Raw genomic sequence first — 144,179 nt, 5'->3', positions numbered from 1 at the left:
TACTTTACATGTCTTTTCCACCACTAGCTTTAGCATGTGTTCAATACCGATGTTTTTTAATAACCTGAGATACTGATTGCTGTTCAACCAGTCAGGAAAAGGGGATTCCCCGCTCCCTTTATTTAACAAAATTTTTCAATATTTTTCATATTTCTGTAAAAAAAAATTAAACCCCCCAAAACAAACATTTTTCCATTTTCAGCAAACAAAATACAAATACATTTAGACAGTCGGTCAAAAATATTCAGTTTTACTGAAAATTTTTGCCAAGACAGCCAAATTTTTTTAGGTTTTGGTTGTTGAAAAACATAGTTCTCAAATTCAATTAGTTCTGAAAAATTCCATTGAAAACAGACATTTCTCATGGAAATTTCTATTTTAGCAAAAAAAAAAAAAAAAACCACACTACATTTTTCAGTGAAAAAGCATTTAACAAAACACTTCAACCAGCTCTGATTGCTACATATACATTGATATGTCATTCTGGTGTAATTTATGTTGTGGAAGCTCTGAAAGCTACCTCTTCCAAATTAACCTTGTAATTAGCATCACATACACTGTCATAGGTATTCAGAAAACATAGGCATTGGTGCAGTATAAATACCTAGATTAGAGAGGATAGAAATAGAGACTTTGATCCAGCAAAGTACGTAAGCATGTACATAACGAAGTATATGAGTACTATAGAACCTCAGAGTTACAAACACCTCAGTAATGGAGGTTGTTTTTTAATGTCTGAAATGTTCGTAACTCTGAACAAAATGTTATGATTGTTCTTTCAAAAGTTTACACCTGAGCCTTGACTTAATACAGCTTTGAAACTTTACTATGCAGAAGAAAAATGCTGCTTTCCACCATCTTAATTTAAATGAAACAAGCACGGAAACAGTTTCCTTGCCTGGTCAAATCTTTTTTTTAAACTTGCCTTTTATTTTTTTTAGTAGTTTAGGTTTAATACAGTACTGTGCTGTATTTGCTTTTTTTATTTGGTCTCTGCAGCTGCCTGGTTGTGTACTTCTGGTACCACATGAGGTGTGTGGTTCACTGGTTAGTTCGTAACTCTGGTGTTCGTAAATATTTTTGTCACCTAACTGACGCACTTTCTTCAGACACATAATTCTGCTTAGTTAATGGATAGGGTTGAACATATGTCAAGAGTGCAATATATAGAGACCTAACATTTTGGAATACAGTAAGAAGGTAGTTTCATTGGTTTACAATGACAGTTGATAGTTGCGCTGTTTTTGAGAAAAGAATTATACTCCCAAGAGGACAAAAATCAAACCCTACATCAACTCACACATGAGAGTAACTCACTTGATCTTCATCAGAAATTATATTTTTTCCTCTAAGCAGAGATTTTCTGTAGCTAGTAGGAACATTGTGTGCACATGAGAACGCAAGGATCCAGCAGATGAGAAAGCAAAGTTCCAACAGATTCCAATGTTTGTTCTGGAATAATAAAAGCTGATGTATTACTTGGTTGAAGGTATTTTTTTTTAAAACATCTGTTAGCACCATCATTCTGTGCTCTGCTGTGTGTTACTTGCTCTACTGTATGCAAATAGTTTGCATTAATATATTGTACAATGATAATATAAAAGAGCTGAAAATATTTCAAAACTGGCCAAAGTTGCTAAAATCACTGCCACCATCTAAACTTTATACAGAGGGGGTGTACTGCAGTAATTGTATGGTTGTTATGTTTTCTTTCATCCTGCATGCACTGTAATTTATTTCTATTAGACATTAACATTATATTGGGAATTAAGATACAGTTAAATCTGTGAACATATGACAATCAAGTTGGATATTTTAATGTAGTTGATGTCTGCTTACAACCTTATACTTTATAGAAATTCTGGTACCAGGAAATTCCCTAATTTGTTTTTTCTTAGATGTGATTTATTTACATTGAGTGTGGAAAACTTGTTGTAGATTGTTTTGTTTTTGATAGAGATGATAGGCAAAATTACCAAATTTGGGCCCCTAAAGTTAGGTTCCTAAGTAAGTGGCCTGCTGTTAAGAGTCACTCAACACCCACAGCTTCCACTGAGAATGCAGTACGTCTGAAAATCAGGACACTGACTGTTGGCCACATTTTTAGAGGCAATTTAGGCACCTACCTTCCATTTATTTTAATGGGAGTTGGACACCTAAATACCTTTAATAATCTGCCCCCTTTATGTCTCAATATGAATTGGAGTACCTAGTTTTAGATATCCATATCTGAAAAGTTTGGTCTATAACTTACTATAATTATAGAAGTGATGTAAAGAGAACATACGGTTTACAATAAAACACAGACATCTTAGTAATCAGTTCACAAATTCTGCCAGCAGAGTTTGCAACTTCCTTGAACTGGAGTAATTAATCAAGATCAAGTAAGTAAGATCACCCTTGAATCCCAGTGGTTCATCCAGTGGGGAATAACACTCTGCCAAACCTTGGAAAAGTATATATATATTTGAAGTCAAATGTTCTAAGGTTCAAAACATCCACAGATGTTCACCCTGCCTTCTGAAAAATAGTTTTTATGTATGAGGGCCCATATTTAAAGATATTTAGGTGTTGTGGTGCTCAGTGCTGCAACGCCTAACTGGTTTAGGAGTCTAAATCTCATTTTCAAAGGGGATATAGGTACTTGGATGCCTGATTCCTATTGACAGTCAATGGGATATAGACTTTTAAGTGCCTAAAACCCTTTTGAAAATTATATTTTGGCTCCTAAATCAGCTAGGCATCACTCCTTGAACTGGAGCACTTAACCAATGGAAATCAGCCTTGAACCCAAATGGTCCATCCTGTGGAGAATTACAAACTTGCCCAAAGCCCACTATATAAATATAGTGATAAATCAGAGATAAATCATCCAAACTCTTCCAGTAATAAAGATTGAAAATATCCCGCCCTTCCCAAATGCCCCACCAAAAAGTCAAGTTGAAGGACTGCAAATTTCAGACCAGTGGAGGAAGTTGATGACAAAGTTTAGGGGCCCTCCTGGAGAACATCCCACCAACAGCTCCCTTCCTTTCAGCATAAACCAAAGATTAAGATCCTTTTTCACTGACACCATAGCTGCTTCAAAGACAACTACAGGCAAAACCTGGAATTTAACATCTCAGCCCTTGATTTATGCCACTGATTTAAATTCTCCTTCTTTCATCTCCTCTTACTCGCTATCACAAGAATCAGGAGACACCCAAACCTTCACAATTGTATGTCTCCCTCAGGAATCTATATCTCCAGTATTTGGCAGTGTTGTTCTACCCTTTACGCCATCTTGGGCTGCAGAGAGACTTACGAAATGTGGTGATTTACTCCTGGGGGAATTCTGTACCACTGCACACACACACAGAATTCATGTCTCCCCTAGAATTGTTTTTCTCTGCAGAAAATACATTCTGCTGGAGAGGTGCTATAATTATGACTTTCACCCACCAGGAGCTGCTGTGCCACTAGAACAGATGGCAGGCACTCCCAGTAAGCCAGTCTCAGAGAGGGGAGAAGAGGGTGCATTCCTCACAGTACCCTGCCTGTGAGGCCAGGTCAGGAGGCATGGGATATAAGGGGGGTGGACAGCATGGGGCACATGGAGCTGCTGAGGGGTCACAGACTGGGGTTCAGAAGGGCTAGTGGGGAGACAGACTGAATGGAAGTGGGGGTGCAGGGCCACATGGGGACAGGGGAGGGGGCTGAATGGGAGTGGGGGTGCAGGGACACACGGGCACTGGAGAAGATGTGCCAGACTGAATGAGAGAGGCTAGGGGTCAGCCAGGGCCTAGTAAGGAATCTATTTGTCAAAAAACATTTCCTGAATCTTTTTTGTTGTCTGTATTGTTACAGACACTTGCTGACTGATATTTTGAAATAAATTACCAAAATAATTGAAACTGGTGTGATTATATTGTGTTATTTTGACAAATAAAATATGCCGAATTTTGAAATATTGTGTGCACCATTTTTACTTTTTTGGTGCAGAATTCCCCTAGGAGTAGTGATTGTGTCTGTGATTACTCCACCTTTTAAACCTGGAACATTCAGAGTTCAAAAACCTTGATCAGTTGGGAGCAGTTGCAGCCAAGAATGGCTAGTGGCCATTGGTTACAAGAGCCCACTCACTCCCTGTGCTAAATTAATTCATTTTGTTGTTACATTATGTTTCTTGTTGACCCAATTCATGTCACTTTAGTTAATTAAAGAGACATGATTGGCTTATTTGGGTCTTAGAACATAAAACCTTTCACAAACACAAAAATCCACTTTGTAAAAACACGTCCCCTTCTTAACTATTTTGATGAAAAGAAAACACACTGCTCGTGTCCAAGTTGAAATCATTGAATTCCGTCAATTACTATTCTTTTTTAAAAAAAAAACTATGCTTCAGATATCATTTGATAAAAAATAGTTTGCTTGGGTTTGTTTTCTTATTCCCCTTCGGCAGAACTTGGAGCTTAAGGGTTAACATACAATAGGAGGCTCTGAGATGAAGCAGGATAACTGGATGTAAGAGTATTATGACATGAACATTTAGCTCTGGTTCTCATCTGAGGAGCTTTTAGAAGTTTTTGCAGATATTACTGCAGTGGGGAAGGAAAATGATTTCTAAATCTAATCAATAGAGAAGCATGATCAAGCCCCATGACATTAGACAGATGAACAGAAAAGCCATAATTAGGTGTCCTTAGTCTCTTTGAACATCATGTAGCTTTTATACGTTCGTTTTTTTGATGGTGTGGACCCAACTCTGTACTTCCTCATTCTGAATTTCAGACAGTACAAGAGAAATTATCACTGATCTATAAGGTAAAAAATCATCAGGCCCTCCCAATTAAAGTACTATTTTTTTCCATACTGCAGGCCCCGTGATAGCCATGCAAATTAGATTAACTATTGTATGGGCCTTTAGCATCCGAGGAAGCTATATCAAAGAAGGGAAATAAACAACAACAATCCCAGATTCCACACTTGAAAACAGTTTATCATCTAGTAGTTTAGTGCCTGGTCCTGCTCCCATTGAAGTTGATGGCAAATCTCTGATTTCTGTGGCACGGGATCAGACCCTTAGGATTCAGGATGCATTAGTGTTCACCATATCTGATATTTGTGATGTAGACCAGAGCTCTGAAAGGGGTAAGTTCAGAAGAATAAACTCATGTTCAGACATGACTTGTTCGGGATTGAATTCAGATGCCCTTCTTTTTATTTAAAGTAGCATAATGCACAACAGCTGAAGGAGTAGCCAATTAAGTGGTAAAACCGTCTCAGCCCTGCTCCCACTGATGGCAGTGTAACTAGGGGAGAATTTCCTGAGAATGCTACTGTAGACACAACTGCAGTGTAAACAGATGTGCTGCTGCCCCTGGTCAACACAGCCTTGCAAAACACTGCCTCCAACCAAACAACAGCAACAAAAGTGAGGACTCATAGCTACCTTACCCACTCACATCAGTGATTTATGAACTGCAGGGCATATTGCGACCATTTCAATGCTAACTTCATTAAGTACAAACAATATCTCTTCTTTAAAAAAAAAAGCAAAGCAAAAAAGCATATTAATAGAATATGAGTTGCACAGTTAAAATGACAAAAAGTCAGGCACTATAGAAAATTCCAACAGCAGCATTAACTTGGCTGCATTGTGCAGAGAATGCCTAATGTCTTCTATTGATACATTACTGCTTAGGTTATAATGTGCATTATAAGACAAACAGACTGTGCAACATGGCCTAGTTAATGTAGCTACTGGAGCCTTAGAAGTCTGTGAAATCTGTGGTTTTAACTGTGCAGCTTCACTGTGCACTAATACAGAGCTCGGTCTTACCTTTAAGACACCACCTCTTCTGGAGTTCCCAGGTGAACATGGAAGGCACACAGATTGCAGCGACAGGGTTGTGCAGCCACTTTCCCCATGTGCATCCAAGCCATTCTCCCTCCTCCTTAACCCCTATAAGGCACAAGGCTAATCCTCAGCTTAAAGACTGCAATTGTGAGCCAGGCAGGTATGGGGGGGAAGCTCCTTGCACTATCTTTCCACTCTGCCCATAAGCACAAAGGCCAATCACAATGTAGCCTGAAGTTTTGGCATTTAATGCAATCAAAAGCATGTCATTAGTATACAATGTCGCCTCCCGCTATGCCATACTTCAAAACTACAGCATTTCCTTTCAATTTAGGAAATATGAAAGGTACCAGACTAATTGCCCTGCAGACTGCAGTCTTCCATGTAGCCCCAGAGCAGATCAAGCGCACAGCTGTGCTTAGTTCAAGCTTCTATGAAATTTCAGCCAGATCCCAAACTCCTTACTCTAGTATCAAGGGGAGTTTTTCCTGAAACATGCCCTTTGATCCAGGTCAATGTGCAGTGCTGTGAGAGGACTCCTCCTTACTTCATCTTTTCCTTATTGAAGAAACACTGAGCTAGAACAGTGCTTCTCAAAGCCGGTCCACCGCTTGTTCAGGGAAAGCCCCTGGCGGGGCGGGCCAGTTTATTTACCTGCCGCGTCCGCAGGTTTGGCTGATCGCGGCTCCCACTGGCTGCAGTTCACCGGTCCAGGCCAATGGGGCTGCGGGAAGGGCAGCCAGCACATCCCTCAGCCCTTGAGGCTTTCCGCAGCCCCCATTGGCCTGGAGCGGCGAACCGCGGCCACTGGGAGCTGTGATTGGCTGAACCTGCGGACGCGGCAGGTAAACAAACCGGCCCGGCCCGCCAGGGGCTTTCCCTGAACAAGCGGAGGCCCGACTTTGAGAAGCACTGAGCTAGAAGATGAATGACCTAGTTCTCATTTACACAAAATCCCCTTTACACTATTCTGGCAGTGTAAAGGCGCTGTTAAATGGGCCTAAATGATATCATTGTAGATGTAATTTCTGCCCACTTTAAGGCCAGAGCAGGGTAAAAGGGATTTAATGTAAATAAGTCAGGCCCCAAAGACACTTTTTTTTTTCCATTGCAAACAGTAAAACCAATATTCTGTTTGTTTCTAGGGCTATATTTTAAATAGATAAGGCAGCAGTGAATGTAGTGATTGAAGATCTAGCAAATTCACTGTTTGTGGTTACTGACCAAGTTCAAAACCAGTCCTAGCAATTAATTTGCTCTGAATTACTGCTGTTCCAAATATTTAATTAGGTACTAATCCACCTCCAAGAAATCAGAGAGCTACACTAGAGAACAATTACCTAAAAACATGGTTATAAATCAAGCAATTGAAATTCACCTATTGATACAAACCACATGGCAGCCTGCCAGAACAAACAATCCTTTGGGTTTAAACTTAAAATCTATAATGAAAAATCTCTTCTCCTTAGCACTGAGACTTTCCTCTCTCTCCCCAGGAGAGAGAAATCTTCTTCAAAGATCCTCCTTTGTGGCACTTAATTGTCAAAGGGACCCTTTCTGTTACTGTTACATTGCAAAGCTAATGAATTTACTCTGCTCACTGAAGTCAAAATTGTATTTGAGAAAGATGGACTAATAGGCCACTTCCACCTTAATTGAATTGGTTCGTTAGCACTGACCCCTCACTTGATAAGGCAACTCCCATCTTTTCATATGCTGTGTATTTATACCTCCCTACTGTATGTTCCACTCCATGCATCTGATGAAGTGAGTTTTAGCCCACGAAAGCTTATGCCCAAATAAATGTGTTAGTTTCTAAGGTGCCACAAGGGCTCCTCGTTGTTTTTGAACTACAGCGATAGACTGATGTCCAGCAATATACTCCAGAAGACTCGCCTCCCATAAGAGCAGGCATCACTGATCAGTTATTGGTCATTTCCAGTGAAAGTACAACTTGTCATTAGTTAAAGGGAGACTGGCAATGTTGTGAAAATGTTTATGGATAGAAAACCTGCTTCTGGCCCAGCACTGAATCCTGCCTGCCCCAGCACTCAGGCAGGAGTGCTTTGGAGAAGTTCCCCTTTTGGTGGAGAAGGAGCTAATATTCCTCTAGCAAGTGGATTTTTTCCCCCCTGTAGCTGCTCAGAGGTTTGAAATGTTAGAATAAGTCTTCAGAGCAGGCTAGCAAGCCCAGTAACGACCCAGGGCCCACCACCTGTGCTGAAGCCCACGCTGTACTGTCTTCACTGCTAACGTTACCCACACTAGCTGAATTCCAGCTAGCTCAGGTAGACCAGCTTTTGCTCTGTGGACATACCCTGAAAAGTTCCAAAGGCAGCCCAGCCCTGTGCTGTTTTCCTCAGTCAGGAAGATGGTGGTCATGAGGTGGGGGATTCACAGTAGCAGAGGTGTAAAATGGAGGAGGGGCTAGACAGATCTTCTGTGCCTGAAAGATTACTGGGGTAGGCAAGGGGAATTTCACAATTGATTGTATTTAGTTTTCAAATGAGGTGTTGAGCCATATAGCCTGGCTTATGGCTTATTTAAGTGTCCTGTAACCCACTGAAAAATAGGAACAGTCACGTGAATAAGAGTTTCGGGACTGAGTCTTTACTTTGTTTCTCAAAGAGGAGAAATTGAAGATTAACCAGAAAATCCACCTTTCAGGTCCATGAAGGCCATTTCCTTCCCCGCTTTCCTTTCCACAACAAATAAATTTAAAACACTGAATAAGTACAGAAGAAGAGTCTGGTTTGTTACTATACCTATAGCAAAGTGTGGATGAGCGGGGTAAATCAGACACAACATGTGTAGCAGTTCAAGGATAGAAGAACCACATTGTTTTTGTATAATTGTCCCTCTTCAACCACGCTTTGCTATAGAAAGATAAACAAAGCCGACCTTCAACCACTAACAAGATATAAAGATGCAACCTGGTGGGCCTGGGAACATGCATCATAAGCCACATACTGAAGCTGTTGTGAATTACCTCATTGGAACTATAATTTAAGAGTACAGACTAAAAGGTGGGGGGGGAATGTTTGAGGCACAATCTGAATATATTGAAAGTTAATGGACAGCATAATGTTGTCATTGCTAATCAAAGGCCACCTTTTAGTCATGTGGTGAAAGGTTTCTTCCATACATGATTGTGTTCAACTTAAACAGGAAGCTCAGGCATTCATGTCTCATCTTATAGCAAGGTGTGTTTTCTGATGAGGAAATTTGTAATGCACTTCAAAGCAGTTGGGAGCCAGATTAAAGCTGTTTTAAATAAAAGGATTATTGCATATGATGAGCCTTAAAAATGAGGATTGATTGTAATTTCACACTGAAATAATTAAAAAGAAAAAAGCCTGTTTGGAACCATAGTTAATTGTACATAGTGAAATAGAAGAGATTCTTATGGAAATAATTTATGCCCTACTTCAGAAACTTTAACCAGAGAGCCAGCATGGTCTAAGGCACTGAGCGAGGAGTCAGGAACTCCCAAGTTCTCATTTAATTAGAGGCAAATGTTGATCTTGTGCTTGATTATTATTATTCGTTATTATTTCTATTGTGGTAGCACCTAGGAGCCCTCATCAGGGAGAAAAACCTCATTATGCTTAAGTCTGCAAAATGGGAGTAGCAAAGTTCCATTGTCTGTCCAGTCCAAGGATAGGTTCTTCCCTGAAGAGCTTATCTCTTACAATGGGGCCTGTAGTGGGCCTGGCACAGTGAGGCCCAGATCTTGGTTGGGTGAGTCTAGGCACTACTGCAGTACAAATAATAATCAAATTGTTCCAGTGCTTTGCTGTGTGGCTTTGGGCTAGCCACGGGTTAATTATCTCTGACTCAGTCTCCCCATCTCTACAAATACTTACTTCCTTACCTCAGGATCCAATACCCCTTCTGGAATGATTTAATTAAGTTTGTATTTTAGAAAATTTTGGAAATGTACCATGCTATGACAGTCTGTTATCACTGTGGTCCTGGTCTTTCTCACACAGGTCACGAGCAGCTTGCCATTAATTTTAATGGGAGTGTGATTAGTCCCCATATGTAAAAAAATGTACACAGATGTAAAAGGAAACCTTAAAGGACCGACACACTGTGTAGTATCCACCTGTACTAAAAAGAAGACAGTGAAATTATTTTCTGTTAACAGTAGAGAGCAAAGACAGGGCAGTGGGTTATGCAGTGCCCTGCACTTTGGACTTCCGGAGACCTGACATTAAATAAATGATGGTTTAGTTACTTTATAGGAGTTTTCTGCTATTAGCTAAGCTCCTTTTGAGTACCTTGCACAGCAATTTTTATTGTTTGTATTACAGTAGCAGCTAGAGACCACAACTGAGATAAGGAACCCATTGAGCTAGGCACCATACATGCACATACTGAGAGACAGGTTTCAGAGTAGCAACCATATTAGTCTGTATCCGCAAAAAGAACAGGAGTACTTGTGGCATCTTAGAAACTAACAAATTTATTTGAGCATAAGCTTTCGTGGGCTACAGCCCACTTCATCAGATGCATAGAATGAAACATATAGTAAGAAGATATATATACATATACAGAGAGCATGAAAAGGTGGGAGTTGCCCTACCAACTGTAAGAGGCTAATTAATTAAGATGAGCAATTATCAGCAGGAGAAACAAAACTTTTATAGTGATAATCAAGATGGCCCATTTCAGACAGTTGACAAGGTGTGAGGATACTTAACATGGGGAAATAGATTCAACCTGTGTACTGACTCAGCCATTCCCAGTCTCTATTCAAGCCCAAGTTAATGATGTCTAGTTTGCAAATTAATTCAAGTTCAGCACTCTCACTCATCTTGGGAAATAGACCAGTCCTCGCTTACAGTCAGCCCCCCAACCTGAAGTAAATACTCACCAGCAACCACACACCACACAACAAAAACACAAACCCAGGAACCTATCCTTGCAATAAAGCCTGATGCCAACTCTGTCCACATATCTATTCAAGTGACATCATCATAGGACCTAATCACATCAGCCATGTCATCAGGGGCTCGTTCACCTGCACATCTACCAATGTGATATATGCCATCATGTGCCAGCAATGCCCCTCTGCCATGTACATTGGCCAAACCGGACAGTCTCTACGCAAAAGAATAAATGAACACAAATCTGACATCAGGAATCATAACATTCAAAAACCAGTAGGAGAGAAAACACTTCAACCTCTCTGGTCACTCAGTAACAGACTTAAACATGGCAATTTTGCAACAGAAAACCTTCAAAAACAGACTCCAACGAGAAATTGCTGAACTTGAATTAATTTGTAAACTAGATACCATTAACTTGGGCTTGAATAGAGACTGGTAATGGCTGAGTCATTATACAGATTGAATCTATTTCCCCCATGTTAAGTACCTTCACACCTTGTCAACTGTCTGAAATGGACCATCTTGATTAACACTACAAAAGTTTTTTTTCTTCTGCTGATAATAACTCATCTTAATTAATTAGCCTCTTAGAGTTGGTAGGGCAACTCCCACCTTTTCATGTTCTCTGTATGTACATATATCTTCTTACTATATGTTCCATTCTATGCATCTGATGAAGTGGGCTATAGCTCACAAAAGCTTATGCTCAAATAAATTTGTTAGTCTCTAAGGTGCCACAAGTACTCCTGTTCTTTATACTGAGAGACAGTTGCTGTCCTGAAGAGTTTACAGTCTAACTAGACAAGAAGCCAAAGGGGAAAATGAAGCACAGAGAAGCAAAGTGGTTTACCCAAGGCCATGCAGCACGTTAATGGCAGAGACAGGAACAGACTCTGAGTTTTCTGATTCAGTATCTACCAGGCAGTGTTTCTTCCTCCCTCTTCTGCCTCACACTTTTCATCGTTGTATGCGGTGTTGTTATAGTCATGTCGGTCCCAGAATATTAGAGAGACAAGGTGGGTGAGGTAATATCTTTTCTTGGACCTTGTCTCTCTCGCCAACAGAAGTTGGTCCAATAAAAGATATTAGCTCACCCAACTTTTCTCACTTTTCAGTCACTCCTTAAGAGCGGACCAAGAAGACGAAACTACCAGTGTGGAGAGGCTTAAATGTGAGGACTGAGGTACATTATATAGAGCTATGTGTAGGAAACATACACAGTGTCATGTATACCTACAGTATATCAAAAGTATTAATAACAATGTCTTGTTTTCACAATGTCTGATTTTTTAAACCAATACCATTAGTCTCTTGCTTTCCTAAATTCTAAATTAAGTCACAAACTTTTTGGGGGTGCAAAATATTGAACCCTTTTAAAAAAAAAGGAGTAGATGTTTGATTAGCAGCAAGATACATTTCTAGTAATAAATAATTTAATACACACTCATGGTTGGATTTGAGCTAACGTTATTACTCTCCTTCGCTCTTCTCTCTGTGGCATTATTTACGAGCTACATTTTTTCAAGCATATTATTATTATTAATTAATAGTACCTAGCGCTTTGCATGTTCAAAGTACCAAAGTTGACTAATTTATCCCACAAAAGGCAGGTGATGTGAAGAAAGTGAAGCTATTTTCTGTTAACTGTGGACAACAGAAAAGGACAGATTGCACAATGGGTCACACAGTAGTCTTTAGCATTGCACCACTGGAGACCTGAGACCAAATGATGGTCATATGTCCATTGTACAATTGGAAAAACTGGGGCAGAAAAGGGAAGTGACTTATCCAAGACCACCTAGCAAACAAGTTGGAAAGCCAGGTTGAGAAGTCAGTACTTCCAGATTCCCAACACCATACTTAGTCCATGCTGCCTGGGTCTGGGCTGTGGGGGGGTTGCTTGTAATCAGCCTGTGGATAAAGATCTCTTTATTCCATTTGAAAGGATAGTTACTTGTTATTTCTATAGTGCCATAGGTGAGGATGGTGATTTAGCAATATATAAATACAGTGGATACTGCTTAATAGCAACCCTGATATTAACAACTTCTGGTTAACAGTAACATTTTGCCGGGAGCCAAACCCATCCCATTGACTTTATTGTTAATAGAATTTGGATATTAGCATGAACTAAAAGGTACCTAGTTCATGTTAACATGGTCCATTTCAAACTGGACTAGGTTAACACAAACTAAGTACCTTTTAGCTTGCACTACCAGGGTCTACGTGGGGCAGCTACAGTGCAAAACTTCAGGGTGCACTACATATCACACCCCCGTAGTCCACATTGCAGGAACATATAGACAAGCCCTCAGGCTCATTGAAAGTCTATGGGAATTAGACTCCTAATGGACTTTTGAAAATGGCAGTTAGGCTTCTAAGTCTCTTAGGTGCTTTTGAAAATGTTGCCATAATCTTGGTTTGCTTACATTTTCAGGGGACTGTAAGTGCAAAGCTGTTTACTGTATTTAGAGCTGCTCAACAGCAGTGGGGAGGCTCAACAGAGAAGAAGAAAACTCTCACCCCTACAGCAAGATCTAATCAGGCCAGTTAGACTGCAACTAGCGAATTGGACAGGAGTTGGCAAATGTATTTTAGGTGACATTCTATTGCTTTGGAATTGGGATTTCAAAGCGTAATTTGGCATTTTGTGAGTCTGCATCTTATGGTAATCATTGCAAAGACAATAGTTAACATTTTCTCTGAACTATTTGTTTTTGGGGATAGCCTGGAGGTAGGAAAGAGAGGGGTCAAATATCAATGGAAGACAGAATTCCTACACACACACACACACACACCCTCACACACATTTGGTATCAAGATCAGTGGAGTACTTCCAAGAATCCTGGTAGGAAGAACAAAAAAAAGCTTTGCAATTGCTATTTCCAAAAACAAAAAGGGTTGATGAGACTATTAGGAATAACATTAGAATGGAAAATGATTCAGTGGCAAGCAAAACATAACAAAAGACATTACCATCTTTTGAAAATCACAAATAACTTCAAAAGCTGGCTAAGAGCAATGGAAAACCCAAAATTATGCAGTTTATCAGCAGAGCTCACAAATTAACTAAATGAATCCTGCAGCGAGAGGATGTGGGAGAGCTAAGAAAATTACTGAATTCCACATAGGCTGAAGGAAACACACACACACACACAGTGTGGTGGTTGGTCAGTAACACTTGGTTCCACCAATGCAGAAGTCCAAGCTATAAAACTTGTAAGTATATAACGCATCTCATCCTCATAGTTGCAAAGAGAAAAGCTAGAATGTGTAACCACATGTAGCTGGTAGCATTAGCTAGAATGTGTAACCACATATAGCTGGTAGCACTTAAAGGTTGCCTGATACATCCCATTTGAACATCCTGTTTGCAGTTGTTTATAACTTTGCTAACTGTTATAATTGTTTGGGCTGAAATTTTCCATACTGGGTGTCTGCCTCAGGCTGATTGTATATATTATACATACATTTAATTTCAGCCAAAATCAAAGATGCGCCAAAAGGGGTCAAGTTTCAGGGCAACAGTGTCTGTGACTAGCACAGCACACTCCCCTCCAGAGCCTGGGATGGAACCCAAGATTCCTGAGTCTCGTCTTTCCTCTGCTGTTAGCAAATATTTGTGAAACCCGCTGGCAAAATGTGTGTCTCATCCCCATCTAATGCTGGTCCATCTAAAGAGAGACAACCTACTATTGGTATCAGTTATTCCATTAGTTCAAGTGGTAAAGGTCTGTGTGACAGACCTAAAGTTTCCAGCCCTGTTGATGACTAATTGGGTATCAATATGATGTCACGTGATGGAATTCCTTTTTCAAAACCTAGGGAATTACACACACAGCTACTACTCTAAAAGAACATTAAAATTGCAAAGTCAAGCACTCAAAAGTAAGGAAAGGCCAGAATTAAGGTAGCCTGTGCAACCTTAATTCATCCTCCTTTATGGGTCTGCATTACAATACAGTCTATAATTACATGATCACATACTATTTTTCCACAGGATCCTTGCCTCATTCAGCACCCACTGAATATTTTGTTTTCTCCTTGTTATTCAATGCTTGGGCCTAAGTCTAATTTACCGCACACTATTCAAACCCTGCCCTAGAGACGGAGTTATTAGTTTCCTCATTGACTTTTCTGTGATGAACATCACTACAGTACCCAACGACCAGAGTTACAAAGATATTTAAGTGCCTAAAACACAGATAGGGATTTTCAAAAGTGATAAATCATGGCTAGATGCCATATACGTATATATATCTATGTATATAGATAATGCCATCACCTGACTCCAGGACCTGGCATTCTACGGACGTCTATTGTGCTTAAACCTTAATTGAAACCTCGATGTAATTAACATTCAGAGACAAAAGGGTGGAGTCGGAGCAGGAAAAGCATCCAACAGCTGGGAATAAAAGGGCATAAGATAAGTTAGTGCAGGGGTCGGCAACCTACGGCACACGTGCCAAACACGGCACACGAGCCGATTTTGAGTGGCAGCTGCCTGCCCGGTGAGAGGAGGAGGAGGAGGAGGGGCTGGAAAGCGCCACCCTGGGGGAAGAAGGGGGAGGAGGGAAGCTTGGCTGCCGCAGAACCAAGCTTCTGCCTCCTGCCCCCGCAGGGGAGAGCGGTGGGGGGGATCCTGGCCCCCCGCCACACTCAGCCCCCCGCCCACCGCTCCCCTGCGGGGGCAGGAGGCAGAAGCTTGGTCCTGCAGCAGCCACGCTCCCCCCCCCCCGTTTCTTCCCACAACACGGTGCATTCTGGCCCCCCCTCCGCCCCCTCTCCCTACCGGCGACGGAGCGGAGCAGAGCAGAGCCGAGCGGCAGAGTGCTCACTGCTCTGTAGAGGAGGCAGAGAGAGCTAGGGACGGGCCTGGGGGAAGGGGGTGGAACAAGGCATATCCCTCCCAGCCCCCTGCCATGAGCTGCTCAGGGCAGGAGGCTGGGAGCACCCCCACAAGCCAAGCACCCCAGCCCTCTGCCATGCACCCTCCACCCGTCTGCCCTGAACCCCCCCCACCCCAACACACACCCAGCCTTCTGCCCTGCACCCCCACAGCCCCAGCCCTCTGCCCTGATCCTCCCCCTCACACCCAGCCTTCTGCCCTGCACCTACACACACCCTCTACTCTGCACCTCCCCCCAACACCCTACCTTGTGCTCTGCACCTCCACACACACCCCAGCCTTCTGCCCTGCACCTCACCCACACACCCAGCCTTGTGCCCTGCACCTCCACAGATACCCCAGCCCTCTGCCCTGATCCTCCCCACACACACACACCCAGCCTTCTGCCTTGACCTCCCCCAACACCCAGCCTTCTGCCCTGCACCTCCACACACACCCCAGCCCTGACCTCGAGTCGCCCCACTCAGCCCACTGCAGGCCCAGGTGAACAGAACCCCAGGCTGGAAGCGGGCTGAGCAGGCTGGCGGCGTAAGATCAGCATTTTAATTTAATTTTAAAGGAAGCTTCTTAAACATTTTGAAAACCTTGTTTATTTTACATACAACAGTAGTTTAGTTATATAATATAGACTTATAGAGAGAGACCTTCTAAAAAACGTTAACATGTATTACCGGCACGCGAAATCTTAAATTAAAGTGAATAAATAAAGACTCGGCACACCACTTCTGAAAGGTTGCCTACCCCTGAGTTAGTGGTTCCTTAAATTACACCTACTCACACCCACTTACTGACCTGAAACTTAAAACATCACTTAAGTCACCTCAGTATTTTGTCTAAAGCCAGTGGGGAAGTTATATGCACAAGTGTACTAAATTTCAAGAAATCTTTTGTACATAATTAGTTTGTGTAGCATATCCCAGTCAACAAGTCTGGTGTAGGAGGGAGGCAGAGTGCATTATTTTAGCTGATAAAGAACTGGCTTGAAGACTAAACACACTGTAGACACATGACCTTCAGATTTCCAGCCATTAGCTTGGTGCCCTTTGGATTCTGTGCTGTCTCTCTTGTTTAGTGTCCCTGGCAGATACTCTGATTCTGAAACTTAGGCCTCTGACATGCTTGTATTCTGTGATCAATCCAATTTAAAAAAAATAAGAATTTTGCTTTGGGTCAGCTTACTGAATTGCAAAGCACCTGGGGACAGTTTTGCCCATTGAGAACAACAGTTTGCATCATGTTGTATTATTAGCGAGAGCTCAAAAAAGGGATTCACTGCCAGTTTAAAAATCAAATAATTCAATCACAGACTTCCATTGTAATATTTTGTTTGAAGATTGCAGCACAAGTATAAATAAATATGTACAATGACCTGACTACACTTGAGATGGTAAACTAATGGCATTTTTACTGACATATTACTTTCTCTGAGGAAAACTAGATAAAAACTATATTATAAAAATCCTGGCTGATGAGGTTTAAGGGAAGGATTACAAAACATTAAAAAAACTCAATGCAATTGGAGAGAAAATAATTCGCTACTACACAGATTTGTATTTTGCTACTGCCAAGAAGAATTAATATTAATACCCTTGTTACCCAGCTCCATAATACTGGAAGAGAACAAGCATGCACTTGATGAAATTAAAGGGCAGTAAATTTGGAACCAGTAAAAGGAAATAGTTTTCAAAGCAGCACAGAGTCAATCTAAGGAATTTGCTGCCACCATGACAGATAATGTGGCTGTCTTTTTTAAAAGTACAGGATCATTTTATGAACATTAAGAACTTCTGCAGCTATGCTAGCTCAGATAAGGACAGTTAGGAAGGAATTCTGTTTCCCCACTCCCCCATCTATAGCATTATTTCTTCAGCCTCTTCTCTGGTCTTTTATAGGAAGGTGACATACCAGACTAAATGGACCACTGACCAGTCCGATGATCTATTGTGTTGACTCCTATGTCTGTGTCTTCAAATAGCCCCACTTCCAAGATTCCATTGCCGTATCTGGCCATAGTTAGACCAAGAGGATGGTTTGGAATTCTAGCTCTAGGTCAAGAATGTTTGTGTAGTCTAAGCTGGATTCAGTGGTATCCAAATCTCATGAACTGTTCTTGGGAGAGATCAGTTAAAATGATAGAAAGCTCATGAGATCACCTTTCTCATATATCTGATGTTATCTTGGGCCAGATTCTTGTGACAATAGCTTTGAAACAGAACCAGTCTGGATTTGATCCAAACCAAAAGGGGCAGGTTTGGATCCAGGAATTGTTATCTGAATCTATCAATACCACTGACATGTGAAGGGGTTCAGATCACAGGGTTTGCATTTGGCCTCTCTCTATTTACATACTGAGAATAGAACCAAAAAAACTCTGACTGTTCCCTAAGTTCTAATGACTGCATTGGTTAGAACAGAAAGAAGAGGGAAAAGTGAAGACTACTCATAGAATCATAGAATATCAGGGTTGGAAGGGACCTCAGGAGGTCATCTAGTCCAACCCCCTGCTCAAAGCAGGACTAATTCCCAACTAAATCATCCCAGCCAGGGCTTTGTCAAGCCAGGCCTTAAAAACCTCTAAGGAAGGAGATTCCACCACCTCCCTAGGTAACGCATTCCAGTGCTTCACCACCCTCCTAGTGAAATAGTGTTTCCTAATATCCAACCTAGACCTCCCCAACTGCAACTTGAGACCATTGCTCCTTGTTCTGTCATCTGCCACCACTGAGAACAGCCGAGCTCCATCCTCTTTGGAACCCCCCCTCAGGTAGTTGAAAGCAGCTATCAAATCCCCCCTCATTCTTCTCTTCTGGAGACTAAACAATCCCAGTTCCCTCAGCCTCTCCTCATAAGTCATGTGCTCCAGACCCCTAATCATTTTTGTTGCCCTCCGCTGGACTCTTTCCAATATTTCGACATCCTTTTTGTAGTGTGGGGCCCAAGACTGGACACAGTACTCCAGATGAGGCCTTACCAATGTCGAATAAAGGGGAACGATCACGTTCCTCGATCTGCTGGCAATGCCCCTACTTATACAGCCCAAAATGCCATTAGCCTTCTTGGCAACAAGAGCACACTGTTGACTCATATCCAGCTTCTCGTCTACTAAAGGGAATGGGTCATTTGTGTACATTTACCTCAGCACTATAAATGGTTATTGTAACAAATCTCTGACCATTTAAGACTTGTCATCACTATACTACGCCTCATCCACTCAGACCTTCCCAGATAATAGTAAGGATAGATTCAGTAATTCCTCCCCCCCACAACACAGGCCCCTCCCTCTTGCGCTAATGGAGAATCTTTTATCGCTATAGGATTTTGACACACAGCTGAACTATTCTGATTCCATCCAGTAGAGGGTAATCATACACATAGACACACACTGGTCAATTTTACAGAGCATAGTTGCTATTACCATAGCACTGATGTATACAGGAGTGAGTGCCAAGTAGACTCTGAGCCACCCTAGTAAATGCACTTCCATTCCAGAGAGAAGTTCAGTCATGTTGCAGATAGATTCCAATAACCCTTTTATGGAATTTTTTTTTTTTTTTTGCTTAATAGCATGTGGCTACCTACCTTCCTCATAGCAGAATGTCTGCAGCCATGCTTGACTATTTTTTACTAGAATGTTGTTTTGCATTTTGGGCTAAAATTGTTCATCTACTCCCAATTCCACCTTCTCTGCAGTGCTTTCCCTTTGCATCATCTTTCTTGTGTTTGCCATGAAGCAGATGTGAGAAAAGAGGGAGAAGGTGGCTCAAACCCATAGAATTTCTACACTTCTCCAATAAGGGAATTTAAATGTTGAACATCAAATCTTAAAATAAGATTACACGTACACTGGCTGGCCTAGCCAAAAAATTATCCCTGGCTTAGTAGCAGCACCGATAAACTGGCACAGATTGACAGCGATATGCTGGTTGATGCACAGAGCATAATAGATGTTTGTGTTGTTTGTGTGCAACTATTCCATCAGAGGTAAGCACCATTATAAGGTACCATAAATGTACATGTCACTCTGTGAAAAAAGAGCAGGTCTGATTCTCCACTGTGCTACATCAATTTTATGGCAGGGTAGCTCCACTGATATCAGTGGAATTATACCAGCATAGAACTGATAAAATACAATGGAGAATCAACCTAGTGTCCATCTAAGGCCTCAACTCAAGGGCACCAGAACCTTTGTAGAAGTGGGAAACACCAGGCCAAAGTGGTGGGGGAATTCAAATATTAAATATCCCACAGAGTACAACTGTAATATAAGTAACCAGAATACATAATGTAGCCATATCATAATATTTAAAGTATAGTTATAGTATGAACAAACAAACAAAAATTAGATAAGTTGGAAGTATTCAAGTCAGCAGTGTCTGATTAAATTCACTCTAGGGTACTTAAGGAACTAGCTGAAGCAATCTCAGAACCATTTGCAATTATCTTTGAGAGCTCATGGAGGATGGGTGAGGTGCAAGAGGACCGGAGAAGGGCAAATATAGTACCTATTTTTAAAAGGGGGGGAAAGGAGTACCTGGGAAATGACAGACAAGTCAGACTAACTTTGATACCTGGAAAGATGCCAGAAAAAATTATTAAACAATCAATCTGTAAGCATCTACCACAGGGGCAGGCAAACTTTTTGGCCTGAGGGCCACATTGGGTTTCGGAAATTGTATGGTGGGCCAGTTAGGGGAGGCTGTGCCTCCCCAAACAGCCAGGCATGGCCCAGCCCTGCCCCCTATCTGACCGCCCCCTGCTTCTCACCCCCCCAGACTCCTACCCCATCCAACCACCCCGTTCCCTGGCGATCCCCCTGGGACCCCTGCCCCATCCACACATCCCTGCTCCCTGTCCCCTGACAGCCCCCAGAACACCTGCCCCCGACTGCCCCCCACCCAATCCCCCCTCTCATTCCTGACTGCCCCCCCCAGGATCCCTGCCCCCTTCAACCCCTGTTCCCCACCCCCTGACCACCACCTCGAACTCCCCTGCCCTCTATCCAAATCCCCCTGCTCCCTGCCCCCTTACCGCACTGCCTGGAGCACCGGTGGCTGGCGGCACTACAGCCACACCACCTGGCTGGAGCCAGCCACGCCACCACACAGCACAGAGCATCAGGTCAGGCTGGGATCTGCAGCTGCACTGCCCCAGGAGCTTGCAGCCCCGCCACCCAGAGTACTCAACTCAATGAGAAGCTGCTGTCTAAAAAGCAAACAAGATATTAGGTTGTATAAGGAATGGAATGGAAAACAATAGAGTTTACTGTTATGTATATAACATATAACATCAATGTGGTGACCTCCTCCAGATACTTTGTGCAGTACTGGCCACTCCATCTCAAAAAAGATATTGCAAAATTATAGGATGTTCAGAGAAGGGCAATGTAAATGATCAAGGAAGTAGGAAAAAACATGTATGAAGAAAGTGTGACAGGTTCGGTCACAGAGACCTCTTGGGACTGTCATCTGACATGCCGAAGTTACCTCTGAGCCTGTTTTCCCTGGCAGCTTGGGACTTCCAGAACCCTGTCTTGTTGAGCCAGACACGCTAGCCTGCTGCAACAAAGACCCAGGGTCCGGGCCACGCCCCAAAGCTGCAGGCTTTAAGTGAAAACAGCTCTGCAGGTTACCTGAGTCCAGCACTCAGACACCCAGCTCCCAATGGGATCCAAACCCCAGATAAATCCGTTTTACTCTGTATAAAGCTTATACAAGGTAAACTCATAAATTGTCCACCCTCTAACACACTGATAGGGAGATATACACAGCTGTTTGCTCCCCCAGGTATTAATCACTTACTTGGGGTTCATTAATAAACAAAGGTGATTTTATTAAGTATAAAAAGTAGGATTTAAGTGGTTTCAAGTAATAACAGACAGAACAAAGTAAGTCACCAAGCAAATAAAGCAAAAACACTCAAGTCTAAGCCTAATACATTAAGAAACTGAATACAGGTAATATCTCACCCTCAGATATGTTCCAATAAGCTTCTTTCACAGACTAGACTCCCTCCTAATCTGGACCTAATCCTTTCCCCTGGTACAGTTCTTGTTAGTTCCAACAGCCATCTTAGGTGGAAAACAGGGGCTTTCTCATGACTGGCAGCCCCCTTTGTTCTGTTCCACCCTCTTTTATACCTTTGGCACAAGGTGGGAATCTTTTGTCTCTCTGGGTCCACAGCCCTCCTTCTAAATGGAAAAGTACCAGATTTAAGATGTATTTCTTTACCAGGTGACATGGTCACATGTCACTGTAAGACTTCATTCTTCATTACCCATGGGCTGACCCACACGTACACAGGAACATCCACAACCAATTGTCCTAGTCAATGGGAGCCATCAAGATTCTAAACCACCATTATTATAATTACAATAGGACCTCAGAGTTATACTTCATATTTCTAGCTTCAGATACAAAAATGATAGATGCATACAAATAGCATGAACACGGTAGATTATAAGCTTTGCAATGATACCTTACAAGAGACCTTTTGCATAAAGCATATTCCAGTTACATTATATTCACATTCAGAGTATATTTTCATAAAGCATATGGAATGCAATATCACAGAAAGAATAAAAAGATTGAGATTGTTTAGCTTGGACAGGAGGTGAATGAAAGGATACATGATATATAAAATAATGAATGGTCTAGTGAGGGTCTATTGGGAATATTTGTTCTCCCTGTCTCATAACACAAATACAAGGGGGAATTAAATGAAACTGAAAGATGGGAAGATCAAAACCAATACTTTTTCACACAATTTGTAATTAAATAGAGGAACTTATTGCCACAGGAAGCTGTTGAGGCCAAGATCTTAAGAAGATTCAAAAAGGGAATGTGCATATATATGGATACCAAAAATATCCAGCATTATCATATTTAACGTTAAAAAATTGTGGAAGGAATATTTAGTGCTCTGTTTATGGATTTAAGTCAGTCTCTATCAGAGACCAGGATGAGAACTAATGTGGAGTGAGGTGGGTAGATTATCCCACATCTGCCTGCTATAGGGATTCTCACACCTTCCTCTGAAGCATCTGGTGCTAGCTAGTGTCAGGGACAAGATACTGGATAGATGGATCTCGGGGCTGATATGTTCTTACTGTTTTTATGACACAAATACTGTGACAGATTTAACTGGATTTACTGCAGTGGCTGAGTTTTTATAGTACATATTTTGTGAAGTATTTAACAATTTTCTTAGAACACCAGTGGAAAACAACACCCCTTAAGGATTCAGAAGAGTGAATTGACAGTACACTGTTACAATATAAAACCGGTTGGTTTTCGATCAGCTGTGTTAGAGTTGTTCCTACTGCTTGCACTCAGATGTAATTTTCTGCAGTTAGCCACGGGAACAACAAAATACTGTTGTTGCAATAAGGTTATTTTTACATTGATGTGCCCTTTTATTCTATCAAAGTAAAATGCAGGTAATTGAAATATACTGGCCTAAACACAGAGGAATGAAGCTAAGTTATATTTGTGCTGCCTTTGCCAGTCTTAAGGGCCTTATACTCCTGTCTGATCGGCAGCTCATATCCAATGTATCTTAGCACACACAAAGAGAGGGGGAGAGAGAGCTGTGTAAATCAACACTCTTACGTCAATTACACTACATGTGTCTTTGCTTGTCAGACATTCACAAAGCAATTTAAGTTCCCAGGGCACTACGCAAGGAAGGGATGTAGAGATGGAAAAAGGAAAATAAAATAGATGGACCTTGGCCTATACAGGTTACTCCCATTTTTCCTTTCTCAAGGCTCAATGTTTTTGGCCACAAAAGGATTTATAAATTGAAAATTTTTCCTGCCCTGCACTTTAACTATCGCTCTCATTCTGAGTCTTATATTTCTTCCATTACCAAACACCAACATGCTTCTATGCTCAAACAATGTTTACATTTATTTACTTAGGTCCCAAATTGGCAAAACATTTAAGCACGTGCTTAAATTCATTCCTATTCAGCAAAGCACTCAGGCCAGGTTTGTAAAGATAAATCTCATTTTCAAAAATGATGCCAATGAGACTTAGGAGCCTAAAACCCATCGACTGTCAATGATTTTTAGACACCTGAACCAGTTAGGCATTACAACACAAATCATAACAATGCCCAAATATCTTCTAAAAATCTGAGTTTTAAGCAAACGCTTATCAGTACGTGTGTTTAAGTGCCACTGACTTTTCAATTGGGACTTAGACATAGGCTTAAAGTTCAGCTTGTGCTCTAGTGCTTTGCTGAATAGGTTATTCTGCTGAATCAGGGCTTTAAATACCACCATAAATAAATTCCTACTGTATTTATAAAATCCACATAATTATTTTAGGGGGAGGAGGGAACCCTCTGTATAAGTGATTTTTTTCATGAGCATTACTATTTAAAATATTTATATAGTAGCATAACTGTGAACAGTGCTTAACAGAAAAATAAGATGTCATGGAACCAGATCTGAAGCTCAGTTACACCACAGGAGATCCAGAGTAAGTGCTACTGGTGTCAGAGTAACTATTGTGACAAAGTTCCTCCTCTATCTTGTTGGATCCTGCGCTTTTTGGCAGATTTTCTTGCCGCAGAGATTCACCATGTGGGTTGGGGAACACCCCAGAGACCTTCCCCTCTGGAAGAACCCATATCCAGGTCAATTGGGAGGTTTGGGGGGAACCCGGGCCCGCCCTCTACTCCGGGTTCCAGCCCAGGGTCCTGTGGACTGCAGCTGTCTATAGTGCTTCCTGTAACAGCTGCATGACAGCTACAACTCCCTGGGCTACTTCCCCATGGCCTCCTCCAAACACCTTCCTTATTCTCACCACAGGACCTTCCTCCTGGTGTCTGATAATGCTTGTGCTCCTCAGTCCTCCAGCAGCACACCCTCTCAGCTCCTTGCATCTCTTGCTCCCAGCTCCTCACACTCACACCACAAACTGAAGTCAGCTTCTTTTTAAAACCCAGGTGCCCTGATTAGTCTGCTTTAATTGATTCTAGCAGCTTCTTGTTAATTGGCTCCAGGTGTCCTAATTAGCCTGCCTGCCTTAACTGGTTCTAGCAGGTTCTTGATTACTCTAATACAGCCCCTGCTCTGGTCACTCAGGGAACAGAAAACTACTCATCCAGTGACCAGTATATTTGCCCTTTACCAGACTCCTGTACCCTACTGGTCTGGGTCTGTCGCATATCCCTCCCCCCTGCTCAACGCCAAGGGGTTGGGCAGCTTGGGACGCCAGACAGTGCACACGTGACAAGCCATCGGTGTTGCCATGACGGCTCCCTGCTCTGTGTTGCACACGGAACTGGAAAGGTTGGAGGGATAAGAACCATCTGGTCACCCTTGTGTTCTTCTCCTTGTTCCACTGCATCCATTGAAGAGGGGCATATTCAGTCACGAGGACAAATCTGCGCCCGAGCAGGTAGTAGCGCAATGTTTCCAAAATGTTTCCCATTTTACAGCGAGGCATTCTCTCTCCACCACTGCCTATTTTTGTTCCCTTGGAAGGAGTTTCCAACTGAGGTATAGAATTGGGTGTTCTTCCTCCCCGACCATCTGTGATAGAACGGCCCCCAACCCTACTTCCGATGCATCCGTCTGCAGTATAAACTCCTTGGTGAAATCAGGGGCTATCAGTACGGAGTTATTGTAGAGGGCAGTCCGTAGGTCTGTGAATGCTTCCTCTGCTGCGTCAGACCATCTCACCAGATCAGGTCCACAGGCTTTCACTAGGTCTGTGAGGGGGCTTGCCCTTGTGGCAAAGTGGGGGATAAATCGTCGGTAATACCCCACCACACCTAGGAACGCCTGGACTTGTTTCTTGCGACTTGGTCGGGGCCAATTTTGGATGGCCTCTAACTTGTTCACTTGGGGTTTTACCAGACCTTTTCCCACAATGTAGCCAAGATATTTGGCCTCTGTAAACCCTACAGCACACTTGGCAGGGTTTGCTGTAAGGCCAGCTCGCCTGAAGGTATCGAGGATTGCCTCCACCTTCTCCAGGTGGGTTTCCCAGTCTGGGGTATGAATGACCACATCGTCCAAGTAGGCAGCAGCAAAACTGTTATGCGGGCATAATAGCTTGTCCATGAGGCGTTGGAAAGTAGCTGGGGCCCCATATAGTCCAAAAGGGAGGACAGTATATTGAAAAAGACCCTCTGGTGTAGAGAACGCAGTCTTTTCCTTTGTGTCTTCTGCAAGGGGAATCTGCCAGTACCCCTTTATCAAGTCTAGGGTAGTCAAGTACCGGGCATTACCCAGATGGTCCACTAGCTCATCTATGCGAGGTATGGGGTATGCGTTGAACTGGGATACTTTGTTTAGTTGCCAGAAGTCATTGCAAAATCTTGTGGTGCCATCAGGTTGGGCACCAGCATGATTGGGCTGGACCACTGACTGTGGGATTCTTCGATGATCCCCAACTCCAGCATTTTTTTACTTCTGCTTTTATTTCCTCCGTTCTTGCTGCTGGCACCCGATAGGGCCTCATTGTTACTCTGGCCCAGGGTTCGTGACGATGTGGTGATATGTCTCGGTTGTTCGACCCGGTTTTGTCGAGAACACATCTTGGTTCCGGAAGATCATCTCAGACACCTCATTCTTCTGGTCAGGTGTTAAATCAGGAGACACTCTCACCTGTTTGGAAGGCTTGTTTTTCTGGGTTAGATCTTTTTGGACCGTTGTGCATTCCTCTTGTGCATGCCAGAGTTTCAGAAGGTTAACATGATAAATCTGTTCTTGTTTTCTGCATCCTGGCTGCCGCACCTTGTAGGTTACTTCCCCCATGGGTTCAACCACCTCATAGGGCCCCTGCCATTGGGCCAGAAGCTTGCTTTCTGCCGGGGGTACCAACACCATAACCCGATCCTCTGGTTGGAACTGTCGCACTTTTGCCTGGCGATTGTAATGGGTTCGCTGGGCCTCCTGTTCCTTCTCCAAATGTTCCCGTACAATAGGGGTAACCCGGGCTATCCGGTCTCGCATCTGCATTACATGCTCTATTATATTTCTCCCCTCATTGGGTTCCTCTTCCCAGATCTCTTTGGCGATATCTAGTATGCCACGGGGGTGACGCCCGTATAATAACTCAAAGGGGGAAAACCCAGTTGAGGCCTGTGGTACCTCCCGGATAGCGAACATAAGGTAGGGTAGTAGGGTGTCCCAATCCTTCCCGTCCCAACTTACCACCTTCCTTATCATAGCCTTGAGGGTTCGGTTAAACCTTTCCACCAACCCATCAGTCTGCGGATGGTAGACCGAAGTTCTTAGGGTATGTATATGGAGCAGCGTACAGAGGTCCTTCATTAGCTTCGACATAAATGGGGTTCCTTGGTCGGTTAATATCTCCTTCGGTAGCCCCATTCGGGCAAAGATCCCCACCAGCTCTTTGGCTATAGTTTTAGAGGCCGTGTTCCGCAGGGGGACGGCTTCTGGGGAGCAAGTAGCATAGTCCAAAACAACAAGTATATATTGGTGTCCCCGAGCTGTCTTCTCCAGGGGTCCCACTAGGTCCATGGCTATTCGCTCGAAGGGGACCTCTATGATGGGAAGGGGTACTAAAGGTGCCCTCAAGTGGGGACGGGGACTGTGCAGCTGACACTCCGGGCAGGAGGCACAGTACCTCTGCACTTCTTCATGTACTCTGGGCCAGAAGAACCGTTGTAGGACTCGTGCCAGGGTCTTCTCTACCCCCAAAGGCCCCCCAAAAAGATGACTATAAGCAAGACTTAATATAGCGTTCTGGTGCTTTTGAGGTACTAGGATCTGCTGTACCTTCTGCCCTTGTACTGGTGCAACCCAGTATAAGAGATCCTTCTTCATTATGAAGTATGGTCCTGGTCCCTGGGTTTTTCCTTCCACGAGGACCCCATCTATTTCAGTCACCTCCATCCTAATGTTGTCATACCTTGGGTCTTCTGCCTGGTCCGTCCAAAATTTCCTCTCCCGGGGCTAATCTGCCCAAGATCTAGGGGCCCAGTCTCTGTTGCCTCTACTGGTTCAGAAGCATTAGGGTGGGGGTCAGACTCAGGTGCTTCTCCCTCCTGCGTGGCCTCCTTTTCAGCTGTGCAGGTCCGCCTACCTACAAGAGTGACCCTCTGGCTTTGGGTCAGTATTTGGGTTCCCAAGGCCTTAGCTGCCCTTCTTCCCCTTTTTGTCTTTCTACCCTGTCTGGGAGTGGAGAACAAATCTGGGGATATTTCAGAGAAGATTGGGGGTTGACAGTCTGCTGTGGATGCCTCATCAATTTTAGGGTCCCCATCTTTCTCCAATCCCCCTACTGGGAGTAAGTTTCCAAACCCTGGGAAGTCCCTCCCTATGAGCACCGGGTATGGGAGTTTAGGGACTACACCTGCTGCTACCTCAGTAGTGTTCCCTTGGATCTCGATTTTTACTGGGATGGTGGGGTAGTAATTAACTGTCCCATGGACACATGTTATCCCCGTACGTTTAGCCTGCAGCAGTTGACTACGCTTCACGAGCTTCCCAGAGATAAGCGTGACAGCACTCCCTGAATCAACCAGTGCTGTGGTCCCTACCCCATTTAGTTTCACTGGTCTGGTATACATATGTGGGGTTAGTGAGACCCCCACAAGGTGGACTAGGGAGCATGGATCTGCCCAGTTCCCCAGGTTACACTGCATAGGCTCCTCAGCATTGGGACACTGTGCAGCTCTGTGTCCCCACTCCCTGCAGGCATAACATCTGTATAGAGCCCTAAGCATTCCCTGGTCTCTTGGTTTGGGCAGTCTAACATCACGATCCTCTTCTCCCTCAGTGCTCTGACTCTTTGTGGCCTCTGATGGGCCTTCAGCCTCTCTCTTTTTCCACCGGGGCCCTCCTGGTGGCCCAGTCACCCGAACTTTAGGGCATGGTGCTGCTAGTTTAACCCAGGGTGCCTCTTCCTTAACTGGTCGGGTCAGCTCCCTCGCTGTCCTTCGCCTCTCTACCAGGGGGACAACCTCATCATAGGTGGAGGGTTCGTTCTGGCTTACCCAGGCACAAAGGTCTGGTGGTAGTCCCCTCATGTATCGGTCGATGACCAGAACCGCTAGTATCTCTTCCGGACTCCGGGACTCTGTTTGCAACCACTTTCGTGCGAGATGGATGAGGTCATACAATTGGGACCACGGGATTTTGTCTTCCTGGTACCTCCAACTGTGATACTGCTGGGCCTGCACTGCTGTCATTACCCCAGATCTGGCCAGGATCTCTGCTTTCAGCTGGGGGTAGTCTGCCGCAGCCTCTTCAGGCAGATCATGGTAGGCCTTCTGGGCCTCCCCACATAGGAATGGGGCAAGGATGCCAGACCACTGATCTCGAGGCCGGGCCTCCCGTAGGGCTGTCCTCTCAAAGGCCAGAAGGTATGCCTCTACATCATCCTCCCGTGTCACTTTCTGCAGCCAATGGCTGGCCCGTATGAGCCGCGTCCCATCATGGCCACGATTCAGCTCTGTAAGGGTCTTTACCTGGTTTACCAGTTCCCGCAACATAGCTCGGTCTTGAGCAGCCTGGTCCATCAGAAGGCGATTAGTCTCTTGCTGCAGCCGCACTGCCTCCTGTTGGGTGGCTGCCTGGACACGGGTAGCCTCCTGCTGGGCCGCCGTAGCTTGTATCAGTGCCCGCACTACGTCATCCATTGTGGTGAAAAAAAAATAAACCCTCTCCCTTTTTTTTTTGTTTTTGTTGTTGTTGTTGTTTTGTTTTAATCACCCTCCTTCTTCTGCCGCGCTGTGCACTCCAAGATCCCACTACCGACACCAGTGTGACAAAATTCCTCCTCTATCTTGGTGGGTCCTGTGCTTATTGGCGGATTTTCTTGCCTCAGAGAATCACCATGTGGGTTGGGGAACAGCCCAGAGACCTTCCCCTCTGGAAGAACCCACAGTACAGGTCAATTGGGAGGTTTGGGTTCCAAAGAGGATGGATCTATACTGTTCTCAGTGGTACCAGATGATAGAACAAGGAGTAATGGTCTCAAGTTGCAGTGGGGGAGGTTTAGGTTGGATATTAGGAAAAACTTTTTCACTAGGAGGGTGGTGAAGCACTGGAATGCTTTACCTAGGGAGGTGGTGGAATCTCTTTCCTTAGAGGTTTTTAAGGTCAGGCTTGACAAAGCCCTGGCTGGGATGATTTAGTTGGGGATTAGGTCCTGCTTTGAGCAGGGAGTTGGACTAGATGACCTCCTGAGGTCCCTTCCAACCCTATGATTCTATGATTCTATGACTTGCACAATATTTGGATTAAGAAACTAGAACAACGTAAAAATCAACATGACACACATTAAATGGGTTTAAAAAACTGGCTAACTGATAGGTCTCAAAATGTAACTGCAAATGGAGAATGATTATCAAGTAGGTCTGTTTCTAGTGAGGTCTTGCAGGGATCAGTTCTCAGGCCTACGCTATTTAGCATTTGAAATCGATGATCTCGGAAAAACATAAAATCATTACTGTTAAAGTTTGTAGATGGCACACGATTGGGGGAGTGATAAATAATGAAGACGACAGACCACTGATACAGAGCAGTCTAGATCATTTAGTAAACTGAGCACAAGCAAACAACGTGTCTTAATACGGCCAAATGTAAAGTCATACAATTAATAACAAAGAATGCAGGCCATACTTACAAGTTCTGGGGAGCAGTGATTCTGAAAAGGACTTGGAAGTCATGGTGGATAATCAGCTGAACATGAGCTCCAGGTGCTACACTGTGACCAACAAAGCTAATGTGATCCTTGTATGTATAAACTGGTGAATACTGAGTAGAAGTAGAGAGGTTATTACCTCTGTATTTGGCACTGTTGTGAGCACTGCTGGAATACTGTATCCAGTTTTAGTGCCCATAATTCAAGAAGGATGTTGATAAACTGGAGAGGGTTCAGAGAAGAGCAATGAGAACAATTAAAGGATTAGAAAACATGCCTTATAGTGATAAACTCTAAGAGTTCAATCTATTTAGCTTAACAGAGAGAAGATTAAGGAGTGACTTGATCACAGTCTATAAGTCCCCTTTACATGGGGAACAGAAATTTGTCTGCTAGACTGAAGAGTCTTCTATATTATCAAATGTATAACAAGATCCAATGGTTGAAAGTTGAAGCTAGACAAATTCAGACGGGAAATAGGGCACACATTTTTAACAGTGAAGGTAACCAACCTTTGGAAAACCTTACCACGGGTTGTGGTGGATTCTCCATCACTGGACATTTTGAAAATGCAGAGTGGATGTATTTTTCTAAAAGAGATGGTCTAGTTCAAACAGGAATTAATTCAAGGACATTCTATAGCCTCCGTTATACAGAAGGTCAGACTAGTGGATCGCAGCGGTCCCTTCTGGATTTATAATCTGAGTCTTCACCATCAAATTAGTTTTACATGATCTGGGGTAAGAACTGTGATGTTGCACTCTATATGATTTTATGAAAATATGCTAATGAGTTTAAATATAATATAACTGGAATATGCTTCATGCAAAAGATCTCTTGTAAGGTATTGTTACAAAGCTTATAATCTACTGAGTGTGTCATCCTATTTGTATAAATGTAACACTTTTGTATCTGAAACTAGAAATATGAAATATAACTCTGAGGGCCTATTGTAATTATGCAAAGTGTGGGCCATTAATGGTGGTTTGGAATCTTGATGACTCCCATTAACCAGGACAATTGACTGCAGATGACTCTGTTTTACCTGTAAGTCTTCCTGTATACCTGTGTGCTGGCAAATGGGTAATGAAGTCTTACAGTGACATGTGATCATGTTACACTAATAAAATAATACCAACAGGATCTTATAAGGTGGGCAAGGCAAAACACCACATTTATTGTAAATACAGAGAGAGAGAAAGAAATTACCACAATAGGTAGCATATGCTTAGGTAGCATATGCTTTTTAAACACACACACATACACACATAGTTCTGCAGTGATGTTTATAGTTACCAGTCCAGAGTCTGGATCAATCTAGTGGCCAGCCAGTTTGGTCGCAGAGGGGAGTGGGGCTCTATTGGTCACGACCCGATGCTCCTGGAGTGTGGTAAGACGAACCCAATGTCCCATGGCCAAGCACCCCATTCTTATAGGTATTTTTCTCTGCTGAAGCCTATGGATTTTGCTGTGCCAGTTTGTGACTGGTTACTTCTTAAATTGGTGTAAACATTCCAATACACCTCCGAGAGAGTCATCCTGTCCTTTGTTCCGATTTAATCAATTGTCCTTAGGGGTGCCAGCCTTCATCTCAGAGTCGTCAATTTGCCCTTCATTATGGATGCGCGTTGATGATTCTTTGATGTTCTTTAAGTCTCTTTACTTCTTCCTTGACTCTGTCATAACAAACAATGACCTTATCTTTTCCTGATGCATACATTCTTCATTCACACAAACAGATTGAGAATACAAACAGTAGTATTTTATATCAAGCAAAAAGGTATTGAACCTTGCTAAGTTTTACAATCAATAACCAAGACAATTTACATTGAGACCCAGGCCTTCAATGTTCCTCTAATCTACTTAACATAGACACAATAGAGAATCCTGTCTCTTACTAACTAAATCTTAAAACAAAGAGTTAAAGAGGGCCCAATTTGTAATGCATATGGGAAAACAGAATCTCATAGTCCCAGAGGGTCATTTCTTTCTGCTATTCAAAAAGGGTAGCTAACCGGATGAAATCAAATCATACATTAATTCTAATCCAGCTCCTACAATCATGTCACCTGAACTGGAATCCATCTTTAACCTGGTGCTTTTCCATTGGGAAGGGGGTTGGGGGGGAACCCAAAGAGGGACAAAGGATTCCCGCCTTATGCAAAAGATATATAAATGGGTGGAACAGAACAAAGGAGAGCCATCATGAGGATTCGCCTAGCTACCACCTGAGCTGGAACAAGAGCTGTACCAGAGGAAAGGATTGTGCCCAGACTAGGAAGGCATCCAGTCTGTGAAAGAAACTTATTGAAACATCTCTGAGGGTGAGATTTTATCTGTATTCAGTTGTATTACTGTATTAGACTTAGATTTGCGTGTTTCATTTTATTTTACTTGGTAATTCACTTTGTTCTGTCTGTTACTACTTGGAACCACTTAAATCCTACTTTCTGTGTTTAATAAAATCACTTTTTACTTATTAATTAACCCAGAGTACATATTAATACTGGGGGGGGGGGACAGCTGTGCATATGTCTCTATCAGTGTTATAGACGGTGAACACTCTATGAGTTTACTCTGTATAAGCTTTATACAGGGTAAAATGGATTTATTTGGGGTTTAGACCCATTGGGAGTTGGGCATCTGAGTGTTAAAGACAGGAACACTTCTGTAAGCTGCTTTCAGGTTAAGTCTGCAGGTTCGGGGCACGTGGTTCAGACCCTGGGTCTGTGTTGGAACAGATGGGCATGTCTGGCTCAGCAAGACAGGGTGCTGTAGTCCTAAGCTGCCAGGGCAGGAAAGCAAGGGCAGAAGTAGTCTTGGCACATCACTTGGCAGTTCCCAAGGCGGTTTCTGTGATCCAACCCCTCACAAGAACAAATTAAACTTGATTATTTTCATGCTGGCACTTCATATCCTTTCTAAGAATAATAATAGAGATCTTTCAAGTTTTAACATGCTGATCTTTTTTCCCATTCAGGACTATGAAAGTCAGTGATTAGAGTGGGTAAATTGTCCATTTTACCTTCATGTTCTTTTTACCATTCATATTACTCTGAAGTGGAGTTTTGCAAACACAGAAAGAGAGGAATAGATCCTAATTTCATAGCGTAATCTTACCAAGCTGAATCTGTTTTCACCTTACTGATGCAAGTAATTCTCTTTAAGTTAATGTGATTAGTTCTGTGACTAGAGCAAGCTGGTTTGGCTCTTTAAGTATACTTTTCTTATAAGAAAAGAAAGTGGTGGAACATCTATAGTGCTATAATCTCTATCTATAATTCAGAGGTTTGATGGAAGTGGTTATACTTTGGGCCTGCTAAGATGCTTATTTGAAAGAATCTGTTTTTCTAGTGAATGAGCAAATGCTACTTTGGCTGTTACATGACTAGGATGATTTATTTATTTACTTATTGTAATTTACAAATAAATTATAGACACAATTCAAGAGTAACAGCTACTTTGGGGCAGGGATCATCTTTTTGTTCTGTGTTTGTACAGTGCCTAGTACAATGGGGTCCTGGTCCAAGAGTGGGACTCCTAGGCACTACCACAACACAAATCATATTAATTCACTCTAAAGTCTTGTTCAATCAGATGCAAGGAAAAATAAAGTCTCCAGTATTCTTTTCTGCATAACTTGCTACATTGAATTTAAAATACAAAACTAAACTAAATATGGTCATTGGGACCTTAGTGGTTCTTTGTTTTGTATTGAAAAATATAGCAATACATATATTGATAAATATATTGATATTAATAAATATGTTGATAAATATAGCCATTCTGGAGTGAAAGAAAAGGGTTCAAATGTCGTACGTCAACTCCCAATCAACAATGTAAAGTCATCAAATGCAAACCTATCTAAAAGCATAACAAAGATACAACTGGAATTTGCTGGTGTGAGGTACAGATGAGCAGAGGGGGAAACAACATCTAAAGAACTCCTATTTCACAGAAGAATGTTCCTTATTAAAGATAAGGCTGAGGACTAGTCCACAAACTCATTAAAGGAACATCTAAACTGCACACTCCTTTTGGCGGTGTGTAGAGTACATACATTGCATGCCCCCCGAGCATAGGTATAAATAGCAGTGTAAATGGTGAGACACTGCTTAGGCAAGTAGAGGAAAGACATGCCTGAACCCTGTAAGTACATACTCTACCCGGCCCAAGCAGTATCTTCCCCAGCTGCACTGCTATTTTTAGCAGAACAGTGTTCCACTGCCTCCCCACTACTGGAGCCGTTCCCGGCTGGCTCCCCACTGCCAGAGCCTGAGCTGTGGGAGTCTTACCTTGCTGCCACCACCTGACAGAACCTTGCACTAGCACAGGTAACTACCCACGGCAGTGAGTGTGGACACAGCCTGCTTTTCACTGTAGTGTGTAGCTACACATACCCTACATGCCGCTGCCACAAGTGGTGTGCAGTGTAGATTTACCCTAACACCCCCCACACACACACACACAGTGATTCTACACTAACAGTGTGAAATACTGTTATTGTTCAGGAAGGCTCAAATATTTTCATTGCATGGGCCACAACGTGATAGAGAGAGTTCATTTATTTAGATTAAAAATAATAAAAAGATATCTAACCAATGAGCCTGACACATTGTTAACAATCCCATAAATACAGTGAAATCCCAGCAGCACCACTAAAATAGTCACAGCAACAAGAACTCAGCCAGACACCCTACAGAAAATCCTTCCACCCCTTCATTGTTTATGGGAAGCTTAGCCTCAATCCTATCAACAACAGTCTTTTGTAATGGCCCAAATAGTCGCCAGATTTGGGACCAAGGTGAAGGGGCGGGGAGCAAGTTCCAGAGTCCTTTGCTTTGGCAAAATGGCATGGGGAGCAAGGCAGTCCCTCAGATCGTCTGGTTGGCTCATAGACATGACATCATACAATTCACCTCCTAGTCCCAATCACCTGAGACCCATGGGGCAATGTAGCAGGGTGGGGTCGCCCCACTCCTGCCCGGAGGGGTTAAAAGCAGCCCTGGAGAGGGCTGTGGCTGGGGAAAGACTGATTGGGGAAGCAGCCTCCGCTGGGGCCACACCCCAGTCAGGCCACAGCTGGCCCTATAAAGGGGCTGCTAGGCTAGAGCTAAGCCAGTCTCTCTCTAGCTGTGGAGAGAGATAGGCCTGGCTGCTTGGGAGCGCCGCAGGGTACCTAGAGTGGAGCAGGGCTGGGGAAAGCCCAGAGGAGCTGGGGAGCTTCAGGCTGGAAAATCCCCAGGCTGCAGGCCTTGCTAAAGGCCGGGAAGGGTACTGGAGTTGCAGAGGTGCAGCCCAGGGTAGACAAAGGCAGCAGGTCCAAACCCCCCTTGCTGATGATGAGTGGTATAAACTGCAGTCTGCCCCTGTGAGCGGGGGCTAGCTGGTGACTAGCAGTAGCCACTGAGGTGAGGTGAGGATAGAGGGTTGGGGGTTCCCTGGGGAGGGGAGACACAGATCTGTGGGGTGCTGCAAGAGGGCAGCACCCAAGGAAAAGGGGCACCGGGGTCTGGGAGGAACATGGGGGGAGCCAGCGGCAAGTGGGACATTGGCCAGCATTGGGCGCTCCAAGGCTGTAAAAGCTAATTTCCTGGACAACCAGCAGGAGGTGCCACGCCGGTGAGTCGTCGCCCCACTACAGGCAACTACAGCAGCTGTTGAAAAATAGGGAAAAATAATATCATGAAAGTATTTTCCATTCTTTTTAGACATCTTTTAATGCAGGTTACAAGCTGGAAGCAAAGAGGAAAAAGCCAGCATCATGTGGCCAGTAAGCTCTCCGTGAGCCACCAGCAAGTGCACCATGAACCAGCAGCAGCACACAGATTCAAGTCCAATCACTGCAACCCTTTATAATATCATCAGTGCAATACTTCTTAGTTATCACCAAAGCATATTGTAGCAATTCATTTTTATTTAAGGAAGGAACCAGAAACAGTGTTGGCTACTTTAGTAACCACCAAAAAACATCTGATAATTTTCCTTTCTCAAAGAAAAAACAAAAACCACCAAGATGCTAGAAACCAATTTACATAAACTTAAGGAACTCTGTTAACGAAGATAGAAAACAGACAAAACTGTTTCATCATGAAAGGAGGTCTCCTGTTGTGCTCAAGATTGGATTTTGAGAACTTGCAGTGGATAACCTCCACAGTAGCCTGTAAGTATGTAAAAGGGATTAGCTAATGTCAGATTGTGCAAATAAACCCACATCTCCACAGCAGACAAGAACATTTTTTTAAGCTGAAGGATGCAAGATCTGTATCTGAATATTTTATAATTAATTGAACAGTAATCCATTTCATTAGCACTTGCCTATGCAATGGCATTACTGGAAAAGAATACATTGTTAATTTCATAGCATTTCATTACAGTGTAACAAGACTTACTCTAAGAATATTCCACCATAAACAGAGGAGAGAAGGGTGCATGATGTTTCACCTTTGGACTGACAATGATTTAGTTGGGGATTGGTCCTGCTTTGAGCAGGGGGTTGGACTAGTCTTCACTAGACCCGCTAAATTGACCATAGATTGCTCTCCCATCAACTCCGGTACTCCACCAGAACGAGAAGAGTTTCTCCCATCAACACAGTGCGGTGTAGACGCTGCAGTAAGTCGACTTAAGCTACGTTGACTCCAGCTACATTATTCACACAGCTGGAGTAACGTAACTTAGGTTGACTTACCCCAGTAGTATAGACAAGGCCTTGGTAATTTATACTTACCTCCTCTGCTTAATCCACATTCCTGTCTCTGGAGGACATATAGAAAGGTTGAAATACACCACTATGGAAGGAGTGAGGGGCAGGCTAACAATTAAAGGAGCATACCCATCTAGTCAGGTTCTGCATTTAAATATGACTACATTAATAATATGTCATTTAAAAGACACCAATTGTTTCTATCGTGTCAGCAAGTTGGTAGATTACCAAAAATCTGATTATTTTTAAAGGCTCATATAATCAAGAAAAGATGCAAGAAACTGGAAGTTTTAAAAATTAAATCATCAGTATCCATATCACAAATGCTGTCTCAAACTTACAAATGGGAACAAGTCTCAGAAACAGATGGAAGATCTATGGGAGCTGGGCAGAAGCAGCGCTGTTTATAATTAATGGTGAAGTTGATTAACCATTAGAACAAACTACCAAGGGAAATGGTTGATTCTCCAGCTCTTGATGTCTTCAGATCAAGACTGGATGCCTTTCTGGAAAAGATGCTTTAGTCTAACAAAAGTTATTGGGCTCAGTATAGGAGTAATGGGATGACATTTTATGGCCTGTGATATACAGGTGATGAGACTAGATGACACTAATGGTCCCCTCTAGCCTTAAACTCTATCAGTCTATGAAACCTAAGAAGAATCCAATCTTTAAACAATGTTACAAGAATTTTTCACCACATCTCATCTCCTCCATGTCCTCTATCAAGGAAATTTTGAAAATTTTGGCAACTTTAACATAGTAAGCAGCAACGGCACTGGGATCATCCACACTTTTGTATATCCCCCCCCCACACACACACACACACACACACACACTTTTTAACATGGGTGTAATTTGGGAGGTGGCATTGCCCTCCCCTCCCCCCCAACTGCAAGTTCAATGAGCTTGTTGCCCTGCATGCTGTTTAAAACACAGCACCTAAGTTCCCTCTAAGCTGCACGGCCGCGCAGCAGGTTATTAAGGCCCGTGCAGACACACAGCCAGGGAGAGGCGCCTCTCCCCTGACCCTGGTCCCACCGAAGCTGCCACAGCCAAGGAGAAGGGCCTCTCCCTCAACTCTGGCCCCTCCGGAGCTGCCATGAGGGGGAGAGGTGCACTTCCCCAGCCCCACGCTGCCATGTCAAGAGAGAGCTGGGGGGAGTTCTCTCTCCCTGCAGCAGCCCCAGGGCAGCCTGCACCCCAAACCCTTCATCCCTGGCTCCATCCCAGAGCCCACATCCCCAGCTGGAGCCCTCCCTCCCCTCCCCCCGCACCACAACCCTCTGCCCTAGCCCAGACCCCCCTCCTGCACCCCAAACCCCTCATCCCCAACCCCACCCCAGAGCCCGCATCCCCAGCCAGAGCTCTCACCCAGCATCCCAACCCTCTGCCCCAGCCCTCAGCCCCCTCCCACACTCCGAACCCCTCAGCCCCAGCCCCACCACACATCACCTCCATATTGGTGCACATAACAATTCATTCCGCACATGGATATAAAAAATTAGAGGAAACAATGCACAGCACCCAGAGGGGGCATGTTTCCAATCAAATTGCTTATATGGCAAAAAAAAAGAAAATTATTTTTCATAGGACACTGAGTCAGCAGTACTTAATCTGCTTGACATGATGTAGGAGGAGCAAATTTATGGGCCTTCTCTATATTTAAAAAAAAGAGTGATATTTTTAATTTTTTCCTACTGTAGATTAGACCTGAGGAAGAATCTAATGCCTGAACCAGGAAGCAACTGAGCCCATGAGATATTTTGGTGACATTTTGGGATTTTTTTCATTGTCATTTTTTATTTCCAATGTTTTTTTGGGGGAAAAAATAGACTACTTTTTATAAAACTTTGGTTAAAAACCATTTATTTAGCAAGAACTTTGTGGCAAAGTCTGATTTCTGAAGCAGGAGGTCACCAATTAAGTTGCTGATCCTGCAAACGCTTATATACGTGCTTAACTTTATGCAGGAGAGCATAAATCAATGGCCAAAGTAAATCAAATGCCCTGCTCCCCTAGATCCTAGGAGATCTCAGTGGCACATAAGTAAAGTTAAATATGTGCATAGATGTTTTCAGGATTGGGATATCTCATGGAATTTCTGGACTTTTTACTTTCTGGCCTCCTGGAAATGCTTTATTGCATGTTTACAATACAAATCTTTTTGGTAAAACCATTTACCAAAGGCTCCCATTGGTCTCATTGTGAGCAGGATATGGGGTCTACCATATTTGCCATGAAAAAGGTACAAAGTTTCTGCAGTCTGATCACACAGCAGGACGGCCACCATTATAAGTTTTAAAAAATAGCAGTACTTAAGGACCGTGCATTTCAAATCTTTGGATTTCATAATATCAAATGACAGAACTCTTGATCTTCCTCAGCTATTTATTTTCACATGCCAACTAACTAGGAATTTTGGACCACAGCCTTTTTTACAATTCTCAGAGGTCATCGGAATGCTGTGTGCAAGGGTGATTATTATACTGTGATTGGGTTTGTGTAGTCTGGAGAAGAGAAGACTGAGGGGGAACATTATAACAGTCTTCGAGTATGTAAAAGGTTGTTATAAAGAGGAGGGTGACAAATTATTCTTCCTAACTACTGAGGATAGGACAAGAAGCAATGCGCTTCAATTTCAGCAAGGGAGGTCTAGGTTGGACATTAGGACAAACTTCCTAACTGTCAGGGTGGTTAAACACTGGAATAAATTGCCTGGGGAGATTGTGGAATCTCATCATTGAAAGTTTTTAAGAGCAGGTTAGACAAAACTTAGTCCTGCAGGGGACTGGACTAGATGACTATCAAACTCCCTTCCAGTCCTACATTTCTATGATTTAAGATAATATACAGTCAAAGGCATTACTCTTCTAAGGCTCTAGGGTCAGGGACAGGGAGGAGAGGCCATTTCTAATAAGATTATTCTTGGCACGCACACGCCATCCACTCAGCTTCTCCCTAACAATAAGTCACTAATACTATCTTACCAACTTTTCTTCCCACTGCCCTGCTGATTTACCTTGACTCCAACCTGGAACGACAACCTCTGGAATGAATGGGTAGCTCTATGGCTATGCTCATGAAATCCCTGGCTTTTTGCTGAGGCTTACCGAGGGTGCTAGCCAGTGCCAATAGTACTTTTGACACTCGCCTGCCAGGAACCACACTGCGAGCATAACCCTGCTGCACACAGAATACCAAAGAGCCACAGGATCATAGCAGCTTTCAGTTACTACTGATTTGGGCTAGATTCAAACCAGTGACCTAGAGTGAAAGTCACTATGACCATGCCCCTGAAGTTGACTCATTATGTCAAATTCTGTTCTCCTTACTCAGCCTGTAACGTTAATAATAAACAATGCCTTGGGCCTACTGTACTACTGTCCCAGCCTAAGATCTGGCCGTTTCCTTGCCGATGGTAGTCCTTTCTTTGGCACAAACCTAAACCCTCCTAAGATGAGTCTGACCAAGATCAAAATTACACTGGTTGATTTTTGTTCCATTGATTTTTTTCCCCTTGTGGCCTGGCATGTCTCAGGTAATTTTTTCATCAATATATGAGCAGGTTTTGCTTATACAGGATTACAGGGATTACTAAAGAAAACTGCTTGCACTTTCCAGCAGCTGGCGTGACTTGCAATGCCCTGCACTAGTAAATAGTTAATAAGCTGGGGGATCAAATAATTTTGGTTTGATTCACATCCAGCATGCTGACACAGCATCAGTCTTGTGTCTAAACTCTGAACAAGTTGGGCGCAGTTCCATACCCACCAGCAGCTTCCAATACTCCTCTGTGTAAACACACAGATTGCTCCATGGGAAAAGGGAGGCTGGTGTCTGTTTTTCCCAGAGTTCCTACACTTCTCTTTGGCCAGCGTGAGGTTGTGGATCTCTCCCATTTCTCCACACACACCCTTTACTCCATTGATACCCTTCATCATCCTTCTCTCCAGGGAGCCCATTATTACCACTCCTCTACCAGCTGAGAGTTAACTATTGATCAAGGAGACACCCCTTTCCACTCACCCACCTCTTCTCCAGTGCAACCTATTGCTGGTATTTCTAAGGTGCCTGTCACCTTGGCATTTAAAGGGTGAATGTGTTGCCCCATAGCACTTGCAGCCTACGGACTGAGAGAATGGGACAGATGCCCATGTTAATCCCAGATAATGACCATCTTGCTCTTTACGTTTTCCTCAGTCATACATATTGTAAGTTGCACATGTGAATAGACAGCATGGGTTAATATACAACATTTTCCTTCTGCCTCTTAAGTCCAAAAACAGGGCTCTGAACAACCTTCAATATAGGTTGTAGGTTTGCAGCTGAACCCTCTCGGCCCTACCTCATCCTCAGAAATTCAGCTGCTGCTTAAAGGTGACCTGAAAAGGAAACTCAGAATTGAGTTAAAGCCTTTAACCCCCAGTTTATAGTCGAAATGCCCCCCAGTATGCCAGCATGGGAAAGCTTTCACCACAGGACTCAACTTAAATTTACTTCTCTAAAACTGTTTTAGGCTCTGTCAGAGTCTACTGCTTTTCCCGAGAAATGCTAGAAATGTTCCAAAATGCATCATGTACCAGTGTTTCTCAACCCTTTTTGATACCAGGGACCGACTTGCTGCCTTCCTAAACTGTCTCAAGGAGCTCTCCAGGACTGGAGCCACTCCATGAACGGGTCATTGAAAAACACTGCTCTACCAAATCTAAGTTACTAGAAGTGCCTGCAGTTGCTAGATTCTCATATCAATAACTATCCAGAAGGACTCTTTTGACCTAGTAAGGTATCTATAGGTACATTCTTTAAACAAAGGTAAATTGCATCCTGCATCTCTTCGGCACATATCTGACTACTGACGTCAATGAGAGTTTTGCCATTGACTTCAGTGAGGCCAGGATTTCACCTTTGAAGACTTTAATAAGAGGACGCTACATAGAATTTATCTTCCTGTAAGCAAGCTTCATTTGGGAACCTGAGCAGGTTGATGGTGACCCTTTCCAAATAGCCCTCAAAAGAAAACAAATAAATTACACAAGTTAAAAAGAAAAACTCATCCACAATATTTCTTTAAGCCAGAGAGTGGGCAAACATACATGTTTTGGCTTCAGAGTCAATTTTCACTTCTAAAGCATCTAAACAGGGTGAGCCGTAGGATTCTGGAAAAGACCAGCAAAAGGATTCTTTCCCCCTGGATGTCCCCCATCTTCAGCAGAGAGAGAGGTGCAGTGTTGCCAACCTCCATGATTTTATCATGAGCCTCATTCATTATATTTGATGTTTTTCTTAAAACTCCAGCTCTTGGAGTCAGAAGATTATGTGAGAATCTCAACTTTCCTTTTAAAATGATGTTTCCAGCCATCCTGGATGGACAAAGAAGCTTGAAAAAGTGACTGCTCAAGACTGAAAAGCAGAATGCAAATGAAAAGAACCCCACGCTGTCACTGGGCTGGTTGGGGGGCTCTAGCTAGAGCCTCATGATCCCCCTGGGCTCCCTGCTCCGAGCTGGGCTGCGCCCACCCCCCTGTCATAGCATGTCTGCCCCCTGGCTCCCCGCTCCCACTCCAGCTGCTGCCCAGGCTCCCCACTGCCAGCTGGGCAGCTGCCCAGAGGTTCCTGGCTCCCCGCTGACGAGAGTCCAGCTGCTCCCCCTGGCTCTTGGCTCCCTGCCACAGCCGGGCTCCCAGCAAAGAGCTGTACACCTGGAGTCCAAGCAGTTCCTGAGTGGGAGCCGGGAGCCTTGGGCAGCCGCTGGGCTCCCCCCAGGGAACAGGGAGCCCAGCCTGGTTCAGAGCTGAGCGGGGAGCTGGTCAGGCACAGCCTAGCAGCTGCCCAGATGCTCTCCGCTCCCCACTTCCTGCCAGGAGCCCGATGGTGGGGAGCGGGGAGCCCAGGGGGACAGCCGAGCTCCTGGCAGCAGGGAGCTGACAGCCTGGGGCAGGTGGGGGGGAGGGGCAGGCGGGGGGGAGGGGCAGCCAGGTTCCTGGTGGGGAGCTGCCAGCGAAGCTGAGACCCAGGCTCTCAGCCCCCCACACTGCCCCCTCTTAAGTCAGTGGAAGCGCTCCTTTTGAGAATGCGAACCACTGACCCAAGGAAGGTAGCGTGGACATGAACCACCACAGAAAAGTTGACCTAACATAGGTTGACTTATGTTTCTAGTGTAGACATGCCCTTACACAGAGCCCTTCTTCAGGTCTGGGAAACACGCATCACAGCTAAATACAAGGTGGAACAGATTGTCTAGCATAAGTAGTTAACACATATTTCAAGGGACCATTCAAGGTAAAGTGGTTCATTAACACCCCTTCACTATCCTGGGACTACTGCATCATTTGTATCACCAATGACAGATGATACCTAAAACTCTGGGCTACACAGGCTCCAGCAGCAAGCCATACATTTATACGTAGTAAAATGGATGAAAGCTGTCATTTTAATTATTCCTTGGAAGACTTTTGAAAGAATACGACGTTTTTGTATCCACTTGCTTTTGTCACAACCAACTCAGGCAACAGCTTTGACACTTGACATTTTGTTCCTCTTAAGCAGAAGAGTGGTTGGGAGCATGATAATCCCTTTAAAATGCTTAATTAATCTCCAAAATAATGGTGTCCTGCTGGCACTGAGGATCAAAGGCCTTTTAAGTTCACACCACTACCAAATAGAATTTGTACAGGCTAGTCTGATGCTAGGAAGATGCCTGAGTCTGGCTCTATAGAACTAAATCACTGCATGCACAAACGTACGGGTGCAAAAGCGGAGGCTGTGGTGAGGCCCCTTTGAAAACTTGGCCTTAAGTACTATTTTAGTACAGTACCCTGAGTCTGTGGTGCTGAAGGATCTCCCGAAGATGCAAGATGCAGTGAGTGGGTGGATGTGTGAGTGAACAGGAATGTCAGCAAAGAAGCAAGGGAGCAATTTAAGACAGAACAAAGGGTCTGCTCGCTGAAACCATATGTGCATACTTGTTATCTTTAAGATAGGCAATGGGAACCGCTGCTGAGCTGTTGGAAGAGCTGTCAATCAGCATTTTAACTTAGCCACCTCAGTGGAGTGCTCCAAGATTCTCAGATGACAGAGGCTATGTAAGTAAATTATTATTTCTAGGAGTATAAAACTACTTCCTTTTCAGCCTTGAGAGCACAAGCTGAGGAAGGCTATAAATAATTTCAACATCTGTTTCTCTAGTTAATAGAGATTAATTTTTTTTTTAACGTGCCAATGATTTTTGACATTTTAATGATTTGGAAGTGGTTTGGCAGTACCGATTCTGTCAGCTATCCAGCTGACTCTACACTCGTGAAACTGTATTCCTGAAGATCAAGAGTCTCTCACAGCTCATTGAGATGAATAAACATTTAACGATCACAAAAGGCAACTGACACTGTACCCAAACTTATTACCAGAAGGCTAAGATTTCCCTGACACTACAAGTGGACATTTATGTTCACTCGGGGTAGAGTGACTATCCAAGTTTCTCATATGGCAGACTCATTGGTCAACTTGCTGAAAACCATCATTACCTGAGTGTAAGCGAGTTTTTTGGTGTACGTGAACGCCAACCCCAAAGGTTCCAGTTACATACTAGCTTCCCAGAATAGCTAACTACAGGTCTGGCTCACAGGGCTATATTTGTAACCCAAAAAACCATAATGTTCACATTGGAAAGCATCAATTATGAAGAAATGGGTACATGCTGTTGTGAACCAGCTTTTTAATTAGTTGACATACAAAGCCTGTGATTAATAAAGCACAAACGCTTATTTAGGCATGTATGGGTCCAGAAAAAGTTTGCCTTTGCTTGGTATTGTATCAATCCTCTTTATAGCTGCAGGGACTAGTGGGAGCTGAAAGGAGCACATTAGACAGTAATATCTTGAACATCTCCTTAAACTTTATTTTGTGGCACACTGGTCACCTTTCCCCTTAATATTGGGATAGTTGAATTTCTACATACTGTCTCTCAAAGAGCCTTGTGATATTTCCACTATCCAGTTGCTTTGGACTTTGGGCCCCAATCCTGTTCTTCTTGGAATCCCTGAGAGTTCTGCCATTGATTTTATGAGAGTGGGATCAGGCTTTCCAAAGGAAGAGGGACAAAAGTCTGTGACCTTTTTGAGGCCCCAACCCTACAATGGCTTATGCATGTACTTAATATTAAGCACCCATCCAATAAATACATGGTTTATTCATTTTGAACATGTACTTAAAAGCTAGGGATTGAAGCCAAAACTACCAGTAGTAAGAAATCAGATTTTACATTTCTACACTATACTCTCAAAAGGCATTAGGATAAAAGCAGCCTTAGTAAATTTATACTCATACAGGCTCTATTGGCTGTCTCCTCTCCCCCATTTTGCAAGGCTGGAAACTTGCAATTGTGTTTTTTGTTACAACAAAACACGAGATCCCAGCCTAAGGCAAAGCTTTATTAAACCGTATCCAAACAGTTGCAGTGTTTCACACACAAAAATATGTCTACAGCAAGCAACATTTGACAGTGACCTGCCAAAGAAAGTAATGTGTGTTCACACTCTAGTGTTGTGTAATAGGGACAAACAAGCTACCTAGTTTTAAGATGGAACTCAAGTTTATAAATGGGTTTTCCTGAAAGGGTTACCTGCGATAACAGGGACTGGACAGAACTAAGGAGATCCCTTCCTGTCCTGTGTTCCCTTTTTGGTTTCTTGGATGTGCAAAGGGTTAAATAGTTTGAAAAGGTGGCTGTATGAATGAGATTCTGCCTTATTTCAGATTAGACATTCTCGTCATTGTTGTAGGAATCAGTGGTTGCGGGGAAAACAGCGGGATTATGACTTTTTCTCCCCTTTTGCTGGTCACTTATTTAAAAAAAAGGAGAATTTGTTCTTATCTTTCACCTCATTTTTAATCAAACTTCTTATGGCTACAGCATCACCTTTGAAAAAGTGAAACTCTGCAGACTCCAGAAGCAGGATAACAAATTCATTTTTTCCTTATAGTAGAAGTAGAGCATTTGCAGAGCAATATCACTAACAAACCCCTCCAAAGTCCTGTGGGAATCAGAGTTCAGTTCCTGGGTTGGTCTCTTGATCTCCAGTTCAGCAAAGGTTGCGGCGGGGAAGGTTTCCAGATGCAGCATGCCCAATTGGGGAGCGTCCTTTCTAGCTAATTATGCAACAGCGTTTATGGAGTTTTGAAGGAAACCACAGCTTGTTGCCTTGATGGGAAAGATGGTGGATACAATAATTGGACAGGGTAAACAGGGGGAGGGAGAAATGGGGATTTCCTCAGAGATCTAACAGCCATAGAGGACCCACAGCAGGTAATACTCTAGTGGTAATACCTACCATGTCTCCCCTTGTTTTCTCCATCAGAACAGGAATAGGGAAAAGCCAAAAAATGAGTCCATTTTGTTTGAAATGTTTCTAAATGTAAAGTGTCAGGTGGCTTCAGCTTACAGTAAAACAAAGGACAATAACTTGCATTTTTCTGCTCACACTAGTCCTGTCAGTCTCGGAACCGCCATCTGGAAGTATCTAACCTCTCCCATAGAGAGTGTTTATTTGTACTTAGACCAACCCTCTGTGATTATATTCAGAACTGTAGGTTAGAATGCCTTATGGCAAGGTATATGTGTAACATTTCCCTGCACCGTTTATAGTCTTCAACAATAAACAAAGCTTATTTCAATCACCTTTATTAACTTGCTCAAAAAAAAAAAAATCATACTGCTATACAGTAGACATTGTCAAACAGAGCTTTCTTAATCTACTGTGTACATGTACAAAGTCTGAAGTAATCTTACTGAAAAAAATGCTATTTTTAGTCTCCTGATGGGTAGACAGAACTTCATCAGATGTAATGCTTTCCAAGGAAAGCAAATCAATTTTCAGTCTAGTCATCAACTATTAACATAAGCATACAAATTAACTATTTAATTTACAACAAAAAAGAAAGCAAGCTAAAGGTTACATTAACTCCAGATGCCATATGACTACAATAGATTACTCTGTACATAGACAAAAATTATGACCACAATTGTATCCAAAAGCTGGGCTAAAATAAAAAGTTTCAGATACGATCTTTTGGATACTCATTTTTTCTTGGTATATAATTTATCTTCATAGTTGACTGGGATTATGCCACTGCATTCTTGTGTCTTTGATACTGGATGCTTTAAAAAAGTAGGTCTAATTACATCAACATCACGTCCTAAATGGTCCATCATCGTTGAAATAATCGCGGGTGGGCCATCAAAGTCTACCAAAAAATACCTGTAATGGAAAACAAACACACACACACTCAATAAGATATAGGCACTGTAAAAGCTTTTATTCATACCATCATTCTGTTCAAATTGTAAAATCAAACTCCCAATTATCTACAAGGAATACCTTATATTTTGTTTTTTTGAACTGTTTTTAAAACAAAGCTCAGTAACATTATGGATTTAAAACACAGGTAAGAATTTATACAGTGCTACACAACCGAAAACAATATAAGTGAGCATCTTTCCTATTCATAGGGCACCATTTCTTGTCTGTGCACTCATACTGGAATCAGGAGTCTGCCTCTACTTACTCCATACATTTACACACTTAGTATTTTTCACACCTTTTAGAAGTCGTATATTTATTTCAGTTAAACAAAATGTATACTTTCCCTCCTTGAATTCAATGCATTTTTCCTCAGGGATCCTTGCCATGTGGAGAATGGACTCACAAACAGATATCTGTGTCAAACATCTAAAGTTTATATATCGTATGGGCAATATTTTGTCCATCACAATACTATCTTATAACTGAGTGAACGTTTAAAATAGCAGCAGGAAATGTGTGTGTGTGTGGGGGGGGGGGGGGAAAGGGGGGAGAGAGAGAGAGAGAGAGAGAGAGAGAGAGAGCTGGAGCTAGCCCAAACGAGCATGTATTCATTAGTGACATGTTTGAACTTCTGAAAACTGAGGATGCATGTTGAAATTGTGCACAGGCAGCCCTAACTTGCACAACTGGCACTCATTCAGCAGCTCTGCATACTGTAATGTAGGTCTTGCTGGCCCTGGCAGAATTGCAGAGGTCTTATTTTCACACATGCACAATATGTCTGATATTTTCAGCATCAGGCAAGCATTTCTTGTCAGCCATCTATTTATCTGAGACAGATGGACAGGAGCTTACCTACTGCAAGGAGAATCCCACTCTCCATTTCTATTTCAGGTCCCCTATGTCACTTCTGCAGTCACTCATTATGTCAAGTAACTCATGTCTTGGATCTTGTTCCATCAGTTGATTTTTAATTTGGAAGGAATCTTTTAAAACTCCAGTGGGATAGAGCGAGTGGTAAGGTCTATTGCTCTTCACAAACATATGCTAGTCCCGCTTTGGAGAAAAGAGACTCAACTGGATATTGTGTTTGTGTGTTTGAAAATAAATCCTCATACAATTCCCATAACCTCAAATGTCCCAAATTTCTTCATGGCTCTTGCATATTTTGAGTGATCTTACTGCAGCCATCATACTCAAGTCAAAAGTTAAAAAATAGATGGCAAATTTGGCATTGTAAATAAAATTGTAGTTATGGGGACTTTTAATCCATCAGTTTGTTTTTTGGTAAGGCTTTAACTACAGTACAGTACAAAGGAAGTCTCAGCTGTCTCTCAGAAGTCCTATTAAAGATTAGACGATTAGTGAGTAGCCAGTTTCCAACTGCAGCATTCATTAAAGATACAGTAGATAGCACAATAATTCCCACTTAGATTTTTGTTTTTAAACTTCTGTACAGTTGCATACAATGCATCATAGCACACTCACAAAAGTGTTGAGCTATGCAACAAGTGTCAGGCACCCAAGATGAGAAACTGGGCCTACATATACATCAGAATAAAGAGTGCAGAGAATGTGTCAACAACAAAAAAGTTCATTATGTTTTCCATATTATGGCATATGAAGAAAATAAACTCCTCTAATCTAAATACCTGCAATATGAAGTCCCATTAGCATCAACAGGTATTACTTACACACACACACACACACACACACACACACACACACACACACACACAGAGAACAAAATTCCCCCACTATGGAGGGGCAGCACAAAGCCTCTGGGTCTGCCTACACGGCAGCTGGGAGTAAGCCTCCCAGCCCAGGTAGACAGAGGCGCGTTAGCTCTACTCAAGCTAGTGCGCTAAAAATAGCAGTTTGGAGGTTGCAGTGCAGGTAAGTGGTTTGAGGTAGCCACCTGAGCTAGGACCCTGGGGGTCAGGCAGCCTTGGATGAGTGGCTGCGTGTTGCATCATCCACACCGCTATGCCTAGCATGCTAGCTCGAGCACAGCTAACACAAGTCTGTCTATGTGAGCTGGGATGCTCGCTCCCCGCTGCAGTGTAGACATATCCTATATGCCACTTACGGGTAAAGAAGGGACATAAGTGGTGCAAAGGTCTTATGCTGGCCTGCTGCACAGAGGTGAATGCTACACGCAAGGAGAAAACAATAAAAAAAGAGGATTTCCTTAACTGAGCATTCCCAGCCCCTAAATGAATGTGCAGCAATGGACACTAGTAACCTTTTGTAGCAGAAGTGCTGCAATTTGGAAAACCAAATTAAAGTACTGAATTTCCCTGTATTAGGCTTGGATGGCAAAATCTGCCATGATACGAATTAAGGGACCTGTCCTGTAATCTGTACTGAAGCAACTAGTCCCCTTGGGGCAGATCCTCAGCAGATGTAAACTGTCATTGCTCCATTGAAGTTGGGAGGAAACTATGACAATTTACACCCCATGAATTCAATAGGACTAGTTATGTGAAGAAACTCCTCTCATGAATGCTATAATGAGGCCTAACTGCAAAGTCTCAGGAACTTCAATGGGGAGCCGGATTGGGCCCAAGACATTTGGAAAACCTGAAATGCCTGAATACTTTCTTATCTCCAGTAAGTAAGTAAGAGAAGTCACATATTTTAGACGTTATTAAAAAAAAATGGGTAAAATCTAACAATAGTGGAATAAATTACAAATCTAACATTTCCCAAATGATGTGCATGGCCAAGGAAGGAAAAATCCTGTTTTCAGTTAAAATATTGACTACCACAGCAAAGATGCAGGACCCTGAAATCCTTGCACAGTTACAACCAAAAAGGAAAGGCAATTCCAAGCAAATTCTAATAGACGGTACTACATCAAAGTCTGCATGCTCTTTAGCAACAACATTCATTCATGAACTGCCCCCCCTTTCCATACTATTTTGGCTTTGCTTTTACAGAATTTCATTCCATTTCTAAATGCAAGTTGTGTGTTGCTTTTTACTGTGCTCCTAAAACTGCAATAGCTTTTCTCCCAAAGGCAGGTTTACTACTTTGTGGTCTCTCACACATAAACAGACAGTGGAAATTTCCACTGACGCACTGTTGATAAATGAAGGAGAAGTGGGGGATGGGAAGGATGAGCTGCTCCAGCACATCTGTGTGTCTTTTTCACAGAGTAGATATTTTATCTGAAGATACAAAAATGCAGCAGTTGGGAGAATGCAATTTATAAACCATACTAACCATCCTTCCTTCAGTGTAATAAAGCAGTAATTGCTCTGATCTATAAACAGGAGGGGGGGGGGTGATAACAAGTCTTTTTGCCTTTTGTTTCCATTAATTTAATTGTGCTTAAACAAAAAAACAAAACACAAAAACCCTGCTGTGATTCATGAGCTGATCTGGAACCCAGCCCATAAAGACAAATGTATTTAGTCAGGGATATATATCTAGATATAGGTATTTAAACCTACAGTTCAATACTGCACACAGCAGGCTAACATTTTTCTTAGTTTAAAACAGTCAGCTGTGAACAGACACCCAAATATTGCAGCTACTGTTTGTCAGGTGACCAAAATAAAACCCCAGCAAGGCTGAGAAGAGGATAAAAAGGAATATAGGAGATAAAGAGAGTCTCTTTTTGCAAGCACAGCTGGAAAATGGAGTTTCAACTCTCTAGGAGTTAGCAAAGTCATCGGGGAGAAATACAGGAAAATTCCACTCTAATTCACTGTGAGACCACAGTTATTTTTGTAACCCTGTTCTACGGTAAATAGAAGGGTAATTTAAATACAGGACAGCAGAACCTTTATCTGCTGAAATGTCAGTGCTATCAAAGGAAGGGGGGCTCCCTTTGCATCTTAAAATAGCCAGATTTCATTTCTTATATATCCAGGCCAAGAATTATTTCAACCTTTAGCCACAAAATTACCCACATCTCTGTTTTTAAATGTGTACTTTGACTTAGAAGACACATGAGAAGCTCCTTGATCCAAGCTTGCTTTTAAATCCCCTTGGGACATGGCTCTCAGCCTACGTGTACTGTGACAGAGCTGAGAGAAAGGAAAGAATTGAAAGAGGATGGGTGGTTGGCAATCTGGTTAGCTACCCAAAGAAGTTTCCACCTCCTGCAAAGGAGAGAATGTTAGATATGATTAGCCCTCATGCTTTAGGACTTCTCTTTTCTTTAGGAACTTTAAAATCTAGGGGCTTGTCTACACTGGCACTTTACAGCACTGCAACTTTCTCGCTCAGGGGTGTGAAAAGACACTCCCCTAAGCGCAGCAGGTTTCAGCGCTGTAAAGTGCCAGTGTAGACAAGCCCCAGTGCTAGTAGCTACTCCCCTCGTGGAGGTGGGTTTTTTACAGCGCTAGTGCCGCTACTACACAGCCATGTTAAAGCACTGCCGTGGCAGTACTTTAACGTTGCTAGTGATGAGATGCCCTAAGTAAGTTTCTGTAATGGAGAGGTTGAGGGGGGTCGGAGAGAGTGCAGGCTCTAATCTACAGGTAGGATGGGAGTGTCCAGCAGGATTCAGACTGGAGGACAAGAGGGGTGACGTTATAATGGGAGTTACTAGATGTTTCTGCCAAAACTAACCTAAGTGAAATAGTTAATTTTGACATTTGAAATACCATTGTTAGACGTTTGCATTAGCACCCCATTGAGGCCTGTGGTCACATTATAGGTTTGTTTTTTGTCACTCTGGATTTTAAACTTTAAAAGGTTTCAGAGTAACAGCCGTGTTAGTCTGTATCCGCAAAAAGAAGAACAGGAGTACTTGTGGCACCTTAGAGACTAACAAATTTATTAGAGCATAAGCTTTCGTGGACTACAACCCACTTCTTCGGATGCATATAGAATGGAACATATAATGAGGAGATATATATACACACATACAGAGAGCATAAACAGGTGGGAGTTGTCTTACCAACTCTGAGAGGCCAATTAATTAAGAGGAAAAAAAAAAAAAAAAACTTTTGAAGTGATAATCAAGCTAGCCGAGTACAGACAGTGTGATAAGAAGTGTGAGAGTACTTACAAGGGGAGATAGAGTCAACGTTTGTAATGGCTCAGCCATTCCCAGTCCTTATTCAAACCGGAGTTGATTGTGTCTAGTTTGCATATCAATTCTAGCTCTGCAGTCTCTCTTTGGAGTCTGTTTTTGAAGTTTTTCTGTTGTAATATAGCCACCCGCAGGTCTGTCACTGAATGACCAGACAGGTTAAAGTGTTCTCCCACTGGTTTTTGAGTATTTTGATTCCTGATGTCAGATTTGTGTCCATTAATTCTTTTGCGTAGAGACTGTCCGGTTTGGCCAATGTACATGGCAGAGGGGCATTGCTGGCACATGATGGCATATATCACATTGGTAGATGTGCAGGTGAACGAGCCCCTGATGGTATGGCTGATGTGATTAGGTCCTATGATGATGTCACTTGAATAGATATGTGGACAGAGTTGGCATCGGGGTTTGTTACAAGGATAGGTTCCTGGGTTAGTGGTTTTGTTCACCGGACAGTCTCTACGCAAAAGAATTAATGGACACAAATCTGACATCAGGAATCAAAATACTCAAAAACCAGTGGGAGAACACTTTAACCTGTCTGGTCATTCAGTGACAGACCTGCGGGTGGCTATATTACAACAGAAAAACTTCAAAAACAGACTCCAAAGAGAGACTGCAGAGCTAGAATTGATATGCAAACTAGACACAATCAACTCCGGTTTGAATAAGGACTGGGAATGGCTGAGCCATTACAAACGTTGACTCTATCTCCCCTTGTAAGTACTCTCACACTTCTTATCACACTGTCTGTACTCGGCTAGCTTGATTATCACTTCAAAAGTTTTTTTTTTTTTTTTCCTCTTAATTAATTGGCCTCTCAGAGTTGGTAAGACAACTCCCACCTGTTTATGCTCTCTGTATGTGTGTATATATATCTCCTCATTATATGTTCCATTCTATATGCATCCGAAGAAGTGGGTTGTAGTCCACGAAAGCTTATGCTCTAATAAATTTGTTAGTCTCTAAGGTGCCACAAGTACTCCTGTTCTTCTTTATGCTCTAATAAATTTGTTAGTCTCTAAGGTGCCACAAGTACTCCTGTTCTTCTTTAAACTTTAAAAGGCTCCCAGAGAATTCTGATGGACACTCATTATTTTTACTCTTATAAATCAAAAGAAAAAATTACATCCAGATGGTATGAGTTTGTGAATAAGGATTCAACCCCTCTTGCTCAAATGGAAATACTGTTCTGTAACAAGCTGCCTATTTAAAAATAAGTTGTACAAGAACAGCACCTAGCCTCAAAATACATAGTAGTAAGAAGTGGAAAGCCTCAATAACACACTACCTGGCACTTGCACAATAATGCTTCTAATATCCGAGCCACTTTACGAACATTAAAATTGTTAAAAACACCCCTCTGAGGAATTATCCCCATTTTACACATTGGGAAACTGAGGTACAGAAACATGAAAGGAGCAAATCCTATCACCTGAGGAGGGGACAGAGCCACCCCGTTGTGTGTATCCTGTAATCCTTCCTCCACAGAGGAGGGGATGCTAGGGGGTAGAGAGGCTAGTCAAACTACTCCAGGAGGCTGGAGTAACAGCTATGGAGCTGTCGGAGCAGATCCACTATAAGGAGCTCCCCAAAGCTCAGGTGAGCTATTCTAGCTGAAATTCCCTTCTAGAAGGCAGCTCAGATGATATTCCCAGCATCACACAGTGAATCAACAGCAGAGCAAGAAATACAACCTAAGTTCCCTGACTTCTAGTCCTGGGTTCTAGCAGGTGTTCTATTCCATTTTTTATACCCTACCCATAACTGTGGTATCTGAGCGCCAATATAGCAAGAAAAGCAAGATCTGAATTTGCTGCGTCAGAAAACAAATAGACTGATGAGACACGTAGGAATAAACATCAAAACAAAAAAAAGATTGAGTGGCATGTGGGCAAATAAATGAGGGCTGCTACCTTTTCAAAATTAAACCTGAAAAGGAAGAAAACAACAACAACAAGGTGAAAAAAGCTGGCAAATAGCACATGGTATTTATTATGAATAACCAAAATTATGCATAGTTTGCTGCGGAACTCACAAATAAACGAAATGAATTTGAGAGAGAGAGTGTGTGTGTGTGTGTGTGCGCGCGCGCGCGCAGAGCTAAGGAAGTTACTGAATTCCAAATAGATTATAGAAAAAATAAACAGACAAGGTGGGCAAAGCAATATCTTTTATTGGACCCAATCTTTCTGTTACACAGAGATAAACTGAATTTAAAATGTTCAGTGCTGTTTCACAAAAAACATCTCTACTAACAAATCTGACCTTCTCTAGGGCACAGAAAGATACAGGGTCAGAGGCAGCATTTTAAAACTTTGGACTCCTGACTCCTATTCCTGTGCTCAGATCAACATGTACTAGCTCTCTCTAGGTTATTAGATCATTCATTACTGAATAGCAGATGAACCTCATTTCAAAGTGCTCCTTTGCAGACTATATTGTGACAGATCCCCCAAAGTGAACTAAAAATCTAGCAAAACATCAACCTGCCTTACCCAGTGCCTTCAGCTGTAGATGTCATGAACTTAAAGAGCTCTCCTGCTTTAGGCTATATAAAGGAACCACCATGCTAGAGAAAACCCACAAAGTGTTCCACCATATCCAGCACGATCCACAAGTTACATTGCAGAGATCCAACATTTTAAAAACAATGGCAACATACTTCCACTCAAGTGCTAGCAAAATCTGTAACCCACATACAGTACTATAACTTCATTAGACACTCTAATTTCAGCACTTTATTTAAAAAAGTTACTTTGAGAGCTCCAAGGTGCATTTTATAACATTTTATGCGGTACCCACAAAGTCTCAAGCCTAACATCATTTGGATTTAAACACTAATTCGCTCCCTATTAAAACAGTTTATGTTAATTTATTTCACAAGCTAGCAAACACCAACACACATGTTCAGACCAATAGAATTTTGCATTAAATAAAAACTGAATTAGTGTATTAGTGTCAATATAGCTCATGTAAAAATTAGATGCACATAAAAGCCAGATAAGACAATACACAGAGAGTGAGGACTATTGTTTGGAGGAAGGTCCCTCTGGTTTATATTCTTCCAGCAGTTCTTCTGATGCACTGTGACCTCAGGCAAGTCACTTAGTCTCTCTGTGCCTCAGTTTATCCATCTACAAGACGAAATTATTACTTACCAACTGCTCCAAGGTGTTGTGGGGTGTTTGCTGTATATTCGACCCAAGGTTCTAAAAATGTTTTGCAAATGTTAATATTTGCAAAGCGTTATTATTACTAGTCCTAAACTGAGCTAGCATAAACAATACCACAGGTATTAATATTAAATATCTTCCAGTTTTACATTAAAACACCAATACAGTAATAATTTAGTCAAATTTTTTCCTAAATTTATCCCAACACGCACACAAAAATTTATAGTTTTTGTATTGTTTAAAGCATACTAAGAGCTCACATGCTCCTAGCAGCTCAGAGCTGATGTTTATCCTTGGACAAGCAAATTTTAATTTCTTTTTTAAAAAGCCATAATTTGCCTAACCTCTCCCCCCCACCACCACCACCAAACATTAGGGGGAAAACACACAGCACCAGAAATTCCAGGTATTAAAGGTGAAATTTTGGTCCTATGGAAGTCAATGCAGAAGTCCCATGGTCTTCAATGAAGCCAGGATTCCACCTTATGTATTATTTTGGCCCCCCCATGACATATCTATTTCATAAAGGTCAGATATTGTAAGTGATTAGTAAGTTATGTGCTTAAAAACAAAAAGGAATACAGCAACCTACAGCTATTCCTAAATTTAAGAAATGGTATTTAGGAAAGGTAAACAATATTTCACCCACCACAATAGGCTATAAAAGAGCTGTTTTTCTGTTCAGGGAACATTTTATACACCTCGCTCTCAAAATATACACTAATATGAATTGCTAGCCATTTTCTCACCATTAAATTTAAAGGCTCAGGTATCATGTTTCAGTGTAATGTATACAGCGTCCAAGTTCCTGGGAAAACTATTACTGCTACAATGTTTGCACGAGAGTTGTTTGTCAAGGACACAGCAGATTGCACAGAGGTAAATTTAAGAGGAAGACACAGCCCTGAATTTGTACCAGTTAAAGTGCTGCCCCCACCATCAACATACACATTCTCCTTCACAGTAAATACAGTTTGCTTACTAAGATCTAGGGAACTTTACACTTCGGCTGAGATCTTCAAAGCTGCCTAGGGGATTTAGACACCCAATTTCCATTAATTTTAATGGCAATTGTGGGTCTAAAAATCTCTTATGGGCTTTGAAAAATCAAAACATTAAAATAAGAAGAGATCAGTTGGCTGTAAAATTCCCATTACTTGAGAATGCCCCTGGGCAGGACTGGATTTACCACGAAACAAACCGGGCAGTTGCACGGGGCCCCCAACAATGGGGGGCCCCCAAAATGCAGGACAAGTATCTGACAACCTGCCCCCAAGTCCCAACCGGCAGTGCAGCAGGGCTCTGGCAGGCAGGCAGGCTGCCTGCATGGCATGGCCGGCGGCCCCACGCCGCTCCCGGAAGTGGCAGTCTGCTGGTACATCTCTGCGCACCCCTGGCGGGGGGGTGGGGGGAGGCCAAGCACATGGAGACCCGCTGCCCCGCTCCCCCAAAGGGCCGGGGATGGCGCCTACAAGCAGCGGTGCAGGGAGACTCCCTGGTCCCGTCCCCCCTCCTCCGCCTAGGAGCTGCTGCCGGAGGCGGGCGTGCTGGTTGCTTTGGGAGCCGTGCCGCCCGAGGTAAGTGCCACCTCCCCTGCCCCAGCCCAGAGCCTGCACCCAGCACCCAAACTTCCTCCCAGAGCCCACGCCCTGCACCCCCGCCCCAATCAAGGTACCTCACTTTATTTTCGTTTATTTCCCATTACTTATAAAATAGGAGGATGAAGAAAAGAATGAAAAATGGAAGGGAGATGAGAAAATGTTCTTTTTCTTGGCTGCGTCCCTAGGGGCGGCCCCAAAAATGAAGCTGCGCACAGGGCTCCACTAACTCTAAATCTGCCACTGCCCCCAGGTATTCCTAAAATACTCGTTTGCCCCTCATATAGCAACAGCATTCTCTGAAGAGTGGCATGGTAGCACTAGTATCAGAGGGGTAGCCATGTTTGCTACTTTTACAGATCCAGACTAAGAGTCCAGTGGCACCTTATAGACTAACAGACGTATTGGAGCATGAGCTTTCGTGGGTGAATACCCACTTTGTCGGATGCATGTAGTGGAAATTTCCAGAGGCAGGTATAAATACGCAAGCAAGAGTGAGTCAGGCCACATGCATCCGACAAAACGGGCATTCACCCATGAAAGCTCATGCTCCAATACGTCTGTTAGTCTATAAGGTGCCATAGGACACATGGTAGCACTACAGATCCAGACAACAAACAACTGCCCTACAATTGACCTCTGAATAAACATTTTCCTGTTTGACTCATCTCCGTTTAGCAAAGGCATTACATTAACCTGGCTAAGTACTGTGGCGGCTTACTATGTATATTATACTGTATGATTTTGTGCCATGTTTCTCAGTCAAACCCAGCTTTATTATATATTGCACATGAAGATTCTACCTGTATTTTAAAATGCAATTAACTAGATAGAAAAAGAATATTCAGTAAAACAAACGGCTCCAACTATGGTCTGTGGACCACAGAGCACTTTCTGGTGGGATTGTTAAGAGCTGGCAGGTCACCCAGTGCTGACTCTCTACCTTATTTCCAACTGAAAAAAAACAAAATGGGTAGCAGAGGGAGCTTAAACAAAGAGCAAAAGCAGACAGTATAATTACTGTTTTATCCTTCTAGAAAAAACAATCTCACTAAAGACAATTGAAAACCCATTATATAATTTCCTAACGTTACTTTTTCATGTAAACAATCCCCGTAGCTGGCACAGGGACTTTATGCCTCTATAAGAGAAAGGCAGGCGGTTCATGCGATAGTCACTGGGAGGAGACGGTCTCCCATAGACAATCTCTGTTAAAATGTGGCCTACACTATGAATGTTTTACTGTAGGAGTTCTCACACTGTTTACCAGCCAGGAGGCCAAAGGTAGGGTTATCATTCGTCCGGATTCCCCCGGACATGTCCGGCTTTTTGAGCTAAAAATAACGTCCGGGGGGAATTTATAAACATCCAGAATTCCCCCCCATGCAGAGCACGCGCGGCTAACAGGGCAGCCGGCCGGATGGTGCCACTTACATGGGGCTCCGACAGCCAGAGAGAGCCCCTCCTCCTCTCCCCTGCAGCAGAGATCACTCCCTCCCTCCCTGCATTTGCAGATCGCCTCCGGCAGTCTGGAGCTCCTCCCCGGCTCCTCCTGCCCAGCGCGCCGGGACAAGCGGCATGGTAAGGGGGCCAGGGGGTCGGAGAAGGAGCAGGGAGGTTCTGGAGGGGGCAGTCAAGAGATGGGGGGGTCAGGAGTTCGGGGGGAGCTTTCTGGGGGGGGGGGGGGAGAAGGTTTTAGGCAGTGGGGTACAGGTAGGGGGTAGGATCCTAGGGGGACAGTCAGGGGACAAGGAACAGGGAGGCTTCAGTAGGGGGTGGGGTTCAGGAGGGCAGTTAGGAGCAGGGGTCCCAGGAGGGGTGGTCAGGGGACAAGGAGCGGGGGGGGCGGTGGGGGTTTGGGGGGGGGGGGGAAGTGGGAGTGAGTGGAAGGGGCAGGGGCGAGGTTAGGGTGGGTCTCCTCCCGTCCTCTTTTTTGCTTGCTGAAATATGGTAACCCTACCAAAGGCTAGTGGATTCAGCATACATCCCAAGCCCAAAAGCATCTGGAAACAAAGGGAAGCAATCAGTTGAGGAGTTAGCTCTACAGAGGCCTTGTCTTCACTTACCGGAGGGTCCGGCGGCACGCAATCGATGTTCTGGGATCGATCCCGGAAGTGCTCGCAGTCGGCGCCGGTACTCCAGCTCGCCGAGAGGAGTACGCGGCATCGACGGGGGGAGCCTTCCTGCCGCGTCTGGACCGCGGTAAGTTCGGACTAAGGTACTTCGAATTCAGCTACGTTATTAACGTAGCTGAATTTGCGTACCTTAGTCCGAAGTAGGGACTTAGTGGGGACCAGGCCTAAGAGTCACATAAAACCACCATGCAAGGCTTTGAAAGATTCAGAATTGTGTCCTATCTGTCTCTTCTTATTAGACATAATACCACCTACACCACTCATAGTGGCCTTTTAGTTTCTTTCATAAATAGCTTTGGCAGAATGGGAGATGGTGCTGTGACACTTAAAACCAAGTTAATGAGAAAGAAGAGTTAAACAGCATTCAAAAATTGCCTATTAAAGGAATGATTAATTTAAGATTTTTTAATTAAAGCCAGGTTGCTGGATGCAGATTTAGCTCACTGTAATATTTTGATAAACTACTGTGCTTTTCACAGTGTGTACCATTTTAAATAAAACAAATACCGTTACAAGTGTTGTAGGGAGGGAACAAAGTGATTTTAAAAGGTGAATAAAGAACTGGCTTGTATTTCCTATTCCTAGAATTTGCTTAATTACCTGTTGCATCCGAAGAAGTGAGGTTTTTACCCACAAAAGCTTATGCCCAAATAAATCTGTTAGTCTTTAAGGTGCCACCAGACTCCTTGTTGTCTTAATTACCTGAGTTACCTAAGGTTTTAAACACAGAAAATATCCAGTGGCACATCAATAATCCACCACAAATGAGTACTGCAGCACAGCTCTATCTGATACAGAAGAGCAATCACAGCGCATGGGGACCTCCAGGGACACACTCCCAATTATTATAGCCACAGCTTGAACAGCACTGCCTGTTATTAAGGTTGCCCAACACTTCCCACTGTACAGATCCTGTTTTAACTTGCTCACAGCTTTGCCAAACTTAAACCGTTTGGGTTGAAATTTTACATGATGGGTGTTTGCCTCAAGTTGAGGGTTGTTATGTGTGTTGGTGTTTTTTATTTATTTTATTTCAGCGAAAACAGTTCAAGCACTTCTAACAAGGCCAAGAAAAAAATACGTTGTTTTGTCCATGTTTAAAAATTCTTGAAACCTCTCTCTGAACAGCTCTAGCCTCCCACGCTTTGGAGCAGGTACTTGAATTTGGCAGGGATGTGCCTTTTGCCATGAAAATCCACCCAAACATGGCCAAGTTATAAGTCTGAAAAACTGTAGTTTGCACTGGCTCAGTAGAGACTTCTTAGATTACAACAGCTAAAATCTCTGATGATTCCATCCTCACTGAGCATGCTTGAGCCTCCCACAGCTCCTGCATGTCACTGGACTGCACATGCACCAGCCCCACTGAGCATGCTCCAGTTCAGGACCACATGGGCGAAGAGCTGGGTACTCGAGTTGAGAGCAGGGAGTCTGTCTCTCCCTGCGTGCTCAATATCCACACTGCTGGCATCCAAGCAGCATGGAGGAGTAAACAGTCTGACTCTAATGCAAAGGAGACAAAAGCCAGACGGGGAAGAGGAAAAGGAGTAGATTGGGACAAGAAGACTGGGACTAGAGGATGGGCGAAACAGGGAGAAACTGAGACAGGGACTAGCTAGGCAAGGAGACTGGGACTTGGAGCTGGGTGGGGAAAGGGAGACTGGCCCTGGGAGCTGGTAATGCAAGTGAGAAGGATGAGCAGGTTGGCTCGTGGAGAGGCGGGGGGAGACAGAGTTGGTTAGACAAGGAGACTGGGGCTAGGAACCAGTGAGGGAGGCCAACAGGAGCAAAGGAGAGGGGGGAAGACAGATCTAGCAAACAGCTTGGATGAGGAGGCATAACTGAGCAAAGAAACTGGGACAAGCAACCAGGAAGGGGCCAGACTGGGATAAGGAGCAAAACGCACTATGGAACTTAGAGTGCATGGTAGCAAGGCCCATGTGGACAGTTAGAACGTGGCACATTAGTGCACCGCAGGTTCACATCCTGGCCTGCAGCATACTATCTCATCATGTAGATAACTTCTGTGGTTGCTGTGCACCTTAATTTGTCCCTCCTTGTGCTTATATGCCTATGCATTATGATAGTCTTTAATTACATGATCACATTTTCCCACAGGACCCCCGCCTCATTCAGTGCACAGAATGGACCTGCGCTTGAATATATAATGCAAATACCCTGACAAGTCAAGTCCTAGGCATCTCAAATTGGACACCCAAAATTAGTAGATACTTTTGACCTTAATCTATCTGTGCTTCAGTTCCCCATTTGTAAAATGGGGATAACGTCACCCACAGCATCCTGTTAGATATTCATTTATCGTCACTCATCTGTGAAACATTCAAATACTACAGTGTTGAGTGCCATAGGAAAACCCACATGGAAATTAGTAATTCTGCATTCAGAGAATGGTTTGAACAGTGTGCAGTAAATAAGATCGGCAGCCATATATTGAACAATGGGAATAAAACTTGAAACCCTGAATAGTTGCTCATTCAGTGTGTGCTGTCCATCCTGTGCACTGAATGAGGCAGGAGACAAATTAAGGTTGCACAGGCAAACTTAATTCTGTCATTTCCTTACTTCTGAGTGCTTGACTTTGCAATTTTAATGTTCTTTTAATGTAGTTGTTTGTGTGCAATTGTATATAGCACCAGAAACATGCATGGCAAGTGACAGAAAATGCAGCCCCAGAGCTGAAGAGGCCACAATGTATTTGTTAGATCCGGTGAACAGTTACTTTCATGTTTAGACAACGAGACTAAACACTGGACTAATGGCTTGCAGGATTAAGCAATGCACCAGTGCATGATAATTACAAACACCAAGAAGGAAGGGAGGAGGAAGGTGATGGTCATACAGTGCTGTTGCTTTGGTTAGCAATATGCATGTCATGGAGGTTTCAGGGTTTTGTTTGAGCAGGGGGGAGGGGGAATTGTTTGTTGGTTTTGTTTCTCCCCCTCAAACTAGCAGAGATCACCTCTCTGACTTTACACAGCAGAATAAAAAGGTCTTCTCAAGTGGGACTGAATTTGTGAGTCAAACGTGAGGAGAGAAGTTGAGACAGGCTATGCAGCTTAAACATACATCTTTCAAAGTGTACGCGATTTTCCCTTTGCATGTACCCAACCTATCCAAAGGTTAGTTTGCATATTGGCTGGCCATCAAATTTCACATATTTATGTTAAAAATATTAAGAAAAATGCATCTAATTGTTATTTTGAGTATTGTATGCAGCCACTATGTAATACTCGTTGCCTAGCAACATTTCTCAATCCTTGCAGAGAGGCAGCATATCAGAGGTAGTCTTGAAGAGTTTAACAGCAGCAAAGCACACGGTTAAGCAATCAAAAGGATGAAAATCTTCATTACATTCTCACTGCATCCAGGAAAAGAGTTTATATTCAAAATAATAATGCAGTATATCACATAAACCCATTCTGCAAAAATCATCCCCAAAATAATCAAGTCATTATTATACTTCCCTCAAATTATGTACACAGATAGTCCTCTTTAATTAAAAAACAGCATCATGGAAACAAGCATGTCTTACAGGGCACATATGGCAGCCAACAGTTCAAACATGTTGGAATAAAAAAAAAAAAAAAAAATCATCACTACTGCCAATTAGTATTGGCATTTCATTTACAGTCAATAGATCCTGTTGTTGTTGTAGCTGAAGTCCTATCACTGGCTTCTGGAAAAAAAAAATTACGCATCCAGGAAGAAGCAGTGTCTTTATTGCGGAAGGTATCTCTCAGGGTATGTCTACACGGCAGTCAGACATCCGCAGCTGTCCCATGCCAATTAACTTGGGTTTACGGGGCTCGAACTAAGGGTGTGTTTAACAGCAGTGTAGATGCTGCAGCCCGAGCTCTAGGACCCTCCCACCTACCATGGTCCTAGAGCCCGGGCTCCACCATGAGCCCAGACATCTACACCGCAGTTAAACAGCCCAAACCCCACAAGCCCAAGTCAGCTGGCACGGGTCAGCCGAGTGTTTTGAACTGCAACGTAGACACACGATCATAATACAGCTTGTTTAGACACTTGAAACAAGACTATTTGCAGCACTATGGTTTATGGACTTACAATAAAAACTAACTCACACAAGATAAAAATACTTAGAACTCATAGTGCTTTACAAGTTATATGCCAATAGTCATAGGATACTTATTTGGGTTACCCATCTCCTATATAGTTAATCTGATACCCACAGAAAAGACCAAACCAGCCACCATAAATGTTTACATTTTAAGAGATCAAAGGGATTTTAAGGGATCTTATATAGACCATACCCTCCTCTTCTGTGATTTTGATCATGCTTGGAGATTTTATATGGCAGTAATCTTTCTCCCAGGTTTTCCAAGTTCCTCACAACTGCTCCTCTCTCCATCAAAGCCTCTATTGTGCGCTTCAGTGTAGCAGCAACCTCAGGCTTCAAAAAAAAAAGAAACATATTCAGATAGGGTTCTAAGTTAATTAGAATCAATTAATATAGTTGCCTGGTTAAACTGTTAGAGGAGGCAAATTAGCAACATCACAAGCCAATGAGGAAACATGAATTGACAACTTGCTCAAATATAAAAATAGAAATTTTGAAACTGTAGCCCTGACTCTGCTACCATTGAGTTCAATGATGCAAAATCAGGCTCTACCAACGGGGAAAAAAGCCAAAATAGCTGATGGGCCTGATTTACCTCTGCCCTGCACCTTATATAGTCATTTATACCAGTCCACTCTGATTTTGAATCATTTTGCGTGCTATTTGTACTTGTAAATGCATGAGGTTCAGGGGAATAGTGAATCAGCCCCAGTGGTTTTAAAGTTCTAATCAGATTTCCATGGACCATTAACACAATAAATAAATCAGTGCATTAACAACAATTTCTCAGTCCAATAAACTGGCATAATTTATGGTGTTGCTCAACATAATAACCAAATCAATTAAAAAGTATACAAAGGGAATCAGCCAAAGTTTGGCTGATTTCAGATACCACTGATTAGCAAGAGACTTATTTTACATGGTCATTTCAATTATGTATGTGTAAAAAGAACATGGAGCCTTGTTTAGATTCATGGTGAAATATTTCACTGACTTTATAGATGTCTGGCATTTGAGCAAAAGTTTGCCTTTATTTATGAAATAAGGAAAAAGTATAAATGAATTCTGCTCCTAACAAGTGATTGTTCTTATCTGAGGAATGGACACACTGCCAAAGACTGAAGTTTCCTTCTGAGCACATACCAGTCAAGTCAGTTTATAGTTTTAGACCAGTTAGTTCAACACTCACCTTTCACCATTACTTTATTTATAGAAGAGCTAAAATAAATGTTTCAGTTGTGCACCTTCAAGATCGTTGGAAGTTGGTAAGGAGGATTATCAACATTCCCAGGGAACAACACATTCATCCTACTGTTTATGACACACTTGACAGGCAATCTCAAGAACCACAACCACGTTGTTAATATAGTGTTTCTAGACACTGATGTGAGAAGTAAGAGGAAGTGCTTTGGGGGTAACAAATCCCATATGGAGAAGGGAAAACGGAGACTAAGTAGTTCTAATGTCCAACAGAATTATAAAAAAATATGCTGTACAGATACTTATAAGATAACATCTCACATCAAAACATATTCCTGTGCTCACTTGCTTGATGTAATGGCGATAGCTGGAAATAAGAAAGTTATGAAATATAGTTAGCAAAGTTTTAAAATGGTTAGCATTTAAGTAAACATACCACCGTGAGGCTTAGCATTCCCTCTCAGTCTGAAGTGACCTTGTGCAATTCCTCACTTACCTTATCTGTAAAATGAGTGAATATTAGTTACCTCCCTCTAAGGTAGGAATATGAAGCCTTGGTTAAGAACAAAAGGTAACCAGAAATATTAACAGCAGTTAGTGAAAGAGCTGTTACTCGAATTTATGGTCTTCTGGCTTGCAGCTCAGTGCAAATTGCCCTAGGCCAGGGGTTTTCAAACTGGGGGTCAGGACCCCTCAAGGGGTCGCCAGGTTATTACACGGGAAGCCATGAGCTATCAGTCTCCATCCCAAAGCCTGCTTTGTCTCAAGCATTTATAATGGTGTTAAATATATAAAAAGGTGTTTTTAATTTATAAGGTGGGGGGTCACACTCAGAGGTTTGTTTTGTGAAAGGGGTCACCAGTACATAAGTGTGAGAACCACTGCCCTAGGCTATAGGATATCTTATAGGGCAGCATTTCCCCTCTCGTTTTACCAGACATGCAAATGCAGCATAGACATGCACCATATCTACAGAGCTTGCTTGGACTAACAGTGCCAAAAGCCTGGGAACTGACAAGAACAAAGGAACTCTGGCTGGGTTAGAAGGACTCATTCTCCAGAGAGAGGGAAGTTGCCGGGGAAGTGTTTGGCAAAAGCAGAATGACACACAGGTGCTGCAACTAGGGTTGCAGGGGTGCTGCAGCAGCCCCTGGCTTGAAGTGGCTTCCATTAGATCCAGGGTTTACAGTTTGGTGCAACGGCTCTCAGCACCCCCACTATAAAAAATTTTTCCAGCCCCCCTGGAATGACACCCAAGACCTGTTGGAGTGTTTGAAGAAACTAGGCCTGCCTATGCTACTGTCGAGATGGTAAGCCTTTAGGTAAGAAGACATGCATGTAGACTATTTCAAAATCCTTTTTTCAAAATGCTTTGTTCCTATTGTTAAAACACAGTTACCCAACAGTAACCCTTCAAGATGTGGTGGTGAATGTGGATCTCAAAGTAGGTGCCTATGTGCCCCATGCATGTGAGCTCAGCATCTTTTGTATAGCAGTGTGTGACAGGGCAGCAAACGCACTCTGTGCCTCCTCGTGCCCCTGTACGAGGGCATAAAGAGTGGTGCAACCATGACCCTCCCTTCATTCCCTTACAACACAAAGCCTTTGTTAGCTGAGGACTCCAAAGTGGGAATGATGGGCACATCACGGGATCCACACAGAGTTAGTGGGAAATCTACGGGCATTGCTGACAGGAGAGGAAGTGACTAACAGAGTCAAGAAGTACCCATGTTATATGGCATGTTCCACTTTATATAGCGCCACAATGGTAATCCTATCAGCATAAGCTCCTCGCTCTTCAGCTAGAACATCTGCTCCACCCCTAAATTTAATGGGGACAACATTAAGGGTGTCTATAGCAGCCTGGCATGTGAGCCAGCTATGGTGCCAGTGCTAAGGAAGGAGAGGGGCACTCACTGAAGGCTATCAGCCCTGTGGGTATGACTGGGGCTGAGGGACAATGTCTTGTGGCTCAGTGACCTAAGCAGGAGCTGTAGGGACCACTTACCAATTTCATTCCCATCCATCCACTGTGGTATATTTGCAATTGAGAGAGCTGCATAAACTTACCTGAATACAACCTGGTCTACACTAGAAAATATGGTTTGTTAAACTATGTTGGTCACATAAGCCACACCCAGGAGTGACGCAGTTAAGCCAACCTAAATCCCCATGTAGATCATACTAAGTTCTTCCGTTGACCTAGCTACCGTCTTTCAGGGAGGTGGATTAACTCCACCAACAGGAGAACCCCTCCCATTGGCATAGGCAGTGTCTACACTGAATTGCTATAGTGGAGCAGTTGTACTACTGTAGCATTAACAATGTAAACATATCCTTAGACTCTTTTCTGTGGGATTTTATTTAAAGGGGTTACAGAGGACAACTGTTTAATGAATATTGGATCAGTTTATTGTAAAAGTAAATAAGTGTTTGACAAGTCATTATAGGAGCTTACATATAAAAGTAAAGCTACGTACTGCAATATAATTCTACATGGCATGTGAGTATCTTAGATCTGTTAAAACTAGTTCTATTTTGCAAACAAGACAACATATTACAAGAATAATTTTTAAATTGTAAGTATGTAAAAATCGATACACAAGTACAATTTCTCAGATGAATAATAAATATATCCTATGTTAGCTATTAGAAAAGGAAGAGTTCAAGATATTTAAGCAAGTTGTTGGGGCTGGAGAGATTACAGATTATTATAGAGGTAAATCTTTATTCCTCTATGAGAAATGTTAATCCAATCACGGTTATTTTACAATAATTCACCTACACTTCAGGCAAGCAAATTAATATCATGCAGCTTTTTTTTTTTTAAATGGAGAAAAAGGTCTTTAAAAAGTGTCTCAAAATACATATTTAAAATGGTCATCAAGTGCATTATTTGACACAACTGCCTTGTTTAAACTGTGAAAATATATGCCACAAGGTGGTCTTTGTAACCCATATGGAAAAGTCCATCTAGCACTGGGATTCCTGGAGAAGTGCATACACAGAGAGCGCTATCACCGGATAGCGGAGATGGGCAAAACTTCGCAGGAAATGTCAATATTTCAAAATTTGGACCTCGTGGAATAGTTGTCCAAGTAGCTACGGACCTACCGGATAGGTCTAGGTATCTGCACTGAACTGGGTGTAATTGCCTGAAATGCCCCTTTCAGCAATTATGCCATTTCTTAGCAAGTTAGACTTTCCTAACTTCATTGTACAACACTGTGCACTCACCATATTTAACTTACTGGTGCTAGGAAATCCAGTATTCTGAACTTCAAAGTGGCTATGGTGCACTTACTAACATTTGTATAGCACCTATCATTATGGTGTTTAACACCCCAAACCTACTGTCAGCCCCCTACAGATGTCAGCTGACATCAACAGTGCTCCAAGCTGAAGCCACTAAGGCTCTGCACAGGTGTAAATGGTCTGCCTGTGCAGATCATCTTGCAGGATTAGGTCTGAAGTGAGATTCTGTCCAGGAGGATTTTTCTACTTTACTGCATTAATGGTCTGAGTATACTATTCTTAGTAGGTTAATTTTGTAAGTCTTTTATTAAATTAAGAACAAAACCCAATTAGTCAGCAGTTTTTTTGTTTGGGAATCAAATATCTCATATGTATTACTTTTCATCTGCAGATTTCAAAGGGCTTTTTCCCCCTTTTACAGCTGGGTAAACAGAGACGAAGTAGTCAGTTGACATGTGCAAGGTCACAGTGGGAGAACTGGGAATGGAATCCTGCTCTCCTGACTCACACTACAGTACATTGACCACCCACCGTCTCCTCTCTGGTAAAAGACTTTTACGGTACAGTTAAACAATAAGCGAGTCCTAAATTGTGTATGAGTCATTCAAGTAAGGGTTTTTTAACAATCTACATGACATGCATTGCAGATTTTGAGCCAAATACAAGCCACTTGAGGGTTGAATTTGGCACACTGTGATGAGTTAGCTCCACTGAATTTCAGTCTTCCTTAATATTGATGAATCAAGCCAGATATTTCTGTACTATTATATTGGCAAATTAGCCTATTGTTTCTAAGATATTGGACTTCCCCACCAAAACCATGATCTCTAGAAGAAATCTGGAGCTAGAATAGAGCCCCTCACAATAATTCCAGGGACTAGGTAAAAGTAAAAACAAAAAAGTTCTGCTTGGCCGCAGTGCAGAGCTGCATCCTCAGGGATTCAAACTTCCATCACTGGAGTAAGGTTCATAATAGCAGTGAAAGATCAAGCCTAGAAAAGCTCTGCTCCTCCACGCCCTTCCGTAACACACACTTTCACGTCCATAAGGTCAGGAGGGCCACTGCCACAGAAGGGGACAGAGCTGCCTCCACTAGTGAAAAGTTTCCATATGCAAGGAGAATTCTCCATCACCTTTCTCTAGCCATTTTACATCACTAATATGGCATAAAGTAGCCTTAGTAGACCAGAGAATCTGGCCCAAACTCTGTACAAGTTCTTATACTACAGCGAAAGGGTTCATATCTGAGCACCCAAGTTCATCTGAATCAGGATGTCTTTTAAAACAATTATAAAAGCAACCCTGCATAGATACTTTATGTAGTACCTACTCTTATAATCTTTACTCATAGGATTATTCTCACCAGAGACAATGGGGACTTCTTATAGGAATGAAGAAGTTTGTGATGGCAGAAATTTTACAGATTGCACTCAAAAACAAAACAATGTAAAACTCTAGAGCCTACAAGTCCACTCAGTCCTACTTCTTGGTCAGCCAATCGCTAAGACAAGTTTGTTTACATTTATGGGAGATAATGCTGCCTGCTTCTTGTTTACAATGTCACCTGAAAGTGAGAATAGGCATTTGCATGGCACTTTTGTAGCCGGCATTGCAAGATATTTACGTGCCAGATATGCTAAACATTCGTATGCCCCTTCATGCTTCGGACACCATTACAGAGGACATGCTTCCATGCTGATGTTGCTCATTAAAAAAATAGTGTGTTAATTAAATGTGTGACTAAACTCCTTAGGGGAGAACTGTATGTCTCCTACTCTGTGTTTTACCCACATTTCATGTTATAGCAGTCTCGGTTGATGACCCAGCACATGTTGTTCATTTCAAGAACACTTCCACTGCAGATTTGACAAAATGCAAAGAAGGTACCAATGTGAGATTTCTAAAGATAGCTACATCACTTGACCCAAGTTTTAAGAATCTGAAATGCCTTCCAAAATCTGAGAGAGATGAGGTGTAAAGCATGCTCTCAAGTTTTAAAAGAGCAACACTCTAATGCAGAAACTACAGAACCCGAACCACCAAAAAAGAAAATCAACCTTCTGCTGGTGGCATCTGACTCAGATGATGAAAATTAACATGCATCAGTCCACACAGCTTTGGATGGTTATCAAGCAGAACCCGTCAACAGCATGTCCTCTCGAATGGTGGTTGAAGCATAAAGGGACATACGAATCTTTAATGCACCTAGCACATAGATATCTTGCAACGCCAGCTACAATAGTGCCAAGCAAAAACGCCTGTTCTCACTTTCCGGTGATATTGTAAACAAGAAGTGGGCAGCATTATCTTCTGCAAATGTAAACAAACTTGTTTATCTGAGCAATTGGCTGAACAAGAAATAGGACTGAGTGGATTTGTAGGCTCTAAAATTTTACATTGTTTTGTTTTTGAGTGCAGTTGTTTTGCTCATAATTCTACATTTGTAAGTTGTACTTTCATGATAGAGATTGCACTACTGTACTTATATTAGGTTAAATAGTATTTTTCAGTTCTTTTGATTTTTACAGTGCAAATATTTGTAATCAAAAATAAATATAAAGTGAGCACTGTACACTTTGTATTCTGTGTTGTAAGTGAAATCAATATATTTGAAAATGTAGAAAACATCCAAACTATTTAAATAAATTATATCCTATTATTAACAGTGTGATTAATTGCGTGATTAATCAATTAATTAATTTTTTTAATCACTTGACAGGCCTAAAAAATAATCATTTAAATTTGAGGTTGTTCAGGAGAATCGGTTTGCCCAAAATCCTCATGCCAACCCTGTGCATAACACTGATCAAGACAAACATGAGTTGATTACATTTGGAAGGGTGGAGACAGGGGCATTAAATATATCACAGGCATATGCAACTATGGAAGATGTTATGGACACATCTGTGGAGAGGATAGTAAAGGGCCTACTCCTTCTGCCCATGTAATAGTTCTGCAGAGGTCTCTAGAGTTGTCAATTGGCACCATTCACAAACAGCCACAAAGTTTATTTAAAGGCTTCACTATCCCCATGTACCCAGAAATTATAAACAGTCTGAGATTTCACTTATAACCATAGTCAAATACTAGTCCAGAAGCACGTCACCCACATTGACCTTGCTTTCCCTTTCTCTTCACCAGCCTCTCAGCAGTCTCCTCTTAGAGGATCTTTGTATATGGAACAAATGTCATCTGAGTGAGCTGAAAGCCATTCCATGCACAGCCTTCTTCGGGTCATCAGCTAAGGGCTCTAAAAAGGGAGAGGGCTAGGGAGTCGCGTCCTCATAGGTCAATATTTACTCCATGTAGGAGAGCCACACAATTGTAGTTATATCTAGCAAGTCGTAGAGCACTCCAAGAACATGCTCATTTGGCAGGATATTTAATATTCCCAGCATGAAAGAAGTCCACAGAACAGTCTTTTATCAAGCATGTAAAATTAGAACAGGGACAAGCAAACCAAAAAGCGAGAGGAAGGGACAGAGGGGTGGAGGACATGGGGCAGGCATGTTTCTTATGCTAGTTACAGAACCACCCAGTAGTCAAAAATCTGTGAGAGGACATTGAACATGAACCTGCTAGTCAATTTCAGTGCTTAATAACCCTGAAGCACAGAAACTGGCAGTAAAAGTCATTTAGTTCCAAAAAGATCCAATGTGCTCTGGCTCTGCGGTAAGCTGGACCTAAATTCTGGGGCAAGGGCCCATGGTTTCTAACCACTACGGCAACGTATTCTGTGGCCGTCTGGAAATTCTGCAGCAACTTCAAATAAAGCCTTTGCAAGACTGGGGTTTCAGAAAAACTGATCATGTAAATTTTGCATGCATGTAAAGACCAGAAACTTATTTCTAATAATAGAAATTTGGATACTCAAGCTGTTTTTTTTTTTTAATTCCCTACAATACAGTAACTTATATTGAATTTAATATAAAAATAACACGTTATGTTGCTCCTAAGTTTTCAGTGTACTGAATTTTTTATACAGACATTAACCTGCAGCAGGGTGAGTCAATTCAACAGGAACAATGTTATAACAACACAAAAGCTTTTAACTGACTGTGCAGTCCAAGAGGGTTAGGGGGAGGAAGCATGCAGCCATCCATACAGCTAACTCTTCCCAGGTAGGAAAGATCAACCCTGCAGTTGGTATCAGAGTGGGAGGAACTATACTCCATTTAGGCAACTAAAAGGTAAAAAGTGGAGCACAGGGAATAACAGGGGGCGGGGCAATGATAGGAAAGGAAAAGCACAGGTGGCCAAGAGATGCCTCCTCAAACCCCCACCCCTTCCCAAGAAGATGGAGAGAAAATACGCACAGAATACTTAGGGTAAGTCTACACTATAAAATTAAGTCAACTTAAGTTATATCGACGTACAGCCACAGCAGTAATTACATTGGTTTGGCACGTCCACACTAGCTCCCTCTGTCTGCGGTGCACGTCCTCACCAGGAGCGCTTGCACTAATTTAACTGTCACCAGGGGCTCACAGCCGGAACAGTCAACGCAGCATCTACATTAACACTGTGTTGCCCTAACTACATCGACCTAAGCACGAAGCCTCTTGCAGAGGTGGAGTATGAGGTCAGCGTAGTGGGCGACTTACATCAGTGGGAGCAACATTGTATCGTAGACACTTACAGAGTTAGATGGACATAAGCTGCCTTACATCAATGTAGATCAGGCCTTAGTTTTATGGTGAGGATTGCATCGGAGTTTCTTTCAGCGAATGATGCAATTAATACAAGACATTTAAATTCAATGGGCATTCTTGATTAAATTATAAACAAAGTTTCCACCATAAATAGCATTACAGTTCTCAAGTTGTTTAAATATGATGCTGGCGGTGGGAAACCACATTTTCTTTAAAGTTGTGAAATACTGGCCAAAAGTTTTTGTGGGTTTACACTTCAAAGGAGGTCTAGATGGGCGGTGTCAAATAATGCAAAAATTAGAAGCAAGTTGCAAGGGAATGTAGCAGGGTGCACCTAATTAGCCCCTGCCCAGTCAGCTCCAATCAAGGGAAGCAGACTGGGGCTGATGGAAAAGGCCTGATGCCGGCCTGAGGATTGGCAACACCTGCTGGCCTGACAAGCCAAGGGCTATAAAGACTGGGAGGGAGCGAGAAGGAAGGTTACAGGCAAGGGAGAAGTCAGGCAGGGAGGGAGCTAGCTGAAGGCTGACTCTGCCTGTAAGGGTGGTAACCAAGCCTGTAAAGCTTGTGTATAGATGGACACCGGTGGTGGGACAGCGATAAGTAAGTAAAGACATGGGTGTTGCACAACCCTGAAGCCTCTCTGAGCCTTATTGGGGAGGGCAAGCGGGCTGCAGGAAGAGGGGCGGGTCATGAACCCTGTTACAGGGAACAATGGTGAAATTTTAATTGTGGAACAATTTCACTACCATAATTTGATATGCCAGTACTAACGAGCTAGAAACATACACCCTGTGACTGTTATACGATTTAGGGCTAGATTCATAAAAGGGCTTAGTGGCAGTGTCCCTGATTTACACATCACTGGGAATTCACAAAACCCCCACTCACTTGCCACCAAAACCTGTAGGGGAAAGTTAATTTAGGCACTTAAGTTTTTGCAATATACGTTTCCTAGGTGCCTACATTTCTGCCTCTGAGCATGAGCACTGCTGCCTCACTTTAAGTGTCCAGACACATTAGCCCCAGTGCAATGCGTGAACTGGGAGAAGACACACATTCCTCTGCCCAATTTGCCCGCATGGCATGATCTGGTCAGCCTGCTCAGAGCTCACTTAACTCCACAAAAATGGGTAGCAGGACCGGCTCCCTCATAATTTTTAACCCAATGGGTTAGAATGCTAACCTTGGATACTGGTGACTTCTGTGAAAGTGAAATGAATTATATTAAAGAAATAGAATGAATGAAAGAATGCTGTATGTACCTTTAAGTAGAAATGCTGCAAGCCAGGGGGCAGGAAAGCAGACATTAACTGCTTAATGAATTGCCCCACTTAAGGGCAACTGGTGAAGCATTAGCCTTAGATAGATAAGAATTAATAAGGAAGCAGGATATGCATATTGTGCCCTTGCAAATTTTACAATTTTGCTCTCTCTGTCCCTTTGTTTAGTTTGCACCCCTTTATCTGTATAAATAAGACTGTTTGAATCTTGCATGGGGGCTCACATTATCTGAATGTATTAGCAGAGCGCTGTGCTAATAAAACAGAGTGGTCTGACAAACTATGAGTCCTGAGTCTAACTTTGACACTTCCCATTCAAGTCCCCTCCTCTGGTTGATGAGCAAGGATTTGAACAGTGATCTGCCACCTCTCAGGCAAGTGCCCTAACCAACAGTTTGAGATATTCTGATATTGAGGGGGCTCCACCTTTCCTGTTGGAGCTGTTCCACCTGGATAAACAGACACTGGAGCAGTAAGACTAGATTAGTGGTCCCCCAAACTGTGGGATACAACCCGCTATGGGACCCAGAGAAACGTTCAGAGGATGTGTGGCAGGGCACGCCACTCTTCCAACCCCACTCCACCCCCAATCCTGTTCAGCCTCCAAGCCCAGCTCCACTCCACCCCAGCCCAGATCCACCTTCAGCCCAAACTCTGTTGTTGAGGAAGCCTTGGCCATGCAACAACAGAGTGGAGGCGTGGACAGATTCCATTACTGCGGGGTGGGGGCGCTTTGACTGAAAAGTCTGCACACCACTTGACTAGATCCTGGGTCTAGAGTGCAGTCCTCTTACTCTGAAACACCTTTAGGTGACTAACTTCACAATTGAGCTCACAGCCGAGAAACCCCAGGTAAGACTGACACCTAAATCTGGTCCAGAGGGAGGTGCCGAACTCCCTGAGAGGTAGGGCTTAGGACACACCCCTTCCTTTAGCATCTTCCATGGGCTAGCTTATACAGGGTCTCCAATTCATTGTATAAAGGCACAAAGCTCAAGCTTTCTAACCCAGACTTTGTGAATCCCACAGATTTTTTTTTTTTTTGGTACCTAAAAGTTAGGTATGGTGACACTCAGCATTGCAATGCCCAAGGCCGTTTGTGAATCTAGCCCTTAACTCCCAAACGCTGGCTTTGGATTTTTGTTTTCAAAGCAACACGCTCCCAGTTACTACACTAGGATACTCTACTACAAACTGGCTCATTTTTACATATCTTATGCAGGCAAAACTACCCCTTGAAGACTATCTGAATTAGAAAGACATTCATGAGCAGACCTCTAAATTAAGTTCACATATCAATTCTCTCCCCAGTGTATGTTTGGTTCATGGGTGGACCATGTTCTATTTAAGATACTGAACAAACATGAAGTGGTGATTCATTTAGTTTAAACTGAGTAGCCTGAATGGCTATACAGGTTGTAAAGAACGCCAGTACTAGCTTCAATTAAAGCAACGTTGTTGCATTTAAAGCCTAATCACCTTATTGAGGTATTTTCTTACACAGGTTAACCCAATAGTTCAGTGGATAGTGCAGAGCATGCTATGATAGAACATGGGGATTGTTGATCAGCTGGAACTAGGGATTGTAGAAGTTTCAGAATCATGCTTACACATCCATAAAAGATGCATCTATAGCACTGTCATAGTGCCAAAGGATTCAACTCTACCTGTGCCTTGAGTACTCCTAGAATAGCAGTAGTATTCACAGCAACTTTGAAGGGGGCAGAATGGGGGGAGAATTTAAGGAAAAAGCCTAAATACAAAAATGTGATTACAAAGAGTTCAAATATATCTACTTAAGGCAACCATTCCATATCTTTCATAGGGTTAAAATGTTACCTAAAAACCAAATTGTCAGAGACCTTTTGGCCTGATTTTCACTGGTGCCAAGCACATGAGACTCCTATTGACTTCAATAGGCATTGGGTATTCAGCCAATATCTGAAAACCAGGCCATAAAGCTACTCACCGGGGTGAAAAATACCACTGATGCCATCATACCCTGGACAATTTAAGAAAATCAAAGCAGTTATGTTTTAAATCGCAAACATACAGTCAGTACATTTCAGAAGGAACTGCATTCTCTTGCTTTTGTTACTCCCTTTCCCTTCCTGGGTTCACTCTATACCCTTTATTATTTTGGGGGGTGGGCTAGGTAACCAAAGACTAATGGGGGGGGGGAAACTGTCTCAACGTTGGATTCAGTTAAAACAAATTAGTTGTAGAGATAATAAATCCTTATAACATCCAAGGAAGATTTTAAGAAGGTAGCTGGTTGTTTGGTTATATCAACCACAACTAAGAAATGTTATCAACTGTAACCAAGTCTATGAGTTGAGCTGGTTAAGAACTCAATAGTGAAACAAAATAAGAATGTCTGAACCACAACCTCAGAGCCAATTAAGCTTCCTTCCTAACATTTTATTGTTAAGTGGTAGCTAAAACCCTTTCATCTTCTCCCAAGATATTATAATACAGACTTTAACAAAACACTTTTGATAAGTTAGTCAAAACTTGCTTACCAGAAACTACCAATGACAGCTCTTTCATCTCTCTGCACATTTAAATACAGGACACAAAACATTTTAATAAATATCTTTAAAGACATTCATTTTAGGGCTATTTAACACCTGAAGAAATTTTTGTTCTGGCACCTTTCCCATATGGATTATTAGCACTCATACACAAGTGCATGTCCGGAGCCACACACGGACATCCTAAAACTGAAAGATTTAAAAGGCTGAGATATCTCCCAATTAATAAAAGCAAAAGACAAAAATGGAAAAAAAGTAAAAACAACATGACAAGGGTTTCCTAAACTCTTCAGCTTTCAGTCTTCTGGACTCTCCTAGCACAGGAGCTGAAATTGCAGCCAAGGAGCCAGATGGGGAGGTTATTGGCACATAGCCCACTAGTGAGAAGCATTCTTCAAGGGCAGGAAAATACTGGTCAGAGGCTCATGTAGACTAAATCAGTTGATGTTGCAACCTCCTCTCCCTGAGATGATCAACCTTGGTTCTGCAAGGTCAGTCCTTCCTCGGGTGGCTTGGTGACCCAAAAGGCTGGAATTCTCAGCTTTACCCTAGATTCTTATAGTTTGCAAACTTCTCTCACTCAGCTTTGCAGCATCTTCCTCCAAGGCTTTTGGACAAGTCTGATTCTATGTCTACCTCGAAGCCATGCAACCTAGTCCAATCAGAATTAATTTAGGTCATTGTTAGCCAACATCAAATCCAGAGACATCCCATTTAAACCAATAATTTTGAAATTATTCAGGGTGTTGTATACCACAAAGTCTATGAGCCCCCCAAACAAAAAATCCAGATACAAATCCTATTTGAGGAAGCCTCCACAGTCTTATCTCAGTAAAAGTTCTTAAGATGACATTAGGTTACCAATTTGCTGGCAGTTCAATATTTTTAAAAAATCCTATACAAATAGCTGATTTAGAAGATCCAATTGTTCACCAACTGCTCACCCAGCAACAAAGTTAAAAATAAACGTAACATAACATAAGAACGGCCATAGTGAGTCAGACCAAAGTTCCATCTAGCCCAGTATCCTGTTTTCCGATAGTGGCAATGCCAGGTGCTCCAGAGGGAATGAACAGGCAGGTAATCATCAAGTGACCATCCTCATCGCCCATTCCCAGCTTCTGGCAAACAGAAGCTAGGGACACCATCCCTGACCATCCTAGCCAATAGCCATTGATGAACCTATCCTCTATGAATTTATCTAGTTCTTTTTTAAATTCTGTTATAATCTTGACCTTTACAACACAGGTTGACTGTGCTGTGTGAAGAAATACTTCCTTTTGTTTGTTTTAATTTCATTTGGTGACCCCTAGTTCTTGTGTTATGAGAAGGAGTAAATAACAACACTTCCTTATATACTTTCTCCACACCAGTCATGTTTTTAATAGACCTCTATCATATCCCCCTTTAGTCATCTCTTTTCCAAGCTGAAAAGTCCCAATCTTATTAATCTCTCCTCATTTGGAAACTGTACCATACCCCTAATCATTTTCGTTGCCCTTTTCTGAATCTTTTCCAATTCCAATATAAATTTGCTTGACTTATGACAAATTCACAGTACCCTTCCTGTTTTGGAACTAGGCTATAGGTCAAACACCACTCTCCAGAAACCTTCACCTTGATAGACTTCACCTCTATCAGTATTAAGATTGTTTACAAATATACAAATTTTCAATTTTTTTTATATAGGGACAGTACTCTCCTATAGGCTATTTCTTGAGGTGCCTTCCTGCTCTACTTACAATGTCTCAGATTTCAATGTCCGTGTCCATTCTCTCCATGTCACCCTCCCATGCACTAAACCGTAATTATTTCACTATGCTGCTCCCTTCCCCCTTCTCTCCCCTTCCCCCATGTTCTCTCTCACCTACTTTAAATTATTTTCTCATCCCTCACCCTCTCGTCCCCATTCAGACACTGATTTGAGTGACCTAAGTAGGCTTGGCAGAATTAGATTTTTATAATTGACAGATTACACCAATTTTAAGCATTTTTTTTATTTAAATTCTCCACAGTTATGGGAAATTATGAGCAGGAGAGGTCAATTTAAAGACAAGCATGGAGATTTTAAAAAGTTACTGCTTTGTAACAGTTAAAAACAAGTTGTCAACGCCACATGTCAAAAACATACAAAGTAAATACTGTAACTTTAAATCAAATTAACAAGTTCTCAAGCCAACATTTTTCTTACTTTGCTTATCAGTAAATTATTACCGACGCCAATAGATATTTAATTCTTCCAAGCCTAGACTCAAGACACCTGATGGCCAGAAGACAAAACCGACTGCTGCTGTTGAGGAACAGGGAGAAGCCAATCAGACCCCCTCACACCAGTTGCTGGAAAAGGAGAGGGTGCTGGAGTTACTTAAATTAGGATTTGTTTCCAGGCCCAGCATGGAAGCCCTATCTTTTAGCGCTTCTGTCGAGTAGAGGTTTGATAAATATGAAAACCTAACCCCACTTCCAGCCCCTCTGGCTGCTGGCATAGAGCAGCACAATCTTCTTTCCCCTCGTGCTGCTGCACAGTTGAGGGTGGTGGTATAATTTACATCACCGTGCCAGCTAGAAACCCCGATCGTAGATCAGAGCCCCAGTGTGCTGATCAGTGTACAAACCACACAATGAAAACCACAGTCCCTGGCCTCAACAACTTATGATTAAGGCTAAGATTTTGTCACTGTTATCTTTAGTAGAAGTCAGGGACAGGTCACAGGCAATAAATAAAAATTCAGGGAAGCCCGTGACCTGTCCCTGATTTTTACTAAAGATGACTGTGACAAAATGGCGGGGAGGGGGCCCAGCACCCACCACTGCTGCAGCTCTGGGGTCTCCCCACCACCCACAGCGGCTGGGAGTTGTGAGTCCCCCTCCCCTGGCTGACAGCTCCAGCCCTGCCGCCCTGGGGCTGAAGCAGAAAATGTCAGGGAGGTCTCTTGAAGTCATGGATTCAGTGACCTAATCCTAACCTCATTTATGATCCAAGTAGTAACTACCCCTCACCAACCATTCTTTTGTATTCTCCTTTGCCGGGGCTTGCCTGTGCTGCTGCTCGCAGCTTTGTCAAGCAGCAGCTGCAGCTCAAAACTAGCCTGACTCTTTCAGTTTAAATTATTTGCTTTTGGTTGCATCTGCGGGATGCTAGGCATTTTCAAATCAGTTTCCACACTTCTGCAATTTAGAAGAGCTCTGAGCAGGATAGTACAACAGGACTGGAAGGGTCAGAATGCAGTCCCCTGCTACTGCCAGCAACCCCATCACAAAATGCCTTTCATAAACTTATCAAGCTCCATCTTAAAGCTACTTAGGTTAGGTCTGCCGCAGAGGCACGGGTACTGCATGGCCTCCAGAAGACGAGGCTGCATTGGTTTATATTCACAGCCACGAAGGGCAGAAAGTTAAACTTTAAAACCTTGATTGTGCAGAAAATTATGGTAGGGGCCTCACACTCTAATAAATTACTAGATATTTGGAACCAGATTCCATGGTCTGAATGATCTTCTTTGAATCACCTTTACAACTCCCCCATTCCTGGGGCATGACCATTCTCCAGCATCAATTAGATAAACTTTCAGCCTAATGAATTATGCAAGAATGCCCACAGCCCAAGGTGTTCTTTATAACTGTCGAATGCTGGGACACCAAGGATGTCCCATACATAGAGGCCAGAATGTACCATGAGAGCCATTATAGTGGCACTAGGGCCACTGAAAGATTTCTCTACATAGGAGGGAGTCATCTTGGAGGGTAATTACACCAGGCTTACATTTGCAACACCAGATTGCACAAGTGAAACTGAGCCCAGTTTTCATCTTCTCAACCTTGAGAACCCCTAGATTTAATTGCTCCCCCTCCATTCCACCGGTTGGGGGCAACGTACCAAAACAAAAATAAAGTTTACAAAACTAGTTTATGGTTAATATAGAGAATGGTTGCTGTCCATTTTTAGTATTATGAATATGATTATGTTATAATGCAAATGTATCATTCATTTCTATCATTCTGCAGAGACAACAGCCTCAAAGAAACATTTCAGTAAGACTGTGCTTTTTGGATGAAACCGAAAAATATCCTGGGATGCTCACTCTCTCAGGCACAGGCTGTGCAAACTAAGAGAACAGCCACATCACTAGCAAGAGAATAAAAGCTAAACAGTTTGCCACCACTGTCCTCCCCTAGAGTTTTTCTAAAAGAACTCATGGAGGTAAATATGGCAAGTTGGCAGCTGGTGTGCACATTCTGTCCACCTCCCCTCCTGGGCCTGCACTATTCATTTAGGGCTGCACTGCTACGGGCACACCAACATAACAGATTCTGCAGCTTCATTGGAGTGATTTGCTGCACTGCAAGCAGCTTTCTGCCAGTGCCCTGGACTTCAAGTTATGGAGGTAGCAGTATTGAATCAAACCCTGCCCCCATGGCTTTTTATTTTTTTGGCACATGCCACACTAAGTGTATTAGCTCTGGTTTTCTGGCCAAGTTCTACAACTATGTTCTGCCTACCTAAATTCCTCTTATAGTTTTAAGTAGACTGGGATATTCTTAGTTTCTTTGGGTGGATTAGTATTTAAATGGTCACTAAGTTCCACCCCAGAAAGGGCTGCATTTTAGTGGTGGGTGAAGAGTGAGGGAATGTAAGATTTATTACAAGTAACCAAAGTCAATGAAGTTAAAACATAGGACAGCTTACAGTATTTACAATTTCTCCCAAATAATTTCAGAAATACATGGGTTTGGGTTTTTTCCTCCCATTTTTATTGAAACTTTTTACAGAATACTTTTTAACAAGACAAAATGCCACAGTAAAGGAATGTAAACTGCAAGAAACAGTTTGAAGTATCCAGATACTCTCTAATAAGAGTTTTAGTTTGAAGACAAATGCAGTAGGCAAAATAATATGCAAACAGTATACACAGGGTCAGCAGTGAGAAACTAGGAGTTTTGCATCAGGTTTACTTCAAAGTTTTTATAACAATATAATATTCTATTCACTAGACCAAAATTACCTTATCATACATCATTTCTATGACAAGAACTTCTAGATATGGACACTAACAATTTACAAGTATAATTAAGCTATATTCATCTCATTAACACTGCTAAATCTATATTCCTACTACAAGAATTTTAAAGTCTTTTGTCTAATAAGATCTTGCTAGACCCTTAAACAAACACTTGACCAAAGAGAGACCTGGACCCAACTAGATTTGCCTGATCTGCATGTCCATTTGGTTCATTCCATATCAGTCTGGGGCTGGGGGAAAAGCAGAATTCAAATGCTATATAATATTGTTTGGTTTTGGTCAGCAATGTACTTTAGTTGAATAGTTAAAAATAAGGCAGTTCATTAACTGGTATTTTATATAAAAGCTGCAGAAAATACAACAGCAACAAAAACAAAAAGTATTTCACAGAAGTCTAAGAAAAAAGATCTATCAATATACAAGGTAAAAGCAGCATCACTTTGACACTGTGCTTTTAAAAAAAGATAAATGAAAAGATTTCTGTAGTGATATTAAAGAATTTGCTTTCTTCTTGAAGAAGACTACTAACATTTTGCACAGCAACTATTTTTTTTAATAATCACCTCATTTTAAAACGTGTATTCGTAGACATAGAATTGTCATATAACAGCATCACCATCTTTGCTCAGAGTGTCTGACTTTATACAGTGAAGCTGATAATCTATTTAAAAAGTGTCACAAGATGTCACTACATAGTGTATTTGATAGCAGAACTAAAATAAAGCAAATGCCTTTTAAACCAACACCATAAAGAAAAACCCCAAAGTGTTTTGTAGACAAAAAACAAAACCATTTTTCAAACATGAGCATTTTGAGATTTCACCAGTAAAATCAGAGATCCTAGTTATATATTTATTTATATTCTACAACTACACTTTATCCTAGCCTAATTAAAGCACATTAAACCACTGAATTATACACATTTCCTTAAAACAAAAAACAAAACAAAACACCTTTAGAACAGTGCACATAAGTTTTTACACTTTAAAACATCACATGTAACAAGGTTAGTATTAATTTCAAAACAATTACGTTTAAGGGCATAGAACATACAGTTACTGAATAAATACATGAGTATTTTTGCTTTATTATACACTACCGAATCCAAAGTGTGTCTCAAAGAAAGCTAGAGATTAATGACTCCAAAGATTTTTCAAACCTCTTCCACACAGTCCTTTCTCTGAAAGATTTTCCCCAACAACTCTGTTATCTTAGGATAAGAATAAAAAAAATAAAGCTGCATGTTTTAGACATGCAAGAATCTTTCACTTTGGGTGCTCAAGCAGAGGTCCTGTGATGGCTATTCCCTACATCCTGGCCTTTATGGGTGGCTGGGGGGGAGGAGAGAAAAGAGACAGAAAAGAGAAGTAGAGTGGTGGAAAGCATACAAAGGGTAAACTGAACCATCACATTTCCTTCTGGATATCAAGGAAAGCTAAAGGAAAAAAAAAAAAAAAAAAAAACCACTTTCGCAGAGAATGGCATCAACAGAAGTTCTCCAAAACGGAGGGGAAGTTTTCCATAATGACATGCACAAAAAGCTTTCAAGAAGCGGTCTCTTTTTAAAATAAGAAGCTTTTACTAAATCAGTGGGAGAAAATTAAGAAAAATAAGTTAAGGTAAACAAAAGAGTGTCATTTAAAATTAAGCTATAGAAGTGGCAAAATAGGCATTATCAAGTGCCATGGTTCAAAAGTTCAAGGCGATAAATAACCAGTTGTGTCAGGATGGGTAGGAAAATCCTTCTGGATCTCTGTGGCAATTGGTCCAAGTCCAAAGCAACAGGTATTGGCCCCCAAGAAAGTCGGTTATAGAAGATCCTATGTTTGCAGTTTTGCAAGCCCCAAGAGTTAATGGTAAACCAACAACATTACATCTAACCTGGGTTCACATCTCTTTTGATTAGATCATTACTCACAAGACTGGTAGAGGCATGTTTACGCTATAAAAACGCTGAAGCAATTTCTTACACACTGTAGTCCATGGCATGGTCCAAGTCAGAGTGTTCTTGCCCATCAAATATGGTATGTGCATAAAGTAGCAAAAGGAATGTAATAAAGTTGTTACAGTGGTTCAGCAGTTTAATGCAAACTCATTATTAATACAGGTCTTCACTTTCACCTGAATGCTAAAAGATCCTGAGCCACTGTTTTAACGTTCCAAGGATTATGCATTATTGCATTGGATTTTGCTTTCTATGCATGAAAACGATCCTGATAAACATAAAAATGGAGAGAAAACCTTGTCAAGCTACCCTCTTTCATACAACTGTGAGACATTACATAGCAGAAGGCTATGCACAGCTTCTCAGTAGAAGAATATACACATAAAAGTTTGAGATCATGCAGAAAATATTCTTGGGTGCAGTTGTATTAATATGAATGGTTCTACAGTAGACAGCATTAATACCATCAGTATTTTTAAAACAAAATAAAACATCTTTACTCATTAACAGCCATTAGACATCATGAATGAAATTCTAGCCCCATTTGCCATTGACTTCAGTGGAGCCAATATTTCACCCCATAACGGAGACTTCAATATAAGAGCCTGGTGATTATCCAGTTTACAGTCCCTTTAAAACGGAGAGAAATATACCTAATAAGCATATTTTAAAGATGCTAAACATTCCTTCCCTATGGTATAGATTTTTTTTTTTAAATGAAATCTCAAAGATTAAACACGGTCTTCACAGCTGACTTGCATTAACCTACAGTTGGCCTTTTCATAGCCGACTATGCCCATGTTAAAACTATCCCATTTGACTTTCTTACATTACAGAAGCATTAAAAGATATATTCTGGAAGGAATGTTAGTAAGAAAAGAGATAAGGAAAATTGGAGAGGAAAAGCAGCAAGATTCAGTTTCCATATAAAACTTGGTAATATTGACACTTGCACATGGACTAGTGTGGTCATACACTTTACTTCTCTTACTCCTATGACATCAAGACTAAATTAGTGTTTTCAGTTACAGATCAAACAAGCTATGTAAAAAACAACTGGTAGGTGTATTTTATCATCTATTAGATGTATTAAGTAAGGCTAGAGGATGTTTAATAAATTATGTGCAGAGAAGAACATTAGCAAGTTCTACACTGACAGCTAAGATACAGAAATTGACCTTGCTTGGATATGAAGAAATCATGCAGAGATTAGTGGGGAAACAAGACCCACACACCACACACACACACACACCACAACAAAAAAGCCCAGTATGAAGACAGTAGTTTCTTTTAAAAAGCCTCCCAACAGTAAGGGCATATCTACACTACAAAAAAGTGTCAAGTCAGTCGGGAGTGTCCACATCCCCACACTCATTGTGTTGGTGGAGTGGGTCCTCACTAGCAGTGCTTGCATCGATGTACAGAGCAATGCGCTGTGGGTAGCTAACCACCAATGCAACTAACTGCAGCGGGGTTTGGGAAGGACTTGCAATACCTCATGGGAACAAAACATCATCGCAGGAGGGAATGGGAACATGGCTTTGACCTCCCACGATGGTTTCCTCCCTCCATTCCTTCCTCCTCTGAGATCAACAGCAAAACAACCCATACTTTCTTGCACCTTTTTTCCCAAAAGCGTGGCTTAGCCACACATATGCCATAGCTTGAGAAGCACGGACCTCGCTCAGCTCTGCACTCTTGTTGTGAGCATTACATACTTCAGGATAAAGCATGTGGTGTATTTCCAGAGCCAAGACAGGAGCCACCACACGGAACACTGTGAGAACACTCAAGCAAGCCATAGAGCAAAACAATGCAGTTGCACAGCAGTTGAACACGATGGAGTGCAGTTTCTGGTCCCAGGAAACAAGCACCGACTGGTGGGACCGGATCGTTATGCAGCTATGGGATGACAAGCAGTGGCTGCAGAACTTTTGAATGCAGAAGGCCACTTTCCAGGAACTTTGTGCAGAGCTTTCACCAGCCCTGAAGTGCAGCAACACAAGAATAAGATCTGCTCTGACAGTGGAGAAAAGTTGTGATCGCTCTGTGGAAGTGCGCAACGCCAGACTTCTACTGGTCAGTAGGGAATCAATTTGGAGTTTGTAAATCAACTGTGGGAGCTGCTGTGATCCAAGTTTGCAGGGCCATTAATAGACTTCTGCTAAGAAGGGTAGTGACTCTGGGAAACGTGCAGGACATAGTGGATGGTTTTGCCGCAACAGACAGAACGCATATCCCAATCTTGGCACAAACCACCTTGCCAAAGACTACATAAATCGAAAGGGGTACTTCTCAATGGTGCTGTAAGTGCTGGTGGATCACAGGGGCATTTCACCGACATCAACGTGGGATGACCAGGAAAGGTGCGTGACACACAAATCTTTAGGAACACAGGTCTGTTCAGAAAGCTGCAAGCAGGGACTTGCTTTCCAGATTGCAAGATAGCCATTGGTGATGTTGAAATGCCAATCGTGATCCTGGGAGACCCGGCCTATCCCTTGCTCCCCTGGCTCATGAAGCCATACATCGGCTCCCTGGACAGCAGTAAGGAGCAGTTCAACCATAGAATGAGCAAATGCAGACTGGTGGTGCAATGTGTCTTTGGACATTTAAAGGGTCACTGGCACAGTTTGCTTACTAGATTAGACCTCAGTGAAAACAATATCCCCATTAAAAGAACAGGAGTACTTGTGGCACCTTCGAGACTAACAAATTTATTTGAGCATAAGCTTTCATGGACTACAGCCCNGCTTGCAGGCCATTCTACAGGGGCTGTAGAGGGAATCTAGCTGCAAGTTGTTTTTCTTGACGCTCAGACGCCTCAATGTGTCCAATTGGTCCTTCATAATCTGCAGCATCTCATCCTGCATGGGACACTCATGCTCCTGGTATGCTCTCCATCTGTCTGTTGCTATGTCCAGTTTTTCAAACAATGAAATCCTCCAGGTTCTTAGCTCCGTGTCAGCTGTCCCAGAGGCATTCATTATCTCGTTGGACATGTCATCATGCATTTTTTTCCCACCTTCTAATCGGCTAAAGCCTTTCCGCCAGCGTGGAGGATATGCTGAAGGCCAAACTTTCCACTACAAGGCATGCAAAGCACAAGGCAACCATTGTCAGTGCATACCCTGGGTGTAGTGCAAGGTTGCCATTTAAATATCACTTCCCTTATTACACTGAAGTGCAAGCCAGAAAATAATCAGAATCCCTGGCTGTTCAATGAACCAGTTTGCTGTTCCAGCCATGGTGAGTATGGCCTAGCAGCCTGGGTAACAGGTCTTGTGCTGCAACTTGTGGGAAACCTGCATTGGGAGCACAGGTGGGTAGGTGGACAATGCCCTGCCTTAGGAACACAGACATTGCTTTGAGACCAAGGACCAGCATTAAGCTTCCCAAATTGTGGTCTTTGTCCAAAGCGGCTTGGGGAGTGGGGAGAAGAAAGAGGGTTGCAGCCACAAGGGAACACAGGAAGCCCACCCAGCCCCTTACCTTAACATTGCTGGTAGTAGTCACCTTGGGCTTGCAGACCGAGTTCAACACCAATCCCTGCCAACCAAACCACCAGCATGTTTGGGAAACAATGGTCAAGGGACCCAGAAACCACCATGGGGCAGTAGGGAGGGGGAAGAGAATATCACATGCTCTATTGTTTGCAGTATGAGCACTTGTAATGAAAAACTTCCACCCCAAGGTGGACCCTATGCAATATCAGTTTCCTGAGGGAAACAGAGGCGGCACAGGAACAAATGCTGCAAACATGTGGGTACAGACCAGGTCCGCATGTTGCTGCTGCAATGATGCCAGCACAGTTGATACTGGAGTAGCATGGGAAAGTGTCCTACCGTGGAGGGAGAAATAAGGTAGCCCTCCGCAGAAGCCTTCTGCAAAGGATTGCAGAGTACCTCCATGAAAGTTTCCTAGAGATCTCCATGGAGGATTCCCAGGCCATCCCTATGCACATAAACAGTCTTTTCGGGGGGAGGAGGGGAGAACCCTCCATATAACTGAAGCAGCCACTGGGAGGCAGATACTCACTGCACCTCACTTTTTCTTCATATTAAAACAAAAAAATATAACAGCATGTATCCCCTACAGTTTGATTGGAATTGCATATAAATCACCAGAGATGCCTTCTGAGGCATCATGCTTGGCAACTATGCTGTCCTGCAACCAGCTGGACTGCTCTGGGGTTAAAAACAGCTTCTGGCTCTTGAGGAGAATGGATCCCCCACTCACCTCCCTCCCATTTGCCTCATCATCATCCAGAATATCCTCCTTGTTTTTGCCTGAGGTGGCCCTGGACTCAGACTCCTGGGAGGTATCCATGCTATGGCAGGTGGGTAGTGGTGGGGTTGCCACTGAGAATCGCATGCAGCTCATAGTAGAAACAGCATATCTGTGGGGCAGAATCAGAATGATTGTTCATCTCCCTTGTCTTCTGGTATGCCTGCCAAAGTTCTTTGATTTTCACGTGGCACTGCTACATGTCCCTGGTGTAGCCCTTCTCCCTCATGTCCCATGCAGTCTTTTTGTAGAGGTCTACGTTTCTTCAGCTGGATTAGAGCTGTGCCTGTACCGACTCTTTTCTTTGCAGACCAGTAAGATCCACCACCTCCTGTGTACTTACTTCAGGCTGGAGCGCGTTTGGAGCTTTGACTCTCCATGGTCTGCTGTGCTGGCGAGCTCTCCACTTTGATCAAACAGGAAACGGGAATTCAAAAATTCCTGGGTCTTTAACAGGGGAGAGGCTGTTTCCTGTGTACCTGGCTGCTGAGCAGCAGAATTGAAAACCATCTCCAGAGTAATCATAACGGAGATGGGTAGGACTCCTCCTGGAGGCCAATTCAGTCAACTTACACAACACTGCGTTTACACTGCCTCTCTGACCCACCAACAACAATGTGGGCGCTACACCTCTTACGAAGGTGAATTAAGTCGACGTTACAGGCGAGTTAGGTCAGTGGAAGGGACATGGTACAGTAGAACCTCAGAGTTATGAACACTTCGGGAATGGAGGTCGTTTGTAACTCTGAACAAAATGTGATGGTTGTTCTTTCAAGTTTACAACTGAACATTGACTTAATACAGCTTTGAAACTCTAATATGCAGAAGAAAAATGCTGCTTTTAACCATCTTAATTCAAATGAAACAAGCACAGAAACAGTTTCCTTACCTTGTCATCAACGTGGATTTTTTTTTTTTTTTTTAAACGGTTTATGTTTAACAGTACTGTACTGGATGGTTTCCCTCTTTCCCCCCATGTCTCTGCTGCTGTCTGAATGTGTACTTCTGGTTCCAAATGAAATATGTGGTTAACCAGTCAGTTCATAACTCTGAGGTTCTACTGTAGTGTAGACACATGTATTAAGTCTACGAAAGGTGGCTTTCATCAACCTAAGTTTATAGTGTAGACCAGGACTCAGTTATGAAGACACGGAGAGAATACAGCCATTTTATCAACTGAGTTTCCAACCATGACAACAACACTTTACCATAATTAATCCAACAATAGGTTGTCTTACTTCTGTGAAGCTACATAGTGACAGGACTAGATTGATCCCCATTGGAAATAAACTTTTAGAACTAGTGTAATATGGACTTTTAGTATGAAAAAATTTGAAATTTAAAAGATAGAGCTAAGTAAACTGTGTATTTTAGTATTCAAAGTATGATCAAACATGCCAATACACTGAAACTACTGGTCTTTAAAGCATAGACCTAATACAGTTATAATTCTTTGGGAATATTACATGTTGTTACAGGGTTAAAATTTTCATCACTGATCATAAGTATGAGTGTACATGGCACTGGGCATTGTGCAGTAAACATGTAAAGTGAGCTTGGCAGAAAAGAACTCATCTGGGGCAAAGGAACAAGGGAAGAGACTGTACTAGGCAGGCTGCTGTTTATCTAGGTGGAAGCAAGATATATGCTTCTGGCCCTATTACTGTGTGAGGCATTCTAGGGAAGGGGTAAGAAGGACTGAAGCAGTGGCAGTAAAGCGAAGGGTCCCTGAGCCAGCCTACCTGTGAGAGGCAGGTGGTAATACAGTCATTAAAACTATATCAAGAAGGGCCAGTAAGCAAACCCTCTAATGCCAGTTGTTGATGGAAATGTAGGCAGAGTTAGTAGGGGATAGTGCTGGTTAACATCCCAAAGATGGCAGACCACATACCCCAAGTGTGCCACTGAGCCCAACTGAGCATTTCAGCCAGGCCCTGAAAATGCATATAGAAGCTCTTGGTCCATAGCCACTGTGTCCCTATACAAAGGGGTAAAGGCTCCCTGAGTTCTTTATCCCCCTCCTCTTCCTAGTGTATCCATCTAGATTTAGGGCAAATGCATCCAAGTTTTACTGTTTACCCTGCATATAAAAAGAGTTTTATTCATTTTTGTATACTGTGTATACCCCCATTACACCTCCAATAACTAACTTATGAACTTGAGTTTCCATTTTTACAGAATCTTTCATGTACTAAGAATTTATCATTTAAAAAAGAATGTATGAAGTAACCCATTGAAACAACAACTTTTACACACATTGACACAACACTACCAAAACCAAGCCTCAGCCACATACGGTAATGGCCGTCATCTACACTATTCAAACATGGCTCATATGCTCATCTCTCTATTGTGATCCACCGCGTTCTACCCTCCAAGTGCAAGATCTAAACAAAGCTGATAACGAACAGTAGTTGCTGTGAAACATCTTGGCATCTATTCAAATCCACAAACCTACCAGTCTCAATTGCTATTTCAAGAGTACGGTAAATTACCAGTTCCATCTGATAATCTAATTATTGTTGGTTTAACAAGAGCTGTTCAGTGACCCACTGGAGTTCTATGCAGCAAGTGTTTTTCCTCCAACAGTCAATAATTAGATTCAACCCAGATTCCATTAACCTACCATTTTTACTCACACCAAGTAGCACACTACATTAAAATCAACAGGCTACTCAGGGTAATTAAATTGGGTATTAAACTGTGTCCAATTCTGCAAACCCTTAATACAGTTGCCAGTAACAGCCCCTAGGGGAAATAACTTCAATCAAAGTCTCATCTTTTGTGCACAACTGTAATTTGAGGTTGCTTTGCTAAAGCACAAAAAGTTGTTTTGCTTTTCCACATACGCATCAAAAAGAGCCCAGCTGAAGATAATTAAGCTGCCCAATACATTCACTTACTTCCCCATGGGGAATCCCTCATACTATGCTTTTCCTAACATATGAAGTTAGAAAGAGAGTACTGTGCTAAATACAGACTCTTGTTATTTGTTGCTTCCACTTCCCTCTTCCACAATAGCAATTTAAAACAAATATCCATAGTACACGTTTGTTAACATTTAACAGACTGCATTGCATCTAGCTTGATGATAGGGTTGCTAGATGTTTCCTTCAGGGGTATTTAATTTTTTTAAATCCAGTTGAAGCATATTCAAGTTTCACTTTGATCATTCTTGGGCAGATCTCTTTTCCCAAGGGATAGCATGCATCTGGAACTTGCTCCTTAAGGAGAAGCTAACCCTACTCATGTACACAGCAAAAATGTTAGAGAAATTTGGAATAGGGTGGGAGTGAATTTGTTTTGGTCAACATTTACTAGAAAATTCAGGTAGAGTATCCATCCCTTTTTCCCCCCCTCCCTCAGTAGGATCATAAACTAAAGTTTACAAAAGTTAAACAGAGTTTAATACCTCAGGCTTGCTTGCACCCATCCCTCAAAAATAAATATCAATCTTTCACCATACCAGTGTTTAAATTGGATAGGAGAAAAAAAAAAGTTCAAATCTGTGACTAAGTATGTTTGGTTTCTAATCTTATGGAGAAGAGTAGAAGGCGGCTGCAGAGTGACAGCATGTTCCAAAATAATACATGAGGAGTTAAGTGCATTCAAAATGCTGTCTTTTTGTTGAGTATAAATGAATTGTGGGATTTAAGCATCACACATTTTTTATACATAGTTTTTAAAAAGTGAAAAACTGCAAGCAAAATTAAGCAGCAACATGTTGGTCAAGTTAGTACGAGTATGATAGAGGATAAACTATATAGGGGTATCTTTAAATTTAGATTGACAGCCTTGATAATGCCAATTCTACACTTAATTTTCCCCCCCCACTTTAATATTGGACTGAGCACCTTAATGTTCTTCCTTAAAAACAGCCACCTCCTTTTTCTTTGGTGTACACACACACAGCTTGCAACACTGCACTAAAAACCACATTCTTCCTTATTTAAGCAGAGGAAATATAATACACATCTCAAATGGTCTTTAAATCGGCTGACAAGTTGATTTTACAATATAGCGTAAACAATGCCTGAGATGCAAGTTATGTATGTTTTTTAAAAATTCTCCAGAGAGACTTGTTTCAGCTTCTGTATGTTTAGCCATACCCTTAAAGCTTCACCACTCACAAAGAGAAATAGACAAACATGAATATTCCAAGTGAACAGACACAAAACAGTCCAATATTTAGTAAAAGTTTAACTTTTGGAGTCTCTTCCAACATTTGTAAACAGAGAGTCTCTTCCTCCGTATCTTGGATGGCTCTTTCATTCATGTTTCTACTTCTAAAGCCACAGAACCAATCTATGAATTTCCAGTGTTTATCTCTATTATCAGTCTCTTCCTCACGCTTTTTCTCACCCATGAGAGCCACCTGTCCATTGGAATAACAATCAACTGGTGTCTCAACTTCAGAGTGACTTACAGAAATCACTGGGTTGCTGTCTTCTCTGCAAGTAACTAGAAGATTTATATCCTCAGGCTTAATATTTTTAATATTTTCTTCAGATTTGCCATTTGGCAGGATATGATTGGCATTTTCATTACATTTCAAGATGGTTTTTTCTTGTACCTTATATGGATCCCCTTTTGAAGCATTTTCTTTTACAGGCCTGATTTTTAGAGACCAGAAAGTGGTTGTTCGAATCTGTTCCTTTGTTGGTGGTGGTGTAAAGAGGCTTACTGTAATAGTCACAATTCCAGTGATCCAAAACAGAGCAGTAGCAATATACATATAGTGGATATTTTTGATGAAGCCTGGCCTAGTATCAGGCTGGTTACACTCAGGGGCACGATAAATAAATGCCAATATCAGCCTTGTAGATCCAAGAACAAATCCAACCATTCCACCATAGAATGCCCCTTGTTCGTTGCAACGCTTCCAAAATATACCCAACAGAAACAGCGCAGCCACTGGTGGAGTCAAATAATCTGCTACCTCTTGTATATAGAGATACATCTGGCCTCCTTGCATTTCCACGATTATTGGAACCCAAGCAATGCTTATAATTACCATGAAAGCAACAAACACTCTTCCTACAATCATTAATTCTCTAGATGGGGCACTCTTGCGTATGAGTTTGTAGACATCAAGTGTAAATATAGTGCTGGCACTGTTAAATATAGAGTCCAAGTCACTCATTAGTGCAGCAATCATTACAGCCATCATGAGTCCCCGCAGACCAACTGGTACAAGTTTCATCACCAAACGTGGATAGGCAATGTTAGAGCATCCAGCTCTGCTTCCACAGACTTGCATGCAGTGTTCAGGATTGATGCAGGCAATCTCATCTGCAAACAGTATACGTGAAATCATCCCTGGGATAACTATAATAAACATAGGCAACAGCTTTAAAAAACCTGCCATTAGCGTGGATCCTTTGGCATGAGCAATATTTTTTGCAGCTAAAACCCTCTGAACTATGACCTGGTCAGCACACCAGTACCATACAGAAGCTGGGGTCTGCCCAAACAGAAATCCAGGCCAGGGAACATCTTCGTCAGTTGGCTCACGCAACATTTTAAGAGCATCAGGCTTTGGGTGGACATGACAAGAGTTGGTATTGGAAAGATTGTAGGTCAACAAGATTGACGTAATATTTGGTGTTGCCAACATATACCTCCTTTTAACTTCTTCAAACCCACCAACTTCCATCATACTTATGATCATGAGTGTGAGGGCACCAATAATCATAAGCAGAGCTTGAAGAGTGTCCGTGTAGATGACAGCCACGAGACCTCCAGTCACAGTCAACAAAGCAGTCATTCCAATAAGCAGGATAACTGACAAATAAAGGTTCCAACCTAAAGATTCTTGAATAAAGAGTGCACCTGAATACAAATCAACAGAAAGTTTGGTGAAAATATAAAGAATCAAAGACAACGCAGCAAAATATATTTGAATTCTATGTCCTCCAAAACGTTTGGACAAGTATTCAGGCATGGTATATACTCCTGACCGTATGTAGACTGGGATGAAAACCCATCCTAAAAGCTGTAAAAGCATTAAGGCGTTGAACTCCCACGCACCTACGGCAAATCCACTTGCTGCTCCAGATCCTGCGAGCCCAATGAAATGTTCGCTCCCAATATTGCTCACAAATAAGGATGCACCAATAGCTACCCATGTCATAGAACGGCCTGCCAAGAAGTAGCCACTTACGGTGCTTCGATTGTATTTCCACATGGCAAAAAAGCCTATGCACAGTACAAGCACAAAGTACAGTGTCACAATGGCAATGTCTGCTGTTTCCAAAGAAGCCCTCATTTTTATAAACAAAATGACTTGCGACTGCCGATGTCCAATTTTCACCCCCCAAGAAGTCTTTAGAGTAATATGTGAACCAGTTTACATTAATCAATACTGCAGATCAAATTCTTTGTCCCTTGGTTTGCTGTCTTGATGGTGGTGGTTGTAGTACACTTTGAGAAGACAGATTTATTTTCTCCGCTTCTTAAATGGAAATTTGAGAACTTAGCACGCACTTTTAATCGACTTTCCACAAGAGCATCAGCATTAACTCTGTTGATGTAGGAGAAATTCTTAGCTGCAGCTAAGTCTAGTGAGGCCTACTGTACCAACCCTGCAAGGCAGCAAAGACAAAAGACAAAGGTTGAATTAGAGAAGGATTTCACTCAAATTTATGAGAAAGATTTGAAGTCTATCAAAACAAGTGGTTGAACACAAGTCTTTTCCTCTTTTAAATTGTATTTGTGCAAGATAGAACACAGAATTCATTACTTAAACTAAGTAGTGCCCTTTATAATTAAGTTGAAAATCTGGACATGGTACATGTGTCTCAATGGATACAGCAAATACAAGAGCATAAAGATTAAATGACAAAAAAAAAAAAAAAAAACCACACACACCACACACAACCAGTCAAATAACCCCAACACAAAATGCATTCTTACTAGGGATTTCCATTCCCCCTCCCCCCAAATCCTCACAGGATTAAAGTCTATTTTAAAATACATTAAAATAAGCCCTTCCACTTTTGCGTGAGCATAGAAAGACATTTTACATTATGAAAAAGTTTACTTGGATAGTCCTTTTTTGAATTTCCCCAGGATTCTACCCTAAACAGCCCAGGTTCTCGCTTGCCAGATCCTGAAGTGATGTCACAATTCTGTGTGAGGGACATACTGGCCGCAGCTTCCAGCAGCTCCCATTGGCCTGGAGCAGCGAACCATGGTCAGTGGGAGCCGCGATCGGCCGAACCTGCGGATGGGGCAGGTAAACAAACCGGCCTGGCCTGCCAGGGGCTTTCCCTACACAAGCAGCATCCCAAGTTTGGGAAACACTGGCCTAGTCAAAACTGTTTTACTTCATCTAAACCAGGGGAGAGGTGACCAGGACAAACAGCATGGTCAGGGTTAATGGAGAGAGTCCTACCAGTTCAGGGATAGAGACCAAGTTCCTGCCCTGCCCTCCACCTGCCAATTCAGCTTACAAACACAATGAAGTGTGTAGCCCTCTAGTTGTTTTTGTGATTCAATGCACACTACTTCTTGTAACTGTGTGCGTTTTAATTGGAATGAGTTGATTTCAGTCTGAGGGGGGAGGGAGGGGAAAAAAATGTATCTTGTTTACATTAATAGTTTTGGTAATTAAAAACCCAACTACAGAAAATCACCTCAAAATATGCCAAATTTATTTTCAGAATTTGCTATTTGACGGTTTCCACCAGCCAGAGAAGTTCCAATTTACTCTTCTCCACCACCATTTTTTTTTTTTTTTTTTTTTTTTTTTTTTTTTTTTTTTTTTTTTTTNTGGAAATTCCATTTCATGAAGTATTTTGAGATTTCAAAATTTGGCTTTGTTCCAGATCTGAACAAAACCTCATCATTTTGAAATTCTTCACAAAGTTGCAAAAAAAAAAAAAAAAAAAAAAAAATGTTTTTGTATATCAACTCTCCTTCTGTTCCACAGAGCTTGACAAAAGCACCTTACCACTTCTACCAATCAGCACTGATTTTCATAATTCATTTTTGTCCACCACCACTTTTTAGTTATTTAAAATTAAATTAACATTGTGGTTTTATAAAGACACAGAAGGCCATAGGAATACAGCTAAAAATAAAAGCTATTTTCAAGTCAAAATTGTTTCCATAGCCTTTAGTGATTAATCTGAAACTGTTCTTTTACTAGCGTTCACTTTATATAGGAGAGGGAGCAATGAACATTCTTGATTTAGGTTTTTGTGAAAAGGAAGCTCCATGCGAGGTTGTGGTTGACACTTGTAGAAGTCACACCAATCTGGACTAAAAATATTGTCTCATTGGTGCTTGCACCCCTATCACAAATGCTTTAAAATAAACAGATGTTGGACAACGCTAATATATAGAGATAGTTGAAATATAGTTCTATATGGTTGTCCTAAACTGATCTTTTGTTTCTAGGAGCCAGTAGGCCTGTGATCTACTTTGACCCTTTGAATGTTGGCGATTCTTTCTGCCATGGAAGGAGATACATTAGCGAAAATCAACTCTACAGTTAAGATAAGGATGTGTTTTGTGCCTAATGCAGGGATTCAGCCTATGTTTATTAGGATTGGAAGGATTAGATTTACCTGTAAATGTTGATTTCACTACATACATGCAAACCAATTAAGTACTGCCATCACTAATTGCTTATCTGTAACTTTCAGTTAAGTCAGGAAAATGCTGCTTGAGAAGTTAGAGTTTGATTTAAGGATATTTACTTTGTATATTTTGACAGAGGATGTTCACAATTTGTGTTTTAGCAGTTACAAAACTAACTTTTTGAATCTCAACATCTACAGTCATTAAATAATTACTGTCCAAACCTGTCCCTATCTATTTTCTGCATATTTATTGTGTGAAGAATAGCAAGTCCTTCCTCCCTACCAAACTTAAAGCATTTACTGAGTACAGAATGAGTTTTCTGAGAATTTACAAGCGAGTTGACTATTCTGAGGCTACATCTACACTACAGGGGGGAGTCGATTTAAGATACGCAAATTTAGCTACGTGAATAGCGTAGCTGAATTCGACGTATCGCAGCCGACTTACCCCGCTGTGAGGACGGCGGCAAAATCGACCTCTGCGGCTTCCTGTCGACAGCGCTTACTCCCACCTCCGCTGGTGGAGTAAGAGCGTCGATTCGGGGATCGATTGTCGCATCCCGACGGGACGTGATAAATCGATCCCTAAGAGGTCGATTTCTACCCGCCGATTCAGGCGCGTAGTGTAGACCTAGCCTGAGTTAAAAGTAAACTAAGAAATTTAATACTCAAACCTGTTTTGTCCCAAATGATTTTACCACCACAAGAATTCAAGTTTTACCTAGGATTAAAAATTCATTGTGATCTTCAAATTTAGCATACGTACAAAAAGTTAGGTTGCAATTAAGTGTATTAATTGCTGTTTTAGCCAGTTATTATAAAATAGAGAGGGCCACGTATACAGCTCAGGTTACTCTTAAGTATGGACATCTGATTTAGTTACCTTTGATGTCAATCACTTTCCCTCTCTAGTTAATTTGGATCTTTCAATTCCGTGGGCTGAAGAAAGTCAACGGCACAAAGGAGCTGTACATGTCAAGAGTTCTCACTAAGATTATTTGGCCTTCAACTATCATTACACTAAAAAAAAAAAAAAAAAAAAAAAAATGTATAGTTGCATTCTGTGGAAATTATGGGCCAGATTCACCAGTATGCCCTGGATGTTTTGTGCTGCTTCACGGATACAGAGTCGCTGTAAAAATCATTTAATTGGCCAATGTGCTCCAGATGCTTTAGACTGCTCTGAAATGACAAAGCTGCCAGAGCAGAACAACAAATCTGGCCTTAAAACAAAAATGGTTTAAAGGTTCATATTATATATCTACAACTCAAACTATCACAGGGTAGCGTTCTTTGGGTTTCTTGTTTAGCATTCATGTGTGAAATTAAATTTAAAAACAAAAACAAAAGATTCCCATATAAAACTATGTTAAGACGGAGTTAAGGCGGAGAGTATGGATGAGTACCGTAAATAATTAAAAAGATGTAAACTCTTTTGCTGTTTCAGGAAACTATGACAGGTAACCATGCTGCTTAGTTACTGTGAGAATGTGCACTTCTCACTCACGCAGATGTGTTAACAAGAAAAAAGGTTCCACTTCAGTCAACCATTTTTGCATACACCTCTACCCCGATATAACGCGGTCCTCAGGAGCAAAAAAATCTTACTGCATTATAGGTGAAACAGTGTTATATTGAACTTGATCTGCCAGAATGCGCAGCCCCGCCCCCCCGGAGCACTGCTTTACCACGTTATAGCCGAATTCATGTTATATCGGGTCGTGTTATATCAGAGTAGAGGTGTATTTGTATGAACTGGCCATTTTATAAAGCAGAACACTGCACAAAAAAATAAAGTATTTCAGAACCAACGAAGATACTCAGTTTTTACATGAGAATATTTATATGCGATACAAAACATACTGAGCACTCGACTGTAATCAATTTATCAAGATCATGGAGTCTCAGACCACAGATCTGTTTTTAAATTCTTCATGGAATTTAATTTATTTAATTTATTCCTAAACAAGACAGTACACTGTAAATGTTTCCAAACTGCATGAAGCTTTGGGGTATGAATGTAATGCACTACTTAGCTGCAAGTGCTTCTTTCATTATTTTTAAATGTCAAAGGTAATTACAATACAACATTAATTCCAAGATTTTATATATTATTTTAAGAAAAAAAAAAAAAGTATACAAAAGTAACCGCTCCCAGATGCATAATTTCTCTTAACCCAATCTAAGTAATAACTATAAAAAGGTGAGCCAAGAGAAGAGTAAAGTTTTAGTGCCTTGTCCTCCTATCTTATTGAAAAAGTTTTGGACCTAAACTGGTGACACTGACACTAAGTGATCAATAGCAGTAATCAGTATTTGCCCTTTAATAAGTTGTCATATGTCACAACTGAGACACTGTCACTGGACATGTAGTATTTATTTTGGTTATAATGTTAAGAACTTCTTGAGAACTTGCCACCTATAGACAGGGCCAAACCACACTTTAAATAGCTACTTTTCAAAAGCATCACTTTTGCAACTTTCAGACCTGGTTTGCGGTGTTCAGCCTGGTAAAGCTTTGAGGGAAATTTGAAATTGATCAGAGGAACAAAGAAAGGAAAAAGGGAAGAATTTCCAGGGTTATGCTGGAATTAAATTAAATAAGAAGCTGGTATAAGAAGTTACTCTGAACTGCTGTAGTGACGTACATCTACACAGCAAAGAAAAACCTGCAGCTGTTACATTGCAGTGTAGACTTCTGGGCTCAGGCTGGAACCCTGGCTCTGGGATCTGGAAGTCTACACAGCAGTGAAACAGCCCTGCAGTCCAAGCCACGAGCCTAAATCGGCTGGTATGAGCCAGCTACGGCCTTTTCTCTGCTGTGTAAACATACCTTCAGTGACAATGCAACAAATCTGTACTGACTACTGAAACTTTTCCACCTTCCTGATTAAAGAAGGACTCAAACATCTGCATGGGGAGACTATCAAGTCATGGGAATAGTGTTTGTGGCACTGACAAAACCAGGAGCAAGTCAAAATTGGTGCCAAGAACAGTGAATTTCAGCTCTGGCTACTTTCTGATTGGGCCATATCACAAGTACAAGAAAGTTTTTCCTTTGTGTCAAACTGTTATATGAGATTTCTGTGCAAATATTAGTACGACTCAAACTGCCTTTTTTTTTTTTTTTTTTTTTTAAACATATTAGCTAAAGGCAAATTCTCAAAAAAGGATACAAGATACGGTAGCATAGATTCAGAGTAGGATTTATACGGCACACAGAGGAAGAAATATTATAAGGCAGGGATCAGCAACCTTTGGCACACGGCCCACTAGAGTAAGACCTCTGGCAGGCCGGACCAGTTTGTTTACCAGCCGCATCCGCGGGTTCAGCCAATCGCAACTTCCACTGGCCACGGTTTGCTGCTCCAGGCCAATGGGAAGCAGCAGCCAGCACATCCCTTGGCCCGCGCTGCTTCCCGCAGCCCCCATTGGCCTGGAGCAGCAAACCGTGGCAAGTGGGAGCTGCGATTGGCCGAAACTGCGGATGCGGCAGGTAAACAAACCGGCAGGGGGCTTACCCTGGCGGGCCGCATGACAAAGGTTGCCGATCCCTGTTATAAGAACATACACTCTACTTGTTATTAGAATGGGAAAATGGCTCATACATCTAAGACCTATGTTTCTCAGATGTTCATGTGGATGATCCAGCCACCATTTAAAACTTTAAAGTCTGGAATGTTACAGGTAAGACAACTAGTTTATGGCACAGCTTATGTAGGATTCATGTAAGACTCTGATGTGTTGGTACATTAAATGCAGCTAGCAGTTGACACCAAGATTACATCTAAATTCTTATTACAGAAACAAAAACAAACAGCTATTTTGAAGTTTTAATTGGATCCCTCAAAAAAAAAAAAAAAAGACCATATAGAAATTCAGGCCTTACTCACAGTTCTTTAAAAGTGCTCGGTCACAACTGAAATTCAGAACTGTTGGGTCACTTTTTTAAAAGGAAGCTTTCCCAGCATGATTATCTGACAGATGGCCCTTTACATAATCCAGAGGAGGGAAGAGACCCACAGCTGCAGCCTTAAATGCTGCTTCCCCATCTCCTTTCCTTCCAGCTGGTAAGCATTCCTGCTATGTTTTCCTTGACTCTTCTCAACAAAGATATAGTCTATCCTGGCAACTCTCATTAAGAGGAAAAGACTATGTACAAAATATTCTCTTCAACCCCCACCTCCCTCCAAAATGATCTCTTTTCAAAATAAAAAAAATTATTTCAGAGGCAGATAAGTCACAGGTTACTAAAACTATGCACTTATTAGCAAGTTAGTGGACACATCTGTGCATAGCCTTGTAGGGTTAAAAAGTATTTGTCTGGAAATGACATTTAACCTTTGCCCACCCCTTAGGTTTTCTCACAAAGGTATGCCTTAACTGCCTCCTATAAATCTGCAACTCCAGAGAAATGGATCATTAATACGAAGTTCAATACCTACATAGCTGAAAACCTTTCCAAAGTATTAATGCTCCCAATTCCAGGAAAAGGAGCTGCCAAACCTAGTAGTTAGAATCTGAGTACATATTAGCAGTTAATCCACTTTTTGTCTATTGAAGTGACCCTGATAACTTTATTATACTAGAACCATCCTATGCTATTCAAGTTATGCAGCAAGTTCTTCCGATGCTGCAGTAATACATTCTTTTTTTTCTTTCAGAGTATTTTTTAATGAGAATCTGGACAAGTGAAACACCTCTATGGATCAGACTACTTTTCTGATGAGCTACACACAATTGTCTTTATGGGGTAATATGCTGCATTTTGTCCAGATCCAGTACAGCATAGCAATTTTAAGTATACGTTCTTGTAGACAAACTTATGAGTTCTGTCTATGCAACAAAAGCAAATGTAGTAACTGGAGCTATATGGCCCAGTGAAACTGAAGGATGAAATGACTCAAAGCACTGTTGTTGGGTCTAACATGCGTCTCTTAACATTTAAAAAATAATAATAATGCAGTTCACAATAAAGACCTTTTCCTACCCATCAGGTCTGCAAATATCAGCATGGTCCTAAAAGAATCAAGTTGTGTTTTTTCCCCTAGCTCGTTCATCAGCTCTGTTGATGCATAAACCAGAATAGAATCTGCTCACTCTCTCATAACTGTTGGCTCTGCAATGCAGGAGTAAAAATAAGAAGATAGGATGTAATAAGTACAGGAAGCAGAAATGTTGAGTAAAAGTGCTTTAATAGATACTTTTCTGAACATAACTACATTTCAAACCCCCAAATTGCAATTATATTTTACTGTAGCAGCATGCAACCTGAATGGTCTGCTATACTGATATGTGTGCCTAATTAACATTAGAAGTTAAACAAGCATACTCAGAGGCTAATAGGCCTCTAAGAATAAAGGGTAGTAGGCACAAAAACCTGACAGGTGTAGGCTATGGGGGGAGTGGAACACCCTGTAAATATACCACAAGTCTCAGGCTTTAGCAGGTTTGGGGAAAAAGAGGGGGCCACAGCCAGGGACTTTCCACTCTTCCTAACACAGCCCTCTGCTGACCCCACAGATATTTTATGATATGCAACCATGGCTGGCACAAGACAACTGGGAAGAACTAAGACAACCGCAGTGCAGCTCCTGATGGATCTGTGCTACAGGCAAGAGCCAAGAAAGTATAGAAGAGCAACTCTGTTGTGTAAGTGCCTCCACTTTCCTTCCCCATGAGTCCCCAGGATTGAGATGCTGCATCTTCAACACTCTCCATGTTCCCCAAACCCCTCACATCTGAGGAAACAGGTTCGGGCCCCCATTTGTTCATTAAGCAAATGTCTTTTGTTTTGTTTTAAGAACAAAAAGCTTTTATAAGTTACATATATAAACATGGAACCCTAGACCTACTATAGTAATGTCAGTTACCAAATAACATGAAGAGTCTGTTCACGATTTAATAAAAATAAAAGTTTACGTTTTTTATACTTTGTTGCCTGAAGTTAAAGTACCCAAACAAGAGTGACTTAATTTTCATACGTACTGAGCATCCTCTGCATCCCCTGAAAGTGCTCAGCACACCTGAAAATTAAACCACTTTTTGGCCACCAAATTTTGAAAACTTTTCCCCAGGTCATTAGCAGGATTAACGATGGCACAAAGTGGACACTGACCAGATAGACTCTTATGGTGGTCGAGCAGACTGGAAAAAAAAGTCAATTGTGTACAGCTAATTACTGACAGCTAAGTGTCCGTATTATTAGTGATCCCTCCACAGTTGCAAAAGCCAGGGCCTACATAGGCTCAAGTACTAAGAAAAAGCAAGCTTTCACTGCACTGCTGGAAAAAACTAGAAGGAACATTGGAAAAGTGAAGTGCCGGATCTGTGAACATAAGAACGGCTGTACTGGGTCAGACCAAAGGTCCATCTAGCCCAGTATCCTGTCTACTGACTGTGGCCAATGCCAGGTGCCCCAGAGGGCATGAACCTAACAGGCAATGATCAAGTGATCTCTCTCCTGTCATCCATCTCCACTCTCTGACAAAGAGAGGCCAGGGACACCATTCCTTACCCATCATGGCTAATAGCCATTAATGGACTTAACCATCATGAATTTATCCAGTTCTCTTTTAAACTCTGTTATAGTCCCAGCCTTCACAACCTGCTCAGGTAAGGAGTTCAACAAGTTGACTGTGCGCTGTGTGAAGAAGAACTTCCTGTTATTTGTTTTAAACCTGCTGCCTATTAATTTCATTTGATGACCCCTAGTTCTTGTATTATGGGAATAAGTAAATAACTTTTCCTTATCTACTTTCTCCACATCACTCATGATTTTATATACCTCTATCATATCCCCCCCTTAGTCTCCTCTTTTCCAAGCTGAAAAGTCCTAGCCTCTTGAATCTCTCCTTGTATGGGACCCGTTCCAAACCCCTAATCATTTTAGTTGCCCTTTTCTGAACCTTTTCTAGTGCCAGTATATCTTTTTAAGATGAGACCACATCTGTATGCAGTATTCAAGATGTGGGCGTACCATCGATTTATATAAAGGCAATATATTCTCCATCCCCTTTTTAATGATTCCTAACATCCTGTTTGCTTTTTTGACCGCCTCTGCACACTACATGGACATCTTCAGAGAACTATCCACGATGACGCCAAGATCTTTTTCCTGATTCGTTGTAGCTAAATTAGCCCCCCATCATATTGTATGTATAGTTGGGGTTATTTTTTCCAATGTGCGTTACTTTACATTTATCCACATAAAATTTCATTTGCCATTTTGTTGCCCAATCACTTACTTTTGTGAGATCTTTTTGAAGTTCTTCACAGTCTGCTTTGATCTTAACTATCTTGAGCAGTTTAATATCATCTGCAAACTTTGCCACCTCACTTTTTACCTCTTTCTCTAGATCATTTATGAAAACGTTGAATAGGATTGGTCCTAGGACTGACCCCTGGGGAACACCACTAGTTACCCTTCTCCATTCTGAGAATTTACCATTAATTCCTACCCTTTGTTCCCTGTCTTAACCAGTTCTCAATCCATGGAAGGACCTTCCCTTTTATCCCATGACAACTTAATTTACATAAGAGCTTTTGGTGAGGGTCCTTGTCAAAGGCTTTCTGGAAATCCAAGTACACTACGTCCACTGGATCCCCCTTGTCCACATGTTTGTTGACCCCTTCAAAAGAACTCTAATAGATTAGTAAGACACGATTTCTCTTTACAGAAACCATGTTGACTTTTGCCCAACAATTTATATTCTTCTACATGTCTGACAATTTTATTCTTTACTATTGTTCCAACTAATTTGCCCGGTACCGACAGACTTACCGGTCTGTAATTGCCGGGATCACCTCTAGAGCCCTTTTTAAATATTGGCGTTACATTAGCTAACTTCCAGTCATTAGGTACAGAAGCCGATTTAAAGGACAGGTTACAAACCTCAGTTAATAGTTCCGCAATTTCACATTTGAGTTCTTTCAGAACTCTTGGGTGATGCCATCTGGTCCCAGTGACTTGTTAATGTTAAGTTTATCAATTAATTCCAAAACCTCCTCTAGTGACACTTCAATCTGTGACAGTTCCTCACCTACAAAAGGTGGCTCAGGTTTTGGAATCTCCTCAACATCCTCAGCCATGAAGACTGAAGCAAAAAATCCATTTAGTTTCTCTGCAGTGACTATAGTCTTTAAGCGCTCCTTTGTATCTCGATCATCGAGGGGCCCCACTGGTTGTTTAGCAGGCTTCCTGCTTCTGATGTACTTAAACATTTTGTTATTACCTTTTGAGTTTTTGGCTAGCCATTCTTCAAACTCCTCTTTGGCTTTTCTTATTACATTTTTACAATTTGGCAGTGTTTATGCTCCTTTCTATTTACCTCACTAGGATCAGATGAGATCCAGACAAGAGCCTCCAAAGTAGTATAAACAGAGGGTTGACAAGGAAAGGGAGCAACATATTTTAACAAGTTTTCAGGTTAACATGGTAAAACTCAGGGAGCTGTGACTGGCTGAAACCACCCTGCCAACTAAGGCAATAGAGACAGAGTGAATGAGCTGCCCCCTGACTCCTAGAGGTTGCTTCTCCACATCAAGGTTGAGCCATGCTGGCAAGCAGCTTGAAGCAGCTTGCACTACTTGCAACACATGTATAGATAAATTTTAAAAAATTAATGGGGAGGAGGTTAACAAAAAAAAAACAACCCTTCCCACAGGGGAAGTATAGCAGCAGGTACTACCCCAAACTACTTATTTACTAAATAGAATCCTTGAACTACATAATCTTAGTGCATGCAAGACAGAGCCCATGCTCATATTAGAGAGTCCGTGGATGAAGACAGACATTATTACACCACAGTAATACCACTGTCATTATTTAAATTGATTGTTTTCTTAGGAGAAATACTTAATGTGCACTGCATTCCAAAGGACTTCTTTTAATGAACCAGAGCAATAGCTAGAGTTATGAATAGAGCAGATATTTGTTATGTGGATTTCTCCATAGAGCTCTACCAATACCAGCAAGTTCTATTCTGGGGCTTCTCTTGTACGAGGGACTGATTATGCCAATCTCTGTAGACTTTTCCTAGTGTCCAATGAGAATTAGTATAAAGTCAAACTTTCATTTGTAACCCAAGCCAAAATCTGAAGCCAGGACTCCAGTAGTGAAAGGCCAGCATATTAACTAAGTGTTCCAACTAGTATCCCCTGTTTTCCTATAATCAAAAACTGAGTCCAACACTTCTATTTTTCAACCCATTTTCCATGCCTTTAGAACTCCATCACTACTCTAGGTCATCGTACTCTCACCCTTAGAGCACATTTATTTTTGTGATAAGACTATAGGGCAAGAGCTTAAAAAACTGTACCAAAAGACAGTCCTCTAAATCCATACTTAGATGCCTAAATATGTAGAGCAGATTTCAATAGAGCTTGGCTGGAGGGGTGGGGACGCAGAGTGAGAAAGAGGTTTGTTTTTGAACAATATTGGTTCCCATTTCTCTGGGTTCATAATCAGGGCTGCAATAATTTCTGAACATTAATAAGTTCAAACCAGGTGGGTAATCAGAAATGAAGGGAGGCATAAAGCAACTCTAAATGTTATGCCCATTCTGCAGGTTTGAGCTGTGTTCATCTTACCAAGTTCTCTCAAGCAGCAGCTTATGAAACTGACATGAGGCCACAAATATTACATTTTTCAGTGCAAGGTCCTTTTAAAGTGACATTTCAGTAATGTTCCAGACTTCATCAACTTTTATGTAGGGATATTAAGCAGATATATATCATGGTCTGAGTACATAATAAACTTGAAATAGTTTGAGTTCAGCTCCACAACAGTGAGAAACCATGAAAACCTCAAGAGTCAAGGCTATTCATGTAAACTCTGCCCCATAAAGATGCCATCATCCAACCTTTCCTTCTTTCAACAAAGGGTATTGAAGAGGAGCATGAAACATTGGTTTTATAATTTGTCTCATACATATCACCAGCACTAAATGGGCTGCTGTGTCACATCACAAGTTCTTTTCACATACATACATCCTCTAATTTCATGCCGATTTATAGAGGACACATGTTAGGACCATTTAAAACTACATTAGGTGCAATGCTAAGGTGTGCTGGAGACATGTTCTGTGTATCGTGGGCCCCCTTCTTGTAACCCTTCTAATCTGGCAGGCCATAGGAGGTTGCGGAGAAGGAGCTGATAGGAGGGAGGGGGGCAGAAAACAAACCAAAAAAAACCCAAAAGTTTCTGCTAGCCACCCATCATCCCATGGAGGAGAGTCCTGATACTGCTGGCCTTCTATGGTTCACAGAGATCAAGTCCCATTCCTACAAATCCTTGTAGATCCTCAGGATCCAGGCTCTTCTCCCTGATGAATGGACATCTTCCTAATGTCCAAAGGACTGGAGCTCTTCTACTTTCGTTTGCAGGAAAGGAAAAATGCAAGTGGCATGAGACTTGGAACCGGACAGAAAAACTCCCCCTTACTCTCTCTCCCCCTCCCCCCAAGCATTTTGGGAAGGGAGAAGGGTGAGTGACAAGGAGCGATTAACTCTTTCACTACTCCCCAAGCACCATGAAGTGGGGGGACTGATGGCAGAAGGACCCCAGAGAGTAAAGGATCCCTTCTCTTACTCACCTTCCTCCTCAAGCCCATTCAGGAGCTCTCCATGAGTGAAGACCCCTTCCCTTAACTGCTTATGAGCTCCGGCCAGCCTGTGGTCTTTCCTTTTTCAGGTCAAGAGGGCAAGGACTGCAGGCCCTGATGAGCATGAAAAGCCCCTTTGGCCTCAAGAGATAAGGCAGCAAGGGTGTACCCAAAGAACCTAGGCTTGAGAGTGGGGCTAACTGGCTTTACATGGTTTACTGAGTGCTTTCTTTGAAAGCACTAGGGTCACCAGGCAGGTCTGTTTCCATTGGTGTCCTGAAGGGATCTGTTCTTGGCCCTACGCTACTTAACATTTTTTATTAATGGCCTAGAAGAAAACGTCATCACTGAATCTTTGCAATGACACAAAAATTGGGAGAGTGGTAAATAATGAAGATGACAGATCAAAGGTCACTAAATTCAGAGCAATCTGGATCACCTGGTAAACTGGCACATGCAAACAGTGTAAACATATCCATCTAAGAACAAAAATGGTAGGCCATACTTACAGGATAGGGGACTTTAGCCTAGGAAGCTGTTACCATGAAAGAGATTTGGGGGTGGTGATGGAGGATAATCAGCTCAACATGAACTCCCAGTGTGATGCTGTGGCCAAAAGAGCTACAGCAATCCTGGAATACATGAACAGGAGAATCTTGAATAGGAGAAGAGAATTTATTTTACCACTGTATTTGGAAGGGTGCAACTGCTGCTGGGAGTACTGTGTCCAGTTCTGGTGCCCACAGTTCAATAAGTATGTTGATAAGTCAGAGAGGGTTCACAGAAGAGCCAAGTGAATGATTAAAAGATTTAAAAATCTGACTTACGGAGTGATCAACTCAAGGAGTTCAATCTGTTTAGCTTAACAAAGAGAAGGTTAAGGGGTAACTTGATCACAGCATACAAGTATCTACATGGGGAACAAATATTTAATTGTAGGCTCAAAGGTATAACGCGATCCAATGGCTGGAAGTTGACGCTAGTTGAATTCAGACTGGAATTAAGGCATACATTTTTTAACCATGATAGTAGTTAGCCATCGGAACACTGTACCAAGGATTAATGATGGAGACTCCACTGTGACAATTAAAATCAGGATTGGATATTTTTCTAAAAGATGTGCTCTAGGAATTATCTGGGGGGGATGGAAGTTCTATGGACTGTGTTGTACAGGAGGTCAGATTAAATTATCATAATGACCTTTTAGCCTTAGAATCTATGAATCCCATACACGCCTGTAAAATGATCTAGTAATCTAACCGCCTATATGATATGGCCATAGAATTTCCCCAAGATAATTTCAGTGCTTCTCTTTTAGAAAGGCATGTAGTCAGTGATGGAGCATTCACCATTACCTTTGGTAAATTGTTCCAATAGCTAATTATCCTCAGTTAAAAATGTAGGCCTTATTTCAAGTCTGAATTGGTCTAGCTTCCATTTCCAGCAATTGGATCATGTTATACCTTTCTCTGCTAGACTGATGAGCAAATTTTACAAGTGGACAAACTGAAGTACAAAGATTAAATGACTTGCCCAGTCACAAGATAAATGAGCCAAGATTAGAACTCAGGTTTCCAGAATCAGTCTTCTGTATTACTGCACCTCCCATCACTCTTCTTCATTTACACAATCCACTGCCCCCTATCCACTGTTCTGCTCAACCCATGTCTGTGCCCGCTCACGCCCAGAATCACTGTATGGACCATGAGCCAAATAGATTGCCATTTCCTTTTTTCCCCACTCCAGAGTCCATTTTAACTGAATTAGGCATAAGGGTCTACCTGCATGAGGCCCAATGCAGAATTAAGGCCTATCTAAACCTCACAGAAGTCAGTTGGAATCTGCATAGGTGCAAGGGTCTACCTACAGGGATTCCCTTAAAAGATCAGGAATTTTCAAATCACATTTCAAATATGAGGTATTGTACCTCAGTGAAGGGTTAACTCATGTCCTAATGTATACGGTATGCTAGTGCCTGTAACTTGAAGAAAATTTATTTAACCAATACATCAAAGGCACTCGTCCTTAGTTAGGATTAAGCTGATAGGAAATTTTAATTGTTAAATCCTGACTACTTAAATTAGATATACTGGCTATTCAAACTAAAGAAAGCTAAACTATTTTCTGAAATAATAAAATCCTCTGCACACACACCCCGCCCAAACACATAACCCACACTTTGATAACTCAACTTTTAAAAAGAAAATGGATTATTTTTATATGGGCCTGAGAAACATCAGATATTTCAGTCCAGAAGGTGGTACTTGTAGAAAGTTTATTTACATACAAGGCTTGCAAAAGAAAGTGCTTTCACAAGAATAGTTATAGCAGGAGACAGAGCTCTCACAGGGAGCTGGACCCAGACTCTTCTCTTGTAGGCATGAGTACATAATGACTACACATCTCACAGTGTTAAGTCAAAGAAGTGTAGCATATATTTAGTCCTTAACTTTTTCACAGTAGACTCTTCATGCTGTCTATGAGCCTAGTGAGAGACAGGGACGGGAAGAGGAATCTACCTGTAAGTTACTCCAGCAGGCAAAGGAAGAAAGTAGAGAATTTTGTCTGAACTTACTAAACTGTGAGGTGCTGATATAACCACTTAAGGTCTCACAAACATTTATAGATCAAAAAATAAATACAAGAAATGCTAACTAGTAGGAAAGAAAAAGTAGAGGATAAAAAAAAAGTCTGCTTCTTAACCTCTTACTTTTTGTTTTTCTTCACAGGAAGAAATATCAAAAGCTCAGTTGTATAAAGATCGAGTTGTCAGGCAGCACTTTTGTCCATAGCCTGGGCTTCCCTAACATAGCTGAATGTTCTCCATAGCAGGCAGAGAATTTATTGAAACATGGCAACCTGCTTAGATGGCAAAGAATACATGTTGAAAAAAAAGTTAGCATGCGAACATAAAGTCAAACTCAGAAGCAAGGGCAGCCTTAGAGAATCACAAGATATTCGTGAAATTATTTGCTGAAACAGGAGAATTATATATGAAAAATTAATTGATACTGCATGATCCATGCAATTGGTTACAAAACTGAGTTCATCCCAAAACCCCTGAATATATTCTTCTCTTGAAGGGAACTAATAAAATATTGAACATGAAAGTAGACTGCTGATTCAGTTAGAAGAAAACTAACTATAGGATTTATTGAAGAGAGGTATACCAACACACAAGTCAAGCTTCAGGAAGAGGCAATGCCACACAAGGGATCAGAGTATAGGTCCCATGTCTGTCCTACACTTACAGGCTGGCAGCATTTCCTGAAAGAATGTCTCATTGCCCCCTTCAGGTCAATCTAAGGAACAACATTAGAGCAAGACAAAACCGTTTCCAAGCCCTCACTGACTAGAAGGTTCATCACCACAACTGGGAGAACAGGCAGGAAGTTTCCTGAAGAGTTCCCCTTTCCCCATACATTCCCTTGGAACTGACTTGAAATGTCACTACCCTCTCCTCCTGAAGACTCACCTTTGCTACAATGCCTATAATGTGGGCTGAGCTGGACTGGGGGGTAAGGAGGAGGTGGGGGAAGAGAATGTTAGAAAGAATTAACAGTTAATCTATTTACAATAAAAAAAAAAGAAGTTTATTTATTTATTTATTTATTGTGTACCACTACCTTCACTTTTCACGTCACTTGTAATCTTGGGACTCTAAACTCTTCAAGGCAGAAAAGTACATCTCCATACATTTATGCTGCAACTGTTACATGGAGCACTATCCTTATTGTGGCCTCTTGTTAAGGTAGAGGAAGATTTTCAAAAGCAGAAGTGGCAGTTAAGCACCATATTGGCATTCGAAGCCTTTGTGTCTTTGAAAGATCTCTTCCATACATATTAAATAATTTGGACAAAATGAGTACCCCAGCTGGAGACCGTGACAGAACCAAAGTCTCACATGCTATTTCTTGGATTGCAGTTGCAAAGATGTCTCAAATATAGAAACAATATTTAAACTTTTTCTAGAAAGTCATCACTAGGGTTCTTTGTTTGATCAGGAAATACTAAATAGTGTCAAATTCAAATCTAGTTTATTCAGGACCCAGCTATGTGTATTAAATCATTCAATTCCATAAATATATTTGTTAATGCAATTCATTACAGGATTTCAGACTATTAGCCCAAACTGAATTTTCTTGCTTTGGTGTGTTTACATCACAGCCTTAGTAATAGTTTTTACACTTAAGAATCCTTAAAATACAAAGTTTTCAACCCAGCATGCCGTGCAGGGAGAGATCTTATGGGGCTCATTAAAACAATCCACTTCTTGAGATTCAGCACCACCACTTTAGGGAAGCGCCACAGTCAGCATAGAATTGCTCTTTAAAGGGTTTTAACTGCACAGAAAGTCAAACTGCAGCAAGATATTCATAGACAGCAAGTTAGTTAGCTTACCAATTAAAACGAGACTTAAAATGAACTCCAGATTTTAGAGTTATGATACAAGGAGTAGGTTAGAAAAACTTAAGTTTCTATACCTAGCTTAATTTCACCAGAACTACAGAGCAGTTAACGCAATCATTTTAGTCTGCGGAAATGCCTTAAACAAAGAACATTTGTTAACAAAGTACATACTGGAGAGTCAAACTTTTTTAAAGAGTATTTTAGTTGTTACCATAATGTTTTACTGTAAGTGTATAAATGCAGATAGGAGGCATTCTGTCACTATAAGCACATCTCTGCTTCACCATGTTCTAACCCCAGGAATGTTTGTGAGGCTCTTCAAAGCCATAGTACTCCTAGTCATGCTTGCATTATAATTTTTTGTTTGTACGTCACTGTGTTGTCAGATCTGTGATACCTTCCCTCCCAATTCAAATGCAGAAAGCTTGCAATGTATAATGTAACCGCCACACCTCACTTTTTTTTAAATCTAACAGAGGTTACATATAAAACGAATGGAAATGTACTAGTGTTTAGCACAAGATAACATGCTCAAACAACAGAAAGATGGAATTAAATTAATAGCAGAAAATTAAACATTTCAGCACTATTACAAATGTATCAAAAGAATAGTTAAAGATGAAAGTCAGCAAGAATACATTAACAACATGTAATTTGTAGGATTAAGACTTAAAAGGGTACCTACACTAATAGAAAAGCTGTTGCATTTAGACAGTAGCGTTGTGCAAGGACCCTATGCAGTAAGCTTTATAGCAGTAGATAAAGATGGGTTGTGTATGTAGCTTAGCATGAGAGGCAGGAAAGAGGAATACCAAATATTCACCTTACACTAGGGTGTGTTTCAAAGTCCTGCCTACATTAGGGAAATTAAGAGAAATAACAAAGAAACCCCATACATACATAGCCAATGCTGATTTGGCTCCCTGTGCAGACCTATGAGCAATTTTTTTTTTTTTATTTTTTTTTAAAAAAACACAAATCATCTAATCCTGTTCCTAGGCACTCAAAACCCTGGCAGCATCTGGCAACCAGCGACACTCTGAGAGCACTAGCGTTATCAAAGGAGCTCAACTGGCATTAGCAACAGTGGAAACCATCTGAAAGATTTCCCTAACATGGGCAGGGTCAGAAGGTCACAATGCTGGCTCTCTCTCCCTTGCACAAAAAGGTAATGCTGTAACTTACAAGAGTGAAATCATGATTTCACTCTTCCTTGTAGGCCTTTGTGAGGAGAGAGAGCACCTAGCAGCAACTGTTGTAACTATCCTAGCACCTACTACAGTGCTTAATTTGTGTCAGGGCTAGGCTTGACATCAGTTATGAAACTAAAATAAACTGCTTGAACCCTGGCACCTCTTTCATTACAAATTAAACACTGGCCTGCTATAAGCCACCACAGGTGTGGAGAGGAGCCACAGTGTAACCAGTGCTGAGCCTAGGGTTGCCAACCCTCTAGGGCTCTCCTGGAGTCTCTAGGAATTAAAGATTAATCTTTTGTTAAAGATAATGTCATGTGATGAAATCTCCAGGAATTCATCCAATCAAAGTTGGCAACCCTAGCTGAGCCGGGGCAAGGGCAGGAAAGAGCATGCGGTGGGTGCGGGGCCGAGAGGAAGTTCTTTCACAGGCCAGTTGGGCACATCACACTTCCCCCTCCCCCCCCCCCGGGCACTTGCCCAGCTGAGCAGCCCAAACCCCAGGCCTCCAGGCACCGGCACAACAGGTTTCCCCTTTTTTCCCCTTGCAGCCCAGGGCAGGCGAGACCTGCGAGCCCGTCCCCATGACACGCACGTGCGCGCTCAGCCCGCGGGGCAGCGGCACTGGCCGGAGGCCGAGGGGACGAGCCAGGGCGCGGGCCAGGGGAGCCAGGCGCTGCCGGGCGGGCTGGGCGCACGCGCCCGGCAGCGGGCTGGCGGGAGAGCCACGCGGGGCAGGGGCAGGGGCAGGGGCCGGGTCCCTCCCTCACTCACCCTCTGCATGGCTTTCAGGATCAAAGCCAGCTCATAGCGGGGCATCCTGCCGGCGGCGGAGAGATGGGGCAGAAAGGGGGGCGCGGCCCGCGGCTGCTGGAGGGCGGCGGGGCTGGGGCTGCTCCGGCGCGGCGCGGCTGGGTCCCAGGCTGCACAGGCAGGAGGCGGGCGAGTGTCGCTGCTTAAAGGGCGCCACCGCCAGCTGCGCAGGCTCCTCAGCGCCGCCCCCCGCCGGCCTCGGAGCCAGGCGCCACCCCCCAGTCCGTCCCCCGCTCCCGGCCGGGCTAGACGCGCCCCCACGCGCGCCCTCTCCGGCCCGCAGCCCCGCTCTGTCCCCAGCGGGCCGGGGGCTGCGCGGGGGCGGCGCCCGGCGAGGGTCGCAGGTCCGAAGCGTGCGGGGGGGGGGGGCGACTCTGAGCCGCGTGCGTGAGGCGCCAGCCCCGCCCCCCTCATGCGGCGGCTTCCGCGCTGCTGCTGGTGCAGGGAGTGGAAGTTTCCACTGTGCCCGCCCGGAGCAGGCACACACGGCTACACACAGCCCGCTCGGGGAGAGCACGGGGCAGCCGAGCCAACGGGTGACACACGCACACAGTGCCCTCCCCCTCTCCCCCCCCGGGTCAGTGACACCCGGCCTCACAGATATCCCCGGGTGGTGGGGGCAGCTGGCAGGATGTTCCAGAAACGTCGGCACAGACACAACCCTGTGTCAGAAACACCGACCCACCCTGCCCCACACCAGGCAACCAGCATCAGAGATCCCACATACATACACTAGGGCCAGTGACTCCCTGCCCCACAAAGACGCGCTGCCAGTGGCGCGCGCGTGCGCGCGCGCACACACACACACACACACACCCCACTCATGGAAAGGGAAAACACTTCAATCATGGCAACTGCATCTGTATTCTCCTGGCTCCTCAGCCATCACCCGTCTTGGACAGAGACCTGCATCTCTCCACCTCCTGACCAGGGTTTTTCTATACTACACAGTTCCCTACAAGCCAGACTGCCTCAACAGGCCAGTGTCTGCAGGTTGTTTTCTCTCCAAACGTTATGAACAGCGTAATTGCCTATAGTTATAATTTACCACTGAGCATTTTAAAAGCCATGAACCCACAACTGGGTTTTCCCTATGGTTACAAGTTCATAGTTCTCTCAGAATCAGAGCCAGAACCCAAACTGGGCAGATAAGTCTGTTTCCTTATACAGATCAGGCCTTTGTCCTCCAACCTCCAGGAACAGGTAATCAGCAATTAGCTTTTTGAAGCTCTGCTCTGAGAAGGTGGGTTTTTGCATAACCAGAGGTGGGGAATTTGCATTAACCTCCCCCTAGGTATTTCCCAGGAAATCCATTTCACACTTAGTGTCTAAAAAAATCCATTCTTGTCTGGCACAATTTCAGTATAGTCCTTTGAACTCCCAGCCCTCACATCACATCTCCCCCACTAGAGAGGTAACAATCCCAGCCCACAACAATACATAAACTTTGCATTTAATACAGTAAGATTTTCCAAGGATATTTCAGGAAATTGCTGTATCTGTCACATGCCCTTCCCCCCCCCCACACACACACATCAGGGCAATGATACACTCTGCCAATGACACCATTGCCACACATACATGCCAGTATTCCAAAAATATTAATACACATCCCTGTGCCCCACCAAAAAGAGACTCTTACACACACAACTAGCCATGCAAGACACATGCACAACTTGCCCTGTGATCCAGAGAGAAGCACTCACCCATTCCTTAAGTCCCTCCCACATATATGAATACAGTTTTGTGAGGTCCTTTATCTACATACATAGAGTCTTTATTGAGACCTCCAGCACCATGCTCAAACACCAATGCCTGATACACACACCTTTAGAACCCCCATGCAAACACACCAATGTTTGAGGTCCCCATGTGTGCAAACACAAACACACACACGAGCTTCCTAATCACACCCCTTTATGAGGCATCCTATATACACCTGTGTGGGAAGCCCCTACTACATATGCAACTCCCCTTTAGCTCCTCTGCCCCCCCCCCCCATCACCACACACACACACACACACACACGCATAAAAGGATCTCACAAAACTGGGGGACTGGACAACAAAATGGCAGATGAAATTCAATGTTGATACATGGAAAGTAGGGCTGTCGATTAATCGCAGTTAACTCATGCGATTAACTCAAAAAAATTAATCACTATAAAAAAATTAATCGCGATTAATCGCAGTTTTAATCACACTGTTAAATAATAGAATACCAATTGAAATTTATTAAATATTTAGATGTTTTTCTACATTTTCATATATATTGTATTCTGCATCGTAACTGAAATCAAAGTGTATATTATTTTTATTACAAATATTTGCAAAATATGATTGTAAAAATGATAAAAGAAATAGTATTTTTCAATTCACCTCATACAAGTACTGTAGTGCAATCTCTTTGTTGTGAAAGTGCAACTTACAAGTGTAGATTTTTTTTTGTTACATAACTGCACTCAAAACTTTAGAGCCTACAAGTCCATTCAGTCCTACTTCTTGATCAGCCAAGAAATTAGGTCGATTTAATATGTAAATTTTTTAGAAATCGATTTGATACAGTCGATTGTGTGTGTCCCCACTTAAGACCATTAAGTCGGTGGTGAGCATCCACAGTACCGAGGCTAGCATCGACTTTCGGAGAGTTGCACTGTGGGTAGCTATTCCACAATTTCTACAGTCTCCGCCGCCCATTGGAATTCTGGGTTGAGCTCACAATGCCTGATGGGGCAAAAACATTGTCGCGGGTGGTTCTGGGTACATGTCATCAGGGCCTCCCCCCCGTGAAAGCAACGGCAAAAAATCGTTTCTCGCCTTTTTTCCTGGGTTACCTGTGCAGACAACATACCACGGCAAGCATGGAGCCCGCTCAGCTCACTGTCACCCTACGTCTCCTGGGTGCTGCCGGCAGACGCGGTACTGCAGTGCTACACAGCAGCAGCTCCTTGCCTTTGCAAGTTAGCAAAGACGGTTAGCAGCCGTATTGTACCGTCTGCTGCTGTCTCCTGGCCGGCCTCGGTGAGGTCAGTCGGGGGTGCCTGGGCAGACATGGGTGCTCCTGGCCGGCCTCGGTGAGGTCAGTTGGGGACACCTGGACATAAATGGGAGTGACTCAAGGTCATTCCCTTCTTTAAGTTTCGTCTAATGGAGATTCAGTCCTGCCTGGAATATCAAGCAAGCCTACCAAAGAACCAGAGAGGCAAACGGACGTTTCGGGTCAGAGCCCCAGACATCCCGCTTCTATGATGAGCTGCATGCCATTCTAGGGGGTGCCCCTACAACTACCCCACCCCTGTGCTTCCCTCCTCCTCCACCCCTCCCGGGCTACCTTGACAGTTATCCCATTTGTGTGATGAATTAATAAAGAATGCATGAATTTGAAACAATGACTTTATTGCCTCTGCAAGCGAAGATCAAATGGGGGAAGGGAGGGCAGTTCAGGTTGGCTTACAGGGAAGTAGAGTGAACCCGGGGGGTGGGTTTTCATCAAGGAGAAACAAACAGAATTTTTACACCGTAGCCTGGCCATTCATGAAACTGGTTTTTCAAAGCTTCTCTGATGTGCAGCACGCCCTACTGCGCTCTTCTAACCACCCTGGTGTCTGGCTGCACTTAATCATTTCGTCTTTTAGAACGGAGTTCAGATAGCACGGATTCATCTCCCCATACAGCGATCAGACCCAGTACCTCCCGTTTGGTCCATGCTGAAGCTCCTTTGCTATTCTGGGACTCCATGGTCACCTGTGCTGATCAGCTCGCCACGGTGGCCAAACAGGAAATGAAATTCAAAAGTTCGCTGGGCTTTTCCTGTCTAACTGGCCAGTGCATCTGAGTTGAGAGTGCTGTCCAGAGCGGTCACAATGGAGCACTCTGGGATAGCTCCCAGAAGCTGGAGTACTTGTGGCACCTTAGAGACTAACAAATTTATTAGAGCATAAGCTTTCGTGGACTACAGCCCACTTCTTCGGATGCATATAGAATGGAACATATATTGAGGAGATATATACCGTTGAATTGCGTCCACACTACCCCAAATTCATCCCAGCAGGGTCGATTTCAGCACTAATCCCCTCGTCGGGGAGGAGTACAGAAATCAATTTTAAGAGCCCTTTAAGTCAACAAAAATAGCTTTGTTGTGTGGACGGGTGCAGGGTTAAATCAATCTAATGCTGCTAAATTCGACCTAAACTCGTAGTGTAGACCAAGGCTAAGAGAAACAAGTTGGTTTACATTTACAGGACATAATGCTGCCCACTTCTTATTTACAATGTCACCAGAAAGTGATAACAGGCATTTGCATGGCACATTTGTAGCCAGCATTGCAAGGTATTTATGTGCCAGATATGCTAAACATTCATATGCCCCTTCATGCTTCAGCCACTATTCCAGAGGACATGCTTCCATGCTGATGACGCTCATTAAAAAAATAATGTGTTAATTAAATTTGTGACTGAACTCCTTGGGGGAGAATTATATGTCCCCTGCTCTGTTTTACCTGCATTCTGCCATATATTTCATGTTATAGCAGTCTCAGATGATGACCCAGCACGTTGTTCATGTTAAGAACACTTTCACTGCAGATTTCACAAAACACAAAGAAGGTACCAATGTGAGACTTCTAAAGATAGCTACAGCACTTGACACAAGGTTTAGGAATCTGAAGTGCCTTCCAAAATCTGGGTGGGACGAGATGTGGAGCATGCTTTCAGAAGTCTTAAAAGAGCAACACTCAGATGCAGAAACTACAGAACCCAAACCACCACAAAGGAAAATCAACCTTCTGCTGGTGGCATCTGACTCAGATAATGAAAATGAACATGCATCTGTCTGCACTGCTTTCGATTGTTATCGAGCAGAACCCGTCATCAGCATGGACACATGTCCCCTAGAATGGTGGTTGAAGCATGTAGGGACATATAAATCTTTAGCACATCTGGCACGTAAATATCTTGTGATGCCAGCTACAACAGTGCCATGAGAATGCCTATTTTCACTTTCAGGTGACATTGTAAACAGGAAGCAGGCAACATTATCTCCTGCAAATGTAAATAAACTTGTTTGTCTGAGCAATTGGGTGAACAAGAAGTAGGATTGAGCAAACTTGCAGGTGCTAAAATTGTATGAGGAGAAAGTGACTATTCACATACCATAAGAATCAGGGCTCACTCAATGAAATTAATAGCAGATTCAAAACAAGTGTAAGGAAGTATTTCTTCACAGAACGCACAGTCAACCTGGTGGAACTCATTGCCAGGTGTGACAAAGTTCCTCCTCTATCTTGGTGGGTCCTGCGCTTATTGGCAGATTTTCTTGCCGCAGAGATTCACCATGTGGGTTGGGGAACAGCCCAGAGACCTTCCCCTCTGGAAGAACCCATAATCCAGGTCAATTGGGAGGTTTGGGGGGAACCCGGGCCCGCCCTCTACTCCGGCTTCCAGCCCAGGGCCCTGTGGACTGCAGCTGTCTATACTGTCTCCTGTAACAGCTGCATGACAGCTACAACTCCCCGGGCTACTTCCCCATGGCCTCCTCCAAACACCTTCCTTATTCTCACCCCAGGATCTTTCTCCTGGTATCTGATAACGCTTGTGCTCCTCAGTCCTCCAGCAGTATACCCTCTCAACTCCTTGCACCTCTTGCTCCCAGCTCCTCACACTCACACCACAAGCTGAAGTGAGCTCCTTTTAAAACCCAGGTGCCTTGATTAGCCTGCCTTAATTAATTCTAGCAGCTTCTTCTTAATTAGCCTGCCTGCCTTAACTGGTTCTAGCAGGTTCTTGATTACTCTAGTGCAGCCCCTTCTCTGGTCACTCAGGGAACAGAAAACTACTCATCCAATGACCAGTACATTTGCCCTCTACCAGACTCCTGTACCCCACTGGTCTGGGTCTGTCACATAGGATGTTGTGACGGCCAAAAGTATAACTAGGTTAAAAAAAGAATTAGATACATTCCATCAGTGGATAGGTCAATCAATGGCTATTAGCCAAGATGGTCAGGGACACAACCCCATGCTCTGAGTGTCCCTAAGTATCAGATTGCCAGAAGCTGGGACTGGACAAGAAGGGATGCATCACTCGATATTTGCCTATTCTGTTTATTCCCTCTGGGGCATCTGGCACTGGCCACTGTCAGAAGACAGGATACTGAGCTAGATGGACCTTTGGTCTGACCCAGTACGGCCATCTTATGTTCTTAATACTTATGCCTGAGGTTCTCACATACATAATCGCACATGTGTCTGAGGTCCCATTCATTTTCCAAAAAGCCCTGTGCCAGAGGCCCTCTCACCTACCCCCCACACACTCTGCACTTAAGGCCATCCTATAGAAGCCTGTGCCTGAGGACCCTTCCCCACCAACACCCCCTCCCCACTGCTATGCCCAAGGCCCACAAGTGCACACCTCTGCCTGTGGTCCACACACTCCCTACCCATAAGCATCAGGCCCACCTGCACATTTACCCCTAACTCTATACTGCTATACTCTCCTCTCTAAGTCACACACACACCCCTCCACTATGCCTGAGTGCCACACACACATTCTATTGCAGGTCAGCCCAATGCATACACATCCATCCCTCTACATCAGGCTCCTGCGTATGTGTCCCCATCTTTATCTGAGGCCCAGACACACACCTCATTCTCCCCTACACATCCCTCTGCTTGGTGGCTACATAGATGCAGTGTTGCCAACTCTCATGATTTTATTTCACATCTCACAATATTTAGTATTTTTCTTAAAATTGCAAGTGAAGGAAGTTTCTAGCCTTCATGGTTGCAGAGAAAAGCTTGAAAACAAGAAGCAACCATGCCCTAAAGGCTCAGAAACCAGAGGCAAATAAAAAGTATCCCACATCTATTATTTTTAAAAAGTAATGGTTTTTAAGCCAAACTCATGATTTTGGGGGCCTGACTCACAATTTTTGAATGCTTACAGTTGGCAATACTGCAACATGCTCCACCCCATACCTGAGGGATAGACACACACACACACACCTCTCTGCTTGAGGGCAGCACAGTCATCACAAGTGATGCCACTCTTTCTAAAAGAGTGCCAATAAATACCATGCCCTCTTATTCTCTATAGGCCACATCTTTCAGAAAAAGCTTTTAGAAATATTTTAGAGAGTTTTAAACATTTGGTACTATTTTTTCCTATCTCTATATGGCCAGTCTAACTGTACAGGACTCAGAGAGAGAAAAAAATAAAATAGTAGTATAGAAACCTCTAGGAATGATCTGTTTTCTACATATAATTCTGTTACATTATTATGGCCTGTTATCTTGGAATCTCCCAGCTCTAGAAGCAAGTGTTCTCTGTCCTGTGGAAAAGCAGGGAATATCCTTTTTTCCAACAATATAAAGCCTCTATTCTAACCGTCGTGGGTTGAAAAATATCAAACTTTAAATTTGTCATGGGATTAGGCTGAATATTTTCTGTTCTGCTCCTCAAATCAAGGTAGATTTTTTGTGAGGGGAGTTGGGGAGATAACAGAAATGCCATGTTGAGGGACCGAGGGAGGAAGGAATAATTTTGCTGCCAAGTGTATTATTGTTTGTTTGCTTGCTTAACTGGAAGTGGCTCCGAACTTTGGAATGTTAGAGTGGTCTGGTCCCAGTGAAACAGATCATTGGGCAGAGTGCAGGCAAGGCAGTATTAGAGCTGCTAATCTGGCCAAGTTTTAAACTTTTGAAAAATATGTTCAGATATGATCTGTCAAGACTTCTTAGATTTTAGCAGTTCTCCCAAGCTTCTGTCCTCACTGGGCATCCGCCATCCCCTCCCAGCTCCTACGGCTAATCAGGCGATGCATGCACCATCCTGATCCCCACCCGCCAACCCTCACCGAGCAACTGAGCATGCTCCAGCCACAGACTACAGGTGAAGCTGGACTTTCCCTGTAATTGTCACTCTCTGCTGGGGTGGGGGCCAAGCACCAGAATTTAGAGCAGGGAGCCTGTCCCTCCTGGGCTCTCAATAATCCCCTGGCTGGCACACCAGCACTGTGAAGGAAGACATTTTCTGATCAAATGCAGAGTGAACAAATGCTAAACCAAAAAGGAAGGGAGTAGATTGGGACAAGAAGTCTGGAGAGACTGGGACTGGAGGGAATTGAGAAACTGGGATTGGGAGTTAGGGAGGAGACTGGGAATTGGAGAGATGAAAACTGGAATTGACTGGGCAAGGGGACTGGAAGCCAGGGGAAGGGAGGCTGGGACTGGAAGCCAGGAAGGAGAAGAAAGGCTCAGACTGGGAGCCAAGGTCAGAGAAGGGTGGACTGGAACTGTTTGGGCAAGGAGTATAGGACTGGGAGCAGAAGGCTGGGACTGGTTGTATAAGGAGAATGGGAGCTCTGGGGAGGGATGCTGGCAATGGTTTGGCAAGGAGTCTGGGACTTGGCTGAGATCGGGGGGAGGAAGGTGGACATTGAGATCGGACAAAAGTGGAGGGAGGGTAGTAGACTGGGATTGGCTGGATGAAGGGACCTGGAGTAGGAACCAGTGTGAGATGGGAAGGAGGTGAGGGGAGACAGATCTGACAAGGAGCTGGGGTGTGGAGGGAAACTGGGACTGACTGAATCAAAAGACTGAGACAAAGATCCAAGGATGGGGAAGACTGGGACAAGGAACCAGGTAGAGGGGGTTGGGGAGATTGAGATTGGATGAGAAACCCAGAGAGGGAGACTGGGACTGCAAATCAGTGAGGGAGTGGGGGGACAAGAGATTTGGGAGGGGGAGAACTGGGACTGGCTGGGTAAGGAGACTGGGACTGCAATGAGAAGCCTATGTAGCAAAGAATAGGACAGGGACAAGGAGCCAGGAGTAGGGAAGAGACAGGACTGGAACAGGGACAAGTTGGAAGGGATAGAAAATAAAGGGTCAAGCTTTAGGGGAAACAAGCATACGAGTCTGTACCCAGCAGAGCACACCCCACTCCAGAGCTCAGAATAGAACCCAAGATTCTCACCATTCACCTGATGTCAGCAAATATCTGTGAGCCCCTTGGCAAAGTTTGTGTCTCATCTGCTTTTAGTGCTGGTCCACACAGAACATAACAACCCACTACAGCTATCCATTATTCCATTAACTCTACACAGCAGAAAGATGCCTGTGTGGTGGAGCTAAAGATTTTAACTCTGCTGATGACTTGTTTTGGCCAATATGATACCACAGGACAGATTTTTTTTTTTTTTCAGTTTGCTTGTTTAAAAACCTAGGAAATTACACACCAAAAACGACATGAAAAAGAATGTTAAGGTTGCAAAATCAAGCATTTAAAAGTTAGGAAATACCAGAATTTTAGGTTGTCTGTGCATGACATGTGAGTACAAGATCAATATTTTTTCTTTATTACGTAAAAGATAGACAAGCAAATATATTGAGCCCATGTTTGTAAATTTTCTTGATTCTGTTATATAGAATCATTGTGTATATGTTTGGGGAGCAAAGGAGGCTTTCAGAAGCTGGGACTGAGTCAGGGAACTTCATGTCCTGGGAGACAATTGCGTAGTGGCAATTGTCACTTGTGAGGCAGTTGCGAAGAATTTTTTATTAAACTGAAAGGGGTTGAGGATTATTATGTATTGTGACAGTGCCTAGAGGCCTCATTCTGCTAGACACTATTCAAGCACATAGTGGGAGAGACTCCCTGCTCCAAAGAGCTTACAGTCTAAATAGACAAGGGAAGGGGAAATATAGGCACAGGGATTTAACTGAAATAACGAATAAGGGCTGTAGCAGAGCTGGGAATAGAACTGAGATCTCCTGAGTCCTATTCTAGTGCATAAGCTTTCGTGGACTACAGCCCACTTCTTCGGATGCATCCGAAGAAGTGGGCTGTAGTCCACGAAAGCTTATGCTCTAATAAATTTGTTAGTCTCTAAGGTGCCACAAGTACTCCTGTTCTTCTTTTTGCGGATACAGACTAACACGGCTGCTACTCTGAAACCTATTCTAGTGCCTCATCCAATAGGCCAGTGGTCCCCAACATGGTGCCCGTGGCGCCATGGCGCTTGCCGGGGCATTTATGTGCACCCGCCTAGTACCCAGTAGGGGAGAGAAGCCACAGCCCTGCGCTTGACGAAGACAGAGAACTCAGGCTGCGGGCGCGGTGTTCTCTGTTCCCGGCAGATGCAGGGCCCGCCTAGTGCCCAGCAGGGGAGAGAAGCTGCGGCCCTGCGCCTGCTGGGGACAGAGAACTCCGGGGCTGCAGGCTGTGGGTGCCGGTGTTCTCTGTCCCCGGCAAGCGCAGGGCCCGCCTAGTGCCCAGCAGGGGAGAGAAGCCGGGGCCCCGCGCCTTCTGGGGACAGAGTACTCCGGGGCTGCGGGCACCAGAGTTCTCTGTCCTCACGGCTTCTCTCCAGCTTCTCTCTTCTCTCTGGATTCATATATTATGTAATATTAAATATGATGTTTTTCATGTTATTTTATGTGCAAATAATAAATAAGCCTTGAAAAATTGCTGGCGCCCGCCACACTCTTCTGAAAACATGCATGTGCTACTGGCCACAAAAATAGGCCATGCTGGCTCTGTGATGGAGCCTATTGTATTTCAGCACAAATCTTTTATTTACACAGACCTCATGTAAATGTTGTGTTGTGTGTTGACAACAGCTGCAGATTGTGCACTCTGTAAAGAAGTGCCACCAATACTATGAAAGCTATAAAAATAATTGTGAATAATAAAATGAGGTCTCCCACCACTTCTGTCTGCACAATGAAACTTCCTGGTTTTACAGATGTTTGTCTTAGTCTGTGGGTACTAGCGATGGGCTTTGCTGATTATAAACTGCATCAAGGGGTGTAATAATCTGAATATGTAAACCTAAAATAACCCAAATTGTTTATCCCAGTAGTTTAAATCACCATTGGCTGCATTTACACAGAAGCAACAACAAAAAGACCCACAGTAGCAAGTCTCAAATTCCAGATCAACTGACTTGGGCCTGTACTGCTGGGCTAAAAATAGCAATGTAGACATTTGGGCTCAAGCTGGAGTCCAGGCTCTGAAACCCAGTGAGGGAGAAGATCTTGGAGCCCGGGCTCCAGCCCAGGCCTGAATATCTACACTGCTCTTTTTAGCTTTGCAGCACGAAACCCAGTCATTTGACTCAGATTCTGACACTCACTGCCACAGGGTTGGGTTTTTTAACTGTGTAGACTTGCCCAGAGCAATCCTCAAACCAGGAGTGGCTCCAGGCACCAGTGCCCCAAGCGCATGCCTGGGATGGCAAGGCATGGGGGGAGCCCTGCCGGTCGCCGCGAGGGCGGCAGTCAGGCTGCCTTTGGCGGCATGCCTGTGGGAGGTCCGCCGGTCCTGTGGCTTCGGCGGCAATTCGGCGGCGGGTACACTGAAGGCGCGGGACCGGCAGACCTCCCGCAGGCATGCCACTGAAGGCAGCCTGCCTGCTGTGCTTGGGGTGGCAAAATACATAGAGCCGCCCCTGCCTCAAACTCAGGTTAATTCAGAAAAACGTTTAATTCCAACATGCACACATGTTAATTATATTATTAATTATACCAAAATATAGTCCCATAAGCTTGCAAACAGATGAACAAAATAACAACAAAAGTCAAAGAAATACAAATCCCTACTGGTTGAACAGAGTCCATTTCTGACTAACCCTTGGGGGAAAATGTTCTAACTTCACTAAGTGGAATATCAAGGCTTACAGGGTCAATTTTCCTCCCTCCAAATGTTCTTTTCAATAGGACTTGAGATCGTCTTTCTCCTCCCCCCACCCCCGCACCACCTCCCTAGTTTCATTTAAAGCAAGAGTTCCTCAGCCACTTCTTGTCGCTGAGCCCCTTTAGGTGACAAATATCTACACAGAGGTCTCTCATCCCACTACAGAGATCTAGGGATACATCCCACTTTAAACTGTAATTGTGCCAAAGGAGCAGGGAGGAGGGCAAAGGGAGCAGGTCAGGATCTGTTAGGAAGAGAGAGTATTTGGAAAAATTGTCAGATTATGCCAGGGAATGTGGTCATTAGGTTAGGGGGTAAATCTATGCCCTACTCCTTACAGATTGGCTGGTGAGTAAGCCACAGGCAGCAGCAAGTGCCAGCTGGGGACATGTTTTGCTGCAGCTCAGAGAAGCAGCATTATGCATCCCACATTGTGCATTCCACAGGCTTCAGGAATCTTGTCCTGGCATGACATAGGAGTATTCACCCAGCAGCTTGTCTGTACCCTCTCACTGGGCCAGCCAGGGCAGGATTTAGTCCTTGATTGTCATGGAAAAAAATCACACCACTCTTTATTTCTTTATTAAATACATACATTTATAAATGTTCACATTATAAACTCACTAAGCCAAATTCTACCCTGCAGTAACTTCATTGACTACAGCAGAGTTATGCTATGCAGGAATGGGGTCCACAAAGTCATATCAATGTAATCTGAATAGATGTAAAATTATGAATATTCTAAATATTTTCAAATTGTTTATGCACACGTAACCCACAGTAGAGGCTAATGCTTTCAGAGCAAGTCGTCCTGGGTTCAGTCCTCACAGATGACATGATCAAGGACATTATTAAACACATTCATATACAAATTTACATATTTAGAAACATCTTTTTATCCTTCAAAGAAATTATCTTTCTTATAGATGTTTCATAAGATGGTACTGAAAACAGATAGCTAGGAAGCTGTGCTGTACTGGTCTTCCAGAACTATTGTGAAATTTTTGGTAACTACTGCTTCTTGCTTGGATTGGAAATTCATCAAGAAAGCCTTTCTAGTGCTGTTTCAGAGCTTAGAAGTGCCACACGGGCACTTCAAAACAGAAAGAATGAAAAAAATTGGAGTTTTGGATAAAATGAGACCCATATCTGGACAAGCCCTTATTCTGCAAAACAAAAATCACTTGCACAAATTGTCAGATACTTGTGGTTTCTATTACCCATATATTCAGAAGATACTAAGCTGTATCTCTTCTCCTCAACAAACACAATCAATGGTGTCACAAAAATGTCACAATGGCTGCAAGAGACTAGCACATAGATAAAGAAGAGTTGAACAGCTTAAACTGCAATTAGGCAAGACTGAAGTGATGCTGGTGGGAAGGGGAAAACCTTCTCCCTCCGTTGAAGGCACCAGCCCACCATTTACTGAGATAATATGAAGTCTCATTGTTTTACTGCAATCATTTCTAATCCTGGATGCTCTGGTAGCAAGCAACTAATGATGAAAGCGGGAGATACAGATCAGATCCTAAACCAGAATCTGCACCCTTTGCAATGCTTCAGTAGTACAAAGGAGCCAAAAACCTGGCTTAAACAGTCAGCTGAGAAAACTCCTGGTGTGGGGGAATCCACCAGATGATTTAGTACTGACATAAATAAAGCTGGTATGCTGTGCTTAAATACTACAGTGATGGGTACCCTATAAATACCCTGGATGGCTGGAGAGACAGAGAGGCAGCGTGCAAGATGGACCACAAAAATATGACTTTGGGATGAACCAAAACAATCCAGCTCGTCCCTGAACTTTTGGAATTTGAATTAAATGGAACCCTGATCCAAAAGCCATCCCTGGTTTTGGTTTTGCAAATACAAAAACTGACCTAGATTTTGCAAAACCAAGATCACCTCAATGTTTGTTTTATCTCTAGCATGAGCACAGAAGAGAAAATGAAGAAAGTGTTGCAGTGAATAAGTGTGCAGGTAGAAAAAAATAATCACCAAAAATAAAAACATTCCAGATATAAATCATTGCAATGACTACAGGGGAAAAAACCACAGCAAATATTTCCACAAATACAAAAATACAAAGATGGAAAGCAACGTAAGCCAGTGTTCTCTAGGTACATAGCTTAAGTAAGTTTAGAACAACCTGCCAGTCAGTGCCCACCAAACTCCCTCCCTTTCCTCCTTAAAAAAAAACAACTTCTAAACCCCACCAGTTCTGCACCCAAGAAGCTTCCAGCCAAAAATGAATATACACTACACTGTGCTCCCTCTGTGCTTTGTTCTGTTTTGTACCTGTTCTGTTAAACTGTAAGCTCCTTAAGACAAGTTGTTATTATTTGTTTGCCAAACTTCTCAGAGGGTGCAGTAAAATGTACACTCATGCTAAATAAATGATTATTGTACTTTAATGTCTTGATTTTTGTTATGCTTTTAAAATATCAAGACAGGTAAAAAATAGAATTCTCTGATACAGTTTATGGTAATATGATGTGTGTCTACAGAAGTCCAAGTATGTACTGCATTTTCACAAGCCATGGCTATATATTCAAACAGATCTTACATTGAACACAGACTGAGTTACTAAAGGCAACTGAATTTTTTAATGAATCTACAGTGCAGTATATTTCATCATCCTCATTGGACGAAGATAAGAAGAATATATCTACCAATTCTTTTGGGTAAATTTGGAAGAATCAAGGGGGTGAAACTATGGATAAGAGTCTTAACTTTCAAGTGGGATTCTACTCTAAAAAGCGCATCTCAAAATGGCATTGTGGGTTTCCATGTTTATTGTGACAAAGCCCTGGCTGGGATGATTTAGCTGGGAATTGGTCCTGCTTTGAGCAGGGGGTTGGACTAGATGACCTCTTGAGGTCCCTTCCAACCCTGATATTCTATGATTCTATGATTCTATGATTGTGTCTCAATGATTTTCCTAGTGAATGAGCTCAGTTTACAAGTAAAAACATGTTTCTTCAAACCTCCAATTCTGCAAAAAGCCTGGGCTCTGAGAGTCAAACTGGATTCTTTTCAGCTTATATGCATCATTACCTGTATAAAGCTGGTGCAGGGCTTACTATGCCCCTAGCAACATCTGAGCATTGCATTCAGTGAGTTTGCATAGAGTTAACAGGTATGAACCTGGTCAAAAAGTCCTTGTGATACACAAGATGAAATAGACACCATTCAGCCTTCCTTTTCATTTATGTTAGTTCTGAAGAGCTAGGGCTAGCAGGAGTAAAAACAAATTATGACTGAATAGTCAACACATCTTCTCTTTTGATATAAGTGCTATTTTTGCACAGTCCCTTTTAAGAGTACAACTGTACTCTAAGGGATTTAATCCGATACAAACCCAAATTCCAAACTAGTTGTGGTTCACCCTTCAGTACTTTATCCTGCACATCACTTCCACAGGATTTTTTAACGTCTTCACACACACTTCTTGAACTCTACTGAACAAAGCAGATATCCTCCTAGTTTTCATGAAGTAGCAGAACTTCCTTAAAGTCTTTTTTATTATAGCATTTATATGGCAATATTATTGTAGTATTTGGATGCACTGTATATAGCAATGGCATAAGGGAAAATCATTTCCCATGGGTAGAGAAATGGTGTATATCCCATGACTAGTCTCAGGACTACAACATAAAAAGTAGAGAGCTCAGAAAACATAACGTGCTGAAACCTTTTTTTAGCTTTTCATACAGATACAGTTCTTCTGTGACAAACATCTCAAACTTTTTTCTTGGCTTTATAGTAAATCAATAGGATCTGCTCTTTATTTTCAGCCCTGCTTGTTGTTCTCTGTAATTTGACACTCTTTCTTTAAGCAACTATGGAGCCTGAGGCAAGAAGGTGAACAGTGGAATTTTCCATCATCTGTTGTGTGTGTATATTGTGTACAGAAGAAATATTGTAAATGAGTAATAGTATGCTAAACCTGAGCTATTAAGATCAGGGAGTCAGAGCAAGTATGAATTTTGCCAGTAGTATTCGTAGCTTTGTATGTGTTATCTGATCACATTATCCTGCAAAATGAGGATGGGGGAGTATATTTGGGGCTCTCTCCTCCCTCTGCACCTCAGATACCATCAACACCATGGTCGCATTGGTTTGAGGCATTTCAGACTTGCTTCTTTTGCTAAGTCACCAGCTACAAGTGGGTGGAAAAAATTACACATCTTTTGAGTGGAAGATGATCCAACGGTCACTTCTATTGAAACATTTAATGCTGGTGTGGAGCAATTACCGTTTTGATAATTTTCAGACAATTTGACAATGCTGCCAAATGCTGGGTGAGTCAGTACAGAACTTTATTTGCCTTGAGAGAACGGTATCTGTAAATGTGAGGGTCTATCCAAAGAGGCCATTATTAAGCAAATCAGCAACAATTTCTATAGTGTGTGTGTGTGTGTGTGTGTGTGTGTGTGTGTGTGTGTGTGTGTGTGAAAAGATACAGCTAAATAGCAACACGTGGTAGCTGCAATGCAGGAAACAAGGAAGTTAAAACAGCTTGAAGATTTATGTACACTGCAGTACAAAAGATCATTATAGCAATTCACCTTGAGAATGCTGAAATTAGATACAAAAATTGACACTGTGGAACAGTGACCTGCATCACTGCTTTGCAGGATGTGGAACTGTCTGTGTTGTGCACTAGAATGTTACAAGAGTGGGAGGCAGAACAACTTGTGCTATTCCACTCAGTAGGATAACTCATGCCAACCACAGGGAATGTCTTTCCCTGTCTGTAAGATCTCAAGCGCACATAGTTCCCCTCCTCCTGTGCAAAAATGTGCAGAAGAGAAGGTGCTACTAGTACCGCTCAATATAAATGGCTTGTTCCTTTCACACTGCGCCACCTCCCCATCCTTCCAGTTTTCATGGAAAGTCAATATTCACAGGGAGGAATTAAAAAAACACCCCAGGTCATTTCAATATGGGCATAATGTGTGCAATTATACACTTTCCCCTCTAGTACTGGCAGTACAGCAGTCTGATACTGTTGGTATGCTGCCATTGGCCCTGCAATTACCTATGCTCAGTACAGTACTTGCCTCTGTTTCCTAAATGTAATATGGGGATGATAATACTTCCTTTCTCCTACCCTTTGTCTGTCTCGTCTGTTTAGACTACAAGCTCTTTGGGGTAGGGAGTGTGTCTTACTATGTGTATTACAGTGTCTAGTAGACTGGGACCCCAATTTCTGCATGGGCCTCCAGTCGCTACCATAATACAAATAATTAATAAAAGTAAAATAAAGAATAATGTGACTTCTCCATTGATGGTCACAGACTGTAGCTGAAGTTAATGCTGCTCTGAGCAGCATTCATACTACAGATTTTCTGGGCTATACTTTGTACCAAGCAGAGAGGGTGATCATGCAGCTTAGAGTGGTTCCATCCCCTCTGGCTATCCATTACCTTCCCTGCTCCCTGACTGTGTGCTCCTGAGGAAGGGCTACAGTCAGCTACATTTCAGAGCAGTAGCCTTCATTTGAACAACGGTAATATCACTTATCTTGGATACCAAAGCACAGATCTCCCAGTTGTTCCTTCAGCATCAGCTGCCAGCTTAAAATACTACCCTTCTGAGTTAGGATTATTTGAACAGTAATGTTATTTATACAGTGCCCCATGTGTGCCAGCCAGGTGCTTTACAGATGGATGGTAAGACAAGTCCATGTCCCAAAAAGCTTACAATCTAAGGATCTGAATCTGCAGTCTTTTATCACTATGAACAGCACTCATTCACACCAGTACTCCTCCTGGAGTAACATCCGTGGGAATTAGAGTTGCTAACTTTCTAACTGCACAAAACCGAACACCCTAGCCCTGCCCCTTCCCCGAGGCCCTGCCCCAGCCCTGCCCATTCCCTGAGGCCCCACCCCCTGCTCACTACATTCCTCCTCCCTCAATGGCTCGCTCCCTTCCACCCTCCCTCACTTTCACTGGGCTGTGGGAGGGGGTTGGAGTGTGGGAGGGGGTGAGGGCTCTAAATGGGGGTGCAGGCTCTGGGGTGGGGCCAGAAATGAGGAGTTCAGGGTGCGGGAGGGTGCTCTAGGCTGGGGCTGGGAGTTGGGGTGCAGGCTCTGGCTGGGGGTGCAGGCTCTGGGGTAGAGCTAGGGATGAGGGGTTTGGGGTACAGGAGGTGGCTCCAGGCTGGGGGGTGGGGCTGAGGGATTTGGAATATGGTGGAGGTCTGTGGGTTGAAGCAGGGGGTTGGGGTGCTGGAGGGGGCTCTGGGTTTGGGGGATGGCTCAGGGCTGGGGCAGGGGGTTGGGGTGTGGGCTTCCTTGGGTGGCTCCCGTTCAACAGCGCAGCGGGGCTAAGGCAGGCTCCCTGCCTGTCCTGGCTCCACGCTACATCCCAGAAGCGGCCAGCAGGGAGTTCCTGGCTAGGTTGACCAGATAGCAAGTGTAAAAAATTTGGACAGGGGGTGGAGGGTAATAGGTGCCTAAGTAAGAAAAAGCTCCAAAAATCGGGACTGTCCCTATAAAATCGGGGCATCTGGTCACCCTATTCCTGGCCAATGGGAATGCGGAGCCAGTGCTCAGGGTAGGGGTAGCGTGCGGAGACCCGTGCCCCCCCTGCCTAGGAACCAGACCTTATGGCCACTTCTGAGGCACAGCGCAGTGCCAGGCCAGGTAGGGAGCCTGCCTTAGACCTGCAGCACCGCCAACAGGACTTTTAACAGCCGAGTTGCCAGTGCTGCCCAGAGCCGCCAGGGTCCCTTTTTAACCAGGCATTCCAGTCAAAAACCGGACACCTGGCAACCCTACTGGGAATACTTGGATAAGTTCTATACAGGTGTGAAAGTAACTTAAAGAACTTACTGGTACACCAGAGTCCTGAGCAAGGGGTGGGGTCTCAACTGGAAGAGGCGGGGCCTCAGCCAGAAGGGGCAGTACCTTTAGAGCCTCTAAATCTCGATTTAAAGGGCCCCAGACTCTGGCTCCAGTAGTGGCACCTGGGAGCCCTTTAAATCACTGCTGGAGTTACCAGCTGCAGAGTCGGCTGAAAGCCCCGGGGCTCAGGGGCCATTTAAAGGGCCTGGGGCTCTGGCCACCGCTACCACAGCGGAGCCCCGGGCCCTTTAAATCGCCACCTGAGCCCTGCTGCCGGAGCCCCGGGGGTAACAGCGGCAGCCGGGACTCAGGCGGTGATTTAAAGGGCCTGGGGCTCCCAGCCGCAGCTACCACAGCGGGGCCCCGGGCCCTTTAAATCGCTGCCGGAGCCCCAGGGGTCCCAGCCACCTCCGCTACCCGGGGGCTCCAGCAGTGGGGCTCTGGCAGCAATTTAAGGTCCCAGGGCTCCAGCTGCTGCTGGGAGCCCCAGACCCTTTAAACTGCCGCCTGGGGAAGCTGGTCCGGCCGGTATGCCATACTGGGGCGTACCGGGTTACTTTCACCTCTGGTTCTATGTAATATGAATAAGGGCTGCAGAATTAAACCCCTAACAAACATTGCAAACTAGTTATGTGGCAATATAAACAAAGTGAATTTACCATTAACCTACAAAAAGTCAGCAGTTTTACAAAGTGTATTACTGAGTTTTTGTAACTAGACAAATAACACTAGAAAATGTACTCTAGGAAACCATCCTGTTTTGGCAGAGAGGTTGACTAAGTGAAATAACAGGTCTTTACCAGCTTTAATTTCTATAATCCATGCTGTCTTGATGCTGAGCTAGCCAGTTATCTATCCACAGATGCCAATGAATCTTAAACTTGGATTTACAGTGTTCCAAAACCCAAGGGCTTTAATCTCTTTGTGGTCATGCCATTCGTCAAATTACAATTGAAATCAATGGTGTTACAAGGGTGTCAACTGGCAAGGGGGCAAATGGCAGTGTCTGATACTATATATATACCCTTGTCAAATTAAAGTGTTTGTGGAAGAATGAAATGTTCTTTACTGGAATGTTCCAATTTAAATTTCTTTGACTTACCACCTCGATGTGCAAAAAAATCTGCATGTTGAAAGGGTTCCCGTGACAAGTTAGACTTTTTCTCAGGCTGTATTACCTCCACAGGTCACTCCTTAGCTAAAGGACTGCTAAATAACATGCCTCTCCAGGAAACTATTCTATTATTGGGCCTTTGTCAACTGACCACTTTACCTGAACTGGATCTGAAAGAATGATCTCTTTGTTTCTCTTTCTGAATTCCGTTTTAGAACTGAGAAACAAGTTTCCATACTCGAATCTTGGGGCAGAAAGAGAAGGGATTCATATTTAATCTATAGTTTGACACTATGTTCTTCAACAGTAGGGTTCTGAGACAACGAGGAAATAAAACCAAAATGGTCAGTGGAATTTTCCTTCATGATATATGTTTTAGCTGTAGCTGTAATGTGCTGAGCCCAAGTTATTAGAGATGATCCGGAAACAGAAGCAATAAAATGCCATTAACTTTAGCACCACAGAAGTTAGGAATAGAAATGACCCATTAGGTCCCTGCTGGAGAAAGATTATTCCTTACAATAATATGGCCAATGCACCAAATAGCAAGGGTAAGAGAGAGATTCAGCATAATGAAAAAGCGCAGAAAGGAAATTTTAAAGTCCCCTGCATTTCAGACTTACCGTCACCCAATATGCGGGTGTTAATCTTTTTTAACCTTCTCCTTAGTTTATACTTTTCTAAGTACATTAGGTATTTGAAGGGTCTGAAATGAATGCATTATCATATCTAATACAGTTACCAGGCACAAAAGGTACATTCATGCATCTGTTCCTGCATGGGGGCAGAGAGAGATGCTATGGGGGGGGATAATGAGCTGTTTAGCAATGCTGTGCTACTCACCATCCTGTGCGGTTGGAGGTGGAACCATGTGTCAGCAGCTATACAACTTTCTTTATTTCTGTCACATGGATGAAGACTTAGCACTATTGTCCCAATGATATCTATTTCCCACTCTCAGTATGCCCCTCCAGCACACTCATAAGGGAAGGGGTGCAGACACAAGAGGTTGTCGTCTTTGTTAAGCATGGTGCACATGTTCCATATCATAGGTTTATTGCCTATGCACCTGGAGTCTCAGCCAATGCCCATTAAAGTCATTTGAAAGACTCATTGACTTCAGCATAGGTTGGATCAGACCCCAACTTGAGCATGCCTGCCCAGCTCAGCAACTATATATCTCTCCTCTGCAGTAGAGAGCGACCTTAACCTTAAGGGCCAATTTTTGGTTGCATATATGTATATATTCCAGATGTACACACAACCAGAAGATTTGCAGGAAGCATTGAGAAGGCAAAACAGAAGTTAGCAACCCTCTTTCTGCCTCCTCCAGATTGTCAGGGTAATGCCTCTCTACAGGGCCTGTATGACTACTATTGCACATGGTCCTAACTAAACATGACCGCAGGGGGAGTGGGAGTAGTGAGCATGCGGACATGTGCACAAATGTCACCACCATAGTTCTCATTCCCTCCAAAATAATTCCTGCTCTGAGTACAAATAACCCAACACATTGTATTCTATATGGGACAGCACATGCCTGCAGCTGGTCTGAATATAATTACATGTTAATTCTGCCTATTTGTGGGAAAGGTTATGCCATTTTGATCCTAACCATCTTCTCCTGTGGGGAAATCAAACATGTAACAACATTTTTAATACAGCAATACTCATCGTATCCTTTCTGTCTTTGCTATACTATGGAAACATTAGCCCCGTGGCTCTCTGTCACTAATGTTCAAAAAAACACCCACAGCAATGAACAACAGAGCCTTGCTCATGCCACCCACTAGTTAAATTGTATGCAGTGATTAAGGTTAGACGGTCACATATTCCTTCCCTTTGTTCCTCATGCCCCTTTCTGTAAAAGTGTATCACAGAAGGGCATTCCATTTCTTACACTGCTTTGAGTGGCAAATGCACCTCTATAAATAGTGACAGTAATGAATTCACCGGTTTATGAAATTACACTGCAAACTCTTTTCACCGTGATCATTTATTACTATCAAAAAAACTCGCATTTTAGTCTAATATAGCATCATTTGAAAACAATTATTTGTTGTCATTAAAATTTGAAGTTTCAAAACCTGCCCATGTGCCCAGCAGACTGCTCAGCAGGGGACAGCAGAGTTGTTGGTAATTGGTAGGTATCTCCAGTTCATAAGAATTACAGCCACTGCAGGGCAAGATTTTACATGGCAGCTTAGCTCCATGCTCATTTGGACATTGTTTGCTGCTCTTTCCAGCAGGCATCAACTGCTCACACCTCTTGTCAGTGGCTGCCTTTGCTGCTGAGGCATAGGCACCGACTCCATGGGGGCTCCGGGGCTGGAACACCCACAGAAAAAAAATAGTGGGTTCTCAGCCACACCGATCACCTCCTCCCTCTCCCCACAGCACCTCCTGCCTGCCTCTGATCAGCCGATCAGGCGGGAGGCGCTGTGCGGGAGAGGCAGGAGCGGGGGCAGGAAGAGGTGGAGCAAGGGCAGGGCAGGAAGAGGTGGGGTGGGGACTGAGCAGGGGGGGAAGGGGTGGACTGGGGGCTGGCCTGGGGCAGAGGAGGGGTCGAGCACCCCCGGGAAATCAGAAAGTTGGTACCTGTGTGCTGAGGACAGTATTTGTGTATGTTAGCTTGAGAAACAGCCCCTCAGCTGTTTTCCAATAAGTGACAGCTCTTCAGTCCACAATCCAGTGCATCAGCAAAGTGTATCCCCTAGTGCACTCTTGTGCACAATGGAAGAATTGTGGCTGGGCAGTCATATTGCACACAAAGCTACTTATGTTCAGTTCTGTGGCTCTACCCGCTTGCACACCAATGCAGCCGAAGGCAGACCCAAAAATGTTAATGATTTTTATTATAATATGCCCTTGTTTTAAATTTTGGCATCTCTGTTTTAAGATAAATGAGTTATTTAATCACAGAAAGAGTCAGATGTATGTAAACAATCCTACGTCACCATTAGAAAAGCCTTGTTACAAACTCACTTTTATAGCAAATTATGGAGCAAAGCTTCCATTTTATGGACCCTTATTTTTAAAGGCTTTCTCACTTCACAAATGAGGGGCATACTTAACATGCCAAAAGAACTGTCCTACATTAAATAAACCATTTACATTACCAAGGAAGGAAATGTAGAGCTTGTTGGTTTTAATTTTAAGATATTATCACGTTGACATTTTCCATATCAAACAATCAATCCAAAGAAAGAAGAATCAGTTACCTACAGCACCCCTTTGAAGTATGTAAATATTAACCCCACTTTACAAATGGGGAGAGTGTGGCATAGAAATGTGAAGGTCAACATTTTCCAAAGCATCCCCTAATGTTGTATGCCTAACTTGAGATGCATTGAGCCTGGTGTTCTGCTGAGCACATGAAACTCTCATTGATTCAAATGGAGCTGTGAGTACTCAGCACTTCTGAAACCCATGCCCCAGCTGCATCAGGTTGGATCCCCACAGAAAGAAGCACCCAGAATTAGTGGACATTTTTGAAAATGTGGGTCTTGTTCATTTGTCAGACATCACACAGGAAGTCTGAGGCAGAGCTAGAAATACAACTCTCATTTCCCCATCCTGTTCTTTAACTACAATACAATTTGTCCTTCCATTTGCAGAAAGTTGTGAAGTGTGTGACACTTGCAGTAATCCTTTCATGATAGCTTCCTAAAATAAAAAGAATACATTTCAGCTCCTAGGCACCCATGGGTGGAAACCTCTGAGCACAAAAGAATATAACTTAGAAATAATTTACCACAAATTGGTTCTACACTTGTATAAGGAAGAGAGAACATGGGAGCAAAGGAAAGCCCCAGTTCTCCAATCCAACAACAAATCAGATTCCATTAGACTCAAAAAGGGTTTTCAAATAGAATGGTCTGAATGACAAAAAAATAAATCAACACTTGCCCAAAGCTGTCACACTGCGGCACCTGAAATCCTGTAGTTATTTCACATTCTAAATAAAAGGAAATAATGGGATTTCACAGACGCAACTCTGCCGTGACTGTAGATAAATGTTGGCTTTTTAATGATGACGCGTTTATCTGGAATTATTCTTTTCAAAGGGATTAACTTGAACTATAATCAGAGGTAAAAGTAAGCCGGTACGGGCCAGTACGGCGTATCGGCAAGAGCCCGTACACCGTGCCAGACTGGACCGGCTTCCGCAGGCTGGCAATTTAAAGGGCCCGGGGCTCCCTGCAGCAGCCGGAGCCTCAGGCCCTTTAAATTGCCTCCCGAGCCCCGCTGCCAGAGCCCCGGGGTAGCAGCAGCAGGACTTTGGCGGTGATTTAAAGGGCCCGGGGCTCCAGCCGCTGCAGGGAGCCCCGAGCCCTTTAAATTGCCAGCCTGGGGAAAGCCGGTCCAGTTCGGCACGGCGTACTGACTGTGACTGAGAGCCCCTTGCTCTTTAAATCACCGCTGGAGCACTGCTGCCGCTACCCCAGGGCAGCAGGGCTCCATCGGCGATTTAAAGGGCCCAGAGCTCCACTGCGGTAGCGGCAGCCAGAGCCCCAGGCCCTTTAAATTGTCCCAGAGCCCTGGGGCTCCCAACTGCTTCTGCAGCTGGCAGCTCTAGGGGTGATTTAAAGGCCCCGGGGCTCTCAGCCGCAGCCGGAGCCCCTGGGCCTTTAAATCTTAATTTAAAGGGCCCGGGTATTTAAAGGCCCCGGCTCTTCCAGTTGAGGCCACGCCTCTTCCAGATGAGGCCACACCCCCTGCTCAGGACTCCGGTGTACCGGTAAGTCCTTTAAGTTACTTTCATCCCTGACTATAATCAATTAATAAAAAGAAATTAACGCATTAAAGATGCCTAAAAAACAACGCCAGGCCTATAACACACATTAACAAAAGTAAATTCAATATAATTAAGTTGGAAGACTACTGTTAGTCTTGCAATACCTAAGCATAATGGGCTGCTACTTTAATGAGCCTCCTTATGTGTTGGTATTGCAGGATTTATGGGGCTTTTCTCCTTTAACTATGTTGCCCTGCCTTTGCCAATTTTGGCTGATATATAAACATTCCTCTCATTTGGTTGCTGTGTGAATTCTTTTAAGAGGCTCATTTCCCTGACATTTATTTAGTTAAGTATCGTAGGTCCATCTCTACAGTGAAGTTAGTGTACAGCATTAACTATGGAAAATTTACCTTTTGAATGCATACAAACAACATCGGTATTAAGTAAACATGGCCCCATTTAAGTCAATGGGAATTTTGCCATCCACTTCAGTACAGCCAAGATTTTATCACATGTGCATTCACACCAGAGTGAGAGATTGTGAAAAGTGAGGAGTATGGACCCAAGCCTGCTCTAGTGACGTCAATGGCAAAACTCCCAACAGCTTCAATGGGAGCAGGACCTGGTCTATTATTCTGCATTTGTATCAACCAAACCTGCAACATAAGTACAAATAATTGAGTAAAACACTCTGATGGTGTGCACAGGCTCCCTGACCTCAGAAAGGAGCAAAAAGGAACAGAAGCACTTCATCCTGTTTTCTCCATTGATGCATTCCCCCATCATCAGGGCCAGGTCACACAAACTGCTTTTAACCTCCAGTGACAGGGGACCCAGGTTGGAAATGGTCCCCACGGAAAAGGACATTGATGTCTTCTCTGGAGGGGAGAGGGCGGAAGGGAGCAAGAATGGCTGGTCCTTTAGCAGTCAGAGAAGGAGTTGTTTTTACGGAAGGGGTGGGGGAGTAAGAAGTAGAGGACTCGGGTGCAGCAGCCGGAGCTGGAGGGCCAATGGCCTTCTGTGCATGCAGAGTGCAAAGGGATGCCAAGCAATGGAAGGGAGAAGAGCCCTGCCCTGCAGATGGGCACGGGCAGAAGTAAATTGACCAGGGACAGGATGTATTGATCAGGGAAGAGTTCGTTTATTGGGTGATTGGAGTGAAAAATCACGAACTGAAATGAAATATGCATGGACATGGGGCATGTGGCAGCACAGGATTTCCCCTCCCCCCTACCCCCCACCCATGCTAGTAGCATAATCCTTCAACAAGTTGGTATTGGGGGCAATTTTTCATGTTCTGCTCCTTACTCTTCTTCCAGCCCCTATGAGAACTGCAACCCGGCATACTGGCCTTTTAAGGCAACAACAGGAAGTCTCAGGGCCCAGGCTACCACAGTCCAGGAGCTCTGCAGAAGGCTGAGGTCTGGGGAACAAGAGCATAGATGTTGAGAAAGAAAAGAAAATGAGGAGTCCTTGTGGCACCTTAGAGACTAACAAATTTATTTGGGCATAAGCTTTCGTGGGCTAGAACCCACTTCATCAGATATAAGAAAAGGTGGCAGTAGGAAAACCCGAGGCTACTGTTCTTTCTAAGGACCCGGATCCTCTCTCAGCCAACTAGAACTAGTTCTGGGAAGGAAGGCAGCTATAATCTGCTTCTTGTCTCATAATGGGGATAGACACTGGTAGGAAGAGGACAGCCTTCTCCCAGGCCAGGAAGAATGAGACTGAATTGTTTGGCCTCTGCCCCTGCAGTGTCTTTAATGCTGCTGCCTACAGCCTTGTCTTTGCCTCTGAACCCCCTGTTCACTCTCACTGCCTGTTTGTGGTTTTGCTTCCACACTCACAATTACAGCTATTACATGATTAATTACATAGCAAGGGTATCCCCAATCAAATGGATCCTGAACATGCCTGCCTACTGGCCACATAAGTGGCCTAGGGATACATTCAGGCCCCTCATCCATCTTCTAGAAAGCCATCTACTGCTGGCAGGGGTCTGTGGGAAATAGGTTTGCTTCTCATTCCAGAACTTTGCAAGCCCTTTACATCACAGTGGAACTCCATGCAGTAGAGACATATCTATGCTCAAACTCAGTACCCATAACTCGCCACCAGTGCAATTGTGATGGTGGTAGCAGTGTGGCAACTGTAGCTGAAGCTGGAAGCATAAACAGGATGTGGGGGTTTTTTACCACTATGTCCACACCAACGGTTTCCTTGCTGCCACCTCTGAGCTACACTGCTAGTAAACTATGACTACACTGTATAAAGGCAGCTTAGGCAGGCAGGATTCCTCCTTCTCCAGCTGACTCAGACTGAGGGAAAGCAGCTGTGCTTCTGCTTGACCCATCTAATCAAGAAGTGGGTTTTGTTTTCTGGGTAGCTTATCAAGGGGTATAAAAGGCTGGTTTCCTCTCAGAAGGAGGAAGGTGAAAAAGTTTCATGGGCCAGCCCCTCAAGGATAGCTGGCTGTGGAGGGAGAGTGTAAATATTGCTAGGTTAGCTAACATTTAAATAGTTTATTTATTTGTTTTACTCATGTGACATGCTTGCCAGCCAGAGGAGGAAGAGTCTGATTCTGTAACTCTGGACATTTATATTTCTGAGTCAATACAAAGCTCAATCAACTCAAATCCTAGGAAGGTGTATTTTACAAAAGGAAAAAAAAATGTTTCAGGACTTGCAGCTGTTTGGTGGTGCTGACCCTGGGCCTTCCACATGGTCTGTGTGTATGTTTTAACTTTCATCAGTAGCTTGTATTCACATCCAGTACAAGTGAAGGTCAGAGTCTTCCCAGCAGACTAATTAGGCAAAAATATTTAGAAATACTGTAATTCCATTCATGCTTTTGCCATAACATTTAGGAAAAACAATGATGCTGGCATTCACTGTTGCCGCTTAAGTATCTAACAGCTTGTCCACACTTGAAAATTGGGTACTCATTTTTCACCAATGGTACATGCACTAGTGTACACAGGGCTCTGCACTTTTTCATGGCATCGTGATAAAAAATCCTGAATCCTCTCTCCATTAGTATTTACACCTTTCCCAGCACTAATGCAGCTACACCATCGATGGAAGATTAATACAGAATTTGCCGGTGTGGACACACCATAAATGTCCTCAGTTTTGATTTAGAAGGGTCTGTAAGTATTTATTCATTAAAAGAGGACCTTATTAAGAGAGCAATATTGTTTACCAACAAAATGAGACACGTTTATTCTGTGCCAAAATTTGCAATGTATATTTATAAAGCTTTTCTAATTCTTTTGTTGTACAGTCTTTCTGCATCCCAGCACAGAAAGGTCATGTTAACAGCAGTAGCTGATGTGTGTCATTGTCTTGTCTTTTTTTATTTTTCCAAATCAATTAAAAAAATGAAAAACAGCCTTGTAAATCTTAGAGTTAAAATGAACTATTCCATTTTCATTAGATTGTAACAAAACCACTAAATACGCCACTCGGGCTATTTTTTTCAATATAAATACTCCATTCTTCTTCTCTGTCAATGTGTTTCATGATGTAGTGACTTTTTCATCAGGAGAGTCATGTTCAAGAGTCGAGCCATATGGTTCCAAAAGGGTATTCAAGCCAATGCCCAAGAGTTTATAGAGTGACAGTGCCAGTTCCAGTACTGATTTATTGAAACTCAAATTGGAGCACAAGATTTTGTTTCTGCCAAATGATGTAGTTGGAATGTCTAGTTATTTTCCCATGTGAATAACTGGAATACAAAAAATAGCCCTGGAACACTTAAAATTAATGACATTGTCCCTTTTCCATTAGGCTGTAACAAACCAGCATATACCCCAGCATTTATTTTTCATTCAATACTTTTTAATATTATCTGTGGTTATTTAATATAAATACTGAACAAAATTCTTTGATACAGTTACGTTACACAACAACATACAGGGATGAGTCTTCCCCTCCCTCTCTGTCTTCCACTCTCTTTTTTGTGTGTGTGTTTGCCTAATACTGTAAACACTTCAAACAAGAGCTTTGGACTTCACTATGTGCGCTATCAAGTGGGAGGGCATTTTATTTTTCTGAAATGAAAGAGCCAATTTATACCCTTTTATGGACCATTTTATAACGAGCTAAAGTGGAAACATTTTCTGCAATAAAGGCTCTTTTGTCTATGAGCCCTTCGTGTTGCAACTTGCAATACCACTTGTTGCACTTAGGGAGTGTCCTACAAGCTCTGTTAAAGAAATTAGACTTCTTTATTCCTTTCCCACAAGATTAGAGACATATTTAAAAGCATTTGTGTTGTATCACTTGATTCATTATCAAGCTGATGAAAAACACACAATACAATGGTAGTGTCCCACACTTGGGATGAGATAGTCTCGAGATGGATATATGAAAAATTTATAAAGTTCAAAATAACATAGGATCAAATACAATAAAATATTCTTTATTTAAATCTGCAACTCCTTGTTACCTAATCATGGTTATGTTCCCTTATGAATCACTTGCCCAGGTCCTAACCTCATTATCCAATCCCCACTATGTCCCTGAAAAGTGTAGGATAAACAATGTTGTGCTGCACTACAGTTAGTGGGACTAATTCTGCTCTCAGTTAAAACCAATGCAGGCAGCTTCAATGCTAAAGTAAAAAGCAGACTGAAGCCTGCTAGTGTTGTTGTAGCTTTACAATCACATTTTTAATATTTAAAAACGTCTCCCTCATTGCTGAAAGACCTACCCTCCAGCTGCTATTTTCCCCCTCCCCCTCTTCTGTTCCTCCCTATAACTCAGGGGTGGGCAAACTATGGGGGCTTCAGCCGGGGCACTGGGTTGGGGGCCACACCACGCGCTCGGCCACACTCCGACTCCTACGCGCTCCAATGGGAGCTGCAGGGGCGGTGTCTGCGGATGGGGCAGCATGCAGAGCTGCCTGGCCACGCCTCCACATAGGAGCCAGAGTCACTGCTTCCGGGAGCCGCTTGAGGTAAGCACCGCTCGGACCCTGCACCTCCTGACCCCCTACCCCAGCCCCGATCCCCCTCCCGCCCTTCAACCTCCTTGATCACTTTAAATGTATTTAACCACTTATGCAAAACAATCTGTTCCACCTTCTATTTAGCTTAGCTGTGACACTGAGTACATTTCCCAGACCTGAAGAAGAGCTCTGTGTCTCTCTCACCAACAGAAGTTGGTCCAAGAAAAGATATTACCTCACCCACCTTGTCTCTCTAACAGGGAAAAAACTAAGGGCAGGTCTACACTTAAAATGTTGCATCAATGCAGCACAGAGCTTAAGTGAAGACACTCCTAGACTGATGGGGGAGCTTCTCCCGTCAGCGTAGTTAATCCACCTCTCTGAGAGGCAGTAGCTATATCAATGGGAGAAGCTCTCTTGTCAACATAGCACTATGTACAGAGGGGGGGAGGGATAGTTCAGTGGTTTGAGCATTGGCCTGCTAAACCCAGGGTTGTGAGTTCAATCCTTGAGGGGGCCACTTAGGGATCCAGGGCAAAAAATCAGTACTTGGTCCTGCTAGTGAAGGCAGGGGGCTGGACTCAATGACCTTTCAAGGTCCCTTCCAGTTCTAGGAGATGGGATATCTCCAAAAAGAAAAAGGAGGGGTAGGTTGGTATAACTACATTGCTCATGGGGGTGGATTTTTCACATCCCTGAGCATCATCGTTATACCAGTTTAGGTCTGTAGTGTAGACCTGGCCTAACTGACTGACTATACCAGGGTACAGTGAAAGTGTCTGTACACAAAGTGCAGTCAAATGCACAAAGTAAACCAACTGGTGGCAAGGGGAAGACAAATATTTCTCAGGTGTTATTTCAGATAATAGTATTAATATTTTTTTCAGACAGAAGTATAACTTTTCAATTGATGAGCTCTGAGAATATTTAACCATTAATGACAGTTAATGATCAACTGGAAGAGTTGAAGGCCTGAGGTTATTACTGTTAAACTATGATATTATAGAAATAAAGAGAAAATAATGACCATTTTATATGTTTAATCACAAGAAGTTGAGCGTTATGTTGCCATGGATATGGTTTTCAGTTTACAGTCCTGGTCTTTTCCTATTAAAGATCCATACTGTGCCCAGTAGGAAAGCAGGATGTAAATCAACATTCCATTAGGTTTATAAAATATCAACATTCCAGACTACAGTGTGTTCTTATCACTGGTATATACACTAGGCTACATCCTGGCCCACGCTGGCTGTTTTGCTGGTGCAAAGCAGTTGGAAAGCCAGCTTAGTTGGTTGGTGGAGGATTTCACTTGTGTAACAGTGAATTCCCATTTGGTGCATCTCAGCACCTCTCCTGACAGCACCTGATATAGGGGTATTGGCTACAGTCTCTTCATGTCACTGATCTCTGGCTGCCAGAAAGACCCTACAGGGTTATGGGCAGTCAGACATAACTTAGAACTGTCTGAAGGTTGCTGTAATTTACTCCAGGGATCGATCTGATCTCCTGACAGCCCCAGAATCAGGGAATGGAGGCATAAGAGGGTTTGAAGACCACCTTCTTCTCACTGGCCATCCTGCGCTGCACAACTGGCTCACAGTATGTAGCCCAGGCTTTAGACAAACAAGAACAAGTCACTAATGGTGTGTCTATTTCAAATTTTTAAAAAACAAAATAAGTCAATATT

General features: G+C 42.8%; 2 protein-coding genes across 7 annotated transcripts; both read right to left on the bottom strand.

Moving 5' to 3' along the window:
• Positions 1–46,645: 46,645 nt before the first annotated feature.
• MRPS6 (mitochondrial ribosomal protein S6) lies at positions 46,646–113,221 on the bottom strand. Its single transcript, XM_034752350.1, has 3 exons — positions 113,097–113,221; positions 63,541–63,680; positions 46,646–47,238 (listed from the first exon to the last, which is right to left on the bottom strand). Exons 1-3 carry the CDS (start codon positions 113,139–113,141, stop codon positions 47,058–47,060), a joined length of 366 nt encoding a protein of 121 aa, XP_034608241.1. The 5' UTR covers positions 113,142–113,221; the 3' UTR covers positions 46,646–47,057.
• On the bottom strand, positions 89,742–113,238 carry SLC5A3 (solute carrier family 5 member 3). Of its 6 annotated transcripts, XM_034752295.1 has the most exons (5): positions 113,097–113,234; positions 109,427–109,575; positions 107,226–107,348; positions 101,093–101,231; positions 89,742–94,108 (listed from the first exon to the last, which is right to left on the bottom strand). In XM_034752295.1, the coding sequence occupies exon 5, from the start codon at positions 93,790–93,792 to the stop codon at positions 91,651–91,653; it is 2,142 nt and encodes a 713-aa protein (XP_034608186.1). In that variant the 5' UTR covers positions 93,793–94,108; positions 101,093–101,231; positions 107,226–107,348; positions 109,427–109,575; positions 113,097–113,234; the 3' UTR covers positions 89,742–91,650. The 6 variants fall into 6 exon arrangements, with proteins under 6 accessions (XP_034608186.1, XP_034608166.1, XP_034608174.1 ...); XM_034752275.1 differs by lacking the exon at positions 109,427–109,575 and having other exon boundaries at positions 113,097–113,238; XM_034752283.1 differs by lacking the exon at positions 109,427–109,575 and having other exon boundaries at positions 101,103–101,231; positions 113,097–113,238.
• Positions 113,239–144,179: the final 30,941 nt, after the last annotated feature.

This window comes from Trachemys scripta, chromosome 1, assembly GCF_013100865.1.
Source record: "Trachemys scripta elegans isolate TJP31775 chromosome 1, CAS_Tse_1.0, whole genome shotgun sequence".
Classification (NCBI taxonomy): domain Eukaryota; kingdom Metazoa; phylum Chordata; order Testudines; family Emydidae; genus Trachemys; species Trachemys scripta.
Note: the sequence above shows the minus strand (reverse complement) of the source record. Positions and strands in the feature narration are given on the sequence as shown.

What these genes read in the sequence shown, in the direction of transcription:
- SLC5A3 (XM_034752275.1), bottom strand. Translation starts at nt 93,792, where the DNA reads ATGAGGGCTTCTTTGGAAACAGCAGACATTGCCATTGTGACACTGTAC.
- MRPS6 (XM_034752350.1), bottom strand. Translation starts at nt 113,141, where the DNA reads ATGCCCCGCTATGAGCTGGCTTTGATCCTGAAAGCCATGCAGAGG. An exon ending in TCCTGAAAGCCATGCAGAGG is followed by an intron (nt 63,681 to 113,096) that starts GTGAGTGAGGGA and finishes TTTTTTTTGAAG; the next exon opens with CCTGAGGTTGCTGCTACACT. An exon ending in CAAAATCACAGAAGAGGAGG is followed by an intron (nt 47,239 to 63,540) that starts GTATGGTCTATA and finishes TTTCCATTACAG; the next exon opens with GTATTTTTTGGTAGACTTTG.